This window comes from Oryza sativa, chromosome 5 (assembly GCF_034140825.1).
Source record: "Oryza sativa Japonica Group chromosome 5, ASM3414082v1".
In the NCBI taxonomy this organism is placed as follows: domain Eukaryota; kingdom Viridiplantae; phylum Streptophyta; class Magnoliopsida; order Poales; family Poaceae; genus Oryza; species Oryza sativa.
This window is the reverse complement of record NC_089039.1, coordinates 21,940,566-22,053,980: the sequence shown is the minus strand read 5'-3', so window position 1 is coordinate 22,053,980 and position 113,415 is coordinate 21,940,566. Positions and strand designations below refer to the sequence as shown.

At 44.3% G+C, this 113,415-nt stretch overlaps 10 protein-coding genes, 1 long non-coding RNA gene and 1 pseudogene across 25 annotated transcripts; 8 read left to right on the top strand and 4 right to left on the bottom strand.

Moving 5' to 3' along the window:
- Positions 1-10,273: 10,273 nt before the first annotated feature.
- On the top strand, positions 10,274-15,521 carry LOC4338948 (auxin transporter-like protein 2). Of its 2 annotated transcripts, NM_001420431.1 has the most exons (8): positions 10,310-10,696; positions 10,789-11,002; positions 11,066-11,251; positions 11,619-11,731; positions 11,831-12,014; positions 12,200-12,297; positions 13,697-14,162; positions 14,873-15,521. In NM_001420431.1, exons 2-8 carry the CDS (start codon positions 10,829-10,831, stop codon positions 15,098-15,100), a joined length of 1,449 nt encoding a protein of 482 aa, NP_001407360.1. In that variant the 5' UTR covers positions 10,310-10,696; positions 10,789-10,828; the 3' UTR covers positions 15,101-15,521. The 2 variants fall into 2 exon arrangements, with proteins under 2 accessions (XP_015637481.1, NP_001407360.1); XM_015781995.3 differs by having other exon boundaries at positions 10,274-10,696; positions 10,789-11,251; positions 14,873-15,422.
- Positions 15,522-21,426: 5,905 nt separating this feature from the next.
- LOC4338947 (pleckstrin homology domain-containing protein 1) lies at positions 21,427-22,286 on the top strand. Its single transcript, XM_015782604.3, has one exon. It carries the CDS (start codon positions 21,593-21,595, stop codon positions 22,109-22,111), a length of 519 nt encoding a protein of 172 aa, XP_015638090.1. The 5' UTR covers positions 21,427-21,592; the 3' UTR covers positions 22,112-22,286.
- A 2,643-nt stretch (positions 22,287-24,929) lies between these two features.
- LOC4338946 (uncharacterized) lies at positions 24,930-27,435 on the top strand. Of its 4 annotated transcripts, none has more exons than XM_066310968.1 (5): positions 24,930-25,510; positions 25,585-25,648; positions 25,758-25,918; positions 25,994-26,407; positions 27,003-27,435. In XM_066310968.1, exons 1-5 carry the CDS (start codon positions 25,292-25,294, stop codon positions 27,123-27,125), a joined length of 981 nt encoding a protein of 326 aa, XP_066167065.1. In that variant the 5' UTR covers positions 24,930-25,291; the 3' UTR covers positions 27,126-27,435. The 4 variants fall into 4 exon arrangements, with proteins under 4 accessions (XP_066167065.1, XP_015637989.1, XP_015637990.1 ...); XM_015782503.3 differs by having other exon boundaries at positions 26,993-27,435; XM_015782504.3 differs by having other exon boundaries at positions 25,585-25,690.
- Positions 27,436-30,987: 3,552 nt separating this feature from the next.
- Positions 30,988-39,086, top strand: LOC4338945 (arginyl-tRNA--protein transferase 2). Its single transcript, XM_015784673.3, has 6 exons — positions 30,988-31,321; positions 32,991-33,029; positions 35,806-35,956; positions 36,071-37,228; positions 37,986-38,301; positions 38,661-39,086. Exons 1-6 carry the CDS (start codon positions 31,174-31,176, stop codon positions 38,781-38,783), a joined length of 1,935 nt encoding a protein of 644 aa, XP_015640159.1. The 5' UTR covers positions 30,988-31,173; the 3' UTR covers positions 38,784-39,086.
- Positions 33,071-33,950, top strand: LOC136356569 (uncharacterized). Its single transcript, XR_010741504.1, has 2 exons — positions 33,071-33,561; positions 33,628-33,950. It is a non-coding gene; the product is annotated as an uncharacterized lncRNA (long non-coding RNA).
- A 6,367-nt stretch (positions 39,087-45,453) lies between the features above and the next one.
- LOC4338944 (protein ROS1C-like) lies at positions 45,454-56,502 on the top strand. Of its 5 annotated transcripts, XR_010741543.1 has the most exons (21): positions 45,454-45,789; positions 45,919-46,342; positions 46,440-48,575; positions 49,277-49,367; positions 49,475-50,379; positions 50,468-50,865; positions 51,210-51,289; positions 51,627-51,711; positions 51,785-51,876; positions 51,978-52,046; positions 52,236-52,272; positions 52,375-52,457; positions 52,998-53,033; positions 53,110-53,435; positions 53,583-53,619; positions 53,697-53,760; positions 53,840-53,979; positions 54,900-54,965; positions 55,071-55,185; positions 55,264-55,302; positions 55,917-56,502. XR_010741543.1 is itself a non-coding variant. In XM_015783900.3 (20 exons), the coding sequence occupies exons 2-20, from the start codon at positions 45,937-45,939 to the stop codon at positions 56,042-56,044; spliced, it is 5,406 nt and encodes a 1,801-aa protein (XP_015639386.1). In that variant the 5' UTR covers positions 45,454-45,789; positions 45,919-45,936; the 3' UTR covers positions 56,045-56,502. The 5 variants fall into 5 exon arrangements, 2 of the variants coding, with proteins under 2 accessions (XP_015639386.1, XP_015639385.1); XM_015783900.3 differs by having other exon boundaries at positions 46,443-48,575; positions 52,998-53,435; XM_015783899.3 differs by having other exon boundaries at positions 52,998-53,435.
- Positions 56,503-57,326: 824 nt separating this feature from the next.
- On the bottom strand, positions 57,327-60,526 carry LOC4338943 (uncharacterized). Its single transcript, XM_015783903.3, has 4 exons — positions 59,998-60,526; positions 59,471-59,922; positions 59,058-59,373; positions 57,327-58,729 (listed from the first exon to the last, which is right to left on the bottom strand). The coding sequence occupies exons 1-4, from the start codon at positions 60,115-60,117 to the stop codon at positions 57,470-57,472; spliced, it is 2,148 nt and encodes a 715-aa protein (XP_015639389.1). The 5' UTR covers positions 60,118-60,526; the 3' UTR covers positions 57,327-57,469.
- A 3,359-nt stretch (positions 60,527-63,885) lies between these two features.
- LOC4338942 (protein BUD31 homolog 2-like) lies at positions 63,886-66,400 on the bottom strand. Of its 2 annotated transcripts, none has more exons than NM_001420430.1 (4): positions 66,221-66,400; positions 65,951-66,079; positions 65,624-65,811; positions 63,886-64,386 (listed from the first exon to the last, which is right to left on the bottom strand). In NM_001420430.1, exons 2-4 carry the CDS (start codon positions 66,042-66,044, stop codon positions 64,231-64,233), a joined length of 438 nt encoding a protein of 145 aa, NP_001407359.1. In that variant the 5' UTR covers positions 66,045-66,079; positions 66,221-66,400; the 3' UTR covers positions 63,886-64,230. The 2 variants fall into 2 exon arrangements, with proteins under 2 accessions (NP_001407359.1, NP_001407358.1); NM_001420429.1 differs by having other exon boundaries at positions 65,951-66,071.
- A 19,518-nt stretch (positions 66,401-85,918) lies between these two features.
- Positions 85,919-99,055, top strand: LOC4338940 (protein ROS1). Of its 6 annotated transcripts, XR_010741209.1 has the most exons (21): positions 85,919-86,254; positions 86,380-86,818; positions 86,917-89,070; positions 89,772-89,862; positions 89,970-90,871; positions 92,446-92,843; positions 93,164-93,243; positions 93,578-93,662; positions 93,736-93,827; positions 93,931-93,999; positions 94,216-94,252; positions 94,354-94,436; positions 95,148-95,183; positions 95,260-95,585; positions 95,733-95,769; positions 95,847-95,910; positions 95,990-96,129; positions 97,201-97,266; positions 97,371-97,485; positions 97,566-97,604; positions 98,441-99,055. XR_010741209.1 is itself a non-coding variant. In XM_015784882.3 (20 exons), the coding sequence occupies exons 2-20, from the start codon at positions 86,398-86,400 to the stop codon at positions 98,566-98,568; spliced, it is 5,436 nt and encodes a 1,811-aa protein (XP_015640368.1). In that variant the 5' UTR covers positions 85,919-86,254; positions 86,380-86,397; the 3' UTR covers positions 98,569-99,055. The 6 variants fall into 6 exon arrangements, 3 of the variants coding, with proteins under 3 accessions (XP_015640368.1, XP_066166360.1, NP_001389491.1); XR_010741210.1 differs by lacking the exon at positions 95,990-96,129; XM_015784882.3 differs by having other exon boundaries at positions 86,920-89,070; positions 95,148-95,585.
- Positions 99,056-99,926: 871 nt separating this feature from the next.
- Positions 99,927-102,859, bottom strand: LOC4338939 (uncharacterized). Its single transcript, XM_015782771.3, has 4 exons — positions 102,626-102,859; positions 102,076-102,527; positions 101,664-101,979; positions 99,927-101,330 (listed from the first exon to the last, which is right to left on the bottom strand). Exons 1-4 carry the CDS (start codon positions 102,743-102,745, stop codon positions 100,071-100,073), a joined length of 2,148 nt encoding a protein of 715 aa, XP_015638257.1. The 5' UTR covers positions 102,746-102,859; the 3' UTR covers positions 99,927-100,070.
- A 1,946-nt stretch (positions 102,860-104,805) lies between these two features.
- LOC4338938 (large ribosomal subunit protein P2B) lies at positions 104,806-106,912 on the bottom strand. Its single transcript, XM_015785171.3, has 4 exons — positions 106,843-106,912; positions 105,969-106,074; positions 105,428-105,654; positions 104,806-105,058 (listed from the first exon to the last, which is right to left on the bottom strand). The coding sequence occupies exons 2-4, from the start codon at positions 106,054-106,056 to the stop codon at positions 105,032-105,034; spliced, it is 342 nt and encodes a 113-aa protein (XP_015640657.1). The 5' UTR covers positions 106,057-106,074; positions 106,843-106,912; the 3' UTR covers positions 104,806-105,031.
- A 1,229-nt stretch (positions 106,913-108,141) lies between these two features.
- On the top strand, positions 108,142-110,770 carry LOC112938958 (uncharacterized; annotated as a pseudogene).
- The last annotated feature ends 2,645 nt before the right edge of the window (positions 110,771-113,415 follow it).

Here is a 113,415-nt window from a genome sequence, read left to right as displayed (position 1 = left end):
GCGTCCAAAAGCGGCACGGGGGCACCCAGGCAAGCTGCCTATGATACCTGTACAGCAAACTCTTCTATATATGATCTGTTCGTTCGACAGATGAACCGTTTGGACGGCTGCGATGATCAGGACGGCGTATACGTGACGATGTGACCTAACCTATAGCGAGCTATGTATGTATTTCGGCGCGAGCTTTGATGTAGCAGCGGCCGGCATACATTACCAAAAACATTTTCCCAGGCAGCCAAAATGACTCTATGCAGGCGATCAAACACGCTGATTGCAACTGAAGGCATGCAAAAATATGATATTTTTTCAGACGGACATCCGACTATCGAGAAAAATAGATTTTCGCAGGCGGGTCAATTAAGACACCCACCTTTGAAAATGTTAGCGTCAAATTTAAAATTCCACATCAAATTTGATATTAGGTTTTTCAATTAAAATATTACAATTATTATTGAGATAATACATACATACATACATACATACATATATATATATATATACATATATATATATATATATATATATATATATATGCGCAAACTTTGGGTGAGTGTTTGTGCGGGCTGCATGGGGTGGGGGTGGGTGGGGGTGTACGTGAGGGGAGCGTTTTAGTTATAGCGCACCCTGGATGCGGTTTAGCGCATCCCTACATACATACATATATATATATATATATATATATACACACACACACACACACACACACACACACACACACACACACACACACACACACACACACACACACACACACACAGAGAGAGATACACACATGTCCCTTCGGTTCCGGCCATTAATATTTACAACAATTAATATCAGGGACTATACATTAATCTCGAGAAGAAGGCTTCGCACCAGACATCTGCTTAGTGTGCTTTGTACTGGCAAAAGTCATGGTCAAACCTTGTGCCGACCCAAAAAAAAGTCCGAGGTTCGACCCTGGCCCTAGCCCGACAACGACATAAAAGTCCAGGCCTGAGCCTCAGTGGGCTTTCTTTGGCTTTTCTCATTTTCTTTCTTGGGCCAAACCATGTGACTGACTGGGCCGGAGGCCACCACCGCCTGGCACTTCACCTGGACGTAGGGGTGTAAGTGAGTACGCGGCTTATTTTAGTGGGTTTTGTGGTTAGCTACTTACACCTCTAGCTAAACACCGTCCGTACCTTGTTCGTTTAACCAACAACGCACGGATCAATGACGATGGCCTTGAATTAAGCTGCCGTACCGTAATCATGGTTACCATGACGTTTTCAAGTAAAGCGAGAAAAGGGTAAGCATGCTATTCATGATTTGCCATCCATATCGGCAAGTTTGATAGCGGAGTCAACAATAATATTCCGATCTTATCATATACTAGTAGCTCCCATTCATGACACTATCTCAGTTTGGTTGATAATGATACAAGCCAGCTTAGGACAAATTATGGTCTGTTGCTATGCAGATCGAGAGGGAAAGCTGCCTAAAAATCTAGTAAGCTACTTTACTACTACCCATCTCAAAATAAGTACAGCCATAGATATCTAATATTTTGATCGTCCGTCTTATTTAAAAAATTTATATTTTTTTTAAAAAAATAATTACACATAAAATACTATTTATGTTTTATCATATAATAACAACAAAAATATTAATCATAATTTTTTTTTAAATAAGACGAATGGTCAAGTGTTGAACATGAACAATGGCTGCACTTATTTTTGGACGGAGGGAGTATCTTAGTAATAGTTTATACTCCCTCCATCCACTTTTGATAGACATATTTTCAAATCTGAAAAATTTACTTTTGATAGGCATATTTTCAAATCTGAAAAATTTACTTTTGATATGCATATTTCAATCCAACCATCTATCATAATGACTTTCTCGGATTTAATGCGTGACTCTCCATTCTTCCACACAGAATTGGATACATGGGTATCGACAAATGTAAATATTAATGAATCGTTTGTTTACGAGGAATAATTAGTAAGAGTAGCATGTTTAAATGGATGATAAGTAGAATTACTTATTCTTGATTATTGTGCTAAGATAAAATATAACTATCAAAAGTAGATGAAGGGAGTAGCTTAGGTTAGTGACGAACAATATTTGTGCAGCAGTGCAGGTGCCAACCAAATAAACCTCACAAAAAAAAGTACTACTAGCTAGCCGCTACTACCGCATTTGTTGTGATATACTAATCGGTGATTAGACTCACGCCCACAAGATGATATGATGTGAGGAAGGTGAGACACATTCTTCTTTGAGAGCCGCCGCTTAATCATTACACAGATCGTTCGATTGACCGCTGATAGACCGGTACTACTCCTAAGCACCCAAAATCTGGTTAGTAATTCAATGACGCGACTAAATTAACTTGATTAATCATTTAATGTACTGATCATGACGTGCAAGTCCAAAACACTGAATTGTCCCTAGTACGGTCGTACCAAAAGCTGAAATTTGCTCAGCTTCAATATACTCCCTCCGTCTCATAATAGCTGTATTTAGATCCAAACTTTAAATCTAAACTTTCAACTTTTTTTCATCACATCAACCTGTCATATACACATAACTTTTCAGTCACATCGTATTAATTTCAACCTAAACTTTCAACTTTGAAAGGAACTAAACACAGCCAATATAATAAATTTTGGGTAGATATAACATACTCCCTCCGTCCTTAAAAAAAAGACAATCCCTATATCCCCGAGGCAAGCTTAGTATTAACGTAAAATTACCAAAGTGCCCTCCTTAACTGCATTCGTCGATAACACTGCCATTCTCTGCACACATCAGTACTACTACTAAAACTCCAGTACTTTGGAGGAAAGGCAAAAAAAAATTGAGTTGCATTTGCCTCAAAAAAAGATTACATTCCGCCGGAAGAAAGGAAACAACCTGCAAGAACTATACCAAGAAAAAAGAACAGATAAGAACCAAGAATAGAGGGAAAAAATTGAAATCAAGTTCCTAAATCAGATCTGCCACATATAGCCCTGCAAACTTTAGCCTTCACCTCCTGCATCACAACAGCATGGCCCTACCATCGCCACTGCATCCATCTCCCGCCGTCGTCGCCGCCGCATCCATCTCCCGTCGCCGTCGCATCCATCTCCGGATGCCGTCGCCATCGCCGCCGCATCCATCTCCTGCTGCTGCATCCATCTCTAGACACTGTCGCCGCCGCATCCATCTCCGGACGCCGACCGCCGCATCCATCTCCAGGCGTTGTCTCCGCCGCCATCGCCGCATCCATCTCCGGACGCTGTCGCCGCTGCATCCATCTCCCACCGCCGTCTCAACGCCGCATCCATCTCTGGGCGCCGTCGCCGCCGCCATCACCGCATCCATCTCCGGACACCGGCGCCGCCGCATCCATCTCCCGCCACCGTCTCCGCCGCACCATCCACCGCCGCCGTAGCCATCCGCCGCCGCCGTCGCCGGGGCATCGATCCGCCACCGCCATTGTAGAGAGGAGCGAAAGGAAAGGAGGGGCAGATCTGGAGGGAGAGATTGCACTAAGGAGAACTGAGGAGGTAGAGGGAGAGAGAAACCAAATGAGAGGGAGGGGATAAGGTTGCCGTGTGAACCGGAGAAAAGAAAAGTTGAGGCGCTTTGACTCGGTGACTCCTCAAGAGGACCCATGCCTATTGAATGTGTATCGAATTTTGGGCAGGAATCGGTTTTTTGTGGGACAAACACCCCACTCCAGGAATCGATTTTTTTGGACGGAGGGAGTATCCTAGTACAATAAATCTAAACATACATCCAACCAAAATCCTTTATATTATGGGATGGAGGGAGCAATAAGAATCCCATCCCTTCTAATACTTGATCATTAACAACCTCATCAAGCCTCAGTCATTTGTCCAAGGCTTTTATTTTGGAAGTGTTCAGAAATTGGATTCGTGCTCCAATTTGAGCGAAAAAAAAATACAAACAACTATCCGAATTTTGAGTTTTTACCCATTAACTCTTGCGGTCCTTTTATAATATATAGACATATAATAGCCTATGCCTCCGATCGTGGAAGCTACATGGGTAGAGAACAACATAGCCATTAGTCCATTATACATGGTGCAGGTCGCTTTCCGTCAGGAGGGCTGAAGAAAGTGTTCCTATCTACTGCTACATATGCCTAACATTTAGGAACCGATTCCAGCAACAAAGCTGTGAGAAGCTGAGTGGAATTTAGGCAGAATCTCACCCATATGCCATATCAAAATAATTAGGAGGAAAATACTTCATTTGATTAGGTGTGTCAGATGCATCCTTGGTATACTGAGATATTTAAGTATAGGGACCCACATGTTATAGATTGCGAGTAACAAATACTTAATTATTACATCTTTAAAGTAGTGAATAGTTAAATGCCCCCTACAAGAGAGATCTGCGTTGCGGATTCATCTGCACTTTCGTTTGGATTCGCCGCTGCTTCAGGAGAGAATACCGATTCAAAAGTTGTCCACTACTGCAATTAAGAAAAATATCTCAACCATGTGTGTGTGTGAATACCCTCGCATTTGCATACATACCATTGTCCTGATTCCAAAAAAAAAGAAAAAGCAATTTTACGGTCCTTAAGAAGGTACACTTTTTCTATTTTAAATTTGGTGTCTCTTGATGTACCAAATTTTACACTAAATTTTTTATATCTCTCAAGGACCGTAAAATTGCTCAAGAAAAATAGTAAATCTGTCATTTTTGATAGCAACATTATGTACCATGTCGCTGCAAAGTTTTCATTTGATATTGTACCAGCCACATACCAAAGGCATCTGAAAATTGGAATGTTTTCTTTTCCAAAAGATAAAGAAAAAGGCAAACAATATTTCAGTGCTTTCATGTCAAGAAATGCCTGAAAAAGGCAGGTTCCATAGTTTTTTTTTTCATGCGATCCAAATAGTTGGAAAAAAATGGAAAAGAAAAGCAATATAGATTATTGTAGTATAAGACATCACTCTGCAGATATTCATGATCCAAATTATAGCTCTAGAGATGAAGAAACAAAAATTTAAAAATTCCAACTTTGAATGTGACATTTGTTTTTAGTGTGATTTGCCTTTCGACATGTATAGATGGAATCCTGCATTTTATGCTTGTGTAATGATGGATGACATATTTAGCTGTGATGTTTGTTTGTTTAAGATTCTTTTATAAATATTTGGACTGCAACAAAAAATCAAGGTCACATGCTCTTGAAAACTTGAACAGAAATCAAGTACATTGCCTACTTTTGTTGATAAACTTTTAGAAAAATAAATTATGTTGATCAACTTAAAGCTTTGGGTGGGTTGACTGAAGTGTGTGAGAACTCAAAACTGGATGTAGATCAAGACTCTTCATCATTTTCTTTGATATGGAAGGCTGACACATGTTTAAACATTTTCTCTATTATATACCAACCGTCGTTTTTGTGTAGGTTTTGGCTTGACCGTCACAAAAATTGTATTTTTTTTTCTGTGAGTCCTTTGTGGGACCAACAGAAAATGTACACACCCTCAGGCTTGCTTCGAAGTGTGATAGTGACATGTTTAAACATTTTCTATACTAAAATAAAGAGGCAGTCCTCCTCCACCTCCACGTAAGAACTTTTCTCTCTAAAAACCGTTCACCCTAAAAAGCCAGATTTCAAAAAAATCAACAATTATAAAAAATTCGAACAGAGCAATGGGCCCAAATAATTCTACTAAACTGAATTAAAAAATGATTCTAAAAGAGCGAATTTGGTCACTCCCATCGCAAAGAATATTGAGTTGAAAAATGCCATTGCAAAAAGAGAGGGGCTGAAAAAAAAAACTAGTGATAAATGTAACAAGCTCTTGAAAATACTATTGTGGTTTCTTTCCAATCCTGCCATTAGTGCCTTTTTCATAGATAAATTTCCAAATATGTCAATGCTTTTTATTGGGGTCCACAAATATGCCAATGCTACGTACTCTGATCTTGCCATCACTTCTATTTTGCATTTCTGTTCTGCTATATATATATATATATATCAGCATCTCTAGCCTAGGTTAATATGCAGTAAATATTGGGTTTAGTTGCAATTTTCCCTAATAAGAATTAGCGTGGTGTTGAAAATTAAAAAAAAAGGTATAGAATCATTAGAGAAACAATAAAGAAATTATCGTCAAGTATATAGTACAGAAAATAAAAGTACATACAATTAATATAGATCGAATTAGCTGTAAATTATCAGGAGTCCCCACTAGAAAATTCATGATGGAGAAGTCATGGAAATGATTTTCCAACTCAAATATTCTTCTTGCTGACGTCGTTTAGCAGCCTAAATTTCCTAAAATTAATTTGGTCTGCTAGCGTATTATTACAGTTCACTTTTGTTCGCAACGGTCCCGGGCAAATCATCTCGATCATTCGATCTAAACCTATACCTTTGCTTGAAACCTGATATTCCGTAGGGTGGTGCTCCAGAAGTTGACATTGCAAGGGCAAGGTGCTTCCTTTCATTAACTAAAAACTAATTAAACATCGAGGATATCACAGGACAGATCTTAGCCATATGTCTTATCGGGCAAAATTATGATGATGTTCGCCGGTAACCTGCCCATCTAATCTATCCACATAGCCTTTCGGAAATTCGAATCTAAAGACACGCTCGAGCGTGCTTAGTGCTCTCCACCGGAGTAGGCTAGCTATTTTCCCAAGCAAAGGTTAGTTTGCATGCGCATACTTGAAGCATACCACATTCACGTGGGGAAGACTTGTAAGGTCTTATATATAGTCTTACAATATTTGCCATCGGAAACCACACGAGGAACCTGACAGATCACATAATAATATGACAAGATTAGGCTTGCAAAAGCAGAAATGCAATATTTGTGAGTTGTGATCCGTTTACTATCTTTTGCTGTTTTGCATGGTTTACACGTCTGCAGCTCCTTTCTGAGCTATATATATTTTTTAACGACTCACACCAAACAGCGTGAAGTTTATATTGACAGAGCAGGAAAAAAAGTTACAAGATTACAATCTTAGGAAATCGTAACCAGGAAAAGAAGAAAAAATAGCCGCCACCCACACACCGACAGCTCCAGCAAACATCCTTGTGAGAAGGCTAGCACCGGACCGGCCGCCGCTAGGCCAACAAAGGAGTACAAGTGATCGAGGGAGAGAGGATGAGAGAGAAGATGGAACCTCTCTACCCCCTAGGCCCTTCGATGTGGCCATCTTGTATAAGCTAGGGCATCGACACAGGATGACAAAGTCTAGAGCGAGCTTGCACCATATGTCTGGGAGGTTTCCGCAAGAGGGTTGCCAAGACGACATCTCCAGGGGAGAAGCAACGGAAGCACCGCCGCTGCCGTCCATCAAGGTCTCAGAGAGAACCAAGACTAGATTTTCACCCGGCAGCCCTGCAAGAGGAGATGGAACAACACGACAACGCCCTCAAGAGGGGAAGTGACACCCGAAACGCCATTGTTGCCGCCATACAAAACCAGGATAGGTTTTCACCTGCCACCCGCCGCCTGTCTATCCACAACTAATACACCATTGCTCCACCACAGTCTAAACCTCTGTTGGCGCATGGATACCGCTGCACCGGTTCCCCAGCCGGTCCAGCCTCCGCGTGCCGTCACACGGCCACCCTCGTCGCGCGATCCACGCCGGCTTCCAACACGCGTCCTCACGCCGCACCGACCTCCCGCCGCTGACCATGCATACTCGCGCCACCACCATGGCCTCCAGTCAGCGCCGCCGAAGCCTCCCCTGCAAGCCAGTGGCGCCAGCCTTCCACTACCGTCGGTGCTGTCCACACAACTACTGTCTCCGCCGCACCTCCACAGCTGGCTGTCGATGCCGACCTCCCGCTGCACCATCAACGGCCTCCCGCCGTCAACACCTCCGGCCGCACCGCCGAACTCCATCATCAACGACTCCAACCACACCGTGATGCGCCATCCTCACGCTCCCGTCACGCCGCACGTGGTTTGCTGGGGGCGCTGGGGGGGCGGTGCCAGATCCGCCACCCCACGCCGGGGAAGCAGTCGGCCGCCGCGTCCCACCCATCGCGCGCCATTACGCCAGACGTCGCCCCCTCTCCCAACGCGTTCCACTCCACCTCCCGCATCGAGGAGGAGCAACGCCGGCTCGGTTTCCCCGCCGCCGCCTTCCCAGCCCGCCGCGCGGTTTCCGGCAGCGGGCTCTAGCGGCGGCAAGGCGGCGAGAGAGGTGAGGAGGGTGGCGGCGCGGCTAGGGTTTCACAGGAGCGTCGCGGGGGACTTTGAGCTATATATGGGCACCGATGGATTTCATTAGTCGGAGCGCTGGCTGCTTTTTTTTTCAGAAGTGCACGGGTAGTCCTTAAACTTATTCGGATGTGTCATCTAGGTCCCTAAATTCTCAAAATACATCTTTGGTCCCCGAACTTGTCATGAGTGTTATATAGATATATCTAAACGGGCTCCAACCCACTCAGTGAGATGATGTGGCATGTCACAGTGATGCTTACGTGTCAATGAGATCTATATGTTAGTCACATAGAAAAATTAAAATTTTGAAAAGAGGAGAGAAGAGAAAGTGATGTTTTTAATTTTGAAAAAAATAAATGAAAAAAGAGAGGAGAAAAAAATATGTTCTTAATTTTTTTTCTATATGTGACTGACATAAGGTTCTACTAACACGTAGGCGCCACCATGGCATGCCACATCCGCACACGGAGCGGGTTGGAGTCCGTTTGGATCTATATGACACGCCGGACAATTTGAGAGACCAAAAATGCATTTTGAGAGTTGAGGGATTTAGGTGAGACACGCACATAAGTTTACGGACCACCCGTGAACTTTACTTTTTTTTTCAGGAGAAAAGGTATCGCGCTATGTAATCAATGATTTTTTATTTCCTTTTTATGTAATCAATGAATTTATTCTTGTACTGACCAATGCTGCTGACATATCTTCTTGATATACACTATACAGAATTTAGATAATCAAAAGATGTGAATATATCCAAATCATTCTGATTGATGACGCCTTATTAGTTTCTTTTCGCTTTTGCTATTCATCATGCCATAGGATAAATATTCGATTTTTCTAATAATATAACCAAAATAGCACCCTCTGAATGATGCACATAGCTGGTTAGCGTAAATATCTTGGGGGTGGGGGGGGTGGGTTAACATAGGGGTGTAAAGATTTGGCATGTCATATCAGATATTATATAGGGTGTTGTATAGGGTGTTCGGACACTAATAAAAAACTAATTACAGAATTTGTCAGTAAACCACGAGACGAATTTATTAAGCCTAATTAATCCATCATTATCAAATGTTTATTGTAGCACTACATTGTCAAATCATGGAGCAATTAGACTTAAAAGATTCGTCTCACAAATTAGTCGCAATCTGTGCAATTAGTTATTTTTTAGCCTATATTTAATACTTCATGCAGGTGTTCAATCGTTCGATGTGACAGGGTGTAAAATTTTGATGTGGGATCTAAACAGACCGTTGATGACATGTCAAGCGCCTTCTACCTCGAGTTGAGTAGGAGGCGCGGCATATTGTGGCAGGGAGGAGTCACCAATGGCAGTCATATTAGGCCGTGTTTAGTTCCAAAATAATTCTTCAAACTTTCAACTTTTCCATCACATCAAAACTTTTCTACACACACAAACTTCTAACTTTTCCATCATATCTTTCTAATTTCAACCAAACTTCCAATTTTGGTGTGAACTAAACACACCCTTAAAACTCCTGTAAGTTCAGAAATTTCATGTCACGGCTATCAGATGTGGGAATATAGACCTATAGGAAACCCTGGAAGGGGTGCCAACAATACGAGTGCAGTTCTCAATAAAATATCTTGGGTTACCTCTAGATCATAATACTAACGGTCTTATGCAATTTCATAAAATAAAAAGAAGTAATTTTACTCCCTATAACTATTTTATTGGATCAGTTAATCATCTAAATTGTTTTTCGTTCATTCATAGGATCAAGTGCTCCAATAATTAGTTTGAGATAGTACAGCCGTTCGATAAATAGAAAAATATTGTATTCTTATAGAATAATTAATACTCCATCCGTATCTTAGCACTATCAATCTAGAGATAGGTCATGTCCAAATTCGTAGTGTCCTATAGATTTATAGTAATAGAATACATAAAGCCTAAACCCTAAACCGATTCTAGCACAGTGCTATGAATCGCTTGCCTCATTTCGTGCAGTTGAGAAGCTCATCCAAACATCCATATCGAAGCGGAGCCTAAGCGTGTCAAGCGAAGCACTATAGAAGTGGCAGTGCTACTGCGACGTGCGTGTTCCCCCTCTAAATTCACACGTCAAATCAACGTGAAACACGGTGCATTCTCCCCTCCCACCGTCCCAACTCCCACGTCCGGCTCGGCTCGGGCCTCTCCGTGCCAGAGAGTTTCACTCCTCGCGGAGAAGGAAAAACCGGAGGCGCGCGCGCAGTCGTGGCCGGGGTTGGGAAGATCCGAGAGGCAAGGGGCAAGGGCGGCGTGCGGGTCTGCAGGATCAGGATCCCGAAAAGCTAGCCCGCGGCGAAGTAATAATAACTGCTCCTCTGAATCTCTCCGATCCTCTCGAACCACGAGAAGCTCAGCAGTTTCGGCTCCGCGCGCCGCCTGCCTCTCGGTCGACAGCACAGTAAATTCCGCCGGCGCGTGGTGCAGCTTTGCCGGCAGCGTGCCGCTCCCACGGCCATTTACTTCGCCTCCTCTCCTGAGGCAGGTCGGTGTCGGTATTTATGTATACTTGCACAGTTCCACTTCCCGGCCAGTCTCCTCACTCTCGACTACTCTTCTTTGGTTTTTGCTGTGAAGGCGCGCGGCTGGAGACGGGAAGACCGGGGAGGACAGGAGGATGGTGCCGGCCGGCGACCAGGCGGAGGAGGCCATCGTGGCGGACGCCGGGAAGGAGGAGGCGGAGGTGCGCGCGGCCATGGGCGTCGAGCAGGACGGCAAGTTCAGCATGACGAGCCTCCTGTGGCACGGCGGCTCCGTCTGGGACGCCTGGTTCAGCTGCGCCTCCAACCAGGTACGACCAACCACGAACGACCTCGTCATGCCTCTCGCTCACATTTCGTTTGGAATTTTGCAGGTGGCGCAGGTGCTCCTGACGCTGCCGTACTCCTTCTCGCAGCTCGGGATGCTCTCGGGCCTGCTGCTGCAGGTGTTCTACGGCCTCATGGGCAGCTGGACCGCCTACCTCATCAGCGTCCTCTACGTCGAGTACCGCGCCCGCAAGGAGAAGGAAGGCGTCAGCTTCAAGAACCACGTCATCCAGGTCGGCAGGGCTAGCTCCTCTCCTTGCACATCTTCGCGTCAGTTTCAGTTTCGTCAGTTTCCGGGTTTTCCTGCACACACTACTGCTTAATTATTTTCCCCGACGGAATTCGATCCCTCGTGATCGATCTCATGCCGGTATTTCGAGCAGCGCCTGCGTGCGAGCGAGCGTTGCTTGTCCAACGGAAAGCCGCTTTTGCATGCTCTCGCCTCCTGCAGGTTCCTTATCTGCAACGCGATCAGCATGCATATCTGCCTCCAGCCAGCCTAGTGCACGCATCAGATCAACTGGCATATGGATTAGACTAAACTTAATATGGATTATCTAAAAATTTACTATTTTTGTGTTCTCTTATGCCACTGACCAGTGGTTCGAAGTTCTTGATGGGCTCTTGGGCCCGTACTGGAAGGCGGCCGGCCTCGCCTTCAACTGCACCTTCCTGCTCTTCGGCTCCGTCATCCAGCTGATCGCCTGTGCAAGGTTGACTCGCCGAGTTCTTGAGACAAACATACATACTCTTCTTTTTTTTTTTGTAATCTTTGTTCATTGAGATGTCACTGAAATTGTAATGCATTGCAGTAACATATACTACATCAACGACCGGCTGGACAAGAGGACATGGACGTACATATTCGGGGCGTGCTGCTCCACCACGGTGTTCATCCCCTCCTTCCACAACTACCGCATCTGGTCCTTCCTTGGCCTCGGCATGACCACCTACACCGCCTGGTACCTCGCCATCGCCGCCGCCGTCCACGGCCAGGTGAGTCCTCGATCATCGCCCGCCGTCGTCGGCCATAAATCAATAAATCATCAGCCGGCACATGCTTGACCACACTGTTTATAAGCATGGTTGCAATGATTATGTATGATTCGATTCGATGGGGGGCTAATAACGATGTGTATGATTCGGCGTGGCCGCTGATCGAATTCGACTCGATGTCGCAGGTCGACGGCGTGACGCACTCGGGCCCGAGCAAGATGGTGCTCTACTTCACTGGCGCCACCAACATCCTCTACACTTTCGGCGGACACGCCGTCACTGTGTAAGTGCACTAAAAGAACCCTATGCTACTGTAAATTGTGACGCATAAACCATGCAATGCCTCTGCTAATTTTGTCATGAATGGTTATCGACAACTGGGTCCAGTGTCCAAGCCAGAATTCCGGAGAGCCATCTATGAAACAATGATGTTCGTTGTTACCTACCCTAGATTTAGTCTGGTTTCTGTTTTATCTTTAGTCTCTCCCTCCTTGGCAAACTTGTTTAATTTACGGAAACCAGAAGGGTTATCTTCTAGCCATTGGTTACAAAGAAATGGAGCATATAGCCACTAAGGTTGGCGATCACCCTACAGTCCTCTGCTCAAGTTCCTATGATGACCACCAAGCATTTCAATACTCCTAGTGAACATTCCTTTATTCCCGTTGTCCATTTCTTGTGCTTAATCTAAGATACCTGCTATGATGATCTTTGCATCGCGATTATTAGGAATAATTAGAACCAGTGAGATGTTCAGACGCCCTGGTATTAAATATTGAGTCCTTTGTCTTTAAAATTCAGCTACTTTTTTTGTAGTGGTAAAAATGTTCTTTCCAAAGGGTAGATGATATGGATTGGTTTCAGTCCAGCTAGTGCGGAGTTAACATCGAATAAACCAATCCCGCCCAACTTCAGTGATAGCCTGGTAGGACATATATCGGATCGTGACAATTCATTAACTGATCGGTTATGGTTCACGATTCCATTTTATCTTTCCGTGATAACCTTTGATTAGTGCAGTGAAAGACTACTTTGAGAATTCCTTCCCTACTCCCAAGTGTCAGTTTGACATTACCCTTCTCGATCGATCACAGTTTCTTGCCCAAAGCAATTCAGGGCTTTTTGAGTGATGAGTGATGACAGTAATTGCCATTACCTGAGAGTGTTAGGTGCTTGTAATCGGCAAGTAGCTTCATTTGGTCGTATTTGTCGGTCCCCCTCTGCTTACTTACCATCACCAGATGTGTGTCCGCGTCTGTGCAGCCGAATGATGTAGTGAAAGTTTGGGGATAATGGGAGATTCCTCATGTCCCAATCTTTATAAATATCCTGACTAGGATAAGCACTACCTTGCCCCCCTGCTTGATCTCTTATCATTCAATCAACTTAAAGTAAAGTTCTTATATATCACTTGGCATGTGTATGAAAAATGTCCGTTTAGTACGTTTTGTTCCAAGCGGGGCTAATTCTGATAGCTTCATATATGTTACTAGTACTGATATTATTATTATTTAAGATAAGATGAACAATTTCTTATTTTGCATAATCAAATAATCTGTACATGCATGCTGAATTAGAGATTGTGCTGTTGATCGGTTCACGATGAACGAAGCTGACAGTGAACAATCGTGCCTGAAGTTCTGAACAGTTGACGAAGTTTAATTAACTTTTTACGCGTGCAGAGAGATCATGCACGCGATGTGGAAGCCGCAGAAGTTCAAGTACATCTACCTGGTGGCGACGCTGTACGTGTTCACGCTGACGCTGCCGTCGGCGTCGGCCATGTACTGGGCGTTCGGCGACGCGCTGCTGACGCACTCGAACGCCTTCTCGCTGCTGCCGCGGTCCGGGTGGCGCGACGCGGCGGTGATCCTGATGCTGATCCACCAGTTCATCACGTTCGGGTTCGCGTGCACCCCGCTCTACTTCGTGTGGGAGAAGGCGATCGGCATGCACGGCACCCGCAGCGTCCTCACCCGCGCGCTCGCCCGCCTCCCCATCGTCGTGCCCATCTGGTTCCTCGCCATCATCTTCCCCTTCTTCGGCCCCATCAACTCCGCCGTCGGCGCGCTCCTCGTCAGCTTCACCGTCTACATCATCCCCTCCCTCTCCCACATCCTCACGTACCGCTCCGCCTCCGCCAGATTGGTAAGTGTGTGCAGCTACCTTTGCCTTTTCTTTACTTACCATTAAATTGCCCGAGTAGATTCCTCATATATCAATATGAAACATGCACTGTTTGTCTAAAAAAATTTAAAAATATCCGAGTAGAAATCGGGCTGTCAGTCGGTCACCAGTGCCAAAGTGACACAACCACACATTACACTACACCAAGGCACTCTTATGCTAGCTAGGATGCTACACGCATGAGCAGAACGGCTGGGTATTGCATATTGGCACGGATTATTGGTAAGCACTGTGCAGATATGGAATGGCCCCCACAAGTACTGTGATCAAAGTAAGTGTAGCCTTCCACTATGGCACCAAAGCACTAGTGCCACACGCACGAACAGCGCCGTGACGCCGAGAGCGCTCTCCCTGTGCTGCTCCGGCCAAACACCGACAGGCTCTCGGTCTCTGGTGCCCCCCAACAACGACGGCGCGGCCACGCGGATCGGCGCCGGTTTATTTGGTCGGGTACGCCTGCTCGATCGGTCGGCGGCGACAGGGATGGCCGGGGCTGACGGGTCGCTGTCGCTGTTCCGCCTTTCTCCGGCTGTGCCGGCCCCCGGCACGTACGCCTGGACCGTATACCTTATCACGCAGCTCGCCGGCAGGCGGCAGCACGGCGTGAAGGTCATATCTGCGCAACATCAACTGACGTACAGCGTGTTTGATTTTTTTTTTTATGCAAACAGAATGCGGCGGAGAAGCCGCCGCCGTTCCTGCCGAGCTGGAGCGGGATGTTCGTGGTGAACGTGTTCGTGGTGGCGTGGGTGCTGGTGGTCGGGTTCGGCCTCGGCGGCTGGGCCAGCGTCACCAACTTCATCAAGCAGATCGACACGTTCGGGCTCTTCGCCAAGTGCTACCAGTGCCCACCCAGGGCGCACGCCGGGGCGCCCCTGCCGGCTCCGCCGCGCCACTAGCCAAAAAAACCGAGTGCCACGCCGCGACGGCGCGACGCCGCGCGCGGGCCGGTGACAAAAGGAGCTAGCTTCCCCGCGGGCGTCTTGCCTTTGTGTAGTAGGACAGCAGGTCAGCAGCATACATGGTAGGACAGCGCGTGGGTCACTGACTAGATTTACCGCCCTGCAGGGGCTTCCCTATGCTGCGGAGTCTTCAGTTCATGTGTGTTGTTGGCAACTTTGCGTCGTCCTCTTTTGTTTGGGAGTTGGATGTGAACTTGGTCGTAATTTGTAGGTTCTTCTGTTCATGTTACATGCCAATATAAAACGCCATATTTGTTCATGTTTCATGCGGGTATAAAACACCATATGAATATGATTGGATCATGAAAGTAAATGAGTTATTATGCTAACTAGGAAGGTGGCCCGCGCGCATGCACGGGCACTTATATTATTGAAAGGTAAGATTACTATTTTTTAAAAAATTTTGTTTCATAGATTAAGGGTAAATTAAAGTTCGGATAATGTTATTTTATAATAATTTAAGGGTTATATTTTTCTTAAGGTATTTTAAAAAACCATTCACAAACGTTTGAGTAGGAGATGGATTAAGTACTTACGACTTTTGAATCATGTGTTTTTCTCTCTCGAGTAAATAAGAAAGGAGAAACTATTGCTAATTGATTATTATACAGTCCATCTATATCATATAGTGTAGTTTGGCTACAAATGAAAAATACGAGACTAAGATACTCAAAATTCTTGTGATTAAATCATCTCATGAAGGCGCATGATATAGTAAGAAAGGGAGGGAAGACTATGCATGGAGAAAAAAGAAGAAAGGGAAAAATGAAAAAAAAAAAGGGAGGGGAAGCGTAGTACCCACGTACGTAGGTGTATACATGTGCCATGGGAGGAGAGGTGGGACCTCGTAGTATTTAGTTTGTTCTAAGATCGATTTAATCTAACAAATTATGATATTGGACGTACATGTTATAATATTTAGATACCTTGCTTTTTTTTCTTAGAACTTCTAATATTTGCTCTAATTTATTAGAGCACCATGTGGCAGCTTGAGAGTATTTTAAGGAATTTTAAAAGACTTAACACATGTAATTAGAATATTAACCGCGTAATATGTATGTATGGGGTATATGGTAATATTTGTTCCAGCTTTATCCATGGTTATATACATGTAAAGAGAAATTAATTATGTGGCTAGCAAGCCACTAGATGTCTAATTAATAGCAAATAATTTTGCCGCATATTTACAGTTATTCATAGTAGCTCTTACATATTCATCTTATGACTTTGATTATCCGTTGATCCCCAATTTACTGATCATCATGACTCGCATGAAAAAAATGTACTACTTAGGGTTTAGGACAGGTGAAATTGATGAATTATCTGTTTTATGCGATAGCTATTTGAGGGTATAAACAAATCAATTGACTTCTAAAAAGTTAAAATGTTGTTTAAAAAAGACACCATTTAGAAACTTGGAAAGGTGCAAAAAAAATCCAAACTATGGAATCGGAAAAAAAAGATGGCATTAAACTCCCTTATAACACCCTTGTCTTAGTAAGAATTATATTGATATTAGTTAGTATTGTGCTCGTATTTATAACATAATGATTTCTTTCACCGGTACAAACAAATTGTACAAAATCCAAATACTACATAACAAAATACATTATAATTATTCTGTAATCAACTCTCAGTTTCAGCTTAAACAGAGCTAAATGTTGGAAAAAAACCAAACCCTTGGTGCCTAATTCTTCTCTCGCTACATCACACTTTTAATTTTCTTTTTATGTTATTAGCAAAATTAATCATATCCATATATGATTTGATATATGGCAAAGCTGTAGCGCTGCAACGGTCATGATCACCTTAGATGCCTCAGACATGATGCTTTGTCATGCGTGCGAAAGGCAAAGGTGCAGACGTGCATTATGCAGCGGGCCAAAAAAAACTTTGGACATTTTATTTATTAGCAAACAATAGATCTGATGATTTAAATAATGGGTCCACCAGTCCTAGTGTAAGTGTAAATTAGTTAAAATAGATTTTAAATTGTTAATTAAATGGGTACACAATATATAATGGTATATACTTTATTTTAAAACAAACCAAATATTATGGAGTCCCACCTCTCCTCGAAACAGTGCATTATTTGAGAATAATAATCCGCTGTAACAAAAAATAGATCCGATGATTTAAATAATGGGTCCATCAGTTTAAGTGCACATATAAATTAATTAATATAGATCTTAAATTGTTTATTTGATAGGTACACAATATAATTGTGTAAATTTTATTTTAAAATAGTGCATTATTTGAAAATAATAGTACAAGTAATGAGTACACCGGTTTAAGTGGAAATTATTTTACATTATTAGTTTAATGGGTAACATATAATGTGTAAATTTTATTTTCAATAATTGTAGAGCTGTATGACGGTAGACTCTTTGGTTGTAAAATTATGATTATTTAAAAGAAATATATCCATTATATAATGAAAAAAAGAAGAAAAAAAGGAAAAAAAAAAGGAAGGAAGCATACGTACCATACATGGTACACGTTTGCATACATATGTGCGGGTGAAGGAGGAGAGGTGGGACACCATATTATTTGGTTTGTTTTAAGATCAATTTTATCTAACGGTGTATAATTTTGGAACCACCAATTTAAGTGAAAAATCAATGGATAGATGCTTTGCTTTTTTCTTAGAATTTCTAGGATTTTCTCTAATTTATTAGAGCGCCACGTGGTGGCTTGAGAGCGTTTGTAAGAAGTTTAATGGACTTTTAGTATATAATTGATGGTGTTCCATGTTCGCGTCGTGTTCATTTGTACTATCGTACACAAGACGCGTTGTGAATTTGTGATAGTTGAAAGGAAATGTATGATGTAGGCAAAATTTTGTTAGAGGACAATCAAATGTGTAATTTGCTGGAAGACATCGTAAAACGTGTCATGGCTAAAAGACACTCTAAAAACCTGGTAATTTGCTTGAGAACACTTTTAGCTCAATTGAAGAGAGAAATTATTAAAAAAAGATGAAAATACCTCTATGGTCAAAAGATTTTGAGCTGAGACTAGAGTGAAGATGAAATATAATGTATACTAGTGTGCTGTAATTGGGGTGATCTAAATTTAGAATTTCATAATTGGAAAAAGTACGAATTACCACCCCCGAACTATCATGGTCATCCGAATTACCCCCTTGAACCACAAAACCGGACATTCTTCACCCCCAACTATGCAATCCGCGGTGGTTTTGGTCTACGTGGCAGTCCATTCAGCAATTTATTTATTAAAAAAATAGGTGGGCCCCACCTGTCAGTTTCTATCTCTCCTATCTCTTCTATCTCACTGTCTCACTCTCTCTCTCTGCCTCTTCTCCCTCGGACGGCGACGGCCGAGCCAGCAAGCGCGGCGGAGGAGGCAGCGGCGAGGCGAGGCTAGGCGAGGCGGCGGCGGCGGTGAAGAGCAGCGGGGGCAGAGGAGAGGCGAGTGCGGTGGGGGCGGCGGAGAGGCGAGCGGTGGGGGGGGAGGCGAGGCGGCGGGGGCGAGGCAGGGCGACGCAGGGGCGGCGGAGGAGGCGAGCGGCGGCGGGGTGCGGCGGAGGAGGCGAGCGCGGTGGCGAGGCGGTTGGCGGGGGGACGACGGCGTGGGGATTCACCGTGAACGCCTACCTCCTCCCGCCGCTGCCGCCGCCGGCGACCGGCCCGTTGACCCGCGTCCCTAAATGGAAGGACGTCGCACCCCGCCGCCGCTCGCCTCCTCCACCGCCCCTGCGCTGCCCTACCTCACCGCCGCCGCCTCTCGCCTCGCCGCCACGCTTGCCTCTCCACCGCCTCGCCTCCTCCGCCCCCGCCTCTCGCCTCGCCTCCTCCTCCTCCTCCCCCGCCTCTCGCCTCGCCGCCGCCCCCACCGCGCCCGCCCTGCCTCGCCGCCGCCGTCTCGCCTTCTCTGCCCCCGCCGCGCTTGCCTCTCCGCCGCCCCCACCGCGCTCGCCTCTCCTCCGCCCCCGCCGCTCTCCACCGCCGCTGCCGCCTCGCCTCGCCTCGCCACTGCCTCGGCCATCGCCGTCCTCCGCTTGCTGGCTCGGCCGTCGCCGTCCGAAGGAGAAGAGGGAGAGAGAGTGAGACAGTGAGAGATAGGAGAGAGAGATAGAAACTGACAGGTGGGGTCCACCTATTTTTTTAATAAATAAATTGCTGACTAGACCGCCACGTAGACCAAAACCACCACGGATTAGGTCGAGGGGGGTAATTTGTCCGGTTTGCATAGTTGGGGGTGAAGAATGTCCGGTTTTGTGGTTCGGGGGGTAATTCGGACGACCGCGATAGTTCCCGGGGGGTAATTCGTACTTTTTCCTTCATAATTTATAAAGAGAGAATCCATTATATGCCACTGACTTTGTCACACGTCCACGATTTGCCACTGACTTTGTCACGTTCTACAATATGCCATCGATTTTTGTTTAACTTCTACGATTTACCATCGCCGTCCGGTTAGTCTCCGTTAGTATTGTACAAATTTGTCGAAATGACCAAAATACCCCTGAGACAAAAACTTTCAAAATTCGGATACAAATTCTAAAATATCAGATTTTAAATTTTTGGCCAAATTTTGGATGTTTACAATCTTATATTTATAATATGATATTTTGTTAATTTTATCCAATTTTTGGAAGTTTTTGTCCTAGGGGTATTTTGGTCATTTGGACAAAATTGTACAGTGCTAACGGAGGCTAACCGGACGGTGATAGTAAATCGTAGAAGTTAAGCAAAAGTCGATGGCATATTATAGAACATGACAAAGCCAGTGGTAAATCGTAGAGGTGTGACAAAGTCAGTGGCATATAATGGATTCTCTCATTTATAAATTATTACTCTCCTATCAGTGGCATTCTTGTCTTCTTCAAGAACTAGCATGGTGGCCCGCGCAAATCGCGCGGCTAGCATCATTATATTTTCTCTCATTTAATAATATATATGTTTTCTCAATGTATTATTCAAATATATTAAAATGACAACATAATTTTAAAATTTTGTATTACCTTTACGAAACTACTAATGTATAATATTCATATTGTATTTTATATACATGTTAGTTATTAATTATTTTTAATATCAAATTTTAGTTATTTGTAAATTATATTCCTATATGGACTCTAGACTCGTCTTTTAATATTTATTTGTTTTTAATTTCGAATTTTCGTTATCTATAAATTGTATTTCTATATAGACTCTAGGCACTTCTTCTAATATTATTTATTTTTAATTCTGACTTTTTCTTTTTTCTAATTGTATTTCTATGTGGAATCTAAACTCATCTTTCAATATTCTTTAATTTTTAATTTCGAATTTCAGTTACTTCTAAATTGTATTCTTATATTTACTTTAGATTCTTCTTCCAATAATTTTTTAATTTCTAATTTTAGTTATTTGTAAATTGTACTTTTATACGAACTCTAAACTCTACTTTTAATTTTATTATGTTTATTCCGAATTTTAGTTAGTTTTAAATTCTTATATGGACTCTATACTCTACATCGAATATTCCTTATTTTTAATTCTAAATTTCTATTATTTCTTAATTGTATTTCTATATAAACTATATACTCTACTTCTAATATTCCTTATTTTTAATTCCGAATTTCTATTATTTCTTAATTGTATTTCTATATGGACTCTATACTCTACTTCTAATATTTCTTATTTTTAATTACAAATTTTTATTGTTTCTCAATTGTATTTCTATATGGACTCTAGTGTCCTCTTCCAATATTCCTTATTTTTTAATTCCGAATTTTCTATTTTTTTTCTCAATTGTATTTCTATATGGACTATAGTGTCATCTTCCAATATTCCTTATTTTTTAATTCTGAATTTTAACTATTTCTAAATTGTATTTCTATATGGACTCAGTTTTTCTTTTTCTCCAATTAATATGAGAATTTCTAGGCTATGAGAGCGAACGTGGAGGCTCTTTTTTCTATTTCTTTAATAAGTTAATAGATTTATCTCTAATTAAGTTAAAAGTGTCATCTAGCAAATTCCTAATTTTTTAGAATATCTTTTAGTCGTGACATGTTTTTTCTATGCTTATCAGCAAATTACACAAGTTTTGGGTGTGCTGTAGCAAAATTTACCGATGATCTATGGTGGGCTGTGGCCGCCCAAATTTATTTTCACGTTTGTAAGCCCATACTGTCACGCCGGAAATAACAATTCGTTTAATCCTAAATTGGGCTTTTAGCCCATGTAGAACAGGAGTACTAGTACACCACAAAGAGTCCTTTATGGTAACGATTTCGTAGAATTTTGTGATTTAGGCGACCAGAAATCAGTTAATACTCGGTTTGAGATGGCGATGAGGCGATGAGATCATTGCCTTTTCGGTCGAATCTAGCAGAGCGGCGAGCAACCCCCACCCACTTTGACTCCGATCCTCCCCGCCCCCAGCGCGATAGCCCATCCGATCCCAAATTCCGGCGAGATGGCGGTCAGCCTGTGGCGCGCGGTGATGGGCGCGGCCGGCGGCGGCGGCTCCTCGTCGTCGTCCGCGGCCGGCGGCGACGCGGGGGGCGGCGTGGAGTTCTGGCACGGCGGGGAGCGCACGGGGTGGCTGAACAAGCAGGGGGAGTACATCAAGACGTGGCGGCGGCGGTGGTTCGTGCTCAAGCAGGGGCGGCTGTTCTGGTTCAAGGACGCCGCCGTGACGCGCGGCTCGGTGCCCCGCGGCGTCATCCCCGTCGCCACCTGCCTCACCGTCAAGGGCGCCGAGGACGTCATCAACCGCCAGTTCGCCTTCGAGCTCTCCACCCCGACCGACACCATGTACTTCATCGCCGACTCCGAGAAAGAGAAGGAAGAGTGGATCAATTCCATCGGCCGATCCATTGTTCAGCACTCCCGCTCCGTCACCGACGCCGAGGTCGTCGACTACGACAGCCGCCCCAACTCCAAGCCCCCACCGCAGCCGAAGACGAGCGAAGAGAGTGAACCGTCAGCGTAAGATAGCGGTGATCTCTGGCTCTCAATATGCATATCTATTGTATGATTTTATCTACTCAAGTAGTAGTAATTGTGAATTTTTAGTTTTTGTTTTCTTCTCTTGGTTAATTATATGTATATTATTGACTGCTACCTGAGAATAAGTTCAAGGTTTTGCCGTGTGGCTAGTTCTTTTACATTATGGATTAGTTGCAACAGCATAATTCGGTTGGTGTTTACTTGTTTCATCCTGTATGAAGTTACTGGCTTGGATCATCGGTGCTGCGAAAAATTTTAAGCACTCAGTTCTTTAATTTTCATTATGGGGATTTTCGTTTGTCACCAATGGGAGCCTGAAATGTGGTTCAGAACATCAGATGCAATCCTCTGTATTGTATAGTAGTACTGAAGTTTGGGCTGTATTCAGCTGCATGTTTAGCTTTGATCTTAATCTTGTCATTTGGAGTGGATGCCCCAGCTTTGTGCTGACCTCTTCAATATTTGTTTGTCATGACCTGATTGTACCTGAAATCTGAAGTCTTAATGGTTACTATACTTTGCGGTATGTCACCTTCTTTTTAAAACTGTTTGAGTAGAATTCTAGTCAGAAGTCAGAACTAATTAGTATATATTCAGGGCTTCATGACTTCATGCATTGGATATGCTAACAAGCAGGCTGTTTCATAATGTTTTAAACCTATTGAAGCCTCAAATTTTCTGATAACAATACTACTTGTTGAAGGTAGAAATAAATTTTACTCTTGTTAGTCCTAAAGATAGCAGTGATATTTTGTCATCTGATATTTGTTTTCTTAATCTGAATAGCTTTGATTAGTTTACAGCCTACAACAGAGCTTGTTGACAGGTTTGTCATGCTGAAAACTGTTCATTGATATGTCTGCCTGTTTTGATGTTAAAAGTGAGAGAAGTATTATGCATGGTAGTTCGTTGGAAGTCCACCGACTTGGTATTATGTCTTCCGTCTTCTGCTTGTTTTGATGTTCAAAGTGAGAAGTATTATGCATGATATACTCCGTATGTAGTTTGTTGGAAGTCTGCTAACTTGTGATGTTGAGCAAGATTCATCCATAGGGTTTGATATTTTTTGGGACAGAAGGAGTAGTTCGAAGCAAGGTTGATTTAGGCCCTGTTTAGCTTCCAAAATTTTTTTCCCAAAAACATCACATCGAATCTTTGGATACATGCATAGAGCATTAAATATAGATAAAAACAAAAACTAATTGCACAGTTATGGGAGAAATCGCGAGACAAAGCTTTTGAGCCTAATTAATCCATGATTAGACATAAGTGCTACAGTAACCCACATGTGTTAATGATGGTTTAATTAGGCTCAAAAGATCCGTCTCGCGGTTTCCTGGCGAGTTATGAAATTAGTTTTTTTATTCGTGTTCGAAAACCCATTCCGATATTCGGTCAAACGTTCGATGTGACACCCAAAAATTTTCATTTCGTGAACTAAACAGGGCCTTAAACAGATTGAACCCACACCAAAAGTCCTAAACAGATGTCCCCAAAACTGAACTGCAATGATCCTTCGTTCGTATTGATAGCAGTGGAATATTGGGTGGTTCAAGTCTGGCTATCCATGTCTCCATCACTCCATCAAGTCCTTTGAAATTTGAATTTCTGGATCTTGTCTTCTTCAACTTTGTCCCTTACCACTCACTATGGTCCTCGATGGGCATGTAATGATCTTTTTAATGAAAATGACCCGATCAGCGAGTAAATAAATTCTGAGTGAAAATGAAGCGAAGTACCTTACTCCACATTTTATCGCTGGTTTTCTCCCATGTACATGTAGTCTATTCTAGGCCAAGCGGACTATTTGCACTTCTTGCATGGTTACGTCCTCCTGCGGTCCTGCCTAATATACCTCCCTACCTGTCATTTTGAGGTCGATTATTGCCTAAATGAACCGTACCAATATTTGGTACTGCTTAATTTTAGTATAGTTTAGCGCTATCAAATTTTGGTAGAATTTGATGCATTTGGTTTAATGCCTTATTAAGTTTTACTAGTGTTTTAAGAGTAGAAGTTTCCAAAATTACCAGACTTTAGTAAACATAATATTTGCAAGAGTAGAGCTGAGTCGGGGTATTTCAATTAGGCACAATATATTTTAAAAACTTTTATATAGGACTCAAAGAGGATTTTGGAGCCAAACCTAGGGCTCAAGCCCTACCTTCCCTAGGGTGGCCTGCTCCTCCGTCCAGGAAAGCATGTCGTTTTAAGGTTGATTGAACAAATTAACAAGTAAAAATGACTATATTACCATCATTTAATCATTGCATTTGTCACTTCAAATTATGCTGCAGATAATTAATTAATCACTTATAGTAGACCATCTATTGCATTGCACACACATGGGTAATACTAGTAGTGGTACTGTTGTATAGGGAAATAATAGGTTCAAATGAATCGATGGAATATACTAGGCTCAGCAAGCTGGTCAAGATGCTCGAACAACAAATTTTGTGGGATATTTTTTTAACAACAGCGGCTTTCTGGGATGGAGAAAGTAAAAATTATACTCTGAGTACAAATGACACGTTCTTTGACAGAAAGACTGTTTTTTCAATGGAAAACCTTCCGCAATGGAAAACCCGGAAGCTTGGGCCTCTGGGCCTAAAATTCCATTACGTAAAGGCTGGGAAACACCCGGAAAAGGTCGAGCTGACCTGCCTTGCTAATGCTAGGTCCACCTCCCGGTTGGCGCCCGCGGGAACCGTGTGAGGTGGCCGCGTGTAACGGCGGAACTCTCTCGAACACCGAGACGCTCTCCTCTCCTCCTGAGTCCTGACCGACGCGCGAGATCCAACGGGAAGCCGAAGCCGAGGAGACGAAACGAGGGCCCCCGCCCCGTCCCCGCGCCCGCTCGTCCTCGTCCTCTCGCTGCGCCGCACCTGTCCTCTACTGTCATCTACTCCCTCGTCGGCTCGTCGCCGTCCCCCCTGCCAACCTGCCAGTGCCAGGGGATCTCAGCACCCTCACTTCCTCCCCACCGCAAAAAACCCCCACGAAACCCTCGTGCTCCCTTCCGTGCCCCACCACCCCTGCACTGACGCGCCTCGTCGCCACCCGATCGATCGATCGCCTCGTGAAGCGCCCCGCGCGCGGCCCCTCTCTCGACTGAAATCGGAAATCCCCACCCTTTCTCCAATCTTCACCTCTCCCGTACGACATGGAAGCCGCCGCGCTTGGCGTGCCGTTGGTGCAGGTCCGGGCTGCGGTCGCCGCCTATGGCCGCGGCGCCGGCAAGGGCAAGGGCAAGCGGCGCGTCGTAGGCGCTTTCCACGCGCCGCCCGGCCGCCGCCGGACGGCGCTCGTCGCCGCGCTCCCGGAACCCCTTCAGCCGCTCTCGCCAGCGCAGGACGGCGCCGTGGCACTCGCGTCGACTGAGGTACGTCGCCTCGAATTTGAAACCATTGTACGTTGCGATTTTGAGATAAACACTGGTTACCTCCGTTGCTGCAGGCTGATGGTGGGGAGGAGGTCCATGGGGATGTGGCTTCCGCAGAAATCTCGTCTCCCTCTGGTGGTGAGCCTCCTCTGCTTGGACAATGGCGTGACAGTAGAAATGGTGAAAACTGAAAACCTCTGGTGGCGATGGATATTGTGATTTATTGTCTATCAACCTGTTATTTCAGTTCTTGGGAAGACGGTGCGTGTTAGATTTGTGCTGAAGAGGGAATGCACGTTCGGCCAGAGCTTCCACCTTGTCGGCGACGACCCGGCGCTCGGCCTCTGGGATCCGTCGAAGGCAGTGCCTTTGGATTGGTCAGAAGGACACGACTGGACTGTGGAGAAAGTGAGCCTTGCATCGTGCGCATTGTTTGATGTACTCTCCTTTTGAGGTAATCATCACCCCTTTTCTTCTGTACAGGACTTGCCAGCCAACAAGTTGATTGAGTACAAGTTCGTGCTGCAAGATTTGTCGGGCAAGTTGCATTGGCAGAATGGTCGTAATAGAAGCGTACAGACAGGTGAAACTGCAAACATTCTAGTCGTATATGAAGATTGGGGTAATGCAAATAGTCAGACAGTAGAAGAGGAGGGTAAAGTGTCCATTGGGATGGAGGAGGGTAAATTGTCCGTTGGGATGGAGGAGGCTGTAGTTCCAGATGATAGTGAAAGCAGAGATGATATTATTGTAGCAGATGAGCTACAGGTGGATGACAATCTAGCGGTCATGCAAAATGAATCTAGTGTTCGAGAGGATGACAAGAAATCAACAGTTGGGACAGTTACTTCTGTTCAAGCTGAATTAATGAAGCTACATGAAGCTAACCAACCAGAGGTAATGGCTTAATGAGATATCCATTGCAGATACCTTCATGTGTTTAAGTCTATTTTCTACCGAAACCCCAGAGACATTCTATATATTCTCAACTGTCGGCTGAAAATAATTAGTTCAGTGTCCCCTATATGCTCGCTGATTGAAATGTGATCCTTTTTTTATCTCATTAGTTACTCTGCTTTCTCATCTCAATTAGCTTAGAGGAGTCATGATGCAAAGTAGTGACTGGTTGGATTTCATATGAGAGTTTTTAAAACTATTTACTGTTTACTGGAACACCATATTGTTTCTATTTCCTATTTCCTGATAATGTATTTAGTGTGCAAAGAAACTGAATTATCAAGTGTCAGATCATCCATTCATTAGAAGATGTGACATAGGTGTAAACATGGATAAAATCAGGGGCTCTGAAAAAATATAGGTGGTTTTTAGTGTACAATGTGAGCTTTTTAGTGCCTAAATCTCATCAAAATGTCCCATGACTTTGGCTGTTGTCTAGACATATCATCCTATTTTTATAGTTAGCTGTTACTTGCTCACTCTATGCTGCTATCATACTTATATATAATGCAATTTCTGAATCAGTTAATTGTAGATGAACCACAAATTCAAGAGGCGCTTCCTGAAACAGCGGACACAGAACCAGAGAACGGCGGTGTGGCAACGTGCGCTGACGACCGTTATGCCGAAAGTACAGATGATGACGGTGTTCCAGTAGGAGGTACAGATGATGACGGTGTTCCAGTAGAAAATCGGTGGACCGGTGCTTTTGAACATGAGTTGCTTTGGGGTTGGAAGGCCCTGCAGCAGCTACTCATGAGCCTGGGCTTCAAGATGGATACATCATGAACGAGTCATAAGGTACTGCAATACATAGGTGGCAATCTTGATGTATTCTGTTCCTTCCATCGATTTAGTACTAGTAGTAAAGACTAGCAGCTGCTGTCTGTTGGTATTGTTTGAACGTTCAGTTCTGTACATATTATTTCCCAGAACCAAACATCAATAAGCTGTCAAGTTTGTTCTCAGCTAATGAGCAGCCACACTTCAACACTAAGAAGATGTGTAAGGGATGTCCATCAGCAGTATATATACTTGTCGTGAGAATTACGACCATGACAAGAATCGCTCAAAAATCCTAGTATGATATTTGTGCTGCACAGCTCTCCTCTAGTGCGTTGTAATCGACAATAAATCCGATTCTGGAACAGCCTGCCATTGAAAGGGCGGGCTTGAGTTAAGGCTGAGTTCATTTCATCGACTCCAGACGGTAACTTTCTCATTTTCTTAGTCTAGACTGCTAGTCGGTGTGTTGTGTAAAATAATTTATATAAAAGTTTTTCAAAATAAAATAAATTTATTTTTAAAAATTATAATAGTTGATACATAATTATGCGCTAATGATACGCCTATATTTTTCCAAGCGGAGCTACTGATTCGAACAGGGCTGAAGACCAGCTTCACAATGGCAGACAAAGCACAGCATTTTCAATTTTGAATAAATACAACAGACCTTTTCAAGGCATAGTACAGGGCATTGGAACAAAGGAAGGATCTCCCTATATTACTATGAATTTCCTATGAAATGGTTCGATCCATTTGAATTTTGGAGAAAATATAACAGAGGTGGTAGCCCTCGCGTGGAAAATCTGTGTGTTTGACTCACTCTAAATTCATGTGCTCTTTTATTGTGGACCATCTTTATAAAATGATGCCTTTTGCATAGAGTTCTATAGAGGACCTAAGATTTTGTAACACCCCTTTAGCAACGACAACACAAACATATTAGTAGCTTATTAGGCCCAACAAATTTCCTATATATTTTAAGACATCTAGCTGTGGTAACTCAAAAAAGTTGTGAACTTTTCGTATATACCACTCCAAAAGTCTCCACTCTCCGCTGTGAAAAAAGGCTTGTTTGAAATTTAGAATCTTGGAATTAGAAAAGATGCTGCCAAAACCTATATGTTTTAAAAAAAATTAAAAAAAAACTAAGGACACCAGCTCTACCAACTTGATACTAGTAATACGGAAGAGAAATAAAAACACCATATCTTAAGGGTATAATAATGATGTCACGCTTGGAAGAAGATGGCATATACTACCTCTGTACCTAAATATAAGGGTTATAAGGGTTTTTGGTTGGATGTGACACATCCTAGTACAACGAATCTGGACAGACCGTAGGACGGAGGGAGTAAGAATTTGATGAGTGGAAGAAAGAGAAAAAGGGGGAAGATATCGTAATAGATGGCTTAATACACACTCATATAGTCGAATAAATAATTATACAAATATATTGTAACAACTAAATAGACAACATATTATATGAGTTATCAATTCATAATATTTGGCATTCTAACTACCAACAAGATTTTACATTTATATTTATTGTGTAACATACTTTAATAATATAACATGTTTTTTAATCTTTACTCATTTATTTAGGAAATATAAGTGGCTAAACTAAAACAATACAATGGGGTTGTTTAGATTGTAGCCAAATAAACCTTATCAAATTTTGGCAATATTACCAAAAATTTGGCAGGATTTCTTACGTATTTACCAAAGATTGGCAAAAAAAAAAAACTAAATGTAGACACATTTTTGGCAACTTTGCTAAAAATGGTGTAGTTTGAAATGGCATTATTTTGAATAGCCGCAATGTTAAAATTGCCAAGTATTAAGAAATCGGGGAGTAACATAGCATCCACCCCATATCCCCAAATATGACCTTATTATTTCTTTCTCATTTAGTACTCTTATCAGTGCTAATACTGGTCTTCTTTTGCTCCTCCTTTCTAAAAGCGAGGCTACTAAGGAAAGTCACTCCATAACTTTTTGCCCCCTCTATCGATCATCTATATGTAAACAACCGTGTAGATTAATTGCTTGATTTCACTTTCACATATCTCATCTTTCTTCTATCTCTATCTTCTTGCCTCAAAAAGACCAATTGTGGTCGATGTAAGATTCAATCTAAGATGATTGAGCACCAAGTGTGCAAGCAAGCAATGAATGCACATTTTTATCATCTAGACCAACAAGCATAATACTCCTCTCCATCTAGTTTTGATCGACACATTTGGTTCCAGCATGGTGGCAAAGGAGGACACAAGTTCCTCCATATTCCATTAACTTTGCAATCCGCATGCCACTTCAATTACGTACATGTATGTATGTGATAGGTTGTTGCAAGCATGCATGCGACTACGCATTAACTATCTGAGACATTGTTATGCTAAAAGCATTGTCCGCAGCCAAATCATAGATCAATCCTACGAGTTTTTTTTCTTAGGAAACTATCAAAACTATATGGAGGGAGTATTATATATTCTTGGATTAGAGTATGTTTTATATGGTTTCTTGTGGAAAGTTATTACAAAATAACTAACAACGATAATGTAACTAGGGAGGCGGAGTCTTGTGCAAAACCATAGAGTTCATTATCTATCGTTATGGACATGCATCAGGAGATAGAAATTAATCATTTTGTAAAGGAAGAAGACAAACAAGAAAAAAAAAGGTTTATCCATTATAACTGGATGATCGATATCAAAAGAAAGTCATGACGTAACTTACATTCACCATATTAGAGGATCTGCATCTCAGCGAGACATGTGTTAGCTGAGTAGTTGAGCCATGATAAAATTATATAATGAATAGCATTGTAAGCCATTGATCCATTGTAGATACCGACAACACAGGAGGCCGGTGCTTATTGGGGCAATGGAAGACCTTACAAGTGGGACGAAGGAAGGGCGCACAATAGAGACTATGAGGAGGAGACTCTGAGAAGGGGATTGCATTAGGAAATAGGATAGGGGATAAAAGTACAAATGACATTTAGTATTAGTGTGTTATTTTTTCTGAAAAAAATTAATTTGTCATATATATCGAGTTTTGCCAAACATTCAGTCAATCCAAAAGCATGTCTTCCCTTCCATAATTAGTTTTTTTTATAAGAGATACCTTGAATCTAAACACCTTTCAATTAAGGGGCAATTACAAATTTACCAATGTTTTGAATCGTTATTGCAAGACTGCCACTAAAAAATTGCAAAAATGCCACTAAAATAGTTATTCGAGTAGCATCCTTACAAAATTGAAAAAACCGATGGCAAATTTGCAAATGCCCCTTCAATTAAAGAATTTCATGTACTCCCTTGATTTTTAATAGTTGTCATTCTAACTTCTTTGATCATTAATTTTTAATTTTTATAGATCTGTAGTTTAATAACATGTGAATTATGTTATGAAAGTATTTCTCACGATAAATCCCAATACATAAATGCTAGTATGATATTAAAACATTATGAATTTTTAAAAAACTGATGGTTAAAGATACATTAGCACAAAGCTAAAATGAAAGTAATTTGAAAGGGGCTGTAAATTGTACATTAACTTTGCGGCAGCCGTGCTTGCTAGTACAAATTATAAGTAACAAACTTTTGTGACGTATAGTAGCCTATTCTCTAGAAATAAAAAAGAAAGAAAGAATAGACGGGAGAGGAAAAAACTATGGATGGTTTTTGGACTTCTCCGCTACTCTAGACCGCAAGGGACGCGACTTGTTCAATGGCCATTCTTCTCTGAAACACTAGACTAGAGAACCCCGCATCCCACTTCTTCCAGGCTCCAGCTCTTCTTCACCCTAACCCAGATCCGCGGGGACCCAGCCGATTCGCCCAGCCACGCCACCGAGCGCTCGTCTCGTCTCGTCTCTCGACCCAATCCCGTCCCCCGGCGCGACGCCCCGCCGCGCGATGGCCGACGGCGCCAGCAGCAGCGGGGCCGCCTCGGCCTCCGGCCCCGGTGGCGGGGGCGGCGGGGAGTCGGTGGTGATCGACTACGGCCGGCGCCGCACGGCCTGCGGCTACTGCCGATCCACCGGCCAGACGAGCATCTCGCACGGTACGATCCCGGAAAAGTCCCTTTGGGTGAAAGGGAGGAAAAGGAAAAAAAAAGAAGAGATAAAATAGAGGACTAGCGGACTGGGGTTCTGTCTGCGTGCGGAGTTGTTCTGTCTTCGGTTCGAGTCGATGCGTATGATTGCTAGATGACCCCGAAACAATCGAATTTCAGGTGTAGATATTGCCGCCGATGAAATTGGCTAAGTACCATGTATTTAGTAGCACATTACGACACCATGTCTCATAATTTGGGTTGTGGAGAATCGATTCGTTGTTTATGCCAGCTTATGCTCAGGAATTTTGTTAGAGCCTATGCGAATACATGTGTGGATGGTAATATGCATCGTTGGACGCTAGTAACGCAGGCCACCTATAATCTTGTGGCCTGGGTCTGCCCATGCTCTCAAGGAAGTAACATTTGGCCACCAAACTACAGGATGTGAAGTACTGCTGATAGCCTATCAACGCTGATCTTGACCCCCTTTATTTTACTAGCGTATGCTACTGATCTTGTCTTTATTAGATATGGCCTTAGAGCGTTTCAGATGCCTCCGTTTTGCGCTTCACCTTGTTTACATCAATGGACATCCAATTCTGTCTCTGAAATGGGATGAAAATCATGCTGCCGACGTGCTTATTGTCTACTCTCAGTCATAGGATTAGTATAGAACACATAATGTTATCAACAGCTAGTAGAGTCGCCTGTTGCAATTTCATGGTTATTCAAAGTTGTATCTGTGACGTGTCCCTTATGGTTATGACTACAAATATGTTATACGATGGTGATAGTTGTAATATGTTGATGCAATTATTCTGTTGTTAATGTCCCTACCTAAATTGGTGTTATAGATTCTTTATGTTTCTTTTGGTTAGTGATGGTATTTTTCCTTTTATAATTTTCAAGGTCTCTAAGGAACGGGCCTTCAATATCATAGGTTGTTTATATAAGAATAAATTTCACAAAACCCCAGGTTTTGAAACATAATTACCACAAACCCCAGGTTTCAGGGTCTACTTTAAGAAACCCCATAATTTGAGGTATTCCATTTCACAGAACCCCACTTCCGTCAATAACACGTTGTTCCCTGTCATCTCACATGAAGGGCCTGCTGGTTAGTCACCATTCAGCTAGCCTGTCATCTCACGTTGTTCCCCGCATTCATCTTCCTCTACTGCTCTAGATCTGAGCCCAATCTTAAAAAAAAAGATCTGAGCCCATACTTGCACCACCGAGTAGCAGAACGGGGAATGTAGGATCTCCATGTTGGCTCATCACCCGGAGAAATTTCCCTCACCGCTCTCCTACTCCTCACCATTGGGATCCTTAACCACGCCTTCGGCTTCTCTTTTGATCTTCTCAATGGAAGGCAGGGAAGGGGAAGGAGAAGGAGAAAATTGTGGTTGACATGCAGGACCCACCTGTCATTTGCCGGAAGTTATAGCAGAACCGGTGTTATGTGGTACATATGTCTCAAAAAGCCAGGGTTTTATGATAAAAACGTAATATCTGGGCTTTTGTAATACATGTGCCTCAAAACCTGGCATTTTGTGAAATTGTTCATATTTATATAGATAGTTCATCCTTGTTTTTCTCCATTTTTTTGTTATTCTTTTGAAGCCTATTTTAAAACCTTTTACTAGGATCCTTACTTATTCTACTTATCTTGCAGGTCTATGGGCTAACAGCCTGAGAGCTGATGACTATCAAGGTACTACTTTTATTTAATTGCATATTTTCCTTCTGTATGCAACCTGGAACTGTGCTTCTTTTAAAATAGAGACCACTAAAATTGAAGTGGTACCAAGTAACACCACCAAAATTTTTCATCTCTATTCTATACCACCAAGTGGGAACAAATCTACCGAAAATACCACCACCATCAGTTCATGGGGTAGCAGTTTTAAGAAGGACCAGAATGTGTGCCGTCGCCGATGATTCTACATCACTTCCGCTAGTACTTGCTGGAGATCCCTCCATTGCCTGTCCACCACGTCCTCAGTCCCATCCCCATGGACGGCATCAACTCGTTCCCGGTGCCCCTGTTCTAGGTTTTGGCCTTGAATGGCCAGTGTGGCCACCTATCTTTATCGCCAACCAACTCCTCGACAATCTTGTGGTGCCATGGGTGGCGTCTCAACCGTCATTGTCTCATTGCGCGGGCTGGTGGCGGTGTGGCTATGTGCTGACCAGAGGTGAGGGAGGAGCTCTCTGCACACAGTTAGCAGCCGCAACGGTGGACGGTAACACCTATGCTACTCCTTGCCCAAGCTTGATGCAAGCATAAAATCTGGGTGTGCTTTGTGCAGTTAAGGCAGGGGGCTTCTCATGGAGTAATGGTGATCTGGGGTGATGGAGGTTCATGCTGAGAGAAATGGAACCATGGAGGAGCAGAGACAATGAAGAAGAAGATTAGGGGTATTTATGTCATTTGTCATCAAAATTGAGTTGAGACAGCTTGGCTGACGGTAGTACAGTTTATCTTTTAGAGTGGTATTTTTTAGACAATGACGGTAGTACAGTGGTACGAGTATTTTTTTAGAGGTTTTAGCCTATCTGGTGGTTTTTCTTGGAGGTGTACAGTTTTTATGGTATTACTTGCTACCGCTTAAATTTTGGTGGTATTGATGTATCCCTCTTATCTTATTTTCAGTAAAATTGAGAAATTTGCATATGTGCCATCGCAAAAAACTGGTTTCGCTAGAATGCTGTTGCTCAAATGGGCTACAATAAAATGCCACGGCTAAATAGGGGGTGTTCGCTAGAATGTCATCGTGGACGGTATTTCCCTTGGATCTTCTTCTTCCTCCAACACCTGCCAATTCCCTCCATGTCATGTCGTCGTCCCATGGCAGAGCGCTCCAACCTGGCGCATCCGATGAAGTAGCCGTCGCTGCATATGCATTGGTTACAGCAGCACCAGCACTACAGGATGCCATCGCCGCCGAGCACGAATGTGAAGCAGAGCTCCTTGTCTTGGCAGTCAGGCACTGGTGGTGGGCATCATGAGCTGCTGCTGGAGCCAACGATGGCATGACATGGAGGGGAATGACCAGCACCCAACGTCGAGGGAGGAAGAGAAGATCCAAGGGCAATATTGTCCATGATGGCATTCTAGCGAACACCCCTCGTTCGACCGTGGCATTTTATAGAAGCCCATTTGAGCGATGGCATTCTAATGAGGCCAGTTTTTACAGATGGTACAGGGACAGATTTTGGAGGTCAAATGTTTCTTCTGTTTGTACACATACTTTGTAGTTTGTAATATGAATATACCATGTATGCCTTTCAGTTCTCATCCTTAAAAGGCTCAGAAAAATTAACACTCCATATATGGCCAAAGAATACATTTATAATTACTGTAAGGATTTGGAATTTTGGATGACTAGGTAGCTAGAATCAAGTGGAATTTAATTGGTCTTTTCTTTATTAATTATTTTGTCCAAGCATTGAATTGCATTACAGAGTGTGATGTAAATAGTGGCAGGTAATGATTCTGTTAACCAAAGACTTGGGGTATCCCAGATGATTATGGACACATGTTCTTTGTACAGCCTCCTGGCTTCTGAAGTTGGCTGAAGAGCTATGCATCTGGTTGGGGGAGGGGTCTGTTTATGGTATTTGAATGTATATTTGTACAAAGCTAGCTGTTTTTTCTTGAACAGAGCTAAAGGAAATTCATGATAACTCTATAGAAAAACTACACTGGGTTATTTTGGGTGCCTTTTAGTTGAGATTTCATAATCTTTGAGTGTCCATGGGCATGATGACACGGTTTTATTTCATCAGGATGCTTAGGATGTGAACATTTAGCAACACTAAGTTCCACCATCTCTTTTTTTGTCCATCTTTTTTTTTTAATGTCCGACCGTTCGTTGCAGGCGTGTGCTTCAAAAGGCACCATAGCAACCCTAAAAAAAGGCATCATAGCAGGTTCAAGATCCATTTAATGCATAACAAAGTTATTTAGATGAAATTCTTGGATGAGGCAGGATGAATACATGTGTTGTGATGAGCATGCTGATAGTTGTTTTTTCTATATTATACATGATTCAGAAATATAACAGCTTGCTACGCTATACTCACCACGTAAAAAGCAATCATATTGCATTATTTTTTATTGCCATTTCACCTACGGAGAAAGAAATTATATCATAACCATAATATGTAAAAGCAACAGCTTGTGACTTCAAATCAGATCTATAAAACAAAGATGTTTTCTAAAAGTTACTTTGAAGCAATTTGCAACAGAAAAAAAATGCATACCATGAAACAAGTGTATTGAGAACACAGATGCATGTGTGGAAGTTGTGAGTTTAGCTAGAGATTTGATAGAAATTAGAGCAAAGGTGAGGTGGGATAAGCTGACTTATTGGTGAAGTAATAGAATTTTATAATTGAGATATTGGATATTCATAGTTTTTTAAAAAGTAGTTCTTCTGCTGGCATAATTTATCATGATTGAAAATTATGGCTACTGTTTACAGCTCTTCTTGACCGTGGGTGGAGGAGATCTGGTTGTTTTCTTTACAAACCTGAGATGGAACGTACTTGCTGTCCTCAATATACAATACGCTTGAAGGCAAATGATTTCATTTGTTCGAAGGAGCAAGGTCGTGTACTTAAAAAGATGCAAAGGTACACACCTTTTGTTTTATATTTTGCATATGCACCTGTGAAATTGTTAACATATGTCGTTTAGCTTTAGTCACTAAATTGTCCTGTGTCATGTCTTCACGCTTCATTTCACAGGTTCCTTGATGGTGAGCTTGATCCACAGGTTGGAAGTCCACAGAATAAAACTAGCCCTACAAAACATTCACTCGCTGAACCTATGAATATGCCGGTCTCAAAAATATCCAAGACATTAACAAATGATTTTCAAGCAGCCAAATGTCCAAATTTATTTGAAGAAGATGAGTTCATCAGTTGCCTGTCTAGCAAAATTAATGAGGCAGTGGGTATGTCCTTCCAAGTTGGTACATTAGGTTCTGATGTTCAACTCCCTAAAGCTGTTGTAAAGACTGTTAAACCACAACTAAAAAAGAAAGTAGGAGGAGCATCACAAGACAAGAAAGTAGGAGAAGCAGTACAAGATTTATTGTACACATGTAATATAAGCTTTCAAATAGTGGCAGAAATCAGACGTGCATTGCCTAAGGAGAAGGATGCTAATCACAATAAAGTAGTAGCAGATATTTCTCCAAACTCTATTGCAGAAAAGCTGGCCATGACAATGGAGTGCCATGGAGATATTGCTGGTTTAGCAGTAAAAGCCTGCAATGGCCATCTGAACTTCTATTCAGTCACCAATCAGACAAAGCAGAACAAAACCAGTATCATTGTGTCTACACATGCTCCAGATAAATCTAGTAGCTCAAAGCAAAGCTCTGTGAACAAAAATACTGTAAGAGTTCCCCAGAAAAGAAGAAAGCTTGAAATTAAAATGAGAAGGTCACATTTTGATCCTGAGGAGTTTGCTTTATATCAAAGATATCAGACAAAAGTGCACAAGGAGAAGAAAGTTTCAGAAAGCTCATACAAGAGATTTCTAGTGGATACACCAATCGTGTTTGTTCCCCCGCGGAGTGGTGATAATACAGTTCCACCTTGTGGATTTGGTTCATTTCACCAGCAGTACAGAATTGATGGAAAACTTGTGGCAGTTGGTGTAGTTGATATCCTTCCTAAGTGCCTGTCAAGCAAGTATTTGTTCTGGGATCCTGACTTTGCTTTCCTATCTCTTGGAAAGTATACAGCTCTGAAGGAGATAGATTGGGTCAAGACAACACAGGAGCACTGCCCCAACCTTCAATATTATTATCTTGGTTATTACATACATTCCTGCAATAAGATGAGATACAAAGCTGCGTATCGACCATCAGAACTTCTCTGTCCAGTCCGTTTCGAGTAAGACGCTTCTCTTAATTTTTGACACATCCATGTATTATTTTATGATGCAAATGCAACAGCACAGGCTCTATAGAGAAGCAACACGGTTGTGTTCTGTGTATTAGTCTTAGTTGAAAAATAATACTACCTCTGACCCAAAATATAAGGAGTTTTAGGATTGGACACAGGTGTTAAGAAAATTGGTGGAATTAAATAGGGGGAGGTTGTAATGTTTGAGGAGGTGGGTAGTGAATTTGAATGGTGGAAGGTTGTTATTGATTGAGAAGAGAATGTAGGTGGAGAAGTTATTATATTTTGGGACTAGTTTTGAAGGCTAGAAGTTGTTATATTTTAGGACGGAAGGAGTAGCTAGGATGTATCTCCTAACTGCATCTTTGAGGATTCTGATTCAAATTCGAAGGATTTTGTTCAAGTCTGAACTGAGGTTCCCAAAAAGAGTCCATCTCATCCTAACAGGCAGTCTTAAGGGTATAATTAATTTGCACGAGTTTTCTGTAAATCACGGTTTACAATTCAACTACATGCTATGAAAAAATACAGTAATTTCTCCTGCTCAAAAAGATTATCACGAACATAGCTAATTTTATGTTTCCAACCCAAATATTCAAACCGCAGGCTTTCAAATTCTAGGCGATAGTTTGTTTTGCTTATTGAAACAAAGCGTTTATGATAAAGTTTTGGAAGGATGACTATTTTGTCTTTCTTTGGCTGCTAAACTATCCATACATCTCTGATATTCATGTCCTTTGTGCAGGTGGGTGTGCTATGACAGTGCCAAACGTTTACTAGATAAGAGCCTGTATTCTGTCCTATCTGATTTTGCCCAAATACAAGATGAGATGCCTCAGCCACAGAATTCTCATCTTGATACTGAGTTATCAAAAAATGACAATTGTGAGTCTCCCATCGATGAGGATGATGAAGATTTGTCCTATGATGACTCAGACATGATGGTTGATGAAGAGATGGTTCGATCAGAATCCAACACTGATGTAATGGAGGATTGTTCCAGCATAATTGATTTTGAAAATGTCATGATGGATCTGAATGGTTCTCGAGTTAAATATAAGGTACTACAAACTGCATATACATAAAATTTGACCTACAACCCAAAAGAATTGCAACGGAGGCGTGTAATCAGGCAGTCTGCAATTTTCCTTTTTAATCTTGTCATGCTGTTATTAAATTGCCCATCCTTTTGCAAGTCCTTTGTACAGAACATGCTAACAACTATATATGCTGCATATATTGAAACTGCATAATAATTGTGTAGGAATTATATTTCTTTGCTCTCATTGTGTTACCTTATCTATCCGACAATATGTTCAAGGCTGTTGATTTATGCAGAATGCATTAATTGATGCTTTTTAATACTGCTATTTAGTTTGCTCATGTACTGCAACATTGGTTTTTTTACTTTCGCTTTCAGGATCTTCTGGGAGTCGTTGGACGAATCGAGAGGAGGCACCTCGAACAGCTAGAAAGGCAATTGAGCAAATACGTGAAAGTTGTAGGGAAGGAGCTATCTGATCGCATGGTTTATTCCCTGTAGTTGGCCTGCAATTCTGTCCCAAGGGAGCAATGCGACCATTTAGAGGTACAATAACATGTTTATGCTAATCGCTTCGCAGTCGAATTCTGGTGGGTTCAGGTTGGAGGCTGGAATGACACATTTTTCCGGCCGATTCGTTATCTGTCATTGAAGTCCGTATTCCATAAACTGTTGGCCGAAGGGTATAGCACAAGTCGTTTGGTTTCTGCACATGATTCTACATAAAAATAGCACATCTGTTTCTTGATGAAAAAACTCGAGGACCGCAGGCGTTGAAATGAGAAGAATATGTGATTTACAGAGTGTCCAACTGTTAAACAGCATTTCACTGTGGCTTCATCCCGCATGCTGTTCCTGGTTACGGGAAGCAGCAACACCGCTTGTTCCAAAATTTGCTTGTACTGTGTCAACTCACAAGCACAAAGTTTCAGGTACATCGTACTGGGAGCAGGAAGCTGGAAGCCTCTCGTTGCACAGCTCCAAACTAGACGGTAGGTGGGGAGCACCACCGGCGCGTTGCAAAAGCCAAACGGCATGCGTTGGCCGTGCTGACACCACGACTCGCCACCAGATGCCGTCACGACACCTCCGTCACCATGCCAGCGGCACGGCACGGCCCGGCTCGTCTCATGCGGGGAGATTCCCGCTTTCCTCCGTGATTTCCTCCACATTAACCACCGGTGTTCGCTTGGCTCCGTCGGCCCGGCTCGTCTCATGCGGGGAGATTCCCTCCCCGCTTTCCTCTGCCATTTCCTCCACATTCACCACCGGTGTTCGCTTGGCTCCGTCGGCCCGGCTCGTCTCATGCGGGGAGATTCCCGCTTTCCTCTGCCATTTCCTCCACATTCACCACCGGTGTTCGCTCGGCTCCGCGCCCGAGGCACACGAAGGCCACGAAACCTATCAACCTCACCGCAGCTGCCATATGCCACACCTTGCCACTACTGTGCCTGGCATGACAACCAGACGGACGAACACACTGACACGTAAGAGCCAGGACTGCAGAGCGGTGCTACTGGCTGCTGTGGCCATCAATAGACAGATTCACAGAGCTGAAAAAAGACGATACCGTTCTATTCCGAGTAGGGCCGATTTTAGTTCCAATTTTTTTTTCAAACTTTCAATATTTCTATCATATCAAAACTTTTATACACACATAAACTTCTAACTTTTTCATCACATCGTTCCAATTTCAACCAAACTTTCAATTTTAATGTGAACTAAAGGTGTGTTTAGTTCACGCTAAAATTGAAAGTTTGGTTGAAATTGAAACGATGTGATAGAAAAGTTAGAAATTTGTGTGTAGGAAAGTTTTGATGTGATGGAAAAGTTGAAAGTTTAAAGAAAAAGTTTAAAATTTTCTAACTTTTTCATTACATTGTTTCAATTTTAACCAAACTTCTAATTTTGTCGTGAATTAAAAATACCCTGAACTCGGCCTAAACACATCCTAGGGGAAAAAAGTGCCGGGACAAAAAATGCAGCACACATTCCGAGTCATGATGGACCCGGGGGATGCTCGGGAAGGGGAGATGGAGACGGTGGTCGCCTTTGGCGTGACCCGCTTTGGGAGCGGCGACCCGCGTGCCGGCGACGGAGAGGCCAGCGAGACGGTGTGACAGACGCGTGGGATCCATCCACGCTCGGTCACGGGGATTGGTCCCACGCTCTGCTGCAGTGGGTAAGCGAGACCCCGTCGGAATCGGAAGGCAGTTTTTATTTGATCGCGCGGGACGGCAACTGCCAACACACATGGGGCCCCCGAGGTCCTTGGGGATGCACTTGGGGCTTCTCATCGTGTGTCCCACCGTGTTGCCGTGATAAGTTCAGAAATTATGTTGCATTCATTGTCTTGTCACTAGTGTTTTTCATTGTCTTGTCACTGGTATTTCTGGATGATTTCGGCAGCGAATGAATTCAATCGACAGTTCGACACTACTGTGGAGCAATAAAGCTTTGTTGCGCCAAAGAGGAATAGACAACCCTGCAGAGCGCTAACTTCTTCCCGATTTCTAGGCTTGACCCTCTTTTATCACATTAGATGCCCAATTCATTTCTTTCACTAACCTTCTTGTAGGTTTTCCCTGCCTCAACTGTGAGTTGCGTCCCATCGCTGGTTGTGAGCATAGTGGATTGCTATTTGTCTAGGGGGTGGGTTCTGCCAATGTTGGGTGGAAAGACCAATCGTACGAGAAGATATGGTGCAGCGGCGGCGGCGGCGACACGACTGAACTTTGTATAAAAAAACAACGGTAAGACCATATAAGTTTGTGTTTAGTTTCACGTTAAAATTGGAAGTTTGAAGAAATTGGAACGACGTGACGGAAAAGTTAGAAGTTTGTGTGTGTAGGAAAGTTCGATGTGACGGAAAAATTAAAAGTTTGAAGAAAAAAGTTGGAATCTAAACAAGACCTAAATATCTAGTGTTCTAATATGTCAGAAAACTCTCGTCCATTTATGATAGATTTGACGAGTTCAGTGGCAATCGTGGTTGAAGATAAGATTGAGGTGCACAGAGAAAATGCGAAAATGTTGCGTGTCGGGTGACCGGCGTGGGGGGAGCTGGATCGGGCGCTCCCCCCCCTCCTGACTCGCACGTGACTCCTCCTGTTCCCACCACGTGTCTCCACCATATACTCCATTGCAACAAATCACCCACATATTTTAGAAATACTCTATTTAGGGAATTTGGTTTTTTTGTTCCACCAAAAATGTTTCATCTAGTGCACTCACAATGTTTCACTATATATAGATCTAATGTTGCAGTGAACTGAAATATTCCATTGCAACAAATCACCCACATATTTTGGAAACTATCTATTAAGGGAATTCATTTCATTTTTTTGTTCCACTAAAAATGTTTCACCTAGTGTACTTATAATGTTTCACTATGTATGGATCAAATGTTGCAGTTAACTGAAACATTTTTTCGCTATTTGCTGAAACATTGTTTTTATATAATGTGAAACAACGCTCAATTTAAACGATTGAAACATTTTCGATCTACTTAGTAAAGCAATTCCGATATACCTGGTGGAACATCATGTAACATTTAAAAAAATTCAATAATAAGCTTATTTTCGTCGGAATATATCCATGTGTGGTCTTATTTTGAAGATTTAATTGCAATGAATTTAATGGTGCAATCGAATTATGATTTGGATAAATAATTTAAAAAAAATTATTTTAAAGTGGTTTTGCATATATGGGTGGCACTACGTCAGCGCCCGATTTTTGGAGATTTGGATTGGGCGACCGATCCCTAGTCACCTCTGAGAAAATGTGCTTGTAAGAGCAGTCATAGTGCTCCTACATGGTATTCAGCTTTGAGGTGCCACATATGATATTCTCCTTCTCGTCCGTAGCATGCGCGCCCCCATTATGTCTCTCGTATCCCTAACAACATGCCCCGCTGACACCCGCTACATCGCTCAATTTTCTTTGCATTGTGGAGCTCCATTTTTCATTTTTCCCCGTTGACGCTTGCATTGTTTTTCTTAGACATTAGGCTTTTCTGGACTCTTTGCACTGATGGTGGAGTATCTTATGAATTGGGCTGAGATGGCACGTGAGGCAAAACAAACGAGTGACCCACTACTATTGGCCTAAGGCCATTTGTGCAAGACATGGCTAACCATTTCTCTACAGGAGAGAGAACATGCCACATAGCCTGAGACCACCCTCCTTTTTTACAGTGCAAATAGTTCAAGTGGTGTCTTTGATTTGGCATGTCAGTCCCTATTATTTTTTTATTTTAGTCCTTGTGTTTTGATAATTTATAGGAAACTCCAATATTTTGCACCGAACGCTTCAAAAATCAGAGCATAATATAAAATTATCCTTACCCACTCCCTTACTGCACGGATGACACTACTCTCCCTCCGCCCCCCGCCGGTCGGCACCACAGTCGCTACTCTCTCACCATCCACCACTGGCGCCACTCTCCCCTTCCACTTTCTCTACTCGAAGGTAGCTTGGGGCCGACGACACTTGAAGGTGGTGGTTCTTGGTGACGACAACCCCGAGGATGGAGTGGAAGTGTGCGCTCCGCGACCTCGAGAAGGTGACTTTGCTGGTGTATATCGAGGTGAACTCCGAGGATCTAGTGGAGAAAGCCAAGATATACGGCGATCGAGGATACCTAGCGACGGTTGCAGAGACCTCAACGGAGTTGAGCAAGTCAAGGTGAACGGAGCTGTCAGTCGCTACTCATTCTCATCATTTTCTCGTCGCGGCAGGTTGATAAGTCGTCTCGGAAGGGAAAAGGTAATAATGGAAACCAAGCTGCATCTTGGTGGACGCTTGGTAGAGCAAGCTTCATCAGAGGGGAGTTGCGGGGCATCCGAGCTTGGAATCAAGTGGGTCGCTTGGAATACAAACTTGTCCTTGGTGGTTGCTTGAAGAGACCAAGACACTATCAGAGGTAGTAGCTTGAAGAGGAAAAGGCTTAATCGAAACCCGGCTCTTCAGACCTCCTTATGGTTTCATGATTGGTTGGATTCGAATTCTGTAAACAAATCGGTGTGTTTCTCTACTTTGCACTTATGGTTTCATGATTGAGATTTTTGGCGATCATACTATGCATGCTTAAATCTTTTGATCACCACTTAGTTATAGTTTAAAATTAGTGTGTGTTGACGGTTATGAAGTACCAAATTAACGCCGTCAAAACCTGCATAAATCATAAAAGTAAAACATCCAACATAGTGGTAAGGTTTATTTCTAACAATTTTCACGAGTGTTGGTGTATATTCGTTTGCAGGTGACAAACTACCTAAGTTGAGAAGAAATATACATGAAGGAGGAGGAGAATCAAACGTGTATCCGAACATATGGAGTTTTGGACCCAGAAACCCAATTAAACACCTCCAAATGGGCCTTCTATCCATACCAATAGAATGAGGGGGCCAAAATGAGTGTCCAGGCCGAAATTCGGAGCAAACGGTGCCGTCCCAGGTTCGGCTGAACCCTGAGTTCGGCCGAACCACTGTGGAGGCCGCTGGCCCAGAACCAGGTTGCATTCGGTGGATAACGCTCTCCCTATGACGGTTATGGCGTTAATACCGGTAGAAACCGTCATCAGAAGGGACACTTGGCATGAGAAGAGAGAAGATGCTCTTTGGTTGCTTGGAGCATCTCCACACTCCCAAGACACTTCTCCCCCTATAAATACCCCTCTCATCCTCACTTGTAAACACATACTTGAAGCATGAGTTGAATTACAAGAGGCTCTATTGTACTTTATTGTATACTAGATTAGGGAAAGAGTAGAGTAGAAGAAGTGGGAGGAATTCTGGAGTTGTTGGTAATCCTCTTCCTATTTCATTCTGCTCTGTTTATTACTCTTATTATAATTGAAATATCTTTTGAGTAGTTTAGTTTTACTCGGTGAGAATTATTTCTTAGTTAGTTCCTATTCAGATGGGATCATCGTTCACTATAATCAACTAAACTATAGTGATTGCTTTAGTGAGTTATAAACACTAAAATAGTTATTAACTGCGTAGACGTGGTGTCTAGGTAGTTGATTTCCGGTGTTTGCTCCGCATCCCACAGTAGGTGTGAGGTGGGTGTAGAGGTGGTGACAGTCCTCAATATCACTGAAGTCCTCCCTGTCCGGGTGCGCAGTAGAGCGATATCTGGGAGCAGCGAGCTGGCCAGTGTCCGAAGTACCTTATTAGGATTAAAGTTAAGCTTTTCGTAGACATTGTTATTCACCGGTGAAACCTCTCTATCCTTTGCCTATCTATAGCTTCGTGTCCTTGGATGAACCTAAACTGGAGTTAGCACACACGTTCCCTGTGGAAATCGATGCATGAGAATAATCCCGAGTGAAGTGCTACATCAGTATATTCCGTGTACTTGCGGATTTATCTGTGATCGTAAGAAATACCAACAGTGTGCAAAGTGTCATACCTCATATAGGTTTCATATTCTCTGTATAAAACCGGATTGTCCCTTATGGTCAGATTGTGTGACGCTTGGTATTGTCGAACTGTTCAGATCTATACATGTAATAGGTGAGTTCCTTCCTGTTTTCTCTATGTTTGATTAGATTGTCCAACACCATGTGTTATCGGACTATCCGCAGTGGCACATGATTTATCGGATCAATTCTACTTGCCACTGTAAGTTTTGTTGCTAGAAACATCTATTTACCATCCCTCTAGGCATGACAAACTATGATAAAGTATGGTTAACAACCAAACAACTCTACGAGCGATGCTAGGATCTTTTTTATCCGTATTTGATATTTAAGTCTTCCTAAGTGGGCTTTTAATCTCTAAGGATGAGGTGCCAACGAACGTCCTCAGACCCGTTTCACTTGATTAGGGTAGCCGCATCTCTTAGAAAGATAAATTAACCCTATTTGTAGGCCTCCAATAGAGTTTTCCCTACCGAGATTAAGTGCCTATCTTTATCTTCACGTTTGAGACAAACGCCCATAATAGTTTTTAATTCGGATAATCCGAATCCAATATATTTTTAAAATATTATATTTGTATTGTTGATTGGTTTCGTGCTGCTAAAGTTTTAAAAATTATAACGGTTTTATTGATATATATATATATATATCCGATCCATTTTCATCCCCACTTAACGACTGCATGGCGCGGTTCGCATGTAACATCTTCTACCTAGAAAATGGCGAAAGACGAGAACCCGTCTTACCTCCATCTGATATTTCTCTCTTCACGCATCCGTGTCTTCATCCTTGATCCTCCACACTCTCTTTCCCTTTCCAATGGTCAGTGCGAGCTGCAGGTAGGCGTCGCCTCGGCGAGAAGGCGCAGGCGGCGGTGTGTACGGCGTCCTCCCCTTCCCGATTCCGCCCGTAGCCTCCTCCTCCGTGGCCAGTGTGGCCTGGCGCCGGCGTGCGCACAGCCGGCGAGGAGGTTTGGTGGGGGATCGATCGACGCGGCCAACCTCCTTCCATCTGCCTCCGTTTCGGTTCGAATCGAAAAAAAATTTAGGGGTTCAGTTGAACCCCGGCAATCCACGTTAGGTTCGCGCCTTGGCTATATTTTTCCCCTTCTTTTTCTGGGTTTTGGGGAGGTTTTTCTCGTTCCATTTTCATTGGTTGCTGTCGTTTGTATTTCGCTTTGTGTGCAATTTCATCTTAGTCTTCGTGTAGGTTGTGGAAGAAGCAGCCATGGATCCCTCAGGGCTCAACCTGCAGGGGAATCCTGCTGAGAACCAGGAGAGCTGGACCTCCGGCGTGTCAGTTGGGAGGGGCACCCCAAATTTGGGTGTTGGGACGGCCGTGGCAGGCCGGAGCTGCCCGCCATTGACATTGTTCCCGGGATCCTCCCTGTCGTCGACGGCGTTGCTGAACGCCATGCACGAGGGCTCCTTTCCACAGGCAGCCCTGGTGGCGGGTTCCGGGAGCAGCGCCGATGAGCAGCATGGTGGGCCCCCCGTACGGCCATCCTACAACCTTCCTGCAGGATGCACGCAGGTGCCGATAAGTATCCTGGTGTTCCACAGGAGGCTGACGGGGAGGGGATCCAGGCGTCGGAGCTTTATGCCGGCTCCTGCACTGTCCGGTGTTTCAGAGGGTGAGCATTTCTTGATGTTTCTTCTTTTAAGGTTGTTAGATGGTGTTATGGATGAATTCACGTCACGATCGACTGACTGCCGTTTCCGATTCTTCAGCAGATGGAGCTTCTGGGCCGATTCCTCAAAGTGATTTCTTGTCGCTTGGAGGTCCATCTGAAGTTTTTGCAGGTGATTTGGCAATGAATCATTCAGAACCGGCCATTTCATATGGGTACAATTCAGAGCATGCACCTATGCTTCTTCAGCCAAATGGTTTATACACTGAAGCTTCCAACACTGAAAGTGAAAGAGAAGCTAGCCAACTGCAACAATCAGCGGAAGCTGTTATCTGTGACAGCCACAGTAAGTTGGAATCGGTTATGGAGAAAATTCAGGGTCAAAATCCTCAAGAATCAATTGGCTTGGTTGCAGAGGGTTCCACTGATGATAACATTCACAAGTACCATCAGAAAGCTAAAAGGGCCAGGACACAAATCACTCACAGTGACAAAATGGACTTACCAACACAAGCTGTATCTGCATGCAAGGAAAAAACACTAACTCAGATAGAGATGCAGATTGCAGATGCTGAGAGAACTGAAGCATTCAAGAGTGAGGATGCCCCAGCACAAAAGCTGAAGACTCGAAGGAGAAAGCACAGGCCCAAGGTAATCCGTGAGGACAGGCCAGCCAAAAAGCAAATGTCCACGACATCAAAAGAAAAACCTCTCAATCAGAAACCCAAAAGAAAATATGTGTGGAAGAATAGAAACCCCAGTTCTTTGGAGAAGTGCGCAGAGCCTTTTAGTGACCATTCAATTTCTAGAGAATCCAGAACTACTGTTAGAAGCAGCATTGCATCAGTTCGAAGAAGGCTGCAATTTGAGTTCGGGGAGCATGGGGTGCAGAGGGACCAATCATCAAGGACCAATTCATGGTACCGAAACCAGGAGAAACCTGTAAATGCTGAGAGTTCTTTGTGCTCAGTGACTAAATCATCCGTGCAGGTTGAACATGGGCAGGAATTACACATGGAAAATTCACCAGAAGGGTTGTTTTTTGGCATCAACTCCAAACTGAACAAAATTTTAGATGAGTACATACATTTGCCAGAGGCCGCACCAAAACCTTCAGAGGAAATCCCACTGGCTACTTCTGGTCATGTTAGCGAGGAACTAGCAAGGAAACAAGATGATGTGAGACACATTCATGATCACAACGAAAGGAGTGGTCTGATCACAACGAAACAGAACAAAAAGGACTTAGACCTGAACTATTCTAACACAAATGGTTTTCAGATGTATTGCTCGGCTAGTTTGTTACCAGAAATGGACTCCACAAAGGGCCGTATGACTAAGGTATCAAAAATGGACAAGAACCAAAAACGACATTATGGAGGTGAGTCCTCCCTAGCTGGCACACAGAGCTCCATTATCATGAGAACTGCAGCTGAGATGCTAGCAGTTTACCAAGCTTGTGGTATTAAAAAGAAGCGATCGGCCCGAGTCCGCAGGAATTCCTTTCTTTCTGTTATGGATCTTGAGAAGAATACTTCACAAGAATCAACAAGATTGCCGCGGTCATGCATGGAAGCCCTGTACGAGAGTTCCTACATAAAATTTATGACCAAGAAACGTTCACAGAAGGCACGGCTCAACTCTCCCAATTCCATTCAACCAAATATAGATCAGAAAAACAGGTTTTCATCTGAAACCATTTTTTCTGGTGGGTTCAATGGATTGAAAAGATCAGAGGAAACTTTCCAGAAAACTTTACCTCAGATTCCAGATGATAAGAGGATCAACCTTGACATTCATTGCGAAGTACCAGTAGAAAACTCACCAAATACATCAACGCCACCATATATGGATTACCTTCAAGGAGTTACATCAAAGTTTAGATACTTTGATTTGAACACTGAGCAGGTGCATAAAACTGAGATGCATTTGTATCAAACCATGCCCTCTCTTTCTTCTTTAGGAGCAACAAATTATTTGCCGAATGCTCTAGTCCCATATGTTGGTGGGGCGGTGGTTCCTTATCAGACACAATTTCATTTAGTCAAGAAGCAACGCCCTCGAGCTAAGGTTGACTTGGATTTTGAAACAACGAGAGTTTGGAACCTTCTGATGGGTAAAGCAGCTGACCCTGTAGATGGAACTGATGTTGATAAAGAGAGATGGTGGAAACAAGAAAGAGAAGTTTTTCAAGGTCGTGCTAATTCATTCATAGCACGTATGCGCCTAGTTCAAGGTACTTTTAGTGCTGGAGTAAATCCTTTTTTGAAGCCCATAGTATGCTGAGCTCGTTTTCCGCGAGCCTACTTTTTACCCTGTCTATTACTGTGTAGACTATCTCAGGAGCTTGTCAGCCATATAGAATTTTCTTTAGAAACAAAGGGCAAAGCTCCCGCCAGCCATATAGAACTCCTTGAAATGTTGTCAGGTTATTTGATCCATTATTAAACCACCTAATTTAAAGAATTTGTTTAAATGCGCTGTATATGATCTTACAACTTGGTGGAGGAGGAATTACAAAAGCATCTCTTATGCTGAAGTAGCTCCACTGCTCAACATGGGGAAATTAGCATGCAAAGGAACTTTTGAGATAATCGTATGTATGTGCTTAGATAATCAAACATATATACTTTCTTTTATAATCTTATAGGTAGCATTCAAACTTCACAGTTTGCAATTTGACGAGCTAACCTCTTGTTTACAAACCTGAGTTCAGGCCTTCATCTCCAAAGGGTGGAAGGAAATCTTCCATGTTCATTAACAGTGTTGAACAATGTGATCACGGCCATTTAGACTTTGTAATGTAATCTTCGTTTGACCATTGCAGTATACAGGAAAAAATAGAAAAGCGACCGTGCATTGTTTGCTATATAAAATTCCGTGTTTTATATCCAGGATTAACGTTCTTAGCTAACCTTGCATTTGCCTGTTTATCAGGTGACAGGCGCTTTTCTCCTTGGAAAGGATCAGTAGTGGACTCTGTAGTAGGAGTTTTCCTCACGCAGAATGTAGCGGATCATCTTTCCAGGTATGATATTCACAATCAGAGTGCTTCTAATAAATTTTTGATTCTTTTGCAATAAGGAAGTGAATGTACCAGCACCTCGTCGTGACGACTATTTTTGCTATATACAGCTCTGCATACATGGCCCTTGCCGCAAGTTTTCCTCCAGGGTCAGATGGCAATTGTAATGATGGCATTGCTGGTCAGGACAATGAAGAAATCATTAGCACGAGTGCAGTAAGAGACAGAGGCACATTTGAATTCTTTTATGATGGGTCAAGACCAGATATAGGATTAAATTTTGAGGAGCTCTCAATGGCCTGTGAGAAGATCCACATGGAACCAAAGGGCAATGCTACTGTTAATGAGTTAACTAAAGGCGAAAATTATTCTCTTCATTGTAAAGAACCAGCTGGAAGTCTTTGTGACCACGAGACAAGAATAGATCATAAAGCAAAATCAATTTCAGATATCTCCTTAGTAGAATTAACAGCACGTATGAAAAATCTACATGCGACACAGTTCCAGACGGAGATATCATTATCCCAAAGTGTTGTAACTTCAGAGTCAATTCTTCAACCAGGATTACCTTTGAGTTCTGGGATGGATCATGCTCCTAGAAATTTTGTTGGTGGCATTAGTGACACAGCTTCTCAGCAGGTGGGAAGCAATTTTGATGATGGAAAATCATTAACAGGAAATGATGTCACAGCCAATGAAACTGAGTACCACGGAATCAAAGCAGCAGCAACAAATAATTATGTTGTAGATGAACCTCGGATTCCTTCTGGTTCCAACATGTATCCATTTTTCTCAGCTACTGATTGTCATCAACTAGATGAGAGGAACGACATACATGTTTCTTCTACCTCTCCTAATAGTTCTATAGGTTCTGCATCATCAAACTTTAAAATTGGCACAATTGAGGAGAACAGTTCTTTTTTCATGCCATTTGATGCTCATCTAGCGCAGATGAATGGAAATATGATTGCTGGCACAAATGTTAGCTCGGCACTGGCAAGCACAGAGCTTCCAGGTCAGCAAGCATCTCTTATCTCTACCACTTAATTTAACACTTATTGTTTATATGTTAGTTGCTTGACAAAAACTGGATGCCCATGCAGTCAAATTATTACATTGTTGCAAAAGGAGTTGTTATGAAGCATCAGAGTTTCAGGACCATGAATCACTATATGCCACTGGTGGAGCGATACCCGAAACAGCCACCAAAGCTGATGATTCAACCTTAAAATCTGGTTTTGCTTCCTTCAATGGATTGCCAGATACAGCAGCACAGGCATCAAAACCAAAGAAACCAAGAACCACAAGTAAAAAGAACAGTGAGAATTTTGACTGGGATAAATTGCGAAGACAGGCTTGTGGTAATTATCAGATGAAAGAAAGAATTTTTGACCGAAGAGATTCTGTTGATTGGGAAGCAGTAAGGTGTGCAGATGTACAAAGAATTTCTCATGCCATTCGAGAACGAGGAATGAATAATGTCTTAGCAGAGCGTATCCAGGTACTAGTTCTTGATAGGTTACCAATTAAACACTGCTCATGGTTTTCTAGGTTTGCACTACTTGATATTTTATTGGAAATAAACTTTTCCTTTCTCATTAAGTTTTATGCCAGTATTAACCTTAGTTTAGAAAAAATGCTAGGATTTAATAGGCATGCATGGACCACTTGAAATTTTTCTTGAAAGTCTTACATTTGTCTCTCTCTGTTAAGGCTGTATTATAGAGTTGGCAGATATTCCTTATTTCCTTAACCCTTAGGGAAATATATTCTGTAGCACTAGGAAATCTCATAGGCTCATGGCCTCTAGTATAGTTTTTGCTCACGTCAATTGATTATTCACAGAAATTCCTGAATCGTTTGGTCACCGATCATGGGAGCATTGATCTTGAGTGGTTAAGAGATGTTCCCCCAGACTCAGCAAAGTAAGATATTACGCCTGTATTCAATATTTACAAATCCCTTTACCCTGCTGGTGAGATTTTTCTAGTTCTGGAAATAATAAATCAAGTATCAAAGAAGTTTGTGAACCAATTAAATGGAGCAAGCTGATCGAAGAACTTGCCAGTTAATATCTAGAATTAAATACTATGAGCAAAGAAGTTCTATGAAATGGGCAAGCGGAACAGAAAAGGCTGTATAATGTATGACACACATGATCGAAGCAGTCAAGGATTTTTTTTAGGAAAGAAAATTCTGTCAATCCTATTTATTACACAGGTGAGAAGTATGTCGATTACAATGTGTTCGAATTATTTTCAGGGATTATCTGCTTAGTATACGCGGATTGGGGCTCAAAAGTGTTGAGTGCGTCCGCCTTTTGACATTACATCATCTTGCATTCCCAGTAAGTTTCTGTTGGATTAATTCCATTTCACCTGCAGCCAATTTGAAATTTACACTACATTGTTGCCACTTAGGTTGATACTAATGTTGGTCGTATATGTGTACGATTGGGATGGGTGCCAATTCAACCCCTCCCTGAATCTCTTCAGTTACACCTTCTGGAGCTGTAAGAATGTTGCATTGTCTACTACATTTGTATAAATACTCTGCAATTTTATATGATTATGTTTCAATTTAAATATATTGATTTTGTTTGTTCCTTGAAAGATACCCTGTCTTGGAGACTATACAAAAGTACCTCTGGCCTCGTCTGTGTAAACTTGATCAACAAACACTGTGAGTTATAACCAATTAACCATACCCACTCATAGTTGCCCTTTTTTTATTAGTTTGTGTAATTTCTAGGTTATTTCTTTTCCAGGCAAATTACAGTATTTGGAATCATGAATAATTAAGGCAATAAGGAGTAAATAACATAATTTATAACTATAAGGAATTATTAACAGAGTTTCATGGTTTTCACAGGTATGAGTTACATTATCAGATGATTACTTTTGGAAAGGTACTTCATTAGCATCTAAGGAGTTTGTTTTCTTCATTAGCATCTACCGACACATTTGTTCTCTTTTGTTTGAGTAAAGATAAATTATCATAACAAATGCAGGTGTTCTGTACCAAAAGCAAGCCGAATTGCAATGCATGTCCAATGAGGAGTGAATGCAAGCATTTTGCAAGTGCCTTTGCAAGGTATTATGACATTTGTCATGCTCATTCAGAATACTAACATATTTATGACGAGCAGAAAATGGGAGCCTTCTGGCTGCAAGGAGACTTCTAAAAAAAACACTATTTGCTCCAGTAGTCACTTAATTAGTGCACAGCAAAAATCACGAGAGGGATGCCCTTTCGTTGATGGAGAGACTAAATTAGCTCCATTAGCATAATATGACCACTAAGAGTGCAAAATAGTGCTTTTGAAGAATAAAAGGGAAAATATTCTAGGAGAAAAATCAGTACATGATTCTAGTACACCACCATGGCACTTTATGTACGTTTCTGTCTGCAACAAAATATTTTTGCTGCTTTCACTTATCTTACCTGGGAATTTTGTGTTCACGTATTTCCTCTTTCCACTATCTTTCTTGTTTTGTTTGTGTGTGCGCGCATGCCTGATATATCTTGCGCTTCCAGTTGACCTTATCTGGGAGCCTTCATTTTGCATATTTCTTTATTTGTTATTTTGTTCCTTATTAATTCTTATATTTTGTTTGACTTTTTTAAATGAAGTGCAAGACTTGCACTTCCTTCTCCTCAGGACAAAAGGTTGGTGAATATGAGCAATCAATTTGATTTCCAGAATGGTACAATGCCCACACCACATTCAACTCCTCTGCTTCAGCTCGAGGGGAGTATCCATGCAAGGGATGTTCATGCTAACAACACAAATCCAATAATTGAGGAGCCAGCAAGTCCAAGAGAGGAAGAATGCCGAGAACTTTTAGAGAATGATATTGAAGATTTTGATGAAGATACTGATGAAATCCCAACAATAAAACTTAACATGGAAGCTTTTGCTCAAAACTTGGAAAATTGCATAAAAGAAAGCAATAAGGATTTCCAATCTGATGATATTACAAAAGCATTGGTTGCTATCAGCAATGAAGCAGCTTCAATTCCTGTACCTAAACTAAAGAATGTGCATAGACTTCGGACAGAACACTATGTGTAAGTGTTGAACTGATATTTTATTTAGCTTGAACATATACCTGTTTAAACTTACATTTATTATAGAGCCCACCATCTAAGTAATTCTATACATCCTGAACAAAATATTTTTTAATTTCTATTACTGACTTAAGGTTCTGCTCGCAGTTATGAACTTCCAGATTCACATCCCCTCATGCAACAGGTGAGACCATGAGAAATTGTGCCATCTTTCTTTAAAACACTTCAAGATATTATTTCTGATTGCAAATGATCTTACAGCTAGCACTCGACCAACGGGAGCCTGATGATCCAAGTCCTTACCTGTTGGCCATATGGACACCAGGCAAGTGCATTTTTCTTTAAATTTATAACTGTCCGTGTGTGTGTGCTGGTTTTCGTCGAGTCATGTGGCTACTGTGCAGATGAACTAAAGGACACAAGGGAGGCACCAAAACCGTGCTGCAATCCTCAAACTGAAGGTGGCTTATGCAGCAATGAGATGTGCCACAACTGTGTATCTGAACGAGAAAACCAATATAGATACGTCAGAGGCACGGTTCTGGTAAATCAACCAACATTATGTAGCAATCATCAACATTGAAGAGCTGAACCCTCTGCATTAGTCAGCTAGTAAACAAAATATTCATTATAATTCAAATATTGGAATGAATTCAGGAATTCAAGAAAATGTTAAAGATAACTTTTAATGAAAACTAGTGCTTATAAAGTGCCAAGCAAACCTGTTCTGTTGTCTGTGTAATCTCTTTTCTTGCATGAAATAGCCCACTTTAAAGAATAATAATAGCATAGATTTTGGGTTTTTGGCTATACACCACATCTTAATATGAACTTTTGTGAAAGTCTAAAAGAGAACATCTGAACCTTTAAACTGTACACTATTTAACCAACAATCAAAACCGATCACTTCTCAACGTCAGTCCGAATTAGCCTTTGGACGATGTTTCTTAACCTGGCGATGTGGTCCAAGATTAAAGTTTTTTTTCATCTCCTTTATATTAGTAGACGACTTAAAATTTTCTGGAATAATCTTACTTCGCTGTGAAGTATTTATAACCCAGATAAATCGGTAAGATTGAAGTGAAGTATTATTGTCCCACAAAATTTAGTGTGTGAAACTAGACAAAAAATTTTTATACTATCCGTTTAAATTTATTTAACTCTCCCTCATTTTATCTAGGCTATAAGTGGTGATTTAACTCTCCCTCATTTCTCCCTCATTTTATTTAACCTAGCGATGTCATCCAAAGCCACTCAAAATTTGGGACAAGGTTGAAAAGCGCATGGTTTTGATACTTCAGGTTCTGGGTTGAATTGTGTCCAGTTTTCTGCTTTGGGGTTGTTTCTGGAGTAACAGAAAAGTTCAGTATTGCAAAACGGACTGTTTCCTATGTAATCATGCATTGTTGGTTTGTGAAGTTGCAAGTATTGCTTGACTAATGACGGTTACTGGAACATGAACAGGTTCCTTGCCGAACAGCCATGAGAGGTAGTTTTCCACTTAATGGCACTTACTTTCAAGTTAATGAGGTATGCTGAGTTATATCTGTCAAAGTATGAGTAGGATAGTGGAGAGTTGCTATCCATGGGCCTTTATAGAGTTGGACTTTACGATTTCTGGATTTGTTTTTGCAGGTTTTTGCTGATCACAGTTCTAGCCACAATCCCATAAATATCCCAAGGGAGCAGTTATGGAACTTGCATAGGCGTATGGTTTACTTTGGGACTTCAGTGCCAACCATATTCAAAGGTTACCACCATTCACCCATACAATGACTCAGAAATCTTATCTGTAACATTACCGACAACTGTTATTTTTATTCTTTAGGTCTAACAACAGAAGAAATACAGCACTGCTTCTGGAGAGGTATTAACAGTACTTTTTTTCACTTACTGTTTCAGCGCATTTTCCTCTGGGACGTATCTTGTTTCCTCATATAATCAAACAATTTGCAGAATACAGATGCCATCATATAATCACAATATGTTTCTACAGTTATACAGAATTCGTGTGATTGCGTCAAGGTGTCCACACACTTTCCACAAAAACTTAGTATTAAGGGTCTAAAAGGAGCCTGAATATTTGGTTCAGTTAGAGTCTATATCTGAGTCCATTTTTAATTCCTAGTGCTACAGATAAAGGTGTCTTCCTTCAACAAATAAATAAAGGTGACTCCAGTTATTAGTCACCAGCATCCAATATTACTGACTGATAATATATTAATAAGTTATATGGTGCCAAAGAGGCAAAGATACTGCTACCATAACTAAACCCCTTTTTTCTGAGTTAATAATAAGGGTTAGCATACATATAGCTCCAAAAGAAAGGTTGCATTTTTTTCTACACGAGTGCTTTGGCTGCTTCCAAATTGGTTTAGTTAGGTGGAAAAGGTCGTCATTTCAGGATGTAGATATATAAGTTAGGGCATATCCTCTTACTTTATATGGTGGTTCATTAACATGTACTAAAATGCAATGCAGGATTTGTCTGTGTGAGAGGATTCGACATGGAAACTAGGGCACCAAGGCCTCTATGCCCTCATTTCCACCTTGCAGCGAGCAAACTGCGAAGATCCTCTAAAACAGCAGCAACTGAGCAAACACACTGATTTCAACAAGGACATATCAAATTATATAAAATAATGTTGATGGTGATTACATCAGCTCTCGATCTGTGCATGGGTCATATTAGTTCCTGCAGGACGATAGCCATTCTTCTAGGAAATAAACAGTGGAGTTGGAAACAGTTAATTTTAAGATGTGGGAGCCAATTGGGCACGAGAAAGCACCAATATTTCATATGCACCTCTGGGGCAGGTCGGATGCGGATCATCATCTATCAGTTAACATGGGCGTAGAATATCATTCCGTTTTTTTTTTCTGTGGCTTTGGTGTATCTTATTCACTTTTCATTTGCTTTATCCATTCAACTAGCTTGCCAAGAGACCTTGTCAATGTAACGGTATCTTCTTGTTGTGTATACCATCTGTTCTCATGACATGTTAGTTTTTCAGAACTTATAGCAGGTAGTACCTTCATATTGATGATATGACTTTGATTTTCATTATTTGCTGCTTCCCTGTGTACATATTACAGACCGTCATATCAACAGGATTTTCAGCAATAAGTGGGTCTAGGGAGTGATTTGAGATCAATGGCATAATGTTGTTTAATTGTTTTTCATGCTGGTTTACAAGATTCTATGTCTGGGATATACGAATGGCATTGGTCATTTTGGCATCTCAATTAGTCAGGGGGTTTATCCACTGGCATTTCGAGTACTGCTTACTAGGATGGTGATTAATTTATCTGGTCAGCCATCAGTTCTTCTGAGAGGTTTCCATTTTTACAAAAGGGAACATAAGCGTATGATAGCTGTAACAAACTTGCCGTTTTCCAGTCGGCCAAAACCATGATGACAATGATCAACATTAGCGCGGTGTTGCAATGATAATGACCAACAACGTGTACGGTTGTGAAACAAAATGTCTCAACACTGTCATGAGTTGCTACACGAGCAAATTAAGATTGCTCAGGAAGCAAGCAAGCGGGTGCTGTATCATGAAACGGATCCCTTTGCCTTTAAAACTACATGATCTAAAGGACAAAAAAACCCTATATATGCACATGAATGCAAGGGACAGAAAAAAAATACCTGCCATGATGGATTGGTATTTGGTGTTGCCAGACAGAGAGGAATGAGGAAACCAGAGACTCAAGATCTATCCGTTTTCCCCCTGTTCGATGCATGTACCCATCCACTGAAAAAGCTTCATTTGCGAGGAAAATGATGTCATGTTGAACTTCACTGATATCAGAGTGACAAGAGATGTCATGTTGAACTTCACTGATATCAGAGTACCTTGTCACGAGGGCATATCAGAGAGAATATCAGACAAAACTGCTGCTTATAAGCACCAATTATTCACAGATTGGAATACTAGATGTGATACATCACTGTCAATCCGTAGGCAGAATTGATACTACAAAAAGCATCCTACTCAGACTATACTATGATTTCTAAGAATGCATAGCTATAACGTCCACTTATTCGAGCAGTAATCGCCAGCAAAATGGAACAGCATCCCTTGATCTCCAGAAGGCATCCCTCTTCTATTGCTAGACCTTGGAACTTCAGAGGGGAAATAAGCGTCGCCTACTCTGAAATCTGACACTGGGTTGCTACATCCACCAAAAGTTGGTGTCGACAGCAACATAGAATTACGAGCACTGAAACAAGGATCCGGTGAGAACTCGGAGCCATATCGTGAAAGTGACAGATTTGCCCTGAAATGATTTGAGAGGTTTTCCCGACTTGTTGCTGTCAAACTGAACCTTGAATGATAGCCATCAGCTGAACACAACTCATTTTGAGCAAAAGAGTCTGTTGGCAACCGGAACAAACCAGCAAGGCCCACCGGCACTTTCACGTCATCCCGTGGTATGATCCTGCTGCGATACTCTGCTGGTTCTGGTAGCGCCAATATTTCCTGGCTAGGAAACGTTGACATGCAAAGTGAAAGCTCTGTGTCTCTGACTGGCGAATCATCCGTTGCGTAGTGATACTCTGGTGCTGGAAGTGCTAACATTTCCAGGCTAGGTGGACTTGGTTTGCTCAGCTTTTCTCTAAGGGACATCTTGGCACGTTGAAGGGCCTCCAAAACACCTCCCACACCATCACTTGAAGGTTGATGCATCTGTGTGTCAATCTGGTTATCAGTGTGGTTGTGAAAGCATGATGAGCTCCATTCAGAGACTTTGCTTTTAGGGGTGTCACTTGATCGGCTAGCAACTGATGGTGTGTTGATGTAGTGCTCATAAGAGCAAGCATTTACATGGTAGCCTGGACCACCGTCTGAGCTTTCATCTACTCCATCTTCATTATGTCTTGCATTTTGGACACTTTCGTAGTTTCTTTGTAGTGAAGAGGACAACTTCTCTATATTATTCCCACTTCCTTCAATAATTTCAGTGAAACTTTTGTCTACCAACTCATCCTTCCTAATCTGTGGGCCACTATCAACAGAAACAACTGTTGAAGTAGCTTCCCCAAAATCATGATCACACTCAGTAACTTTGCAATGCTTAATAGCATTTTCTTCTGGTGCATTTTGGGGCACTCCGGAAACAGAATCAGTTGACAAACATTCAGAGGGACTGTCATTGGCAAAGAGATTTTTGTCACTTGGCCCTCCCACTTCAGAAACTTCTTTATCCTTGATCTGAGCAGCTTTGTCCCTCTGCTCACAAGCCTTTTCAATTTGATTTAGCTTATTGCATAGCTCAACATCACCCTGGAAATCAGAACACAAATGCACAAGTGAAAATAACAATAATTTTAGATATTTTAATTTTTATCAAGTCAACTGCAAGTTCAACAGCTTTGAGAAAAACAAAGTTAAGGAAAATTGCTTGGTTTACTATATTGACAGCAAGTATACCATCAGATAAAAACATTGACAGCAAGTATCTCTAACAAAAGAAATTATATGGTTATCGGCATATTGGCATCCATCTAAGAAGCTAAAATAACCACTGAACCACCAAATACATGCTATTTTGTTAAACAGATCTTATGCCTATATGAAACAGCATTTTGTGATTAAGAAGGACAGCGCATACCGCAGTTGAATCACGGGAATTGTTGAATTTCCTTTCCCACTCCCTCTGAGCATATTCTTCTTCCTCGTATTGCTCAATTAACTCTGCCTGCTTTTCAAGAACTCTCTCCATCTCCCCATCCTTCTCATACTCAACAGTATATGGATTGTCATCATCTCCATCTCTTCCATTGCCACAGGAACCCTGCCCATCTTGGCTCACCTCACCATCAATATCAGGCTGCTCATCAGTACAGACAGTACAATCTGATCTCTCGTGCCCCTCCTCAGTACTTTCCATGGCATTGTCCTTCCCCTCGTCTCCTTCAGTGTGAAGCCTGAAAATGCAGTACAGCTACATTTATGTCAGCTTAGCAATGCGCAGACAGGGATGAACAATTATCGCAAATTTGGGTAATTTCCCGGTGTATGGACCTCAGCTCCTTCCTCTTGACCTTCCGGCACGATTGCCCTGGGTGGTACTTGGGCGACGAATCCGCGGCCACCAAGTAAAAGTAGCCTCTCCTATGGCTATGCCTCGGCCTAAGATGCCTGCCTTTCAGTTGCTGCTGCTGCTGCTGCCGCCGCCTCTGCGACTCGTGGCTCGCGGCGCGGCCCTTCCACGACAGCCCCCCGGCCGCCGCCGCAGTAGCAGTGCCTCCAAACTCTGACCCCGACAGCGCATCCTCCGCGTCCCCACGAGCCTTGCTGCCGCTCTCGGCGGACTCGAGGCCGTCCTCATCGTCGGAACCTGAACCGGAATCCGCCACATCGGAGAAGCGGGCGAGGCCCTGGGACTCGAGGATGGCGAGCACCTCCCCCGCGGCACGCTCCGCCTTCCGGCGCTGCGCCGTCACCGCCCGCACCTGCTCCTCCAGCTCCGCCACCTGCAGCAGCAGCAGCGACACCGTGAGCCGGAGAGAAAATGCGGTCGATAGGGAGAGTGACTGCAGCTCACGCACCCGCTTGGTGAGCTGGTCGGCGCGCTCCTTGGCGGCGCGGGAGACGGAGCGCTCGGAGAGGAGGCGCGCGCGGAGGAAGTCGATTGTCATCGCCGTCGTCGCGTCCGCCGCCGCCGCCATCTCGAACCCCTCCTCTCCGCTGCCTTCTCGTCGCAGCTCAGGGTGCCGCTCGTGCCGCCCCGCCGGCGCCGGGAAGCCCCTACACCGCTCGACGCCGGACCGCGCCACCCCGACCTCACCGCGGCGGTCGGAGGACGAGGAGGAGAGGCATGGCGGCCGGAGGAGGGGAGAGGAGCGGCGGAGGTCCCGGGAGGCCACGCCGGCGCCCCCCCGGGGAAGGGGGGGGGGGGAGGGCCGCGTCACGCCAGATCCGCCCTGTCGGGCTCCCGCTAGCCGCCGGTCGGAGGAGGAGGATGGGTGGAGCCCCGCTCGTCGCCGGCGCCGCGCGGCTACCGCTCCGCTCGGTGCCGGCGCACACCTCGCTTCCTCCACCGGGGAGAGAAAAAGGAACGATGCGACTATGCGAGGCGAGAGATGGAGTTGAAGAGAAAATTGATATTTAGCCATTTTCAAAAAACGGTTTCGCTGAAGTGCCATGCTGAAAACGTTTTTCGTTAAAATGTCAATATAAAGCGCGCACTCACCGTCACTTTACCATTTTAGCTATTTTGTGCATTTTCGTTGAAATGCGGCTTAATGAGACCAAATTGCCCTTGCTCACCAGCTGAAAGAGGATCGATCCAGTTCATGGGAGAAAGAGGACGAGCGCGGCGAGGTGGTCCGCGTGGCCGAAATAGAGGAGGTGGCAAGCGAAAGCAAAGCAGCGGTGGCGACGACGGCAACGCCGCAGCGAAGGGAGACGCACGGCCTCCATGCCAACGACAACGATGCCTTGTCCTCCGGCGTCTCCACCGCTCGATGCCGGACTCGTGCAGCCGCGATCTGTTGGCGGGGACCTCCACACCCCACTTCCTCGTCGACACGACGAGCATCTGCGTGATCCTCGTTAGCGGGTTATCACCGGGGCGCTAGTGCCTGCACAGCAGCGTGCCGACGAAGAAGCTGACGACGGCGACGGCCATGATGTCGCCGAACCCCCGACAAAGAAGCTGACGATGGCTACCGTCGGCGGCTGCCCCTCGACGCCCTCCTGTGCTAGCGCCGCTCCATGGTCCCCGGTCTCCATCGCCACCGAGGGGAGGGCCGCCGCCGCCATCCTCCTCCACTCCCTTAGTCCCTTCTCCGCCACCCGGATGCCACGCCGCCTTCGTTCGCCATGCCGGACGCCGTTTCTCCGGAGACCGGGGGGACAAGCGCCCGCCCTGGAGGGCCTCGCCGCCAGAGCCGGGTGCTTGTGGCCATCGCCGACCGGCGTGCCGGCCATCATCCGCGAGCCAGGACGGCTCGGGCTCTGCCCCGCTTAATCCACGTCGCCTAGGTCACCGTGATGCCAAGGTGTTGTGTCCCCTGCTCGCCACGCTCACGACACACCTGAAGGACAATTTCGTCTCATCATCCGGTGGAGGAGCGAAAATGATTTTGAAAATGCATAAAATAGCCAAAATAGCAAAGTGGCGATGAGTGCGTGTTTCATATTGGTATTTTAGCGAAACACATTTTCAGAATGGCATTCCAGCGAAAACCGCTTTTTGAAAATGGCTAAATGTCCATTTTCTCGGAGTTGAAAAAGTAAAAGTAAAGGAGAGAGAGATGGTGGGACCCACCGCTACATGTAGCTTGTACTGTGGTGCTGTAAGAGCAAGTTTAATAGTATAGTCCACTACTAGCTCTAATTCATCTATAGCCAATCTAATAGCCAATTTATAAATAGTTGCCTATTATACTATTAATATATGGTCCCATCTGTTATCTGTGGAGGATGTGGTTTGTATCGTTATTGATCTATGTGGCACGGAAAGAATGGTAAAATTTGGTGACGTAGTGTGAATGGCCTTACAATGCCCGCCTCTCCGGTCCGCGGCGACAACGCGATGCGGTGTGTGTGATTCTGTGCCAGACCGGCCGGTGTGCCTCCTTTTTTGTCGCGCAGTGTCACTCACAGGCCACCGTCCTGCCGTGCCGTGACGGGCGTGTGCGCGGTGTCGTTGGTTGTGTGCGCCCCCACGCGATCACGTGACGCTGGTGTGCTTTTCTCCCCCGTACGTCGCTTTACCCCTCGGCCCGCCCCGCCCCGCGCGACTCCTTCTCCGTGACGACTCGGCAAAATCGCGCGCCGTGGTGGCGACCGTAACCGACGAAGGCTCACCGATGCCTCCACCGGCAGTGTGCCGCCGATCTGACCACATGAGCGCGTGCCTTGCAACTTGCAAGCCCCGCAACGTGCAGTACGGGTGCGCTGGTACACAGGCTCCACCCGTGTAGACGCACTTCGGCTACGGGCAAGTGGTACTAAACTCTACCCAACTCTGTTGTGTGTGTTTGTGACTTTGTTCTCACTGGGACGAGACGGGACGTGTGTTCGGTGGATCCGAGGAGGGGAGAATAGCTACGACTTCACACGTTCCACAGGGGGGCTTTGATTGGTTCGGATAGTCAAGGTCAACTCGCCTGCCGCGCACAAAACGAAAGCTAAACTCCATTGCGGCCGTAGTAGACTCGTTAAACATCTTTTGACGTCGTACAGGGCATCATTTATTTGCTGCTCTCTCCGCCCCAAAATATAAAAAGTTTTTAAATTAGACACGGTTATTAAAAATAGTTGATAGAATTAAATGGGGGATGTCATAATTGGTTGAGAAGTGAATGTAGATGGAAAAAGTGAATGGTGAAAGGTTTGATTGGTTGGTAAGAGAATGTTGGTGATAAATTTTAAATGCTAGAAGGTTATATTTTAAGACGGAAGATAGGATTATTACGTTATTTGCAAGTTACGTTCAACCGTCTGCACATCTCACGTCAGGTACCCAAGACCCCAAGACTATTGCAGTCCGCAGTTGACACCTTAACTATTACAGTCCGATTTCTCCGTAGTTGTCAATTGAAACCTTGTTCTCAACCTTGACTATTGCAGTCCGATTTCTCCGTAGTTGCCAATTGAAACCAACCCTCTTCTCAACCTTGACTATTGTAGTCTGATTTCTCCGTAGTTGCTAATTGAAACCTACTTCTCAAGAGGCATTTAACTACTTGTCTAGATTTTGGGACGGACGGCGTACAAGACTACTCCAGTAAACATCCTCAAGCAGGGAGATATTTAACTATTTGTTACTCTTATACCCCCGTCCCAAAAAAAAAAGCCCAATACTAGCTACTAATCTGGACATATAGTTTGTCTTTGCTTTGTCTTTTTTTGAGACGGAGTAGTAAGTGCCAATTAAGGATTTGTCACTAGACTCGTATGTCATAGACACATGAGGGCCACATGTCATAGACCTAAGTCTTAAACCTAAGTCTAGACAAGTAGAACCTAAAATCGGATGAGACATTTCTTAATATTTAGACAAGTAGTCTATTCAGATTGTAGTACTATAAAATATTCCATTGGAAGGAGAGAGTACATAGAACGGCGAGCAATGACCTTTGGTATTAAGAGCAAGTTTAATAGCATACCCAACTACTGGCTCTAAATCATCTATAGCTAATCTAATAGCCCATTCATGCAATAGTTAACTATAAAAATATACTACACCATCAATACCCGGTCCCACCTCTCATACACACATAACGTCTTGGAGTCAGTGTTACAGCTGGCTACAAATCTGTAGTCCGCTTTCTTCTCTCTCTTCTTTTTTCTTCTCAATATGTGGTTATAGCTGGCTTATAGCCTGCTATTATACCTGCTCTAAACCCAATTGTTATCCAGGCAGCCGGTGGACGGGTGGAGAGGATGTGATACTGTCAAGTCACAAACAATAAGAACCAAGAGTCCAAGAAGCGTGATACAGTATATTGCAGAAAACCTGATAACTCAACATCATCCTAATACCTCTGTAGCAAGGAAGTGTTCATACAGTAGTATTGTAGTAAGTAGGTCTAGCGGGGTACAGTAATCCATCAAACTTCCAGCTAGTTTCTACTGAACCATTTGCGAACACAACATGTTGAGAAATCGTCATTACTCACCAGACACATGCCATAGCCCAAGAGTTTACAGTACACCACACGAATCGCCTGATTATATGGTCATATGGTGCTTGTCTTAACAGAGATCAAACACAAGGAAACATCTCGAGCGATTACTCTCAGATTATTTGTAGCCACAGGACAGCGACTTCAATCACCACTGGCACACCCTCTGCACCCACAATGGACACACTCTATAACCTTTTCTTCCCTGAGGTGCTTGGGGACCCTACAGACACAAGTGGTTGCAAAGTTGTGGTCTCGTGTCTGTATGCATCGGAGGCAGCAAAGACGCTCATAACCTGGCTGCAAATGTTTCAGAAAAAAAGATGGATAGCAGTGAGCAATCAGAATGCTGATTTGTAGATTCAAGGACTTCTGATATCTACGAAAGAACATAAAAATGAGCATAGCCCAAAGAGTACATACCACTCAATTGTCTCAACTTTAGCTTTATACTACCCTAAAAAAAACTTAAGCTACATACCACCCAAATAGTTGAGCACACTAAAATCCCGTTAATGAAGTAGTCATGTCATTGTTAAGAACTTCAGATAAAGAGGGATTGCACAAATGAGAACTCAAGCCTAGCAGTCTCTCAGAGCAGCTGGGTTATTGCCCATCAGGATATTCATAAAACCACAACTGTTACAAGATTCTAGAGAGAATAGGTATGCACCTGTATTTCTCTGAAAATTTGTTTTTGGCCCAAACTTATTTCTTCATGCTAATCATGTCCAAATCAGTGACTTATATCTGTGATCCATTCAGTATGCAGACAGTGTTACGAGATTATTTCTTTAGTAGATGTGGGCGTTCTCAGTAAAGCATTATAGATGTGCTCTTGGTTGGTTAATTGAAATCTATAGGCTCATTGTGAAGCCTACTAGTTCCTGAGTAAACTTTTGTAGAGGAAAGACTAAAAAGACGTAGCATATCCAGATGTTCTAAAAAATTTTATGGCTGTTTTGGTGAATCATATTTTGTTCTGTTTGTACAAGGAATTGGAACATCACATTGGCTGCAGTGTGCACAATCAAATAGTGTCTCAGCTGTTCGAATTTGTGTTGAATAGATTTAAGAGAAGATTGTGTACGTGAGAATCAAAATTTCAAGATTGTAGCATTTTAATTTTAGCAATGGTTTGAATCTTTTGGCTGTATATAGTGAAGCCAGATTCTTTTCATGATAGCAAAAGTTTGGGTTTTCAGGGCTATATACCCAATTTTCTCTTAAAGAGTGCACTTTGCCGTTATAAAATTCACACGAAATATTTTACATCTTAAGACAAATTCTACAATTACATAGGTTTCAGTGATCACATTGTTTTCTACAGTCTCATTTTTCAAATAGAAAGCCAAACCTTTTTTTTGTCAACATTACCGTGACACAGACATAGTGTTAAACATAGGTACATCTGGAATGGCATTAGCATCACTCTTGCTATTTTTTTCATGAGGATGACATAAGTTCAGATATTATAATATACAAGAATTGGAACATAAACTGCATACTCCAAAGTTTAAAGACCACGTATGCTTACCTTTTTCCACTTCGCGATCAGATTTTTATCAGCATGACCTTGGTCCAAACAAAATTCATACAGCTCTTTTGATATCTCCTTTCTTCGATAGTAAAGATCATATATGTAACGGCTTTTTTGATGAGAAATACGAAAGATTGGCCAGAGAGCTTCGCACTTCCTCTTCCCATCATGTGGATCATTCTCGGCTGCATCCGAAAATCACATTACCTTTTAGCAATCAGAAAATCACATCATTACCACCCTGTGGTAGGAAATAATAAATAACAATATATATACTGGGAAAAGAAATCGACGAACTGTTACATATTACAGATATGTGCATACCTTCCCTCATCTTGGCTTCCAAATCACGCAGAGTTGGTTCTATAAGCTCCCATCCTTCAGGATACTTGACACGGCTTGTCTTTATCTTAGGCATGTCGTCTCAACGAACAAACCTAATTACCTAAATACCTAACAGAAGTCAGAAGACCACGAACATGTGAAATACCTAAGGAAAAAGAGAAAAACCTAGCTTCCAGATCTCGAATATAAGATAAGGTTAATGCAAATTCGAAAGAAAGAGGATGTGCATGCGTAGGAACTGGTCCTCACCGGAGGCGGAAGCAGCAGGAGGACGGCACCCACCGCTGCTCCCCTCCGCAGGATGGACTGAAATCGACGCAGGCGGCGCGGCGGGCGAACTAGCGAGGAGACGGGAGTTGAGGCCGAGAAGACAGACGGGGAGATTGACTTGGCGCAAAGAGTCAGAGGGGAGAGTATGCGTAGCAGGACGCCGGCACCAGGGCCGGCCCTGGCCCTATGTAGCCGACCGCCGGGGGCCTATGATGGTGGAGGGGCCAACACCTAATACTAGTAGTCTAGTACCTCATCCGATGTTGAGATCAATGATTTTTATTCAGAATTAAAGGTGTGATTCTTGGATGTTCGCGCCTGAGATTCTGAAGTTCATTATGGATGCAGATTGCTATCCAAATGTTTTAGTTGCCTATCGAAATCTATTAACTGTACCTATGACGGTAGCTTCAACTGAAAGAAGTTTCTCAAACTTGAAGTTTTGAAGAACTATTTGAGATCAACTATGTCACAAGAAAGGTTAAATGGCTTGGCTATGTGCACAATTGAGAAGGATATCTTGAACACTATTGATTTTAATACCGTTATTGATAATTTTGCATCAAGAAATGTCCGAAGAAGTATCTTTTCATGGGAGCAACGGATATGATGGGGTTTTGTTCTTCATTAAGTTAATGAATAATGATATTAGTTCCAAGTTATAAATATATTGTTATTTTTATTTCTTCATAATTACTAGACATGTTAAATTTAATATATGGATGTATTTGTTATCGTTTTGCAAGTAAAATTATTATCTATATATCATAAAATTTTATATATAGTTTAGAGGGCCCATCGCGATGAGTTCGCTTAGGGACCTCAAAATCATAGGACCGGCCTTGGCCGGTACCGCTGCTCGCAGTGGCAGGCGATGGAGATAGGCGGCGACAGCGCAGAAAGGAGACAGATGGAGCCTGGTGGATGCTGTTTTTTTTTTTAAAAAAAATATTTTTGGACCTTTTCTAAAACTTATTTCACATATACACCCTCCGAAAAACTAATCCCAAAAATAAATCCCTGTCTCGACGCCAATGTTTATCATAAAGATTACACGTTACGTCACCATCACCTCTGGCACCGAGAATTTAGCAACTACGTGTTGATGAAAAATCCACGCTCGGCCGATGGCACCGAATGTGTGTTGACATGAACTAAGTCGATGAACGCAATGGCATAGGAGCCGCAACACCGCTTGTTCCAAAATTTGCTTGTATTGTGTCACAACTCGCAAGCACAAAATTTCAGGTACATCGTACTGGGGTCTGGGAGCAGGAAGCTGGAAGCCTCTCGTTGCATAGCTCCAAACTAGATGGTAGGTGGAGAGCACCAACGGTATATATGCACCAAGTTACAAAAGCCAAACGGCATGCGTTGGGCGTGCTAACACCACGCCTTGCCACCAGACGCCGCCACCTCTCTCACCATGCCAGCGGCACACGGCACGCCCCGGCCGTGGGCGGAGCTACAGTGATGCCTGTGTATTCCCAGGAATACCTAATATTTTTTACCAAAAAACAACTATATCTCAGTATATACACATGTATGGCTCTGTTCGTTCTGGGGAGATAGGGGAGATTGATTCTCGTTTTCCTCGCGCACGCATTTCAAACTATTAGACGGTACGTTTTTTGCAAAAAAATTTATATAGGAAAGTTGTTTTAAAAAATTATATTAATCTATTTTTAAAATTTAAAATAGTTAATACTCAATTAATCATGAGCTAATGACTTAACTCGTTTTGCGTATCTCCTCAATCTCTTCGATCCCTTCTGCTCAAACACAACCAGTTGTCCCCACTCTTCCTGAGTCCCTGGCTCGGCTCGCGCTCACGCCTCACGCAGTCACGCGCTGCTCGCCCGCTCCCCAATTCCCCATTTCCAAACCCTAGGTGGTGGCGTTCGGCGGCGGCGAGGTGACCGGCGGGAGCGGCAGCCGGCGTCCGGCGGGCGGCGACAGGATTGGCGACGGGAGCTAGACCGGCGGCGCAGTGAGGCGTTCGGCGGCGGCGCGGCGAGGCCACGAGGCGGCAACCGACGGCCGACCAGCGACGGCGGGAGCGAGGCCGCGAGGGGCAAGGCGCCGCGGCCAGCGGCTGCGGCTCAACAGGACAGCGCCCGGCGGCAAGCACAACTTCAGGTGAGCAATCAAGAGTTCAAGATTCAATCAGCCTAAATTCACTCATCATGTGTCCATGTCTTTTTACCTTAGTCTCTGAGTAGTTTTTTTTTTCTGTACTTCTGTAGTTCTATAGATTGAAGAGCTCTCAAAATGAAGAAGAAATCGATTGATTTGAAGACTTCGTGGGATAGACATTCAAAGTTTAGGAAGGTAGGGTCAGGTTCTGGTTCTGGATCAACAGCACAGCCCGTTAGAATTGACAGCGAAGTTGTTGTTCCTTCTGTTCAGCCGATTACATATGCAAATGTGAGTCCAGTTCAGATTCAGATTACTGCAGTTGAGGTTGTGCCTGAGGTAGAAAATTAGAGGTAACATGTAATAATTTGTAGTTTTATTTCTCAGATTATCAGTATTGACAAATTTTGAATCATTGATTTTTTTTACTATGAATTTTTTTTTGTTAGACGGGAATACCCAACTTTGAAATCCTGACTCTGCTGAGGCTCGTCTCACGCAGGGAGATTTCCGCTTTCCTCCGCGATTTCCTCCACATTCACCACCGGTGTTCGCTCGGCTCCGCGCCTGGCACACGACGGCCACGAAACCTGTCAACCTCACCGCCGCTGCCATATGCCACGCCATGCCACTATTCCTGGCACGACAACCGGATGGACGAACACACTGACACGCCAGGGACAGAACTGCAGAGCGGTGCTATTGGCTGCTGCGGCCATCAATAGACAGAGTCACATAGCTGAAAAAAGACGATATCGTTCTACTCCGAGTAGGTGAGAAAAAGTGTTGGAAAAAAAAAAGAAAAAATCGCAACGAGAAATGAAGGGAATGTTTAAAAAATGGGTTTGGGATATGATTTCCCACCCCCTAAAGGGTAAGTTTTAATCCTAGCCATCCATTCATATCACTCCATTTTATCCTATTCCTCCATTCATTTCCATTTCCCAATCCCACCTCTCCTAACCCATTTTCCAAACACACCCGAAGAGATAATGCAAGGCACACATTCCGAGTCATGGTGGATCCCGGAGGACGCTAGGGAAGGGGAGAGATGGTGGTCGCCTTTGGCATGACCCGCTTTGGGAGGTGAAGCTGGTGGTCGACTCTGTGCCTGTCGGTGGCATGGGACCGGGAGTATCATGACTAGAGGCTTGAGGCAGACACAATCGCCCACGTGGCCTGGCACCCTCGGGGGACGTCGGGCCCGAGGGTGATGTGTGCGCCCACCTCTTGGTCTCCCCGAGGGGGGGGGGTCGGACCGCTTCTGCCTCGCCCCCGAGGGCCGAGGCGCCCCGACCCCTCGCGGGTTCTACTCCGCGTGAATGGGTTAGGTGAGCACAGCGGGGCTCACCTAACCGCATTTATTGCGGCTCGGCTAAACGTGTCACGCCGCACGAAATACAGTGCACTCCACTCGTTTATCCGGTCTGTGACCAGTCACAGACCGGTCAGATCGCGGGTTAGGTGGCGACAGGCGGTCTGACGCACGCTTCGCCCCATCCCGTCAAGACGAGAGCTTCTAGGCACTCGTCCCCGGCTGGAGCTAGCGTATTACATCCCAGAGATGGCACGTTAGCCCCGGTCGATATATGCCAGGCTTCATCCTAACCATTACAAGCAAGATGTTGTGTGAAGAAGGGCAAACATGCACGTTGCTAGGCTGACGCGTGGTGGGCAAGAATGATCGATTTGTGACCGGTCTGACACTGGTCATGTCGTCGGCAGACAGCCACTTTCCCACGACGCGCCTGCCCCCGGCAGAAGTGAAGGTAGGTATGGGCCGTCCCGTCAGAAGGATGTTCGGAGGGCAACCGTGCAAATCTCCGTCCATTTATGAAAAGAAGAAAAGTCCAGTTTGGAAAGAGAGGGGTGCATGTGGTATCCCCTTGAAATATAAAAGGAGGACCTGGCCCATTAAAAAGGGGGTTGGATTCTTTCCAGATTGGGTAGCTAGAACAAAGGGGAGGTTGGCTCACACTTTGTAGCTCCTTGATACACAGATCCACCAAAACACAGGAGTAGGGTATTACGCTTCTCAGCGGCCCGAACCTGTATACATCGCTTGCGTTTCGTGCTCTTTCGATAGGTCGCGATCTTTCCACATACAGTGAGAGCTTGGGATCTCACCCTGAGCCCCCGGCCGAACCGGCAAAGGGGGGCCTGTGCGGTCTCCCGGTGAGGAGCCCCGCGCTCCGTCATCTGGCGCGCCAGGTAGGGGCCTCTGCGAGTGATTTTCGGAGCTCTTGCGCTCTTTCGTGAGCACCAAGCTTTTCCTGTTCAGCCTCATGGCTGAGCAAGCGAAGGCGCCCAACCTCTCTCCGAGTGTGAGTGGCGACGACGGGGAGCCGAACCCACGCCGTCGAGCTCGTACTCCGCCGCCCCCTCCACGCCAAAGTCCTGGGCGGGAGAAGGCACCCAAGAGGGCTGAAGGGTCCGCGACTTCGACATCCACAGGAGCTGGGAAAGGGCGGCGAGATGGGGAGCGTCGCCTCCTCGTCTATGGTGACGGCAGCACGCCCCAGGGCGCGCTCCAAGCTGCGGGCGCGCTCTTACGCCACCCGCCTATCATCCCTGACCCGGAGTCTCCAGCCCAACGATGGCTGGACGACGTGGCCAAATTGGTCATGACGGCGCGGCAGCGCCTAGATGCTGGTGGGCGGTCCTCTGCCACCAAGGCCTCTGGTGCTGCTACCACCGGCTCTGCGTCGTCAAGACGGAGGGCACGACGAGCGGCAGCCGCTGTTCGCCATTCGGCTGCCACTCCTTCCTCGACTCCTTCGACCCAGGAGGATCTGCGTGGGGAGCAGGACGCCCGCACCAGCATCGAGCGCCGGCGTAATGACCGACGTGCTGCCCACGCAACGGAGGGCGCTTCCTCGTCCAGAGTGTCACCTCGACACGGACGTGGGAATCAGCCCTCCGTGCCCCCGGTTGGTGGTGTCGGCTGTAGAGCCTTTGTGGCGAGTCTTCGGAATGTCCGTTGGCCCCCAAGGTTCCGGCCCACCATCGCCGAAAAATATGATGGCAGCGTCAACCCCGCCGAGTTTCTCCAGGTCTACACGACCGGGATTGAGGCCGCCGGGGGTGACGACAGGGTCATGGCGAATTTCTTTCCCATGGCCCTGAAGGGGCAGGCGCGGGGTTGGCTAATGAACTTGCCACCTGCATCTGTCCACTCTTGGGAGGATTTGTGCCAATAGTTCACCATGAACTTCCAAGGCACATATCCGCGCCCCGGTGAGGAAGCGGACTTGCACGCTGTACAGCGAAGGGACGACGAGTCACTTCGATCGTACATTCAGCGGTTCTGTCAAGTCCGCAATACCATACCATGCATCCCTGCACACGCGGTAATCTACGCGTTCAGGGGGGGCGTGCGGCACAACCGCATGCTCGAAAAGATCGCCTCCAAAGAGCCCCAGACTACCGCAGAGCTTTTTCAGCTCGCGGACCGAGTGGCTCGCAAGGAGGAGGCCTGGACTTGGAACCCCTCCAGTTCCGGTGTGGCAGCTTCGGCCGCCCCCGGATCCGCCGCTCAGACAGGGCGGCGTGACAGGAGGAGGAAGAAGAGGTCAGTCCGTTCCGACGACGAGGGTCATGTCCTCGCCGTCGAGGGCGCTTCGCGGGCCACCCGAAAGGGGAGGCCTGCGAGCGACAAGAAGAAGGAGGCCAGCGCTCCCAGCAGGGAGCGCCCCACCGGCAAGTGGTGCACCGTCCACAACACTTCCCTTCACGACCTCGCGGACTGCCGTGCAGTCAAAAGTTTGGCTGAGCGGACGAGGAAGTGGGAGGAAGAGAGGAGGCAGGAGCGCCGAGAGGGCAAGTCCCCGGCGGTTCCTTCCGGCCATCGGCGAAGTGAGGCCAAGCAGAAGGCCCCCGCCGAGGACATCGATGATGGCGATGATGACCTAGGTTTCCAAGAGCCTGGGGCCACCATTGCCACTGTCGATGGAGGAGCGTGTGCTCACGTTTCTCGCCAGAGCCTCAAGGCCATGAAGCGAGAGCTTCTGGCCGCGGCCCCTACTCATGAGGCGACGCGCCGGGCGCGGTGGTCGGAGGTTGCCCTCACTTTCGACCAGACCGACCACCCACCGTGCGTTGCCCGGGGAGGGCAGATTGCGATGGTGGTTTCTCCCACCATTTGCAACGTGAAGTTGGGGCGTGTCCTCATTGATGGAGGAGCAGCCCTCAACATCCTTTCCCCCGCAGCCTTTGATGCCATCAAGGCCCCGGGGATGGTGCTCCGGCCGTCCCAGCCGATTATCGGTGTGACGCCGGGGCACACTTGGCCGCTAGGTCATATCGACCTCCCGGTCACCTTCGGTGGACCCGCAAATTTCCGCACGGAGCGGGTGAACTTCGATGTGGCGGACCTCAGTCTGCCCTACAACGCGGTCCTGGGGAGGCCCGCGTTGGTGAAGTTCATGGCAGCGGTCCACTACGCCTACCTCCAGATGAAGATGCCGGGCCCCGATGGCCCCATCTCTGTCCATGGCGACCTCAAAGTCGCGCTCGCTTGCATGGAGCAGCGCGCGGACCGCCTCGCCGTCGTGTCCAAGCCCGAGGGTGGCGACGAGAGGCTTGGCACATCCGCCCCCGCCGCCCCGAGGCAGCGGATAGTCACGGGCGATGAGGTCCCGGTCAAGGAGGTTGTCCTGGGCGACGGCCCGTCCAAGACCACACGGATCGGTGGTCTCTTGGACGGCAAATAGGAAGACGCGCTCGTCTCCTTCCTGCGGGCAAACGCTGACGTATTCGCATGGAGACCGGCGGATATGCCCGGGGTCCCCAGGGAGGTGATTGAGCACCGTCTCGCCGTACGGCCGGGCGCAAGGCCGGTCCGGCAGAAAGTACGGCGCCAGGCCCCGGAACGTCAAGCCTTCATCCGTGAGGAGGTGGCGCGACTTCTGGAGGCCGGATTCATCCGCGAGGTCATCCATCCGGAGTGGCTGGCAAACCCGGTGGTCGTTCCCAAGGCGAACGGCAAGCTTCGGATGTGCATCGACTACACCGACCTTAACAAGGCATGTCCTAAGGATCCTTACCCCCTGCCTCGCATAGATCAGATTGTCGACTCCACCGCGGGGTGCGACCTTTTGTGTTTTCTAGATGCATACTCTGGTTACCATCAGATTCGCATGGCTAGGGAGGATGAAGAAAAAACTGCGTTCATTACCCCTGTAGGAACCTATTGTTATACTTCAATGCCCTTTGGGTTAAAGAATGCAGGTCCTACTTTTCAACGTACTACTCGAATTTCTTTGGGTAGCCAGATAGGACGTAATGTTGAGGCTTATGTCGATGACTTGGTTGTAAAAACGCGCAACCAAGAGACTTTACTCTCAGATCTAGCGGAAACTTTTGAGAGTCTCCGCTCCGCCCGCATAAAACTAAACCCCGATAAGTGCGTGTTCGGTGTACCTGCGGGCAAGCTTCTCGGGTTCTTGGTCTCTGCCCGAGGCATCGAGGCCAACCCCGAGAAGATACGAGCTATAGAGCGGATGCGCCCCCCCAGTAAACTTAGGGATGTGCAATGTGTCACCGGTTGCATGGCCGCCTTAAGTCGGTTCATATCGAGGCTGGGAGAGAAGGCGCTACCCTTATTTAAGCTCCTCAAGCGCTCTGGGCCGTTTGCCTGGACGGAGGAAGTTGAACGTGCCCTCACTCAGCTGAAGGCATACCTCAGCTCTCCTCCGGTTTTAGTCGCCCCGGAGCCAAATGAGCCCCTGCTGCTCTACTTAGCGGCGACCCCCCAAGTAGTTAGTGCAGCGTTGGTTGTGGAGCGCGATGAGGACAATCCTCATTTCGCGCACCCCCACCCTGTGCAGACTTGGCCCGGGAGCGAGCAGGGAGGAGAGGCCCCCGAGCCGAACGGTGGCCTAAGGCCCCTGACGACCGGAGTCGGCCCTCTGCCCGCTCGACAGACGGTGCTGGGTGCCCCCGACCCTCAGGAAGGCCCCGAGGTCACTGCGGGAAGGCCGCACCTATCGTCCTTTGACCCCGAGGCTAACCTTGTGCGAACTCGACCCGGGAGAAAGCAGGGAGAAGAGGCCCCCGAGCCGAACGGTGGCCTAAGGCCCCTGACGACCGGAGTCGGCCCTTCCCCCGCTTGTCCGACGACGCCAGGAGCCCCCGACCCCCAGGACGGTCCCGAGGCCACTGTGGGAAGGCCGCCTCTGTCATCCTCCGACCCCGAGGTCATCGGCACAGAAGACGGGTGCGCCCCGAGAGGCCACTTGGACGAAGAGCGCCCCGGGGATACGGCCCCTAGCGAAGAGGATCGGCCCCACCGAAAGGTGCAGCGGCCTGTCTACTTTGTTAGTGAGGCCCTCCGGGACGCCAAGACCCGATACCCTCAGGCCCAGAAAATGCTTTACGCTGTTCTGATGGCCTCGAGGAAACTGCGCCATTATTTTCAAGCGCATCGGGTTACGGTGGTTACGTCATACCCCCTCGGCCAAATCTTGCATAATCGAGAGGGTACAGGACGGGTGGTAAAATGGGCGATCGAACTTTCTGAGTTCGATTTGCACTTTGAACCACGCCACGCTATCAAGAGCCAGGCCCTTGCCGATTTTGTGGCAGAGTGGACCCCGGCTCCAGAGCCTGTCTCAATCCCTGAGGTCAACTCGGACCCCTCGCAGCCGCCACACACCGGCCACTGGGTGATGCAGTTTGACGGCTCCCTGTCTCTTCAGGGCGCCGGTGCGGGGGTCACGTTGACCTCCCCGACCGGAGACGTCTTGAGATACCTGGATCGCCTCGACTTTCGAGCGACCAATAATATGGCAGAGTACGAGGGACTCCTTGCCGGACTCAGAGTGGCAGCCGGACTGGGGATCCGCCGCCTCCTGGTGTTAGGCGACTCCCAGCTAGTCGTTAACCAAGTCTGTAAGGAGTACCGGTGCTCTGACCCGCAGATGGACGCTTACGTACGCCAAGTGCGGCGTATGGAGCACCATTTTGACGGGATAGAGCTTCGGCATGTGCCCAGACGGGATAACATGATTGCCGACGAACTCTCACGGCTCGCGTCCTCGCGAGCCCAGACCCCACCGGGCGCCTTTGAAGAAAGGCTTACCCAGCCGTCGGCGCGACCCGACCCCCTAGGGGAGACGGGTGTGCCTGACCGGCCCCCGAGGCCCGTCGGAGTCCAGGCCTCGGGACCCGAAGGGAGCGCTCCAAGCTCCCTTAGATTGATTGCTTGGATCTCCGAGATCCAAGCATACCTCACAGATAAGACTCTACCTGAGGACCGCGAAGGGAGTGAACGCGTCCAACGCATTTCCAAACGCTACGTGCTGGTAGAAGGGACCCTCTATCGGCGCGCGGCTAACGGAATCCTCCTAAAGTGCATTCCTCAGGAACAAGGCGTTGAGCTTCTTGCCGATATCCATGAAGGCGAGTGCGGAGCCCATTCCGCCTCGCGCACCTTGGTTGGCAAGGCCTTTCGTCAAGGATTCTATTGGCCGACTGCTCTCAATGACGCGGTCGACCTGGTCCGGCGATGCAGAGCGTGTCAGTTCCACGCCAAGCAAATCCATCAGCCGGCCCAGGCCCTGCAGATCATACCACTTTCATGGCCGTTCGCTGTCTGGGGGCTCGATATCCTGGGACCGTTTAGGCGGGCCCCGGGCGGGTTTGAGTACCTGTATGTCGCGATCGACAAGTTCACTAAGTGGCCCGAGGCTTATCCGGTCATCAAGATCGATAAGCACTCCGCACTTAAATTCATTAAGGGCATCACGGCCCGGTTTGGAGTACCTAACCGTATTATTACGGATAACGGCACCCAATTCACTAGTGAACTCTTCGGCGACTACTGCGAAGACATGGGCATCAAGCTCTGCTTCGCCTCACCTGCCCACCCCAGAAGCAATGGTCAAGTGGAGCGCGCCAATGCAGAAATCCTCAAAGGCCTTAAAACCAAGACCTTCAATATTCTCAAGAAGCACGGCGATTCATGGATCGAGGAGTTGCCAGCGGTGCTCTGGGCGAACCGAACCACACCAAGCCGAGCAACCGGGGAAACGCCTTTCTTCCTCGTCTACGGCGCAGAAGCGGTTCTCCCATCCGAGCTCACCCTGAGGTCTCCTCGGGCCACCATGTACTGCGAGGCTGATCAAGATCAGCTTCGTAGAGATGACCTCGACTACTTGGAAGAACGAAGGCGGCGTGCGGCCCTCCGAGCCGCACGCTACCAGCAGAGCCTGCGGCGCTACCATCAGCGCCACGTCCGGGCCCGATCACTCTGCGTCGACGACCTCGTCCTACGCCGCGTCCAAACGCGTGCTGGATTGAGCAAGCTCTCACCAATGTGGGAGGGTCCGTATCGAGTGGTCGGTGTCCCCCGGCCGGGCTCCATACGGCTGGCCACGGGCGACGGCACTGAGCTGCCTAACCCGTGGAACATCGAGCACCTTCGTCGCTTCTACCCCTGAGGGGGGGGTCGGGTGTCAGGTTTCGGGCTCGGGCCAACCCCGCACCCCCCCCTCGGGTGTGCAGGGCTGGCCGGGGGCTACCACACATGCACATTCTCATTTTCTCTTATTTCAGTATTTCAATAAAAGCAGTTTCAATTTCCTAGGGGCTGTATCTGTGCCGTTTTTTCCTTTTTGAAGAATTTTGACTTGAAATAAGGTCACTCGTGCTCAACCTTGCCCTCGGGGGCTCGGTTCGGTCAGCTAAAATCGCCAAACGGGGCCTAGAAACGAGCCGTGCCCTGGGGCGTGGTGAACTCCGGGGGGGAATCGGCAAAAACCCACAATCGGGTCACCCATAACCCTCGGTCATCACGTTCCCAGCCTGGCCAGTCTCGACATGCGGATCTCCCCAGGCACTAGCCCCGACCCGCGCCTTTCGAGAACTGGGACTTGGGCACGGGCCCTAAAATCAAGCTAAGACACAAAAGAGTACCACGGCACAGATCATCCTCATCTCATTCGCATAGCAAAATAAAATTAACACAAAGAATTTTATGGAAATTCAGGCCTGCGCCGGGGGCTGACTCGGAAGTCGGAGGCGCGCTTCGTCGGCGAGGGGGGTGTAGAACCAGTCGCTCTTCCAGTCATCCCACTTCTTGCGGAGGACGCAGGGGATGTAGCGGTTCAACACCGGCCCCCGCGGCAGGAAGTAGCAGCCACCAACCACCGATGGCGGCGACACCGACTGCACGGTGAAGAACCACCGGAACAGCCGAAGAGATGGGCGCACCCCAATGAACATCTCGCACAGATGTGCGAAGATGGCCAATGTCATCATTGCGTTGGGGGTAAGGTGCGCCATCTGGAGATCGTAGAACTCCAGGACATCCATGAAGAAAGAAGAAAATGGCGGAACCAGCCCTGCCATTGCAAAGGGGAGAAAGAAGACGGACCGCCCCGGGTAGTCTGGCGCCGGGCGTCCCTCGCCCAGCATGACTATCTCACGGCCGGTGGCAGATTCCGGCATGAAGCGGCGCGGCAACCCAGCCTGCTTCTCGCTCGTGATGCGGGAAGGCGGCAGCACGCTACCATCAAGCAGTGCGGAGCCCCGTGCCATGGCGCCGGACGAAGAGAAGATGGAGAGCGAGCGCGTGTGGCGAAAGAAGGGCGCAGGGAAGAAGGAGTTAGGGCGCAAGCGGCGAAGGCAAGGGGAATGATGGCGAAAGGAAGGAAACAAATCCCATCCTCAGTGCCTTTATACCCTTGCCAACGCTGTGCCCGGTTCCTCGTTTCTCGCGCCCATTATTTCGCCCCCTCGTTTCTCGCGCCCACGTTTCCACTAACCCCATTCGCTCGCTTGCGGCGCGTGAGGTGGATATGCGGTTGTGGCAGTCGAGATAGATCGTATCGTGCGCGCGTTAATTACGCTCGCCGACCGAAGCGACGTTACCATATCTCCAGGCGAAGCAAATCGGCTCGCCCAGATTTGTGCGCTGCTCAGGTGATGTGGCAGTCTTGAAGAGACCGCCCATTATTGACAGCCAAGTTACCATTACCGATGCGCATGGTTTGAGACCGTTGGGTTTCTGCCCAACCATAGAGACCGGTCCCACCTGTCACCAGGCTTTAGGAGTGGCGTCACGCCCGACCGCTTCCCTTGAGAAGGGCGATCGCCCTGGCATAACGCCGGGGGCTACTGTCGGTGGCATGGGACCGGGAGTATCATGACTAGAGGCTTGAGGCAGACACAATCGCCCACGTGGCCTGGCACCCTCGGGGGACGTCGGGCCCGAGGGTGATGTGTGCGCCCACCTCTTGGTCTCCCCGAGGGGGGGGGGGGTCGGACCGCTTCTACCTCGCCCCCGAGGGCCGAGGCGCCCCGACCCCTCGCGGGTTCTACTCCGCGTGAATGGGTTAGGTGAGCACAGCGGGGCTCACCTAACCGCATTTATTGCGGCTCGGCTAAACGTGTCACGCCGCACGAAATACAGTGCACTCCACTCGTTTATCCGGTCTGTGACCAGTCACAGACCGGTCAGATCGCGGGTTAGGTGGCGACAGGCGGTCTGACGCACGCTTCGCCCCATCCCGTCAAGACGAGAGCTTCTAGGCACTCGTCCCCGGCTGGAGCTAGCGTGTTACATCCCAGAGATGGCACGTTAGCCCCGGTCGATATATGCCAGGCTTCATCCTAACCATTACAAGCAAGATGTTGTGTGAAGAAGGGCAAACATGCACGTTGCTAGGCTGACGCGTGGTGGGCAAGAATGATCGATTTGTGACCGGTCTGACACTGGTCATGTCGTCGGCAGACAGCCACTTTCCCACGACGCGCCTGCCCCCGGCAGAAGTGGAGGTAGGTATGGGCCGTCCCGTCAGAAGGATGTTCGGAGGGCAACCGTGCAAATCTCCGTCCATTTATGAAAAGAAGAAAAGTCTAGTTTGGAAAGAGAGGGGTGCATGTGGTATCCCCTTGAAATATAAAAGGAGGACCTGGCCCATTAAAAAGGGGGTTGGATTCTTTCCAGATTGGGTAGCTAGAACAAAGGGGAGGTTGGCTCACACTTTGTAGCTCCTTGATACACAGATCCACCAAAACACAGGAGTAGGGTATTACGCTTCTCAGCGGCCCGAACCTGTATACATCGCTTGCGTTTCGTGCTCTTTCGATAGGTCGCGATCTTTCCACATACAGTGAGAGCTTGGGATCTCACCCTGAGCCCCCGGCCGAACCGGCAAAGGGGGGCCTGTGCGGTCTCCCGGTGAGGAGCCCCGCGCTCCGTCAGTGCCAGTGGTCGATGCGGACAAGCAGGTGAAACTGCTGACGCCTCCGACGACGAGATGGACGACGACGCGTACCTGTTGACGAGAAAATCGAACACACCGGCTTGGGAGATCTGCTTAGCTCATGTGCAGGTCCAAATCTTGATTAGATGCGAGCGTGCCAGTCAGTTTGATCCTGCAACTGACAAGATATGCAAATAGTAGATATGCAAATAGTAGATCAAAACAGCCGATCGGCTGACAAGCCGATGGAGTAGTTCCAGCCGATAGCCGATAATAGCCGATGCCGATACCAGCCGATAGCGATAGGGTTTAAGCAATCGGCTATATGTCCAACGTAGATAATGATATGAAGGCAATCGGCTGATGAGGATGTAATAAAATAACAATAATATAATCCGATAGAAACCAATCGGCTAGAAACAATATATAATAAGCACTGATCTGAAGGTTAAAGCATACATCGGCTGGAGGTCCGATGTCATTAAATCCACAAGATTAGATTAAACAGTGAAATCTATGTTGCGATCGGCTAAATCCAACTTATATGTATATGCAATCCTTATGAGCCGATGTAACGTCCAACTTATATGTATATGCAATCCTTATGAGCCGATGCAACGTCCAACTTATATGTATATGCAGATAACTCATCGGCTGAAACCCCGATAAAACCCTTATTGGCAATCAAAAAGCAAGCTAGAGATTATGGTTCTAAGCACGACTTAGTATATCAAACTTAACTGATGCAGCACTAAGTATGAAAAGAAACACAATATCTAGACAATCAAGCCGTTGACTGATTTTCAGGGTGGTAGATGTCTAGGCTAATCTACTCTAGCAAGGCGATTTAGCCGATACCGGCAGAAACCCTAAAGCGAGAGACAGCCGATAGAGCTAAATTGAGATGCTAGGACTAGATTAACATAGACATATGATAAATAGCCAGGCAAATATATTATCCAAACCAGAGTAACCCAAGAGGTCGAATGTACTGATGCAGCCTTGAACGACGCCGACGTAGACGATACAATTGCCTGGACCGACGGAACATGGGACTTATCCCTTCGCCGGAGATCGAACACCGATGCAGCCCCACGTCAAGTGCCAAGTCCCGCCGGACGATAAAATAAAGTAGAAAAGGTAAAAGGTGGCGATGCGCCGAATTGTATTGATCGTGGAGATAGATTACATAGACCCCGGGTGTACATATTTATACCCATGGGTTGATACAAGTCCTTGTCGGACAAGAAAGAAACTAACCTAAAGATAAAAGGAAAACATAAATTCCTTATCGGACACTAAACACACCTTCCTAAAGATAAAAGGAAACTAACAAACTATTCCTAATTAATAGATAAACTGCCATGCCGCATCCTCTTTAAACTCGGTCACTTAGGGATAAGCTTCCTTTAGTAGATTGATTTCCTTAAGCGAATATAGCAGGAATCCGACTATTGGCGACTTGATAACTCCCATCGGCTGATTCCGAGATGCTGCAGCCGATAATGATTCTAAGCTGATGACGTCTTTGCCGATTACCAAATTTCACTGTTAACAGTACCCCGAGTGCTACGGGCGGGCCACCGCCACCAACTCACTGCTCTCGGCTGGCGGCGGGATTGACATTGATGAGATATCATCACCACCACTGTGCATCGGCAGTAATAAGGCCGTGTTTAAGGCCAATTTGGATTGCTACCCTACCAAAATTTGCCCTACCAAAATTTTGGTTGGGTTAAAACCAAACACCTCTACTAAAACTCTATCTATGTCATAAATTTGGCTTTGCCTATAAACTTATCTCTTATAGGTAAATTTTGGCTTCAATCCAAATAAACATTTTCAACTCTACCCTACCAAAATTTTGGTAGTACCAAAACTTGCCCAAGATTTGACACTACCAAACCAAACATGCCCTTAGTTCACCCCAACTACCCCAAACTTCCAACTTTCCATCACATCCAAAACTTTCCTACACACATAAACTTCTGACTTTTTTTTCAAACTTTCAACTTTTCTCAAACTTTCAGCTTTTTTTTGAACTAAATACGGCGTAAGCTGGGTGATTCATCAAATTTTCACCTCTGGCCGGAGGGAGGAGTAGGAGTACGCAATTAATGCAATGTGGGGTGATCAAGAAGTAAACAGTTTAAGCAAAGGCAAAATGGCTAAGAGCAAGTAATTCTCCTACATGCTTTTTTTACTATCTTCCACTATCACTGTATCACAGGAAGAACCGGGTTACATTTACTAGCGACATTACATTGCGTGATCAATCGGAGCAACAATGGAACACAACACCTCCGATCCAAGAATAGCAGAGAGATGCCGCTACAAGCCTGTAACTGCCGCTTCAGTGAACTTCATATGTTCTAGTCGGAACTCAGTCCTGTACATTATACTGCAATTATATACTAGCAGTATATAGAAGGGTATATTTGGTATCTGTGAACAACTGGAAAAGGCTATTTAATCATTTGAAGTTCAGATTAATTTATTTCAATCGGGAGTACTCCCTCGGTCAAAAAAAAAAAAAAAGACAAACTCTGATTTCCGTGTCCAACTTTTGACCGTCCGTCTTATTTTAAAAAATATATGAAAAAAATTAAAAAGATAAGTCACGCATAAAGTATTAATCATGTTTTATCATCTAACAACAATGAAAATAATAATTATAAAAAAATTTATATAAGACGGATAGTCAAACGTTGGCACAGGAACCCATAGTTTGATTTTTTTTTTGACGGAAGGAGTACTTGTCATGGATCTTGTCGTCCGTGCATTTGGTAGCGTTTGTTCCGAAGACATCTCGTGTGGCGGTGGCTTGAACATGATCCTCATATGCACAGAAATGATGGTGCTTTCTGGTCATAATGCAAGGTTAATTCAGTCGTGAAAAATAACGAACGGTTGAACACTTGAATGTGAGAATATCATCTCATCATAATTACTGAGATAGTCAATTTTTTTTTGCTAGATACTCCCTCCGTCCTTAAAAAAAACAAACTCTGGGTTTTCATGTCCAACTTTGACTGTCCGTCTTATATGAAAATTTTTTATAATTCATATTTTCATTGTTGTTAGATGATAAAACATAATTAATATTTTATGCGTGACTTGTCTTTTTAATTTTTTTTATAATTTTTTCAAATAAGACGGACGATCGAACGTTGGACACGGAAATCAAGGTTTGTCTTTTTTTTTTCTGACGGAGGAAGTATATCCAGTTAGTTCTCGGTATCACTACGTTAATTACTTCAAAATTTCTCATTCAATTAGTTTATGACGGGATGATTTGCCAGTTCTATTCCTGCATGGAGAGGCGGCGAGTAGGGCTTGCCTCCTCCTACTGCCTGCCCCATCCCTGGCGGTGCGCCTTGCCCCAGGTCTGCTGCCGCTGCCCGGATGCCCTATACTGCTGCTGCTGCTTCTTAGGTGCGCGGGAATGACAGAAGAGGAGAAAAGGAGGACAGTAAGGCGGTGTTTGGGTCTATGGACTTAACTTTAGTCTCTTTATTTAGACACTAATTTAGAGTATTAAATATAGACTACTTACAAAACTAATTACATAAATGAAAGCTAATTTGCGAAACAAATTTTTTAAGCCTAATTAATCCATAATTAGAGAATGTTTACTGTAGCATCACATATACTAATTATGAATTAATTAGACTCAATAGATTCATCTCGCGAATTAGTCCAAGATTATAGATGAGTTTTATTAATAGTCTACGTTTAATATTTATAATTAGTATCCAAACATTCAATGTGATAAGGACTTCAAAGTTTTAGTCCCATCTAAACAGGGCCTAAATCGAATCAATCCTGGTTTGCGGCGGCCCGGGGCGCGGCGTGCTCACGGTGGCTGGCAGCAGCGGCGGTAGCCCATGTGATGAAGGAAGGGGAATGGAGCGGATTTCTCTTGATTCGCCGTTTCTTTCGAACGACAAACCGACTGGATTTCTCTCGATCGGGGTCTGACCGAATAACAGAATGCGAAAATATAAAAATACCCCACGCAGAAAGATGAAAAGACAAATATGCCCTTTTTAATTTATACTGCAAAGCTAACTGGGTGGAATATCAGATGAATCTTCACCGTTAGATCGTTTATACTGCTAGTATATACTTGCAGTATAGTGTACCGTAAAAGTCCTCTTGAAAGAAACGGTGTAAGATTGCACGAAAAGCTTATTTTCATCAAATCAATTCCAACAAAATTATAGAAACTTAACATATATATAACGAGCTAATTTACATCCTTGCCTCCTTGGACCTCGCCGACTACCACCACCGCACCAACCCTGCCCCTGCCCGGCTGCCCCGGCAGCGCAGCTGATAGGCATTGATGAGATATCATCGCCATTGCCGTCTTCAAGCAGCCCCGACGACACCACCCTGACCCTCATCCAGCAGCAGCAGCAGGATGGCAAGCCCCAGTCCCAAGCAGCGGCAGCAGGGCTTATCATCGGCAGAGGGCAGATGCGGGCGTCGACGATGCTGATGAACCTCATCTCGTGGGGCGTCTCCCATTCCTCCATCCAGGAGCTGCAGGATGGGCAAGGCCAGCCACAACGCAACCGTCTACCGGCCTAGGGTGAGCAGCGCGACTACTTCCGCGGAAGCCTGGTGGACAAGAAGAGCAGCAAGAGAACCAGCGCCGGAATTGACGAGCACGCATGCCACCGTCGCCACCAATGAGGGTGCGTGGGCCACGGACGGAGAGCTTGGCGGCGACGAGGGTGCCGGGGCCGAGCTTGTGGACAGGGCCGGTCCTGTGATTTTGAGGGCCCTAAGCGAACTCATCGCGATAGGCCCTCTAAACTATATATAAAATTTTATGATATATAGATAATAATTTTACTTGCAAAACGATAACAAATACATTCATATATTTAATTTAACATGTCTGGTAATTATGAAGAAATAAAAATAACAATATATTTATAACTTGGAACTAATATCATTATTTATTAACTTAATGAAGAACAAAACCCCATCATATCTGTTACTCCCATGAAAAGATACTTCTTCGGGCATTTCTTGATGCAAAATCATCAATAACGGTATTAAAATCAATAGTGTTCAAGATATCCTTCTCAATTGAGCACATAGCCAAGCCATTTAACCTTTCTTGTGACATAGTTGATCTCAAATAGTTCTTCAAAACTTCAAGTTTGAGAAACTTCTTTCAGCTGAAGCTACCGTCATAGGTACAGTTAATAGATTTCGATAGGCAACTAAAACATTTGGATAGCAATCTGCATCCATAACGAACTTCAGAATTTCAGGCGCGAACATCGAAGAATCACACCTTTAATTCTGAATAAAAATCATTGATCTCAACATCGGATGAGGTACTAGACTACTAGTATTAGGTGTTGGCCCCTCCACCATCATGGGCCCCCGGCGGTCGCCTCGGCTGCATAGGGCCAGGGCCGTTGTGGAAACAGATGGCATGGATGACGGCCTTCGTGGAGAGGATGGAGCTGCAGACCAACCGATTAGCAGGAGCATGTCCTCGCTGTTGATTTCATTGGTGCGACCCGAGACCACCGCCTAGCCGTGTGAGCAGTTTTATTGGTTACCTCGTTCCACACGCGGTCGGCTGACAAGTGAGCCCCACAAGTTGACTCAACAGTCAACAGGGTCAAACATGTCATGTAGGACAAAACTGTCCGAAAAGTTGATTTGTAACGGTTTTAAGAGTTGGGAGACAGATTATACCTGGTTTTGTGGCTGAGGGATACAATTACATTAGGGATATGAGTTAAGGGATACAAAATGAACTTATGGAGTAGGTATATGGAGTCATGGAATCATGGGCCAACCAATAACCAAGGCCTACTAAGGACACTAGGACAGTACGTAGCTACCTCTCCACTGCTCTGCTCATTTGCTTGGCTTTTGGCTGGAAGTATACGAGTGAGCCACGTGCTCTGCTTTCCTTCTACTACATCCTTTCTAAAATATATAAGCATTTTTAGCTATGAATCTAAACAACTGTGTTTCTAGATTTATAGCCAAAAATTAATATATTTTGGGACAGAGAGAGTAGTAGAGTATTTTACATAGCATGCACGTCCAGATAAAGCACGGTCGGTGTGCGGATGACATGCTATACCGTTGCAACGGTATTTCGGTATATAGCAGTCTTTTTTTTTAAAAAAATATATTTGATTGGTTTGGTGTCACTAAAATTTTAAAACTTAACGGTTCAATCGATGTATATATCCGATCCGCTTTCATCCCTAGACTGCATGGCGCGGTTCGCAGGTAACATCTTCTAGTTCTATCAGCTAGAAAATGGCGAAAGACGAGAACCCGTCTTACCTCCATCTGATATTTCTCTCTTCTCGCATCCGTGTCTTCATCCTTGATCCTCCACTCTCTCTTCCCCTTTCCCATGGTCAGTGCGAGCTGCAGGTAGGCGTCGCCTCTGCGAGAAGGCGCAGGCGGCGGTGTGCACGGCGTCCTCCCCTTCCCGATTCCGCCCGTACCCTCCTCCTCCGTGGCCTGTGCGGCCTGGCGCCGGCGTGCGCACGGCCGGCGAGGAGGTTTGGTGGGGGATCGATCGACGCGGCCAACCTCCTTCCATCTGCCTCCGTCTCGGTTCGAATCGAAAAAAAAATTAGGGGTTCAGTTGAACCCCGGCAATCCACGTTAGGTTCGCGCCTGGCTATATTTTTCCTCTTATTTTCTGGGTTTTGGGGAGGTTTTTCTCGTTCCCTTTTCATTGGTTGCCTTGTCGTTTGTATTTCGATTTGTATGCAATTTCTCTTCTTCGTTTAGGTTGTGGAAGAAGCAGCCATGGATCCCTCAGGGCTCAACCTGCAGGGGAATCCTGCTGAGAACCAGGAGAGCTGGACCTCCGGCGTGTCAGTTGGGAGGGGCACCCCAAATTTGGGTGTTGGGACGGCCGTGGCAGGCCGGAGCTGCCCGTCATCAACATTGTTCCCGGGGTCCTCCCTGTCGTCGACGGCGTTGCTGAATACCATGCACGAGGGCTCCTTTCCACAGACAGCCTTGGTGGCGGGTTCCGTGAGCAGCGCCGATGAGCAGCATGGTGCGCCCCCCGTACGGCCATCCTACAACCTTCCTGCAGGATGCACGCAGGTGCCGATAAGTATTCTGGTGTTCCACAGGAGGCTGACGGGGAGGGGATCCAGGTGCCGGTCGCCGCAATCTCGTAGCTTTATGCCTGCTCCTGCACTGTCCGGTGTCTCAGAGGGTGAGCATTTCTTGATGTTTCTTCTTTTAAGGTTGTTATATGGTGTTATGGATGAATTTACTGTCACGATCGACTGACTGCCGTTTCCGATTCTTCAGCAGATGGAGCTTATGGGCCGATTCCTCAAAGTGATTTCTTGTCGCTTCGAGGTCCATCTGAAGTTTTTCCTGGTGATATGGCAATGAATCATTCAGAACCGGCCACTTCATATGGGTACAATTCAGAGTATGCACCTATGCATCTTCAGCCAAATGGCTTATACACTGAAGCTTCCAACACTGAAAGTGAAAGAGAAGCTAGCCAACTGCAACAATCAGCGGAAGCTGTTATCTGTGACAGCCTCAGTAAGTTGGAATCGGCTATGGAGAAAATTCAGGGTCAAAATCCTCAAGAATCAAGTGGCTTAGTTGCAGAGGGTTCCGCTGATGATAACATTCACAAGTACCATCAGAAAGCTAAAAGGGCCAGGACACAAATCACTCACAGTGACAAAATAGACTTACCAACACAAGCTGTATCTGCATGCAAGGAAAAAACAATAACTCAGATAGAGATGCAGATTGCAGATGCTGAGAGAACTGAAGCACTCAAGGGTGAGGATGCCCCAGCACAAAAGCTGAAGACTCGAAGGAGAAAGCACAGGCCCAAGGTAATCCGTGAGGACAGGCCAGCCAAAAAGCAAATGGCCACAACATCAGAAGAAAAACCTCTCAATCAGAAACCCAAAAGAAAATATGTGCGGAAGAATAGAAACCCCAGTTCTTTGGAGAAGTGCGCAGAACCTTTTAGTGACCATTCAATTTCTAGAGAATCCAGAACTACCGTTAGAAGCAGCATTGCATCAGTTCGAAGAAGGCTGCAATTTGAGTTCGGGGAGCACGGGGTGCAGAGGGACCAATCATCAATGACCAATTCATGGTACCAAAACCAGGAGAAACCTGTTAATGCTGAGAGTTCTTTGTGCTCAGTGACTAAATCGTCCGTGCAGGTTGAACATGGACAGGAATTACACATGGAAAATTCACCAGAAGGGTTGTTTTTTGGCATCAACTCCAAACTGAACAAAATTTTAGATGAGTACATACATTTGCCAGAAGCCGCACCAAAACCTTCAGAGCAAATCCCACTGGCTGCTTCTGGTCATGTTAGCGAGGAACTAGCAAGGAAACAATATGATGTGAGACACACTCATGATCCTGATTCTACAAGTTATAATATAGAAAGGAGTGGTCTGATCACAACGAAAGGGCACAAAAAGGACCTAGACCTGAACTATTCTAACACAAATGGTTTTCAGATGTATTGTTCGGCTAGTTTGTTACCAGAAATGGACTCCACAAAGGGCAGTATGACTAAGGTATCAAAAATGGACAAGAACAAAAAACGACATTATGGAGGTGAGTCCTCCCTAGCTGGCACACAGAGCTCCATTATCATGAGAACTGCAGCTGAGATGCTAGCAGTTTACCAAGCTTGTGGTATTAAAAAGAAGCGATCGGCCCGAGTCCGCAGGAATTCCTTTCTTTCTGTTATGGATCTTGAGAAGAATACTTCACAAGAATCAACAAGATTGCCGCGGTCATGCATGGAGGCCCTGTATGAGAGTTCCTACATAAAATTTATGACCAAGAAACGTTCACAGAAGGCACGGCTCAACTCTCCCAATTCCATTCAACCAAATATAGATCAGAAAAACAGGTTTTCATCTGAAACAGTTTTTTCTGGAGGATTCAATGGATTGAAAAGATCAGAGGAAACTTTCCAGAAAACTTTACCTCAGATTCCAGATGATAAGAGGATCAACCTTGACATTCATTGCAAAGTACCAGTAGAAAGCTCACCAAATACATCAACGCCACCATATATGGATTACCTTCAAGGAGTTACATCAAAGTTTAGATACTTTGATTTGAACACTGAGCAGGTGCATAAAACTGAGATGCATTTGTCTCAAACCATGCCCTCTCTTTCTTCTTTAGGAGCAACAAATTATCTACCGAATGCTCTAGTCCCATATGTTGGTGGGGCGGTGGTTCCATATCAGACACAGTTTCATTTAGTCAAGAAGCAACGCCCTCGAGCTAAGGTTGACTTGGATTTTGAAACAACGAGAGTTTGGAACCTTCTGATGGGTAAAGCAGCTGACCCTGTAGATGGAACTGATGTTGATAAAGAGAGATGGTGGAAACAAGAAAGAGAAGTTTTTCAAGGTCGTGCTAATTCATTCATAGCACGTATGCGCCTAGTTCAAGGTACTTTTAGTGCTGGTGTAAATCCTTTTTTGAAGCCCATGGTATGCTGAGCTCGTTTTCCGTGAGCCTGCTTTTTACCCTGTCTATTACTGTGTAGACTATCTCAGGTGCTTGTCAGCCATATAGAATTTTCTTTAGAAACAAAGGGCAAAGCTCCCGCCAGCCATATAGAACTCCTTGAAATGTTGTCAGGTTATTTGATCCATTATTAAACCACCTAATTTAAAGAATTTGTTTAAATGCGCTGTATATGATCTTACAACTTGGTGGAGGAGGAATTACAAAAGCATCTCTTATGCTGAAGTAGCTCCACTGCTCAACATGGGGAAATTAGCATGCAAAGGAACTTTTGAGATAATCGTATGTATGTGCTTAGATAATCAAACATATATACTTTCTTTTATAATCTTATAGGTAGCATTCAAACTTCACAGTTTGCAATTTGACGAGCTAACCTCTTGTTTACAAACCTGAGTTCAGGCCTTCATCTCCAAAGGGTGGAAGGAAATCTTCCATGTTCATTAACAGTGTTGAACAATGTGATCACGACCATTTAGACTTTGTAATGTAATCTTCGTTTGGCCATTACAGTATACAGGAAAAAATAGAAAAGCGACCATGTAACGTTTGCGATATAAAATTCCGTGTTTTATATCCAGGATTAACGTTCTTACCTAACCTTGCATTTGCCTGTTTATCAGGTGACAGGCGCTTTTCTCCTTGGAAAGGATCAGTAGTGGACTCTGTAGTAGGAGTTTTCCTCACACAGAATGTAGCGGATCATCTTTCCAGGTATGATATTCACAATCAGAGTGCTTCTAATAAATTCTTGATTCTTTTGCAATAAGGAATTGAATGTACCAGCACCTCGTCGTGACAACTATTTTGGCAATATACAGCTCTGCATACATGGCCCTTGCCGCAAGTTTTCCTACAGGGTCACATGGCAATTGTAATGATGGCATTGCTGGTCAGGACAATGAAGAAATCATTAGCACGAGTGCAGTAGGAGACAGAGGCACATTTGAATTCTTTTATAATGGGTCAAGACCAGATATAGGATTAAATTTTGAGTTCTCAATGGCCTGTGAGAAGATCCACATGGAACCAAAGGACAATACTACAGTTAATGAGTTAACTAAAGGTGAAAATTATTCTCTTCATTGCAAAGAATCAGCTGGAAGTCTTTGTGACCACGAGACAGAAATAGATCATAAAGCAAAATCAATATCAGATTTCTCTGCAGTAGAATTAACAGCATGTATGAAAAATCTACATGCGACACAGTTCCAGAAGGAGATATCATTATCCCAAAGTGTTGTAACTTCAGAGTCAATTCTTCAACCAGGATTACCTTTGAGTTCTGGGATGGATCATGCTCGTAGAAATTTTGTTGGTAGCATTAGTGACACAGCTTCTCAGCAGGTGGGAAGCAATTTTGATGATGGAAAATCATTAACAGGAAATGATGTCACAGCCAATGAAACTGAGTACCATGGAATCAAAGCAGCAGCAACAAATAATTATGTTGTAGATGAACCTGGGATTCCTTCTGGTTCCAGCCTGTATCCATTTTTCTCAGCTATTGATTGTCATCAACTAGATGGGAGGAACGACACACATGTTTCTTCTACCTCTCCTAACTGTTCTATATGTTCTGCATCATCAAACTTTAAAATTGGCACAATTGAGGAGAACAGTTCTCTTTTCATGCCATTTGATGCTCATCTAGCGCAGAGGAATGGAAATATGATTGTTGACACAAATCTTAGCTCGGCACTGGAAAGCACAGAGCTTCCAGGTCAGCAAGCATCTCTTTTCTCTACCACTTAATTTAACACTTATTATTTGAGAACTTTTATGGTGTTTGCATTCCAAAAAAAGTAAAGATCCAACGCTCCATAATGAAAGGTACCACATAAAAGGTATTTGAGTATTGGCATAGGTACTCAGGTACCAAGGGTAAAAAGATAAATTTGCTAGTAGAGAGAAAAGGAAAGAGTTGTCCGCAAATTCAGATCGGTACCGCGTTGGTACCAGTTAAGTTGTTTGCGTGGTACTAGCATTAAATTTCTCATTTACGTGGTTTTCTCTAGATTTACATTTTTGTTCCCAAGAACATGGTAAAACTCTTCCCATTAATTATCCATTACGTTATTTGCATAGTTATTTTGAGATTTATATTTTGTTCCCAAGAACATTAAAATATCACTCAAGGGTTACGTCGATTTATGTTTTACATTTTATTCATGGAAAATATAAACTGTAGATAAAATATTCCTAATGATTGCATCCATCTGAACATGCCATGTTAGGTTAACCAACAAGATACGAGAGCTTCTCTCTTGACCCTGTTTCCTTGCATGTTCACCTATTCAAACGCTAAAAGAAGAACAGAGGAGGTTATCTCATTTTAGTCCCTTATACAAAGGAATTTATTAACTATGTAAATAACGAATCAGTTGCGTAAACAATTTTGCTATATATTTGTCGACAAATTTTATCCAAAAAATTTAACAGATGTAATTACAATACAATCGTAGTGTAATTACACTTTAGCTTGCATGTAATTACACTGTAACTATAATGTAACTTGTATGTAACTTTTAAAAATATCTCCGTAACATATTATTTTGGTAAAATGGAGGTCGTGTGAACAAATCCTTTCACATATGTGTGTGCTATGATTTTTTTCTTCCTCACCAGAACAAAATCTTGTAATAGATCTAACGATTCAAAATTACGTGAAACTTAGATACAAGTTACACTACAGTTATATGCAAGTTACAGTGTAATTACATACAAGTTACAGTGTAATTACACTACGATTGTATTATAATTACATCTGTCAAATTTTTAGAAGAAAATTTATCGACAAATGTATAGGTGGTCCCTTGTGTAAATAGTATAGGAGCAGAGGAGATCTAACCCGATGCGCTTGCGCCTAGCCGGCCCATCTTGAACCCTCAACCGTGCCGATATTTCTCCCTTTGTCTCCTTCTAGTGGACCAATTCAAACCTTAGAACAAGAACAAAGCCAAGGGGTCGAACAAAGGAGGCGTCAATCTCTTTTTTTCTGGTGCAGAACTGCAGATCGATCGATGCATTAAATTGTTCGAAAGATTTACTTTGTTTTCTACCTAACAATTCTGGTGATTGGACCCAGGTATTCGATTCAATCAAAATGCTCATCTTTTAGTAGTTAATTACTCTATTACTATTAGTTATGATAATTTTATTCCATACTTGCCCCTCTTTCAATCAATGGTTCACATTGTTTCACTTCTCAATACCTCTAAGTACCTCGCAAACACTGTAAAAGGTCTCTTATTATTTATATGTTAGCTGCTTGACAAAAACTGGATGCCCATGCAGTCAAATTATTACATTGTGGCAAAAGGAGTTGTTATGAAGCATCAGAGTTTCAGGACCATGAATCACTGTATGCCACTGGTGGAGTGATACCAGAAACAGCAACCAAAGCAGATGATTCAACCTTAAAATCTGGTTTTGCTTCCTTCAATGGATTGCCAGATACAGCAGCACAGGCATCAAAACCAAAGAAATCAAGAACCACAAGTAAAAAGAACAGTGAGAATTTTGACTGGGATAAATTGCGAAGACAGGCTTGTGGTAATTATCAGATGAAAGAAAGAATTTTTGACCGAAGAGATTCTGTTGATTGGGAAGCAGTAAGGTGTGCAGATGTACAAAGAATTTCTCATGCCATTCGAGAACGAGGAATGAATAATGTCTTAGCAGAGCGTATCCAGGTACTAGTTCTTGATAGGTTACCAATTGAACACTGCTCATGATTTTCTAGGTTTGCACTACTTGATATTTTATTGGAATAAACTTTTCCTTTCTCATTAAGTTGTATGCCTGTATTAACCTTAGGTTAGAAAAATTGCTAGGATTTAATAGAGTTGATATTTTTCTTGAAAGTTTTACATTTGTCTCTCTCTGTTCAGGCTGTATTACAGAGTTGCAGATATTCCTTATTTCCTTAACCCTTAGGGAAAATATTCTGTAGCACTAGGAAATCTCATGGCCTCTAGTATAGTTTTTGCTCATGTAAGTTGATGATTCACAGAAATTCCTGAATCGTTTGGTCACCGATCATGGGAGCATTGATCTTGAGTGGTTAAGAGATGTTCCTCCAGACTCAGCAAAGTAAGATACTACACCTGTATTCAATATTTACAAATCCCATTGCCCTGCTGATGAGATTTTTCTAGTTCTGGAAATGATAAATCAAGTATCAAAGAAGTTTGTGAACCAATTAAATGGAGCAAGCTGATCCAAGAACTTGCCAGTTAATATCTAGAATTAAATACTATGAGCAAAGTTCTATGAAATGGGCACGCAGAACAGAAAAGGCTGTATAATGTATGACACATGATCGAAGCAGTGAAGGAATTTTTTTTTAGGAAAGAAAATTCCATGAACCCTATTTATTTCACAGGCGAGAAGTATGTCAATTACAATGTGTTCGAATTATTTTCAGGGACTATCTGCTTAGTATACGTGGATTGGGGCTCAAAAGTGTTGAGTGTGTCCGCCTTTTGACATTACATCATCTTGCATTCCCAGTAAGTTTCTGTTGGATTAATTCTCCTTCACCTGCAGCCAATTTGAAATTTACACTACATTGTTGCAACTCAGGTTGATACTAATGTTGGTCGTATATGTGTACGATTGGGATGGGTGCCAATTCAACCCCTCCCTGAATCTCTTCAGTTACACCTTCTGGAGCTGTAAGAATGTTGCATTGTCTACTACAGTTGTATAAATACTCTCTGCAATTTTATACGATGATGTTTCAATTTGAATATATTGATTTTGTTTGTGCCTTCAAAGATACCCTGTCTTGGAGACTATACAAAAGTACCTCTGGCCTCGTCTGTGTAAACTTGATCAACAAACACTGTGAGTTATAACCAATTAACCATACCCACTCATAGTTGCCCTTCTTATTAGTTTTTTTTTACGCAAGCCCTTCTTATTAGTTTGTGTAACTTCTAGGTTATTTCTTTTTCATGCAAATTACAGTATTTGGAATCATGAATAATTAAGGCAATAAGGAGTAAATAACATAATTTATAACTATAAGGAATTATTAACAGAGTTTCATGGTTTTCACAGGTATGAGTTACATTATCAGATGATTACTTTTGGAAAGGTACTTCATTAGCATTAAGGAGTTTGGTCTCTTCATTAGCATCTACCGACGCATTTGTTCTCTTTTGTTTGAGTAAAGATAAATTATCATAACAAATGCAGGTGTTCTGTACCAAAAGCAAGCCGAATTGCAATGCATGTCCAATGAGGAGTGAATGCAGGCATTTTGCAAGTGCCTTTGCAAGGTATTATGGCAAGCAGAAAATGGGAGCCTTCTGGCTGCAAGGAGACTTACAAAATAAACACTATTTGCTTCAGTAGTCACTTTTTTCCGATAAAGGAAGCTTTATTAAAACTCAGTCAAATACACCAAGATGATACATTCTAACTGAGCCACTCCCGGCCTCTGCATGAAATGCACACCGCCACAAAACAGGATCTAACTAGACCCTCAACACAAAACAAATAAATTAGTGACTATCAAGCCGTAGACTATATCGCCACCCATGCTCCAGGGTAAAAAACTCCTGTGCCACCTGATAGTGCACAGCAAAAACCACGAGAAGGATGTGCTTTCGTTGGTGGAGAGACCGAATTAGCTCCATTAACATAATATGACCACTAAGAGCGCAAAATAGTGCTTTTGAAGAATAAAAGGGAAAATATGCTAGGAGAAAAATCAATATATGGTTCTAGTACACCGCCATGGCACTTTGTGTAGTCTCTGTCTGCAACAAAATATATTTGCCGCTTTCACTTATCTTACCTGGGAATTTTGTTATCACGTATTTCCTCGTTCCACTATCTTTCTTGTTTTGTTTGTGCGCGCGCGCATGCCTGATATATCTTGCTCTTTCAGTTGACCTTACCTGGGAGCCTTCATTTTGCATATTTCTTCATTTGTTATTTTTTCCTTATTAACTCTGTTATATTTTGTTTGACTTTTTTAAATGAAGTGCAAGACTTGCACTTCCTTCTCCTCAGGACAAAAGGTTGGTGAATCTGAGCAATCAATTTGCTTTCCATAATGGCACAATGCCCACACCAAATTCAACTCCTCTGCCTCAGCTCGAGGGGAGTATCCATGCAAGGGATGTTCATGCTAACAACACAAATCCAATAATTGAGGAGCCAGCAAGTCCAAGAGAGGAAGAATGCCGAGAACTTTTAGAGAATGATATTGAAGATTTTGATGAAGATACTGATGAAATCCCAATAATAAAACTTAACATGGAAGCTTTTTCTCAAAACTTGGAAAATTGCATAAAAGAAAGCAATAAGGATTTCCAATCTGATGATATTACAAAAGCATTGGTTGCTATCAGCAATGAAGCAGCTTCAATTCCTGTACCTAAACTAAAGAATGTGCATAGACTTCGGACAGAACACTATGTGTAAGTGTTGGACTGATATTTTATTTAGCTTGAACATGTACCTGTTTAAACTTACATTTATTATAGAGCCCACCATCTAAGTAATTCTATACATCCTGAACAAAATATTTTTTAATTTCTATTACTGACTTAAGGTTCTGCTCGCAGTTACGAACTTCCAGATTCACATCCCCTCATGCAACAGGTGAGACCATGAGAAATTGTGCCATCTTTCTTTAAAACACTTCAAGATATTATTTCTGATTGCAAATGATCTTACAGCTAGCACTCGACCAACGGGAGCCTGATGATCCAAGTCCTTACCTGTTGGCCATATGGACACCAGGCAAGTGCATTTTTCTTTAAATTTATAACTGTCCGTGTGTGTGTGCTGGTTTTCGTCGAGTCATGTGGCTACTGTGCAGATGAACTAAAGGACACAAGGGAGGCACCAAAACCGTGCTGCAATCCTCAAACTGAAGGTGGCTTATGCAGCAATGAGATGTGCCACAACTGTGTATCTGAACGAGAAAACCAATATAGATACGTCAGAGGCACGGTTCTGGTAAATCAACCAACATTATGTAGCAATCATCAACATTGAAGAGCTGAACCTCTGCATTAGTCAGCTAGTAAACAAAATATTCATTATAATCCAAACATTGGAATGAATTCAGGAATTCAAGAAAATGTTGAAGATAACTTTTAATGAAAACTAGTGCTTACAAAGTGCCAAGCAAAGCTATTCTGTTGTCTGTGTAATCTCTTTTCTTGCATGAAATAGCCCACTGTCTTCACTTTAAACAATAAGAATAGCATAGATTTTGGGTTTCCGGCTATACAACACATCTTAATATGAACTTTTGTGGAAGTCTAAAAGAGAACCTCTCTGAACCTTTAAACTGTACACTATTTAACCAACAATCAAAGCCGATCACTTCTCAACGTCATTCTGAATTAGCTTTGGGCGATGTTTCTTAACCAGGAGATGTGGTCTGAGATTTTAGATTTTTTTTTTCATCTCCTTTATATTAGTAGACGACTTAAAATTTTCTGGAATAATCTTACTTCGCTGTGAAGTATTTATAACCCAGATAAATCGGTAAGATTGAAGTAAAGTATTATTGTCCCACGAAATTTAGTGTGTGAAAGTAGACAACATTTTTTTCTACTGTCCGATTAAACTTTATTTAACTCTGCCCCATTTTATCTAGGCTATAAATGGTGATTTCTTCTAGGCTATACGGTTTTTCAATCCAATTTTACCTTATTTTGCTTTACCAAATTTGTCAACATTATAATACTTTGTAGTGCAAGTGAGATTTTTTTTTTCAATTTTGTTATGTCATTTACTAATTTTAAAATTGAAAACCTGGTTCAGCCTTGGGCCATTTTGCCACATTAGGGACACATAGTCCAAAGCCACTTTAAATTTGAGACAAGGTTGAAAAGCGCATGGTTTTGATACTTCAGGTTCTGGGTTGAATTGTGTCCAGTTTTCTGCTTTGGGGTTGTCTCTGGACTAACAGAAAAGTTCAGTATTGCAAAACAGACTGTTTCCTATACAATCATGCATTGTTGGTTTGTGAAGTTGCAAGTATTGCTTGACTAATGACGGTTACTGGAACATGAACAGGTTCCTTGCCGAACAGCCATGAGAGGTAGTTTTCCACTTAATGGCACTTACTTTCAAGTTAATGAGGTATGCTGAGTTATATCTGTCAAAGTATGAGTAGGATAGTGGAGAGTTGCTATCCATGGGCCTTTATAGAGTTGACTTTACGATTTCTGGATTTGTTTTTGCAGGTTTTTGCTGATCACAGTTCTAGCCACAATCCCATAAATATCCCAAGGGAGCAGTTATGGAACTTGCATAGGCGTATGGTTTACTTTGGGACTTCAGTGCCAACCATATTCAAAGGTTACCACCATTCACCCATACAATGACTCAAAGAAATCTTATCTGCAACTTTACCGACAACTGTTATTTTCATTCTTTAGGTCTAACAACTGAAGAAATACAGCACTGCTTCTGGAGAGGTATTAACAGTATTTTTTTCACTCGCTGTTTCAGCGCATTCTCCTCTGGGACATATCTTGTTTCCTCATATGATCAAACAATTTGCAGAATGCAGATGCCATCATATAATCACAATATGTTTCTACAGTTATATAGCATTCGTGTGATTGTGTCAAGGTGTCCACACACTTTTCACAAAAACTTACTCCCCCTGTCCCATAATATAAGGGATTTTGAGCTTTTGTTTGCACTGTTTGACCATTCGTCTTATTCAAAAAAATTTAGAATTATATTTTTTTTCTTTGTGACTTACTTTATTATCCAAAATACTTTAAGCACAACTTTTCGTTTTTTATATTTGCACAAATTTTTTGAATAAGACGAGTGGTCAAACATTATAATCAAAAAACTCAAAATCCCTTGTATTATGGGACGGAGGGAGTAGTATTAAGGGTCTAAAAGGAGCCTGAATATTTGGTTCAGTTAGAGTCTATATCTGAGTCCATTTTAATTCCTAGTGCTATGGATAAAGGTGTCCTCCTTCAATAAATAAATAAAGGTCTCTCCAGTTATTAGTCACCAGCATCCAATATAACTGCCTGATAATATATGTGGTAAGTTATATGGTGCCAAAGAGGCAAAGATACTGCTACCATGACTAACCCCCTTTTTTTTTCTGAGTTAATAAGGGTGTTAGCATACATATAGCTTCCAAATTGGTTTAGTTAGGTGGAAAAAGTCGTCATTTCAGGATGCAGATATAAGTTAGGGCATATCCTCTTGTTGGGGTTTTCATTTCAGCTGTGTCTTATACTTTATATGGTGTCTCATTAACATGCACTAAAATGCAATGCAGGATTTGTCTGTGTGAGAGGATTCAACATGGAAACTAGGGCACCAAGGCCTCTATGCCCCCATTTCCACCTTGCAGCAAGCAAACTGCGAAGATCCTCTAAAAAAGCAGCAACTGAGCAAACACACTGATTTCAACAGGGACATATCAATTCTATAAAATAATGTTGATGGTGATTACATCAGTTCTCGATCTGTGCATGGGTCATATTAGTTCCTGCAGGACGATAGCCATTCTTCTAGGAAATAAACAGTGGAGTTGGAAACAGTTAACTTTAAGATGTGGGAGCCAATTGGGCACGAGAAAGCACCAATATTTCATATGCACCTCTGGGGCAGGTCGGATGCGGATCATCATCATCAGTTAACATGGGCGTAGAATATCATTCCGTTTTTTTTTTCTGTGGCTTTGGTGTATCTTATTCACTTTTCATTTGTTTTATCCATTCAACTAGCTTGCCAAGAGACCTTACCATCTGTTCTCATGACATGTTAGTTTTTCAGAACTTATAGCAGGTAGTACCTTCATATTGATGATATGACTTTGATTTTCATTATTTGCTGCTTCCCTGTGTACATACTACTATTACAGACCGTCATATCAACAGGATTTTCAGCACCTCGTTCGTTTGTGTGATATAGGGTGAGAAAGCACCTCGTTTTCCGCGCGCACGTTTCCCAAACTATTAAACGGTGCGTTTTTTGTAAAAATTTTCTATAGGAAAGTTGCTTTAAAAAATCATATTAATCCATTTTTGAAATTTAAAATAATTAATACTCAATTAATCATGCGCTAATGGCTTACCTCGTTTTGCGTATCTTCCCAATCTCCCCGATCTCCTCCTCAAACACACCCTCTAAGGAGTGATTTGAGATCAATGGCATAATGTTGTTTAATTGTTTTTCATGCTGTTTTACAAGATTCTATTGTCTGGATATATGAATGGCATTGGTCATTTTAGCATCTCAATTAGTCACTACTTACTAGGATGGTGATTAATTTATCTGGTCAGCCATCAGTTCTGAGAGGTTTCCATTTTTACAGAAGGGAACATTAGTGTATGATAGCTAACAAACTCGCCGTTTTCCAGTCGGCCAAAACCATGATGACAATGATCAACATTAGCGCGGTGTTGCAATGATAATGACCAACAACGTGTACGGTTGTGAAACAAAATATGTCTTAACACTGTCATGAGTTGCTACACGAGCAAATTAAGATTGCTCAGGAAGCAAGCAAGCGGGTGCTGTATCATGAAACAGATCCCTTTACCTTTAAAACTACATGATCTGAAGGACAAAAAAAACCTATAAATGCACATGAATGCAAGGGACAGAGAAAAATACCTGCCACGATGGATTGGTATTTGGTGTTGCCAGACAGTGAGGAATGAGGAAGATGAAAAAGCTTCATTTGCGAGGAAGATGATGTCATGTTGAACTTTACTGATATCAGAGTACCTTGTCACGAGGGCATATCAGAGAGAATATCAGATAAAACTGCTGCTTATAAGCACAAATTATTCATAGATTGGAATATTAGATGTGATACGTCACTGTCAATCCGTAGGCAGAATTGATACTACAAAAAGCATCATAACTCAGACTATACTATGATTTCTAAGAATGCATAGCTATAACGTCCACTTATTCGAGCTGTAATCGCCAGCATAATGGAACAGCATCCCTTGATCTCCAGAAGGCATCCCTCTTCTATTGCTAGACCTTGGAACTTCAGAGGGGAAATAAGCGTCGCCTACTCTGAAATCTGACACTGGGTTGCTACATCCACCAAAAGTTGGTGTCGACAGCAACATAGAATTACGAGCGCTGAAACAAGGATCCGGTGAGGACTCGGAGCCATATCGTGAAAGTGACAGATTTGCCCTGAAATGATTTGAGAGGTTTTCCCGACTTGTTGCTGTCAAACTGAACCTTGAACGATAGCCATCAGCTGAACACAACTCATTTTGAGCAAAAGAGTCTGTTGGCAACCGGAACAAACCAGCAAGTCCCACCGGCACTTTCACGTCATCCCGTGGTATGATCCTGCTACGATACTCTGCTGGTTCTGGTAGCGCCAATATTTCCTGGCTAGGAAACGTTGACATGCAAAGTGAAAGCTCTGTGTCTCTGACTGGCGAATCATCCGTTGCGTAGTGATACTCTGGTGCTGGAAGTGCCAACATTTCCAGGCTAGGTGGACTTGGTTTGCTCAGCTTTTCTCTAAGGGACATCTTGGCACGTTGAAGGGCCTCCAAAACACCTCCCACACCATCACTTGAAGGTTGATGCATCTGTGTGTCAATCTGGTTATCAGTGTGGTTGTGAAAGCATGATGAGCTCCATTCAGAGACTTTGCTTTTAGGGGTGTCACTTGATCGGCTTGCGACTGATGGTGTGTTGATGTAGTGCTCATAAGAGCAAGCATTTACATGGTAGCCTGGACCACTGTCTGAGCTTTCATCTACCTGATCTTCATTATGCCTTGCATTTTGGCTGCTATCGTAGTTTCCTTGTAGTGAAGAGGACGATTTCGCTATATTATTCCCACTTCCTTCAATAATTTCAGTGAAACTTTTGTTTACCGACTCATCCTTCCTAGCCTGTGGGCCACTATCAACTGAAACAACTGTTGAAGTAGCTTCCCCAAAATCATGATCACACTCAGTAACTTTGCAATGCTTAATAGCATTTTCTTCTGGTGCATTTGGGGGCAGTCCGAAAACAGAATCAGTTGACAAACATTCAGAGGGGCTGTCATCGGCAAAGAGATTTTTGTCACTTGGCCCTCCCACTTCAGAAACTTCTTTATCCTTGATCTGAGCAGCTCTGTCCCTCTGCTCACAAGCCTTTTCAATTTGATTTAGTTTATTGCCTAGCTCAACATCACCCTGGAAATCAGAACACAAATGTACAAGTCAAAATAACAATAATTTTAGATATTTTAATTTTTATCCAGTCAACTACAAGTTCAACAGCTTCGAGAAAAACAAAGTTAAGGAAAATTGTTTGGTTTACTATATTGACAGCAAGTATACAGATAAAAACATCGACAGCAAGTATCTCTAACAAAAGAAATTATATGGTTATCAGCATATTGGCATCCATCTAAGAAGCTAAAATAACCCTGAACCACCAAATACATGATATTTTGTTATTTTGTTAAACAGATCTTATGCCTATATGAAACAGCATTTTGTGAGATTGAGAAGGACAGTGCATACCGCAGTTGAATCTCGGCAATTGTTGAATTTCTTCTCCCACTCCCTCTGAGCATATTCTTCTGCCTCGTATTGCCCAATTAACTCTGCTTGCTTTTCAAGAACTCTCTCCATCTCCCCATCCTTCTCATACTCCACAGAATATCGATCGTCATTATCTCCGTCTCTTCCATCGCCACAAGAGCCCTGCCCATCTTGGCTCACCTCACCATCAATATCAGGCTGCTCATCAGTACAGACAGTACAATCTGATCTCTCCTGCCCCTCCTCAGTACTTTCCATGGCATTGTCCTTCCCCTCGTTTCCTTCAGTATGAAACCTGAAAATGCAGTACAGCTACATTTATGTCAGATTAGCAATGCGCAGATAGGGATGAACAATTATCGCAAATTTGGGTAATTTTCAGTGCATGGACCTCAGCTCCTTCCTCTTGACCTTCCGGCACGATTGCCCCGGCTGGTACTTGGGCGACGAATCCGCGGCCAGCAAGTAAAAGTAGCCTCTCCTATGGCTATTCCTCTGCCTGAGATGCCTGCCTTTCAGTTGCTGCTGCTGCCGCCTCTGCGACTCGTGGCTCACGGCGCGGCCCTTCCACGACAGCCCCCCGGCCGCCGCCGCCGCCGCCGCATTAACAGTGTCTCCAAGCTCTGACCCCGACAGCGCATCCTCCGCTTCCCCACGAGCCTTGCCGCCGCTCTCGGCGGACTCGAGGCCGTCCTCATCGTCGGAACCAGAACCGGAATCCGCGGCGTCGGAGAAGCGCGCGAGGCCCTGGGACTCGAGGATGGCGAGCACCTCCCCCGCGGCACGCTCCGCCTTCCGGCGCTGCGCCGTCACCGCCCGTAGCTGCTCCTCCAGCTCCGCCACCTGCAGCAGCAGCAGCGACACCGCCGTGAGCCGGAGAGAAAATGCGGTCGAGAGGGAGAGTTAGCTAGCGTAGCGACGGGTGCAGCACACGCGCGCACCCGCTTGGTGAGCTGGTCGGCGCGCTCCTTGGCGGCGCGGGAGACGGAGCGCTCGGAGAGGAGGCGCGCGCGGAGGAAGTCGATGGTCATCGCCGTCGTCGCGTCCGCCGCCGCCGCCATCTCGAACCCTCCTCTCCGTCTCCGCTGCCTTCTCAGCACGGCATTACAGTGGCCGCCTCTCCGGTCCGCGGCGACAGCGCGATGTGGTGTAGTATGTGATTCTGTGCCAGACCGGCCGGTGCGCCTCTTTTCTTTTTTGTCGCGCAGTGTCACTCACCGGCCACTGCCGTCTGCCGTGCCGTGCCGCGACGGGTGCGTGCGCGGTGTCGTTGGTTGTGTCCGCCCCCACGAGATCACGTGAGTACGTGACGGTGCGTGCTTTGCTCCCCCGTACGCTTTACCGCTCGCCCCGCGCGCCTCCTCCGTGACGACTCGACGAAATCGCACGTCGTGGCGACCGATGCCTCCACCTGACCACCTCCAGCAGTGTAGTGTGCCGCCGATCTGACGACATGAGCGCGTGCCTTGCAAGCCCCGCAACGTGCAGTACGGGTGCGCTGGTACACAGGCTCCACCCCGTACGGACGCATTTCGGCTCTTCGGTGGATCCGAGGAAGCGAGAATAGCTACGACTTCACGGTCAGCTCGCCCGCCGTGCACAAAACGAAAGCTAAACGCCATTACGGCTGTAGTAGCCTCGTTAAACATCTCTTGAGATCGTACGGGACATCATTTTATTTGCTATGCATTATTAGTACTGGTACGTTGTGTGTAAGTTACGTTCAACCGTCTATACATCTCACGTCAGGTGCCCATGAGGCCAAGACGCCAAGACGTAGTTGACACCTTAACTATTAGAGTAGTTGCCAATTGACACCTCCTGCTCAAGGCGCGGTGCTGCCGGATCGAGGCGGCGGCAACGGCACGGTGGCAGTGGATCTAGGCGGCAACACCAGATCGAGCGGCGGTAGGGGCGGACTGACGCCACGGCGCCGAATCGAGACAGCGGCGACGGATCGAGCGACGGTGGTGGCGGATCGGGCCGTGGCAGCGCCATCTTCTTCTCCCCCCTCACCACCTTCGCCCTTGGCACAATAGGTAGTTGGCCACAACGTCCAGGGTGACGGCACGAGACGAGGCCTCTCCCAACGCGGCTTCTCGCCCGTTCCTCGCTCTACTCTGACAAATCCACGTGAACCTTCGTTGGGGGTCACGCACCTCTGCTAGGGTGTGGTCCCGTCCGAGTTGGCGGAAATATTTCTCTCGGGTGAGGGGAGACCACGCTTCATGCTGGAGCGTTGGTCATGCCCTAAGAGGGGGAACAAGACCAGAGGGCAACGATAAAGACCTTGGGTCCAAAATTGCACTATGAGATGGACAACCGTCGTTCGAGAACTTATGTATCGCATGTGTGGTTCTTCGGGAAAATTTGTAGTTGCAAACCATATATGTAGTGGAAACTTGAAAACTACCATTGGATCGAGAAATGGACGTCCGAGATTCGTCCACGTCACCGTGAGTTAAAATTTAACTCCTAGTAAAATTTTAACTCATTAGTGAATCTGCGACTTAAATTTTAACTTATAATGATGTGGGCGAATTTCGAACATCCATTTCTTAATCCAACGGTAGTTTTCAAGTTTCCACTATATATATGGTTTGCAATTTAACTTCCAGTAAAATTTTAACTCATGAGTGAATCTACGAGTTAAATTTTAACTCATGGTGATGTGAACGAATCTCAAACGTCCATTTCTTGATCCAACGATCCAACATTAGTTTCCTAGTTTCCACTATATATGTGGTTTGCAGTACATATTTTCGCTGGTTCTTCTAAGAAGACAGTAGTAACAACTGTTTATGACGAAATGAGTAACAAATATCCACAAACGCTGTCGGAAAACATTATGAAAAAATGCATATTTCTTTTCGTGATTAACATAATAAATTTTAGTCCTAGTGTTACTATTATTATTATTGACGTCGTCACATCTCTTCATAATAATGTAACAAGGACATACTTACAAGATTACTGGTGTTTGGTTATATCAAACCTCCACCGAGCAACAGCTTCTGATTCATCATCGTGAGCGTTTTCCAGGATTCTAGGGTTATTTAATTGATGACGAACCAATTTAGCGTCATCCAAATAAAACAAAAAAAAGCAGAGCACATTGCGGTGAGAGTAGATAATGCTAACTCACGATAGCAAACATTACATGTTTTGACCAGTTCCCTGAAATTTTACATTAAACTTCTTAGGATACTAGACATATACAGTCTCGACCAAAAAATAGCAGAAACACATAGAGCCATCACATTGCTCATTTTTGCACACATAGTGATAAAGCAAGCAATGCAGAAAGATACTGGGGTGAACGGGGGTAAATATGCAGCCGAAGGTACTTAGTCAAACAAGCTGAAACCCATGTCCTGCAGTAAGTTCATCGACAAAAACAATCAGTAAGATGGCTGTAATTTGCACACAATAACAAAATGAATTAAATAGCTCGACAAATAATATGGCATAAACTACATTTTCATGTTAAGAGTTAACGCATGTAATGAAGGATCCACAATACTTATGAATGTATGAAATCAGTCTAATTAAGTACTGATAGTTGCAGAAATAGCAATTTTCACACAGAAGGCACTTCTGGCAATGGTAACAAACTATAGTGCTATGTAGGTCACTGATTTGTGAATAAACTGAATATCTGCTATAGGCACCTAAGTTAGTTCTAAAGCAGCGTGCAAAAGTAAATTAACATGTGGCACCAACGCCTGGTGGATAATACTTACATCATCAGACTCTTCCTTCTCTTCGACCTTCTCCTCTTTCTTTGCCTCTTCAGCAGGTGCTGCACCGCCACCTGCAGCTGTAGGAGCTGCCACAGCTATGCCACCACCACCACCTGAGGGCACAGAAGCAAACTTCTCCCTTCCAGCAGCAATCACTTCTGTTATGTCCTTGCCCTCCAGTTCTGAGAGCAGGAACTCCAGCCTCTCGTCATTAGCTTCAACGCCAACTGTAAAGAAAGTCAAAAAATTTGTCACCATGAATATGTGTACAGGTTAACAAGACTACATTTCTTTTTACATCAGTTCTCCAGTGGTAGGCATATTATGTAAACGTCTTTCATATTTCTAACTATCCCATATAGTATTAATCATAACAATAAGAATATACACCGGGACAGCCTAAGTTCTAGCTGTTTTGAATTTGTACAATAAAAATAAGTATGGATTCGTCGATGCTACATCCAGTAAAACTATCATCATGCTGACTGAGAGAACTTCCAGAGCAAGGAAAGTATGCTTATGTGCAGCACAACAGAAATACCTGATTCCAGAATGTTCTTAATGTCATCAGCAGATGGAGAGGTGTTTCCACCCAGAACAGCGAGCAGGTAGGCAGCGATCAGCTTCATTGTGAAGTTAAAAAACGCCTTAAATAAGCAACAGATAAACCACAGCATCAGCTCAGTATATGGTAACTACGGATGAAAATATATGAACAGAGCAGACTAGAAAGAAGTTGCAATTGTGATATATAAAAAGCAAAAAAGCTATAATAAACACATCCATTTTGTCAATTCTATCAGGAATTTGAGCGAGAAAAATAGACAAGGGAATAAAACATATGCAATCATTCATTTCGATCAGACATGCAACATAAAATAGCAAGCAGGACTGACTTCCTCGTGCACTTTGGATTAAAAATGACAGTTTACCTGTTCACCACCCCCCCCCCCCAAATGTTAACAAGAATCGTGCTGTTATTATTACCTTTGATTACCTTTGATAAAAAAAAACCAGGTTTCGCTACGAGAGAAAAATGGGATATTTTGCGAGCGGATGCGTTTTTTCGCATAGTTACTCCTATCTACCCTCTCCCCATTAGACTAAACCGAAATAAGTCGAATTAAGATCATACTGCCGAGCTCAATTATGCGAAATTGGGGTTGCAACGAAACGTCTACCGATCGGATAGTGCAAAGAGCTACCAGGCTCAGATTAGGATATTATACGGTGCAAATCTTCAGGAAACCATCGAGAATACAAAATAAGTCCACAACCAAAAGGATGTTAATACACGCAGTACTAAACAAAACCGAACAATTTTATTAGATGTATTGAACAAAGACCTAATCAAAATTACTCTGCGAACTGCCGAAAATTGAGACGGAGAAGGGATTAGATCGGAGCAAGCGTACCTCGAAGAGCAGGAATGGGGAAGAAGCAAGGCCGGCGGCGGAGGGGAGGATCGTGCGCTCGTAGGGTTTCTTCCGGAAGTGCCAAAGCTGCTTCCATATATAGCGAGACGGAACGGCTGGGATGGACGCACTCCCAGGCAGGGTCAACCCTAACCGTTGGATCCAGATCAACAGCCTTTGGAGCGGGAGCGGAGGCCCACGGCCCATGGGCCGGAAGCATCTAGTAGTTTCCATCAAGCCGCAGGGCCCTGTCACTTGGTCGCTCCGCGCCTGCGGGTTCCACCTGCATGGGCTGCATGGCTTCTCAGGCCATAGAATGGGCCAGAAGCTTTAGCCCATGAGACAGAGCCCACAAGGCGCAATTTCTGCTACTGCTTCAAAGATGAAGGGCAAAAATCTTTTCCCACCTTCTGAAAGAACAACTTCTAATTCTAACCCTCCATTCTTAGTAGGGCAAAATTTGCTACAGGACACCCCAAAATCGTGTAATTGGCTGTGGGATACCGCAAAATCTTGGCTTTGCCCACGGACACTACGAAAGTTGTGAAATTGGCTGTGAGACACCGGAGGCAATATTTTATAATTTCCGAGGCAAAAGAGGTCAGAAAATTTTCTAAATGACCAATCTACCCCTGCGCGCCGCTACCTCTAAGCCTGACTGGGTCTGGTCGAACCAGACCCAGCCGGCGCTGTTTCCATCCCCCCTCCCTCCACAGCCCGATTCCCCATTCCCAAACCTAACCCTAGGCGGCGGCGGCGGCGGCAGCGACGGCGGCGGCGGCGGTGGCGGGGCCGGCGGCGGCGGCGCCGGCGGAGGCCGATGGAGCTGTCATATTGGTAGGCGGCCGAGCGGCAGCTAGGAAGATGTCGCCAAGGAAGAAGTGTGCTGGGAAGAAATCGTCCCTGCGGCTGACGAGCAGTGAGGTTCCATTGAAGGCATTGGACATGTCTTGGGTTCCTCAAGGGTAAGCTTGATTCCTTTTTGCCTCGCATTATGAGTGGAATTGTTTGCAGTGATATGTGTTGCGAGTTGTAGAGTTTTTGTTTCAATTTACAGTGATTGAAATTTGGTGATTTTATTGCTGCGTTTTTGTCGCATAGGATGGACGCTAGCGCAGCTTGCAGAGTTGATGTTCGAGTTGGTCCATACGTTGAGTTTGATGAGAACGGTAGACCGGATTATCATGTCTCTCGTGATATTAAGTGGGTAATAGACAAGGATACAATTTGTTGGATTGACCTTATTAATGATCTTGATGGGGAGGTAAAACATAGTTATCTTCAGGAGATAACTGTAACCTATTGGGACAAAAATGTTGAGAGGTATGCAGAGATAGCTTCGGATAGTTCATTGCTTGATGCATTTGATATGTACTGGGAGATGAGGAGGCTCCCTTTGCTTGTTAATGTGAGTGATGACCCACGAAATAGGACCGAGCCTTGTATGGATCAAGGCAGCATTGATGGGCCGGCTAGTACTGTTGCAGGAGATGGACAAGTTGCTTGTACTGACATTGTATTAGCCACTCAAGAGAGCCAAGTCATTGCATCTAAACGTAGCAAACCTAGCAAACCTACGAAGCCTAAGGAAAAGGTTGATGATTGGGGTGAGAGTGATGAGGTTGAGTATGTTGGTGTAGATGATGAGAAAGAGAAATACAACGACTTGGTTTCAGATGATGAGGCAGTTGACGCAGACTATGACCCTGGTTCTGACGAAGATCAAGACGATTTAGCCGTTGACGATGAGGAGGGTTGTGAGTCAGTGGCTCATGTAACTGATGTAGACAATCCTAAGATAGCCGTTGGTGTAACTTTTGAAGATGGCAATTGCTTTAAAAGGTGCATTAGACAATATGCAGTACTAAAAGAGGTTGAACTTGCAGTGCCATATAGCGAATCAAGGAGGTATAGGGCATACTGTAAGGCTAAGCGGTGCAAGTGGAGGATACATGCTTCTAGACTACCGGATGGGAGAACTTGGCAAGTAAGTAGGCCCACATAATTGATGTTCACTAATTTGTCTATTCATTGTGTTTTCTGCCATTTATAACTTTTTTGCTATTTCATTTCAGATAAAGAAGCTTCCTTACACACATAATTGTGCTAGCACAGCTGGTTTGGAGAACAATTGCATGGCCACCAATTCATGGGTGAGAGATCGTGTGATCAACAAGTTGAGACAAGAACCAACCCTTGGTGCTACTGCTTTAAAGAAGTTCTTGGAAGAGAAGTACAAGATCAATATTTCTTACTACGTTGTTTGGGACGGTAGGCAGATGGCACTTGATGAAATCCTTGGCAAATGGGAAGATAGCTTCGATGCAGCTTACAACTTCAAAGCAGAGTTGGAGAGGACAAGTCCCGGATCAATTGTGGAGGTTGATCATGTGACAGTGGATGGGAAGAATCATTTCAGCAAGATGTTTGTAGCACTGAAACCATGTGTTGATGGGTTTCTTAACGGTTGCAGGCCATATTTAGGTATTGACTCAACTGTACTGACTGGCAAATGGAGAGGGCAATTGGCATCAGCAATTGGGATTGATGGCCATAACTGGATGTTTCCTGTAGCATATGGAGTCTTTGAATCAGAAAGTACAGATAATTGGGCTTGGTTCATGGATAAGCTTCACTCGGCAATTGGGTCCCCAGAGGGGTTGGTTCTGTCCACAGATGCTGGTAAAGGCATTGACACAGCAGTCACCAGAGTCTTCACCAATGGAGTAGAGCATAGGGAATGCATGAGACACTTGGTGAAGAACTTTCAGAAGAGGTTCAGTGGTGAGGTCTTTGAGAGGAATCTGTGGCCTGCATCAAGGGCCTATAGGTAGGACATATTCGAGAGTCACTATAATGAGATGAAAGAGGCATGTCCAAAAGCTACAGAATGGATTGATAACTTCCATAAGCACATTTGGACTAGATGTCAGTTCTCTACTCTCAGTAAATGTGACTATGTCACAAACAATATAGCAGAGACCTTCAATAGTTGGATCAGGCATGAGAAATCACTGCCTGTAGTTGATTTGATGGATAAGATTAGGCAAATGATCATGGAGAGAATGTCTGTTAGGAAAAGGCTTGCTGTCAAGTTGACTGGTACTATTCTTCCTAGTGTAATGAAGTCCCTGTATGCTAGGAGCAGGGACCTTGGATACAAACTGTACTCAGCCCACAGTCACCTAGGAGAAATAGGAGGGACTGGTAGGGATTTGAAGACATGGAGGCACACTGTTGACTTGAACACTCGAGAATGTAGTTGTAGGCAATGGCAGGTAACAGGTATACCTTGCACACATGCCATTTTTCTAGTCATTTCACGGAGGGGGCTAGAATTGGAACAGTTTGTGGATGACTGCTACTCTGTTGCAACATTCAAGAAGGCATATGCAGGACATGTAGTTCCAATGACAGACAAGTCTCAATGGGCCAAGATTAATGTAGGATTCAAGTTATATCCACCTCTGTTGAAGAGGTCAGCAGGCAGACCTAGAAGCAGAAGGATTAAAGGAATGGAAGAAGGAGGTTCAGGAAAAAGAAAGTATAGATGCAAGAGGTGTGGTCAGTTTGGCCATATCAAGAAGACTTGCAATGAACCAGTTGCTGATCCATCTGCCCCTCCACCAGCCCCACCAAAGCCCAAGAGAAAAAGAGTGAAGAAAGTTGTGCTTTCTGTGCAAGATCCTGTTATACAAGTCCCAACAGCTACTGTGTATGTTGTCAACAGCAAAATTTCTTTTTTATGCCATACATTTGCTATATTTACTCTACATATTTATGTTGATTTTCATTTTTTTGCAGGTCCACACCTTCAAGATCACAAGCATCTGGGGTAACTCAAACAAGCCCAATAACAAGGAGCAGGGCTAGAGCTCTCAATTTGGATGTTGATGCTCCAAGCAACAAGGCAGCTGGTGCCATCTGAAGACTGAAGTTCAATGACATGAAATTTGCTTTTGTATAAATGTAGGATGCTATGTTCACTGATGTTAGCTTTTAATGGCATGGACTCCTTTATGTGCTAAGTGCACTGCTTTTGTTATGGAGCCAATGGGCAGTACTACTCATATTTGCTAGGCAAAATGTGCCTAAAGACTTTCATGTATGGCTTTTGTATAGACCAAGCTTAATGGCAGTGGCAGTACCATGTGTGGCACTGGATGTATGGCACTAGTTGATGTGGAATGGCAGTGAGTATTTCTGGAATGGCTTCTAAATTATTGCTGTCTAAAATTTTGTTTACTGTCCAACATGCTTGTAAATGTTTGTTGTATGGATGTAGGGAGCGTATCCTATGCACACAGGCCCTCGCGTGTAATCACCGTGTACACCAACTAAAAATTATCACAAAAAATTCTAGGAAAACTCATACATGTACTTTCAATAGTATTACATCTACGTGCAAAGTCGTATCTTCAAATTCATTCTACATAGAGAATAACAAAAAAGATAAAATTTTGACAAAATTGCAACCTTAAAACTGTCAGATTTTTTGTTTTTTTTGTTACGGCTAAAATATAATGAATTTGACGTTAACATTTTAACCCTAGGTGTAATACAATTGAAAGTATGTGTATGATTTTTTCTAGATTTTTTTGTGACATTTTTTAGTTGGTGTACACGTGTGTACACGTGAGGGCCTGTGTGCATAGGATATGTTGCCATGGATGTATGCCAGTTTGCTGTCTGAAATTTTGCCAAACTGTCAATTTGCTGTCTGGGCAAATTTTTTGCCAATGTTTCAGACAGCAAACATTTACTGCTCAGATGCCAACATGCTGTCCAATTTTTTGTCTGGCCAAATTTTGCCAACATGCTGTCCAAATTTTTCTCTGGCCAAATTTTGTCAACATGTTGTCCAAATTGCTCAGATGCCATATACTACTGCAAATGCTGTGCACTATTACTCAATGCCATATCAAAGCAACATCACAGAGTACTGCAAAAATTCCAATTGCTCAGATGCCATATCAAACCAAATTCGAATGGCTGCATTTCATCTGAAAACCATACTACATTCATTAATTCCACAGGGCATTCATAAGTTCAACATTACATTGCTTCCAAATACTAAATTGCCTATTACAATCCATATTACTTGCTAATGACAACTACCAAAATCAACAGTAATAATAAAGCTTGCACAACTCCAAGGTACACTAAAATTCGTCCCACTCCTTCAACTCCCTTCATTTCTGAGACAACAATCCCCATCAGTGGCACAATGGACATTTGCCCAAGGGCAACTCGCCACCACCACGGCGCCGTACCACTGAAGATGACGCCGAGCTGTCCATCGCCGCACCAACCGAAGCCGACTAGGCCGCCGTCGTCGCCGTCCTCAACACTGCCGCCTCCGCCGCCGGCCCCGCCACCGCCGCCGCCGTCGCTGCCGCCGCCGCCTCCGCCGCCGCAGTCGCCTAGGGTTAGGTTTGGGAATGGGGAATCGGGCTGTGGAGGGAGGGAGGATGGAAACAGCGCCGGCTGGGTCTGGTTCGACCAGACCCAGTCAGGCTTAGAGGTAGCGGCGCGCAAGGGTAGATTGGTCATTTAGAAAATTTTCTGACCTCTTTTGCCTTGGAAATTATAAAATATTGCCTCCGGTGTCTCACAGCCAATTTCACAACTTTCGTAGTGTCCGTGGGCAAAGCCAAGATTTTGCGGTGTCCCACAGCCAATTACACGATTTTGGGGTGTCCTGTAGCAAATTTTGCCTAGTAGGCATCTCATTTCATCTCAACCCTTCATTCATATCACTATCCTAATCTCACCTTCTTAACCCATTATCCTAACATGCCTCATATGTAATGAACATTGCCTCCAGTACGTTGCGTTGGCCACAAAAGTATACAAAACGTTAGGCAGGTGTGTATACAATTCTAAGGCTGTGTTCTTTCCTGGGTGATCTGGATGATTGTGAGTGAGTTTTGCTTCGTTTTCCGCGCGCACGCTTCCCGAACTACTAAACGGTGCGTTTTTTGCAAAAAAATTATATAGGAAAGTTGCTTTAAAAAATCATATTAATCCATTTTTAAAGTTTAAAATACTTAATAGTCAATTAATCATGTGTTAATGGCTCACCTCGTTTTGCGTATCTTCCCAATCTCCTATATCTCCTCCCCTCAAACACAGCCTAAATGATGTCTCGTGCTTTGCTGTAAAATATATGTATGAATATATATTGAATGTTGCATAAATGATGGGTGGATTTGGGTTGAGATATTGTGAAAATGATGTGAGGAATGAAATTTAAGTGTTTAGTGGGTTAATGTGTTATGCTTGTAGGTTTTAAAATGTACTAATAATTGTAATTGTTATAATGTATGTTAAGTTTTAAGGTGTTTAGTAAGTTGTTACAATATATATATATATATATATATATATGTATATATATATACATATATGTATATGTATATATATACATATATGTATATGCATATATATGTATGTATATGTATATATGTATATATATGTATGTATATATGCATATATCTATACGTGTATATATATGTATATATATATGTATACATATACGTGTATATATATACATATATATACGTATACATATAC

Excerpts from the sequence above, each read along its gene's own strand:
- LOC4338943 (XM_015783903.3), bottom strand. The coding sequence starts at position 60,117 with ATGGCGGCGGCGGCGGACGCGACGACGGCGATGACAATCGACTTCCTC. Across the intron at positions 59,923-59,997 it reads CCGACCAGCTCACCAAGCGG|GTGGCGGAGCTGGAGGAGCA; the intron begins GTGCGTGAGCTG and ends CTGCTGCTGCAG. Across the intron at positions 59,374-59,470 it reads GTCAAGAGGAAGGAGCTGAG|GCTTCACACTGAAGGAGACG; the intron begins GTCCATACACCG and ends CTGCATTTTCAG.
- LOC4338947 (XM_015782604.3), top strand. The coding sequence starts at position 21,593 with ATGGCGGTCAGCCTGTGGCGCGCGGTGATGGGCGCGGCCGGCGGCGGC.
- LOC4338942 (NM_001420430.1), bottom strand. The coding sequence starts at position 66,044 with ATGCCTAAGATAAAGACAAGCCGTGTCAAGTATCCTGAAGGATGGGAG. Across the intron at positions 65,812-65,950 it reads GGAAGCCAAGATGAGGGAAG|CCGAGAATGATCCACATGAT; the intron begins GTATGCACATAT and ends TTTCGGATGCAG. Across the intron at positions 64,387-65,623 it reads TGATCGCGAAGTGGAAAAAG|CCAGGTTATGAGCGTCTTTG; the intron begins GTAAGCATACGT and ends AAACATTTGCAG.
- LOC4338946 (XM_015782502.3), top strand. The coding sequence starts at position 25,292 with ATGGAAGCCGCCGCGCTTGGCGTGCCGTTGGTGCAGGTCCGGGCTGCG. Across the intron at positions 25,919-25,993 it reads ACGACTGGACTGTGGAGAAA|GACTTGCCAGCCAACAAGTT; the intron begins GTGAGCCTTGCA and ends TCTTCTGTACAG. Across the intron at positions 26,408-26,992 it reads ATGAAGCTAACCAACCAGAG|TTAATTGTAGATGAACCACA; the intron begins GTAATGGCTTAA and ends TTTCTGAATCAG.
- LOC4338938 (XM_015785171.3), bottom strand. The coding sequence starts at position 106,056 with ATGAAGCTGATCGCTGCCTACCTGCTCGCTGTTCTGGGTGGAAACACC. Across the intron at positions 105,655-105,968 it reads TAAGAACATTCTGGAATCAG|TTGGCGTTGAAGCTAATGAC; the intron begins GTATTTCTGTTG and ends CTTTCTTTACAG. Across the intron at positions 105,059-105,427 it reads AGAAGGAAGAGTCTGATGAT|GACATGGGTTTCAGCTTGTT; the intron begins GTAAGTATTATC and ends AACTTACTGCAG.
- LOC4338944 (XM_015783899.3), top strand. The coding sequence starts at position 45,937 with ATGGATCCCTCAGGGCTCAACCTGCAGGGGAATCCTGCTGAGAACCAG. Across the intron at positions 48,576-49,276 it reads ACGTATGCGCCTAGTTCAAG|GTGACAGGCGCTTTTCTCCT; the intron begins GTACTTTTAGTG and ends CCTGTTTATCAG. Across the intron at positions 51,712-51,784 it reads TACATCATCTTGCATTCCCA|GTTGATACTAATGTTGGTCG; the intron begins GTAAGTTTCTGT and ends GTTGCCACTTAG.
- LOC4338940 (NM_001402562.1), top strand. The coding sequence starts at position 86,398 with ATGGATCCCTCAGGGCTCAACCTGCAGGGGAATCCTGCTGAGAACCAG. Across the intron at positions 95,586-95,732 it reads CTTCGGACAGAACACTATGT|TTACGAACTTCCAGATTCAC; the intron begins GTAAGTGTTGGA and ends TTCTGCTCGCAG. Across the intron at positions 96,130-97,200 it reads ACGTCAGAGGCACGGTTCTG|GTTCCTTGCCGAACAGCCAT; the intron begins GTAAATCAACCA and ends GAACATGAACAG.
- LOC4338948 (XM_015781995.3), top strand. The coding sequence starts at position 10,829 with ATGGTGCCGGCCGGCGACCAGGCGGAGGAGGCCATCGTGGCGGACGCC. Across the intron at positions 12,015-12,199 it reads CCGCCGCCGTCCACGGCCAG|GTCGACGGCGTGACGCACTC; the intron begins GTGAGTCCTCGA and ends TCGATGTCGCAG. Across the intron at positions 12,298-13,696 it reads GGCGGACACGCCGTCACTGT|AGAGATCATGCACGCGATGT; the intron begins GTAAGTGCACTA and ends TTACGCGTGCAG.
- LOC4338939 (XM_015782771.3), bottom strand. The coding sequence starts at position 102,745 with ATGGCGGCGGCGGCGGACGCGACGACGGCGATGACCATCGACTTCCTC. Across the intron at positions 102,528-102,625 it reads CCGACCAGCTCACCAAGCGG|GTGGCGGAGCTGGAGGAGCA; the intron begins GTGCGCGCGTGT and ends CTGCTGCTGCAG. Across the intron at positions 101,331-101,663 it reads ATTGCCGAGATTCAACTGCG|GGTGATGTTGAGCTAGGCAA; the intron begins GTATGCACTGTC and ends TCTGATTTCCAG.
- LOC4338945 (XM_015784673.3), top strand. The coding sequence starts at position 31,174 with ATGGCCGACGGCGCCAGCAGCAGCGGGGCCGCCTCGGCCTCCGGCCCC. Across the intron at positions 31,322-32,990 it reads CCAGACGAGCATCTCGCACG|GTCTATGGGCTAACAGCCTG; the intron begins GTACGATCCCGG and ends CTTATCTTGCAG. Across the intron at positions 35,957-36,070 it reads GTACTTAAAAAGATGCAAAG|GTTCCTTGATGGTGAGCTTG; the intron begins GTACACACCTTT and ends TTCATTTCACAG.